The following is a 101,735-nucleotide window of genomic DNA, read 5'->3' as shown; positions in this document are numbered from 1 at the left end:
TATGGGGGGGGGGGGGGGTTACACCTACTCTTCTTCAGCTGATGGACAGTGGACTTTCCACATGTTTTGGCTATTGTGAATTCTGTGGTGGATAGCGACATGAAAGTATGTTTAAATCATATTTCTATTCTTTTTTTTAATTATATTTTGGGGGAGGGAGGAAATTACCATGGGATTTTTTTTTATAATCATGGAAAATGCTAATAAAAATTAAAAAAAATATTTAATTATTTGAGAAAGAGGGAGACAGAGACGCAGATAGAGAAAGACAGAGAGAGAGTGGGTGTGCCAGGCCTTCTAGCCACTACAGATACAGGTGCCACCTTGTGCATCTGGCTTTATGTAGGTATTGGGGAATTGAACCTGGGTCCTTGGGCTTTGCAGGCAAGTGCCTTAATCACTAAGCCATCTCTGCAGCCTGGGTCTTCCATTCTTTTTTATTTATTTATTTATTTATTTATTTATTTGAGAGCGACAGACACAGAGAGAAAGACAGGTAGAGGGAGAGAGAGAGAATGGGCATGCCAGGGCTTCCAGCCTCTGCAAACGAACTCCAGACACGTGCGCCCCCTTGTGCATCTGGCTAACGTGGGACCTGGGGAATCAAGCCTCGAACCGGGGTCCTTAGGCTTCACAGGCAAGCGCTTAACCGCTAAGCCATCTCTCCAGCCCTCTTCCATTCTTTTGTGCTTGTATCTGGAAGGGACATTGCTAGGTCATAGAGTAATTTTATTTTATTTAATTTTTGTAGGAACAGCTGACCTTTCCCAGTTGGCTATTGCCATTTTACATTCCAGCAACCCTACTACTTGGTACCAGTTTAGTTTTCTGTATTAGTCATGTTCTTGTTGCTGGGACAAAACAACCAACCAGAAGAAGCTTCCTGAAGGAGAAAGGTTTCGTTCGGCTTCCAGTTCTGCATGGTAGATGGCATCACAGAGGGCAAGGGAGGCATGAAGACCAGAGCGAGAAGGTGATTTCACATCTTCACACAGGCAGGCAGGAAGCAGGGGAAAGACCAGGACCTAGAGCTGTTTGTGGTATGTCAGGCTCACTGTCAGCAACAGCAATTCCAACGGTTCCATCACAGCTGGTGATTAAGTGAATCTGGTAGCTCCTCGGTCATCTCGCTGCTGTGAATAGGTTCTGGACACATGCACTACTTTATGCATCTGGTTTTACATGGGTACTGGTGACCTGAACCTGGGCCATCAGGCTTCACAAACAAGCACCTTTAACAACTGAGCCCTCTCCCCAGCCCAAGAATTACAAAACTTTAAACTTAAGAATGTCTTTGAGTCTTGTTTTCCAGTATGAATAACAGAAAAAAAATCTGAAGTAAGAGCTGTCAATATATTCTGTGTAGTATTGTGGTTACACAATTTAGAGATTCAAAAGGTACTATATTGTATACATCCAATTGCTTATCTCCATGCAATGTGCATAGTGGGTATTCAATAAATGCAGGTAAGAGAATGAATTAATCTCCCCAAAGTTGATTTCTCTTAATTTTCTATGCAAAAGAGTACCAATATGTACACATTATTAGTATAATTATCACTTTATATGAATATTAGCCACTTTCATTTTTTCTCATATTTGTGTGTTAACTTGCTTTAGCTATGAAGTTGCAAATTTTGTGATATTTATTTTGCATCAGTAAATCCCCCCCCTGTAGCACCCCATTTCTTTGTGATGAAATGGTTTTCAGAGCCAGTTATGAGTAGGAATTGAGTCTAGTTGACTGAGAAATCAGTGACATTTCACAGGGGTCCATGAAGGCAGCTGGCTTCATGAGCTCCCTCGGCCTTTCCGGCAGTGGCCACATTTCGGCCCAGATGAATGATGGTGCGTATGTCTTCTGAGCTCGTTTCCTACCAACAGACCTTCTTTGTCTGTAATTGTGCCAGAGCTGATGGATCATTTCTTTGAAAGGTCTTGTGGTCAGAGTATACAGAATTGGGTTCAAAGCACTGTTGATAGGCAGAACAAAAATTACTACCCAAGAGGTAATGGTACCTGGAAGAGAAAAATGAAATTATCTCAGTGCCAATAGATGTGACAAGATATAGAAATCTGTGCTGGAGAGATGGCTTAGCAGTTAAGCGCTTGCCTGTGAAGCCTAATGACCCCAGTTCGAGGCTTGATTCCCCAGGACCCATGTTAGCCAGATGCACAAGGGGATGCGTTTGTTTGCAGTGACTGGAGGCCCTGGTACGCCCATTCTCCCTCTCCCTATCTGCCTCTTTCTCTCTCTGTTGCTCTCAAATAAATAAAGTAAAATAAATAAAAATAAACAAGAAAGAAAAAAGATATAGAAATCTCTGTTCCCCCACCTTCAGCCTCTTTTGGGGTCTCTGTGGATGTCACATAATAAAACGCCAAGTCCGTACAGGTCCCAGGGTGCTCTGTGGGGTGTTAGTGTTTGAGGGGAGCGCTGGTGCTGTGATGGCTTGGGGCTGCTGGCTAAGTGGCTTTTCCTGAACACATCGGTGTTGACAAAAGTGTACCATCAGCGAGAAGTGTGTATACACAGTTTTGTTATATATAAAATTCCATTTTAGGAAAAAAACATTAATTTTCAATTTTTGGTTTTTCAAGGTAGAGTCTTACTTTAGCCCAGGCTGACCTGGAATTCACTATGTAGCCTCCAGGTGGCCTCAAATCCATGGAGATTCTCCTGTCTTTGCCTCTTGAGTGCTGGGATTAAAGACTGCACCACCATGCAGTCCTTTCTTGAGCCAGGGTTTCCCTAGCCCAGAGTGACCTGAGCGCATTCTGCAGCCCCAGGCTGGCCTCATATTCTTGGTCATCTCTTTAGCTCTGCTCTGCAGCGCTGGCATCACAGGTGTGGTATTTAAATTCATACCTTCTCAAACATTTTAATTATTATAGAGTCCGTATAGTATTTGTCATAATATATAGGAATCTTGAATAACTCCTTTTTGCTGTTTGGTTTTCTTCTGTTTTTCTGTGTGGTAGTTCTGGGCACTAGATCCGGGGTTTGGTGTATGTTAGACAAGCAACTGCACCACTGAGTCACACCACTGAGCTACATTCTGGACCAAGCTGACCGTAAGAGCAGGCACATACTGTTAGTCTTTTGGCCAGGTGGTCATTTTAGTGAGAACATTTTTGAGCATGCCTGGGGAGCCTGACTTGTAATCCCAACTACTCTACTCAGCAGGAATCCAAGTGCAAGGCCCGCCTGGGCGACAGCGAGTTCTGAGCCTGTCTAGGGAACTGCTGTACTCACCTTCTCATTGCGGGCACTAAGCACCCCACTAAGAATAGCTTGTGGGAGGAAAGGGTTCATTTTGGCTTCTAGGCTTCAGGGGATGCCTCATAATGGCAGGAGAAAGGATGGCATGACCATAGGGTGGACATCACCTCCTGGCCAAGGTCAGGTGGACAAAAGCAGTGGGAGAGGGAGCCAAACACTGTCAAGGAGAAGCTGGCCATAACACCCATAAGCCCACCCCCAACGATACACTGCCCTCAGCCAGGCTCCACCCCTCAAGTCGCCATCAGCTGGGTACCAAGCATTCGAAACAATGAGTTTATATGAGACACTTAATTCAAACCATCATAGCAACTTATCAAGACCCTGTCTCAATATAAAAGTGAAAATGTCTCTTTCTCTCTCCCTCCCTCTTTCTCTGTCAAATAAATAAATAAAAATAAAATATTTAAAAAAAAAGGGCTGGAGGGATGGCTTAGCAGTTAAGGCATTTGCCTGCAAAGCCAAAGGACCCAGGTTCAATTCCCCAGATCCCATGTTAGCAGGATGCACACGTCTGGATTCCGTCTGCAATGGCTGGAGCCCCGGCATCCCCATTCTCTCTCTCCCTCCCTCTTTTTCTGTCAAATAAATAAATAAGATATTTTTTTAAAAAAGTGAAAATAGCTGGGCGTGGTGGCGCACGCCTTTAATCCCAGTACTCAGGAGGCAGAGGTATAAGGATCACCATGAGTTTGAGGCTACCATGAGACTACATAGTGAATTCCAGGTCAGCCTGGGCTAGAGTAAGACCCTACCTCGAAAAACCAAATAAACAAATAAAAAGTGAAAAACAAAAAGTCTAGAAAAATAGTTCTGTGGTAGGGTACTTGTCAAACATGTGTAAGGATTTAAGTTTGACCCCTAGTACCACAAAATAAAACAGCAGAACACGAAGCAAATAAAATCAAAGTCCAGGGGTTGGAGAGATGGCTTAGTGGTTAAGCGCTTGCCTATGAAGCCTAAGGACCCGGGTTTGAGGCTCAGTTCTTCAGGACCTACGTTAGCCAGATGCACAAGGGGGCGCACACATCTGGAGTTCGTTTGCAGTGGCTGGAAGCCCTGATGCGCCCGTTCTATCTCTGTCTGTCACTCTCACATAAATAAATAAAAATAAATGAAAAATTAAAAAAAAATCAAAGTCCCAAACAAAAACAAAACAAAACCCACAAAACATCTTTGGCTAAATCTATCCTCAAAATCAAATTCAGATATCTGCAACTACCAGGCTGGTCACTTTGTCGCGCTGTCCTCACCAGCACAAAGCACCCTACCCAAAGCAACGGCTGGTGGGAAAGCTGTTCATTTCGACATAGTCTCCAGGGGCTGCCCCATGACGGCAGGGACAAGGTGGCATGGGCAGAGGCTGGACATCACCTCTGCCAGGACAGGCTGGACCCAGCAGCAGGAGAGTGTGCCCCCAAGGGACACTGGCTCACTGGGGACTCAGCTTACCTCTGCCTCCCCAGTGCTGGGGTTAAATGCGAGCTTTATAGGGGAAAACTGGGTACCTGGTATTTCCACCCGAAGCAGGGAAAGAAATTTCAGTATGAAAATGGGGGTCCAGCACAGGGCGTCGGTAAACACGATAAAGAAGAAGCGCTTGGCGAGGACCACGTCCTTCTTCACCTGCTTCTGGACCTCGCTCGCCGTCGTGGGGCTTTGGCGGACGCTGTAAAACATGCCTCCGTAGGAGAAGACGATGACCACGAAGGCCGCCAGGTTAATGCCTGTTGAGGACACGGGACTGCTCGCAATGTCCACGCACAGTCTTGCAGCACACCCCCCCCCATCCTTAGAGGTCATTATTAAAGACACCAAGACCACAACGTGGCCGGCCTTCCCCCTCCCTTCTCCCCTCCTTCTCACCCTGCCTTCCTTCCTTCCAGTGTTCTTTCTTCTTTACTCTCTTCCTTCCTTATTTCCTCCCTCTCTTTTTCTTTCTCCTTCCTTCCTTCCCTCCTTCCCTCCCTCCCTCCCTCCTTCCTTCCCTCCTTCCTTCCTTTTTTCTTTCTTTTTTATTCTCTTCCTTCTTTCTTTCCTCCCTCTCTTTTTCTTTCTTTCTCCTCCCTCCCTCCCTCCCTCCCTCCCTCCCTCCCTCCCTCCCTCCCTCCCTCCCTCCCTCTCTCCCTCCCTCCCTCCTTCCTTCCTTCCTTCCTCCCTTCCTCCCTCCCTCCTTCCTCCCCCCCTTTCTTTCTGAAGTAGGGTCTCGCTCTAGCCCACCTGATCTGGAATTCACTTATGAAGTCTCAGGCTGGCCTCAAAATCCCTATGAGCCTCCCAACTGACTGCTGGGATTAAAGGTGTGCTCCACCACGCCCTCCCTCCCTCCCTCCCTCCCTCCCTCCCTCCCTCCCTCCCTCCCTCCCTCCCTCCCTCCCTCCCTTTCTTTCTTTCTTTCTTTCTTTCCACAGGCTGTCACTATGGAGCTGGCCCTGAACTTGTGATCCTTCTTCCTGGGCCTGCAGGGTGCTGAGATTACAAGTGTGCACCACGATGCCTGACTTTTCCCATTTGTTTCTTTTCTTTCCTTTGCTTTACAGAATTACTAAGGTGCACAAAGCCATGAATTCCTTTGGGTTGAAATAATAAATAATGATGAGACTTTTCATTCAAAATGGCATAAAAAATGAAATTGCAGTATAAATATCTTGGAACTCTCAAGTTTTCTGATATTAGTGACTTTTTCATAACTTCCTTTGTGCTACACTTAAAGCACATTTTCACTTGGTATAGACTATTTTCCTGGTTGTTTTCTAAAGTCAAAATGTGGGTAGCTCCACATGAATTTGAAAAGATCATAAATGTCCTTGTATTTGACCAGGACCCAAAATATATTTTGCTTGCTTTTTAAAAAAATATTTTACTTTTATAATTGAGAGAGAAAGAGAGAGAGAATGCATGGGCCAGGGTCTTCAGCTGCTGCAAACGAGCTTCAGAAGCTTGCGCTTGTAATCCTACCTGGGTCCTTTAGCTTTCTGGGCTAGTGCCTTAATGGCTAAACCACCCTCCAACCCAGCCCTTGCTTGCTTTGTTTGAGAATATATTTTGTTTCATATTATTAAGGTGAGCTGTGAAATATAAGTGTTTAATGTCTTTATTGAATGCATCAGATTGGAACTGATATGATCAAGGAGCTATTTGAGGGAAACAAAAACTCCCCATTGGAGATTATGGTAAACCCACCCCAACGTCAGTAAGAAGGTCTGGTGAGAGGATTTGAAATGAACATTTTTTTTTTTTTTTTTTTTTTTGGTTTTTCGAGGTAGGGTCTCACTCTGGTCCAGGCTGACCTGGAATTAACTCTGTAGTCTCAGGGTGGCCTTGAACTCACGGCGATCCTCCTACCTCTGCCTCCCGAGTGCTGGGATTAAAGGCGTGCGCCACCACGCCCGGCTGAAATGAACATTTGTAAGCAATAGATTTTGTCTGGGAATTTTGTTCAGGTGAGCTAGCTATTCCAGCATTTGCATGGGAAGGCTGGTAGCACAGAACTTCTTACCAAGGAAAATCACCACTGAGTAAATTCGGGCCCCGGTGCTCTCTGTGTATTCTGAATGAAGAGGAAAACACACTCCATTGGTGCCGTAGTAGTTTTTGAAAAATTCCTTATTGCTTAGCGGAACGAAAGCCACTATGAACCCAAGAATCCAAATGAGCACCAGGATTGTGATGGTTCTGCACTTCCGAGGCCTTAAACATCGAAAAGGATACACAATGCAGATGTATTTTTCCAGTGTCAGAAATGTTAAAAGTAGGACGGATACTTCTGTGGACAGAATGGCCAGAGACCCCGTGAACTGACAGTGAGCGCTCTCCATCCACAGCTGGGCATGCTTATTGTATTCTCCTCGAAACTTGAGGTCGAAGGCCCCAATCACAAATAAGTATATCCCCATTAGGCAGTCAGCACCTATGAGGGTCAAAGGTTTATGTATTGACTGTTGGGAAAATGATCTAATCTTTGCACTCTTATGAGAAGGTAATTAAAAATTTTTTTTGTTTTATTTTTATTTATTTATTTGAGAGTGACAGATAGAGAGAAAGAGGCAGATAGAGAGAGAGAGAATGGCATGCCAGGGCCACCAGCCACTGCAAACGAACTCCAGATGCGTGCGCCCCCTTGTGCATCTGGCTAACATGGGACCTGGGGAATCGAACCTTGAACCGGGGTCCTTAGGCTTCACAGGCAAGCGCTTAACTGCTAAGCCATCTCTGCAGCCCAGTAATTTTTATTGTCTAAAAAATTCATGATTATCATGAAGTCCTAGGTTCAAATCCCAGCACCAAACAAGCAAACGAACAAATAAAAATAGAATAAACTCTAATTTGTGGGTAGGGACCTCTTTATTCATTCTCTTGGCAACCACGCTCAGCAAACTCTAGGTAATTATCTAATCGTTTTCTCTGTTGTCCTTTAAGATGCAAGTCTGTGAGAGGAGAGATCTTTTCTACTTTGTTCTCCGTTATAGTACCACCACTTAGAAGTAGGGAACAAATTACTACACGCCAATTGCACTGTATGGTTCAGGACATAAACGAGGGCGACATTGTTTGGTTCCACAGTTCCACTGAAATTATCCCAGCACAACAAGCAAAGAACATCATTCAAAAACCTAGAGAGCATTACAAGGGGGCGCACACGTCTGGAGTTCGTTTGCAGAGGCTGGAAGCCCTGGCGTGCCCATTCTCTCTCTCTCCCTCTATCTGTCTTTCTCTATGTCTGTCGCTCTCAAATAAATAAATAAAAAAATGAACAAAAAAAATTAAAAAAAAAAACACAAAAAAAACCCTAGAGAGTATTGGAGAGATGGCTCAGCAGCTAAGGGTGCCTGCTTGCCAGGCCTGGCCTGGGTTTGACTCCCTAGTATGCGTGTAAAGCCAGCTGCACAGAGTAGCATGTGCATCTGGAGTATGGCTGCAGCGGCCAGAGGCAAGACATGCACAGCTCTCTCTTCTGCTTGAAAATAACTAATAAATAAAAATGTTTAAAAGAACCCCAAAACTAGAGAAACTACTTCAGATGTCTTGCTGTCAGAGTATGTAGCAGACAACTTCAGGTTCACTGAGAGGAACTTCCAGACCAGGCACAGTTGTGGAGGAAGGGATATTTATTGAAGGTTACAGATCCAGGGGAAGTTCCATAATGGCAGAAGAAGCTGGCCTGCCTTCACAGGCCCAAGCAGAGAGAGTGAAGCACAAGCCAAAAGCCACTCAGCACAGCACACTTCAGGATCTCCAGCTAGGCACACTTTGCATATCTTTAGATGGAAATCTGAAACCCACCACCACACCTTAAGATCCACCCAGTGACACTGCCTCCAGCCAGGTGGCTGAAGATGCAAACTACAAACAAATAAAAAACTGGATATATTGGGGGCCATCTATTCAAACCACCACAGAGGGATAACTATGATTTTATTTTCATTTATTTATTTGAGAGTGAGAGACTGAGAGAGAGAGTATGTATGGGCTCACCAGGGCCTCCTGCCACTGACAACGCACACCAGACTCAAGCACCACGTTGTGCACCTGGTTTTACATGGGTACTGGGGAATTGAACCTGGGGTGTCAGGCTTTGCAAGCAAGTGCCTTTAACTCCTGAGCCATCTCCCCAGCCCCCTGAAAACTTAATTTCTTATCATTCTATTTTTATTGTAGAAAATGTGAAAACACTATATAAGCAAAAAGACGGGTGATTTTCTCTCGAAGGGAACTCATTTTCTAGAATCAGTAATCTTGCACATTTCACAAGTGTATCTCCCCTTTGAGCAAGAAATACTCACAGCAGAGAGAGATGATTGACATGGCATGCAGCTTGTTTTCGGACCTGATGCAAGGTCTCATACAAATGACAAAAATATTTCCAAAGCAGGTGACTGCAGAGACGACCCAGACAAAAACTCTCTGGATGACACTTGCCAAGAGGTTCTCAAGAGATGAGATTCCGTCCGTGTTTGGCTTGCAGCTCCGAACATGTGGCGCATATCCACAGTACTGAAATTTCTTAAAATAGCTGACGCACCAAGAGGAGATAAAATGAGGTTGTAAACTTAATTCATCGTCACCCTGCATCACTAATTGTTCGACATTATCTTAGTAGAAAATGTGTTAATATAAGACATAGTGGGATGTATAACATCCCCTATGATTCCCTAATGACTCTGAACTTTGAAATTTAATTCCCCTTCAAATGACTTCACAGTGAAAAAATGCATGAGTGAGGATCACAAACAGGCATATTGAATATATAAGCATTAGGCATGTCTTAGAATATGAATAAATGGTTAGTTTGTGAACAAGAAAAAGAATCTATCTAAAGAAACTTTTAGTGGGTTTTCTGAATTTAGTCCACATGAATTTATGGTTATAAAACTCCTGTAACCATAGCATCACTGCAAGTAATCTTGCTGTTTAACCCTTGGGGTGAAACTTAAGGGCTTTGGGTTGGAGAGATTGCTCAGTGGTTAAGGCGCTTGTTTGCAAAGCTTAATGACCCAAGTTCGAGACCCCAGTACCCACTTAAAGTTTTCTCAGCATAAGGTTTTCTCAGAGATTTACATATATTAGGCAAGCATTCTACCACTGTGCTATATCTCCATCCCTTCCAGAGAGTCTTTTTAAAGGTTTTAAAATTTTTATTTATTTATTTGACAGAGAGAGAGAGAGGGAGAGAATGGGTGTGCCAGGGCCTTTAGCCACTGCAAATTAACTCCAGATGCATGTGCTACCTTATGCATCTGGCTTATGTGGGTCCTGGGGAATCGAACCTGGGTTCTTTGGCTTTGCAGGCTAGTGCCTTAACTGCTAAACCATACCTCCAGGCCTCTTTTAAACTTTTTTTTTCTTTCTTTATTTGTAAGCATATAGAGGTAGAGAGAAGACAGACAGAGAACTTCCAGCCTCCAGACGCACGCTTCACTTTGTGCAGTTGGCTTACATGGGTACTGGGGAATCAAACGTGGGTTGTTAGGCTTCACAGGTAAGTGCCTTAACCACTGAGTCATCTCTCCAGGCCCAGAGACTCTTTAAAAAAATCTGTGTGTGTCTGAGAGTGTGTGTATGGTCATGCTCACATCAGTCACAGTGCGTAAGGGAGCTGTCGTGGTTTGGATTCTCCTGACGCTGCCTCTCGTCATAGGAGTGCTGGGATCACAGAGGCACACAGCACTTTGTGCTCAGACATACGAAGGTGCTGGAGAATTGAACCCAGACCAGCAGGCTTTGCAAACAAGTGCCTTTAACCTCTGAGCCACCTCCCCCGCCCTAGAGTATCTTCCTTGTATAAGAGCACTGTTGGTATTCATAGAGCCTTGATCCTCATGAGTTTCACTTCCTAATACTATCATCTTGGGGTTAATTTTTTAAAAAAATATTTTATTTAATTTATTTATTTATTTGACAGAGAAAGAGGGAGGGAGAGAGAGAGAGAGAGAGAGAGAGAGAGAGAGAGAGAGAGAGAGAGAGGGAGGGAGAGAGAAAGAGAGAATGGGTGTGCCAGGGCCTCCATCCACTGCAAACGAGTGCCAGACATGTGCACCCTCTTGTGCATCTGGCTAACGTGGGTCCTGCGGAATTGAACCAGGGTACTTTGGCTTTGCAGGCAAATACCTTAACTGCTAAGCCATCCCTCCAGCCTGGGGTTATTTTTTTTTTTTTCGAGCTAGGGACTCACTCTAGCCAAGGCTGACCTGGAATTCACTATGTAGTCTCAGGGTGGCCTCAAACTCATAGCAATCCTCCTACCTCTGCCTCCCGAGTGCTGGGATTAAAGGCGTGCGCCACCACACCCTGCGTCCCGGTGTTAATTTTTTAAAAATTATTTATTTATTATAAAAGTTTGTACTCTTAGATCCCCTCCCCCTGCCCAGTTCTGCTGTGGGCCTTCTTCAGTGGGGTTATTGGTGTTTAATGTGGGGAACAAGAAGCCTCAGTCAGTCTCTGCAAGGGGGACTTAAATATGTTCTTTTTATATTTTGGGGGTGTGTGGAGAATGGTGAGCCAGGGCATCCAGCCACTGCAAATGAACTCCACATACATACTCACTTTGTGCGTCCGTCTTTGCATGGGTACTGGTGAATCAAACCTGGGTTGGTAGGCTTTGCATATAAGTGCCTTAACCACAGGGCCATCACCTCAGCCCAAATCTCATAACATATTTTATAGTGGGATGGCAGAGAAATATTCTGCATATAGCAGGCAAATCAGTCAAATTAGCACAAAATATTACTAGATGAGTTGCTTTTGGTATGAATGTATCATCATAATACACATGGGACATAGAGATTAAGATCAGGATAAAGAAGGAGGAAAACATACTTACATGTGAGAGAGATTCACAAGGGGCTTAAACATCTGCTGCTGGATATTTGAAATCTCAATTCCTTCTAGGCTGCTAAAAATAATGTTAACAGTCAGAGAAAGGAACAGGCATTTTACAGGGCACAATAAAATGAATTTTGTGTGAAGGCCAATTTGATGAAATGCTTTGAGTTAACGCTCTATGTTAAATATTCATTCTCATTCTATCTCTGCAATTTTCCAGCTCCTCTTCTTTCTTAAAAATATTTATTTATTTATTTGTGAGAGAGAAAAAGAGAGAGAGAGACAGAGAATAGGCCCGCCAGGGCCTCCAACCACTGCAAATGAACTCCAGATGCATGCGCCCCCTTGTGCATCTGGTTTATGTGGGTCCTGGAGAGTTGAACCTGGGTCCTTTGGCTGTGAAGGCAAATGCCTTAACTGCTAAACCATCTCTCTAGCCCCTCCTCCTCTTTTTGATGGCCATGTTTATAGACATAACATTTCCCCCATTTGATGTGTTTGGATCTTCACAGATCATGCTTTCTGCTTGTTAACTATTTAATAAATATTTGTGGAATAAATGAAAGTCATTGTTTTTTGGATAACATTGCAATGGTAGAAGAGTTTTTACATGTTTTAAATTTTGGAATAATTATGTCACAATTTTTTTCTAATAAAATCCATTTTACTATTAGAACACTTAAATTAGATGGACTGAAGCTTATCTTTTATTTTTTTATTTATTTACTAGAGACAGAGAGATGGAAAGAAAGAGAGAAAGAGAGAGAGGGAGTGAGCAAGTGAGAGAGAGAGAGAGAGAATGGGCATGCCAGAGACTTCAGTCACTGCAAATAAACTCCATTCACACGCACCACTTTGGGCATCTGGCTTACGTGGGAGCATCGAACCTGTGCCTTTAGGCTTTGTGGGCAAGTGCCTTAACCGCTAAGCCATCTCTCCAGCCCCGAATCTTATCTTTTAAATGCAATTCTTAGATACTTAGCAGAAGTTTTGCCTTTTGATTGTGTATGTGGTACAAGTCATGATTTATGTAATCTACAATAGTCCCTTTGGGGGAAGGACGCCTATAATAAGTTCATATATATCCAGATCCAAGAGCACAAGGAACCCGGCAGTGTGTGCAGACAGTGCTAGTTGACGAGTGAGCTCGAGCTCCGGGTGACGTGTAGAAAGTGATACAACAGGGCTGGAGAGATGGCTTAGTGGTTAAAGCGCTTGCCTGTGAAGCCTAAGGACCCCGGTTCAAGGCTCGGTTCCCCAGGTCCCACGTTAGCCAGATGCACAAGGGGGCGCACGCGTCTGGAGTTCGTTTGCAGAGGCTGGAAGCCCTGGCGTGCCCATTCTCTCTCTTTCCCTCTATCTGTCTTTCTCTCTGTGTCTGTCGCTCTCTAATAAATAAATAAAAATGTTAAAAAAAAATAAAAAAAGAAAGTGATACAACAGACTTATTGCTGCTGAACTTTCAGTCTGCTAACATGTAACACAAAGACGAGAGCTGTCTGTTTTAGTCCGCCAAACACTCCTGCTTTTAAAGGTGTAGCTTAGCTGACATTCTGGAAATAAAGCTTACAATCAAAGGATGTTATTTGTATTGGAATAAACCACCCCCATCTGTATATACTTACAGAGACTTGAGTTTGGTAAGATAATCAAATTGATTCACTTGAATTTTCTGGATTGGGTTATAGGAAATATTCCTGTTTTTAAAAAAAAGACAGCAATGTGTCATTCCTAAAAATTGCTTCAGTGAAAATTGAACTACTTTGAAACATTTACCCCTAAAAATGTATATTTAATCACAGCACTCAAGAGGCAGAGGTAGGATTGCCATGAGTCTGAGGCCAGCCGGAGAGTACATAGTGAATTCCAAGTCAGTCCGGGCTAGAGTGAGACCTTGAACCCACCCCCCAAAAAGTGAACTATGTATGGCTCAAAGTAGATTACAGACTTAAATGTGAGACCTGAAACTGTAAAACTCCTAGAAAAAAAGGCCTCAGGGAAAACCTCCATTAATACCCACCCAGGCAGTGAATTTTTTGGATATGACCTTCAAAACACAGGCATGTAGCAAAACAGACAAGAGCAAAAACTAGACAAGAGGATCCCATGGAACCAAAATTCTTTTTCACAGCCAAGGAAAACATGAAAGAGTGAAAAGACCAACTACAGCATAGGAGAAGTTATTTTCAAAGCCCTTTCCTCCTTCCTTTTACTCTTTCTTTCCCTCCCTCTCTTTTTCTTCCTGTCTTTCTTCTAAGGGGATTAATCTGATTCCTGTGTATGCTGAGTATACATTCCACCACTGAGCTAGATCCTTGGCCCCTGCATAATCATTTCTCAAGAGAAGATACGCAAGAGGCCAGCAGATGCGTAAAAGCATGCTCAACATCAGAGAAATACACATGTAAAGCACAAGTGATACCAGTTAGTGTAGCCGTTACGTAAAGACGGCTCAGCGGGAAAGCACTTGTGAAAGCACAAGGATCTGAGTTTGGGTCTTTATCACCCACCAGAACATTCAGGCCCAGCAGCCCGTGCCCATCATCCCGGCCCTGGGGAGGCAGACACAGGAGAACCCCTGGGGCTCACTGGCTAGCTAGTCTAGCTAAGTCAGTGAGCTCTAGGTTCAGAAAGAAGCTTTGTCTTAAAAAATAAGATAGGGGGCTGGAGGGATGGCTTAGCAGTTAAGGTGTTTTGCCTGCAAAGCCAAAGGGCCCAGGTTCAATTCCCCAGGATCCACTTTAGCCATATGCACAAGGGGGCGCATGCTTCTGGAGTTCATTTGCAGTGGCTGGAGAACCTGGCACTCCCATTCTCTCTCTCTCTCCCTCTATCTATGTCAAATATATAAATATAAATAAATAAATAAAAAATAAGGTAGGGAGCTACTTAAAAGAGATACCCAGTATCAACCTCTTGCCTGCACATGCAGCCACATACATACACATATGTATGCACACCACACATGGGTAAGAAAAGATGAATGAAAGTGATAAGTACTGGACAGGTTGTGGAGAAAGGGAATCCTTTCACATTAGTGGTGACAATGCATGTTAGTTCAGGTACATGGAAATTAGGCTGGGCATGGAGGTGCACACTTACAATCCCAGCTCCAGAGGCAGAGGAAGGAGAATCATAGGCTTGAGGTCAGCCTGGGTTACACAGCCAACAAACAGCAGGAGAAACCCTTTATGTTATTGGATTTGCCAGTGTCTTGGATGGAAACCAAAAGTACAGGCAACAACAGAAAAAAGTACAAAAACGAGACTGGGTTAAATAAATCATGTACCTGAAAGAACACTGTAACAGAGGGGAAATGTAACCCAGGCAAAGAGGAATAGCATTGAATAGTCATATGTTTGGAAAAGGGATAATACGCAGGATATATAGAGAACTCCTAAAGCTCAAAACCAGTAAAAAGCCATTTAATTTTACAAAATGGGCCAAGGACTTGAATAGATTTTCTCCAAGAAGACGTACAAATGACCAAGCAGGTGGAAAGATGTCCACTCTGCTCATTGTTCAAGACACACAAACCACACCCTGGAGGAGACATGGCTTCACAGCCATTAGGACGGCTGTGATCCAAGAAATCAACAGAGAAACCATCAACAGAAAGTTTGGTGTCTAGACCCATGAGAACATCATTCAACCTTAAACCAGAAGGACACATGAACAGACCTTGAAGACATGGTAGGAAAGGGAAATAAGCTAGTCAAAGAATGGCAGCTACAGTATGATCTCAGTTATATGAAGCACCTAGACTAGTCAAAATTATGGGAAGAGTAAGGAGATTGGTGGGTGCCAGGGGCCGGGGGAGTGAACAGGAGAATGGGGAGTTAGTGTTTAATGGATATAGAGTTTCAGATTACATGATGAAATCATGCTGGAGGTAGACTGTGGTGATAATTACCCAACACCGATGCTCATGATGACATCTGACTCTACATGTATACAGGGTGAGCTGTATTCTTTGGACATTTTACCACAATTAACAAATGAGGAAGAGGGCTGGAAAGATGGTTCAGTGGTTAAAGTGCTTGCCTGCAAAACCTAATGACCTGTGTTTGATTCCCTACTATGTACTTAAGGCCAGATACACAGAGTGGTACATGCATCTGGAGTTCATTTGCAGTGGCAAGAGGCCCTGAGACATCCATTCTTTCTCTCTAACCCCCCCCCATTCCAAATAAATAAATAAAGGTATTTTTTTTTAATGAGGAAGAGATGGAGTGGTGGAATGAATCTTACAATTGCGACAGCTCCTTCAGGTCCTTAAATACATGCAGTGGAAGGGTTTCAATTCGATTGCTTCCTAAATCCCTAGAGAAATAATCACAAACATTTTATTCATTGTTATGAGATTTGTTAGGAACTGATTTTATGACATTTCAACAACTCCATTGGTGAGTTCTATTCCATTGGTGAGGAAGAGTGTTTTATTGGTCCTGGGGATTGAACTCACAGCTTCAAGCTTGCTCAGGAGAACTCTTCCTCCAGACCCATGAAGATTTAACCAAAAGGAGTGAAATGGAAGAACAAGACGTATTCCACCCAGTGTGTGTCATGTGCCACATGCCTATGCAATCCCAGCATTTGGAGGTAGGAGGATCAGAAGTTCAAGGCCGCTTTCAGCTACATGATAAGCTCGAGGTAAGCTTGGCCTACATAAGAATGTCTCATCTGTACCTCTCAATTTTATTCCATTTCTTATTTCCTCAAAGTCAAGTCCTTGATGTTATTCAATCTGTTTTTTTTTTTCTTTTAAAAATATTTTATCGGGCTGGAGAGATGACTTAATGCTTAAGGTGCTTGCTGTGAAGCCCAAGGACCCAGATTCAGACCCAGGTTCAATTCTCCAGGTTCCACGTAAACCAGATGCACAAGGTGGCACATGTGTCTGAAGTTCATTTGCAGTGGCTGGAGGCCCTGGCACTCCCATTCTATCTCATATAAAAATAAATAATTACTTTTTTTTTATTTATTGAAAGGAGGGGGGAGAGAATTGCCATGCCAGGGCCTCTAGGCACTGTAAATGAACTCCAGTCGTGTGTGCCACCTTGTGCATCTGGCTTTACCTGGGTACTGGGGAATCAAATCTGGCTCCTTTGGTTTTGCCAGCAGCATCTTAACCACTAAGCCATCTCTCCAGGCCAATCTGGTTTTTATAGATCAAAATTTCTACTTAATTTATGTGATGTGTCACTTTTTCCTTTTGTTTTTCTCCTTTTATGTTAGAGTAAGAATATTATTGAGGCCTAAACTTTCTTTTCCCTGCATTTATCATGGTCATCAAATGGAATTTAGTTTTCCAGGTGCAAATTGTTTTTTCACAGCTGAGCTGCATAGACTCCCCTCCCAACTCCTGGGCAGAAGACACTGTGTCATGGCACATACGGAGGGGGCTAATGAGATGCCACCTCGTAGCTCATTGGAAGGAGTTTTCCGTGACAGCAGTTCTCATAGCAGATTTCTTTTTTCTTTTCTTTTTTTATATTTCTTTTTTTTTTGAGGTAGGGTCTTGCTGTAGCCCAAGCTGGCCCAGAATTCACAATGTAGTCTCAGGCTGGCTTTGAATTCATAGTGACCTTCCTACCTCTGCCTTCCAAGTGCTGGGATTAAAGGTGTGCACCACCATGCCCAGCTCAGATTTATTTTTAAAAAATATTTATTTATTTATTTATTTATTTGCAATCAGAGAGAGAGAGATAGATAGATAGATAGATAGATAGATAGATAGATAGATAGATAGATAGAGACTGAATAGACACACTAGATTCTCTGGACACTGCAAATGAACCCCAGATGGGTCTGCCACGTTGTGCATCTAGCTTTATGTCTGTACTAGGGATATGAACCCGGGCCATCAGGATTTGTAACCAAGAGCCTTTGACTGCTGATTCTAAAGAAGAAACAGGTTTTTTCCGGTGTGGGCGCCGCGCGGTGAGGAGCTCGCGTGTGCTACGCTCGCTGCCATGCGGTCCAAAGGCCCACTGCAGTCGGTTCAGGTCTTCGGACGCAAGAAGACGTCCACCGCCGTGGCGCACTGCAAACGCGGGAACGGCCTCATCAAGGTGAACGGACGCCCGCTGGAGATGATCGAGCTGCAGTACAAGTTCCTGGAGCCTGTTCTGCTTCTGGGCCAGGAGCGATTTGCTGGTGTGGACATCCGGGTCCGTGTGAAGGGTGGTGGTCATGTGGCCCAGATCTATGCTATCCGGCAGTCCATTTCCAAAGCCCTGGTGGCCTATTATCAGAAGTATGTGGATGAGGCTTCCAAGAAGGAGATCAAAGACATCCTCATCCAGTATGACCGCACCCTGCTGGTAGCCGACCCACGGCGCTGCGAAGCCAAGAAGTTTGGAGGCCCTGGGGCCCGAGCTCGCTACCAGAAATCCTACCGATAAGCTCATCACAAGGATTAGGTTCATCTTTGTAATAAACGTTGGGTTTTTAAGGCTCAAAAAAAAAAAAAAAAAAAAAAAAAAAAGAAGAAACAGTTGCAATAAGCTGGCTCTCTATAAAGCATCCATAAAGGGCTAAGAGAGCTTAAATACTTTGTCTGCCTCCAGTGGATAGACAACAGAAAAAATGTATTTGTTACCTATGCCGGATGGTTGATGAATCAGCTTTGGAAAACAGAATGGCTTTTGACTGAGACTTTTTTTGTGTGTGTGAGACAAGGTCTCATTATTTAGCCTACAGCACCCTTGAGTTTACAATCCTCCTGCCCTCTACCTCCTGTGTGTTGGGATTACAGGTGTGTACCACCATGCCTGCTTGACTGAGTTTCTTTTCTTTCTTTCTTTCTTTCTTTCTTGTTTTTTTTCAAGGTAGGGTCTCACTCTGGTCCAGGCTGACCTGGAATTAACTATGTACTCTCAGGGTGGCCTTGAACTCATGGCGTTCCTCCTACCTCTGCCTCCTGAATGCTGGGTTGACCTGAGTTTTTAACATTAAGTAGAAATGACAAATATCAATGTCCACTGTGAACTCTTTATCTTCATACTATAAATGGACTCTTGTGACTTTCTTTGTTGATACACATTTATGGGAGGATTGTATGTGAAGCCCTGCTGTTCTGCTTTGATAATCAAAGGGATATTTATACCCTTTAATCCATGCAGAGGACCCTCTGATGCCTTGCTTTTGCCCAGATGACAAAAATCAAAACAGCTCAGTGAGACAGCTATCTTGAAACATCTCCGTATCTGGCAAGAGCCAGGGCCTGTCAGTCTGTCCAAAGCCTTCTCTGTTGCCGTGTCCTCAGTCCCTTTCCTGAAGCTCCAGTCTGCTCTCCTTTGTCTCCTGCCCTCTTTTTTTTTTAATTTTTATTTTTTTAATTAATTAATTAATTTATTTGAGAGCGACAGACACAGAGAGAAAGACAGATAGAAGGAGAGAGAGAGTGGGCGCGCCAGGGTTTCCAGCCTCTGCAAACGAACTCCAGACGCGTGCGCCCCCTTGTGCATCTGGCTAACGTGGGACCTGGGGAACCGAGCCTCGAACCGGGGTCCTTAGGCTTCACAGGCAAGCGCTTAACCGCTAAGCCATCTCTCCAGCCCTCTCCTGCCCTCTTGATCCTACTCACTCTTCAAGACCCACTCAGATGTCACTTTTCTGCGATGCCGTTGACTGCGGGATGGCAGCAGTTCTCTCCCCGTCCACTCCATCTGCGCACTTCTATCTGAGCCCACACGGTGCCACGTCCAGCCTGTGCACACACATGTGCCCCTCTGAAGACTAACAGTTGTATGTCTCTGTCCCGGGCACCCAGGGTCTGGCTCAGTTTGGGACCATCCATTCTCTCTGCCTCCCAACTAGAAGGCTACTGGTCAGCTGAGCCTGGCTGCTTCCCATTGCGGTTAGAACAGACCCCGGTTCCAGTTCCTTGAATGGGAAGGAAGCCAAGTAAAATATCACAACTGGGATGTGCAAAGCCATGGCAGCGCATCAGGTCATTAAAGCTCCAAATATCAAGCTCCACAGTTTCTGGCAGCAGAAATCATTTGATGGGATGGTACTGGCCGACATCCCAGGTGACATATGAGGAAAGTCCATTTCTTCAGTTTAGAACCATCGGGCTACACTTAATTAGACTCTCGGTCTGTCTTTTGATATAATTTATCACTTAAATGATATTTTATTTTATTATTTTATTTTTAAGTTATTATCATTTTATTATTGTTATTATTATTATTCTTGTATTTTTTGCAGGGCTACTCACTGAATCTAGGGTTTGACATGTGCGTGGCAAGTCCAGCCTATGACACAGCACCTGCCTCACGTGTGCAAGATCTTGACCAACGCCCAGCACAGCAAAGATCCACACCACTGCTCTTGCCAGTGCTTCTGAATAGCCTCCCCATCGCATGGCTGCAAACCCTTTAGGGAACTTAAGAACAAATTTCCCGTCTCCTTGGAGCAGTGGAGCACGGTGTGAAGGGTGTGTCTCATTTAATTTTATCCTGCTTTTACATTTTCACTAGAGCTAACATGTTCCCTTTATCCTGCTTTTCTCAAATATTTATTTCATATTTTGTTTTGTAGTTATTTTTTGTAAGCTAGCCGAACTCCTTTGTGACCAAAGGTATGTACAAATCATGTTTGGAGAGGGGATATTAATGTTTTTCAAGTATGCAAACATGTCCATGCATAACAAATGTGAGATAAAGCAGTAGGCAGAAAACTCTGAACAACGTACGTCCAGTCAGACTTACAGTTCATCTAGCTTTTGGAGGTGTGTAAATGTATGCTCACTTAAGTGATTAATTTTGTTTCTCCGCATTACTCTGAAAGTGAAAAGAAAAAGCATATATTAGTATCTTAAGGTCATTATTACATGAGTTATTATATTTAACATCCCCCAACGTCAAAGAAAGTCAAGATAGACTGCATTCTTACATCAAAATATTTTGAAATAGGATGCTCGACCATTCAGTTCATATTTGTTTATCTAGTTCGTTTATAGGTGTCTCCAGGTAGGGTCACACTCTAGCTCAGGACGACCTGGAGCTCTGTCACCTCAGGCTGGCCCTGAACTCAAGGCCGTTCTCCTACCTCAGCCTTCTGGGCTGCTGGCATTAAAGGCATGCATCACCACACCTGGCCAGTCTATAGTCATTTAGTTTTTCATTCATTTATTTTTGAGACACGGTCTTGCTATGTAGCCCAGCTGGCCTCAAACTTGTTGATTTTCCTGCCTTAGCTTCTTGAGTGCTAGGGTACAGGGCTTCACCACACCCGGTGCCAATTCAATTCTAATGTAAAAATTTCTCAAATCTGTTAATGAGAACAATAAAATGTAATTCAAAATTTTATCTTTAGGGCTGGAGAGATGACTTAGCAATTAAGGTTCTTGCCTGCAAAGCTGAATGACCCAGGTTTGATCCCCCAGAACCCATGTAAGCCAGATTCACAATGTGCCACATGTGTCTGGAGTTCATTTGTAGTGGCTGGAGGCCCTGGTGCACTCATTCTCTCTCTGTCTCTCTACCTCTTTTCTTCTGTCTCAAATATACATATATATATATTCTGAGGTAGGGTCTCACTCTAGCCCAGGTTGACCTAGAACTCACTCTGCAGTCCCAGGCTGGCCTCAAACTCATGGTGATTCTCTACTTCAGTCTCCTGGGTGCTGGGATTAAAGGCATGTGCCACCATGCCTGGATGTAATTCAACATTTAAAAAAATATTTTATTTTTGTTTATTTATTTATTTGACAGTGGAAGAGAGAGAGGGAGGGAGGGAGGGAGAGAATGGGCACGCCAGGGTCTCCAGCCACTGCAAAAGAACTCCAGATGTGTGTGCCCCCTTGTGCATCTGGCTAATATGGGTTCTGGGGAATCGAACCTGGGTCCTTTGGCTTTGAAGGCAAATGCCTTAACCACTAAGCCATCCCTTCAGCCCTGTAATTCGAAATTTTAATTAGAAATAGAGAATAATTTTGTAAGGGAAAACAGGGTAAACTGATTTCTTTAGAATACAAACCATCTTTTTAAAAAACTATTTTTATTTATTTATTTGTAAGCAGAAATCGACGAGAGAGAAGAGGTAGGAGGGTCACCAGGAGTTAGAGGCCATCCTGGGACTATAGGGTGAATTCCAGGTCAGGCTGGGCTAGGGTGAGCCCCTACCATGAAGACAAAACAAAACAAAACAGAACAGAACAACAAAAATGAGTTATAAGAGAAGAGAGACAGACAGAGAGAATGGGCGCACCAGGGTCTCCAGCGGCTGCAAAGAAACTCCAGGTCCATGTGCCATTTTGTGCATCTGGCTTTATGTAGGCACTGAGGGATTGAATCCAGGTCATTAGGCTTTGCAGGCATGCACCTTAGCTGCTGAGCAGTCTCTTCAGCCCCTACAAACCAATCTTACAACCAAGGGCACAAAGAGCTATTTTAGACTCGAGTCCTCAGGCTGCAGAGATGTCTGTGTAACGTAATGCTTCCTCCCCACAGGTCTCCTTTTGTTGTTTATTTTTATGTATTTATTTGAGAGTGACAGAGAGAGAAAGAGGCAGATAGAGAGGGAGAGAATGGGCGCGCCAGGGCCTCCAGCCACTGCAAACGAACTCCAGACACGTGTGCTCCCTTGTGCATCTGGCTAACATGGGTCCTGGGGGATTGAGCCTCAAACCGGGGTCCTCAGGCTTCACAGGCAAGTGCTTAACTGCTAAGCCATCTCTCCAGCACCTCCCACAGGACTCGTGCTGGGTCATTGATATGGTTCAGGGTGGAGCTGCCTAGCAAAATCCCCTCTGAGCTGGACCAAATCGTCATAGTCTCCAGTTAGGGGATGTTGAATGTGATGGTAGCGTTTACCATTGACTCTGTGTGGGTGTGGGTGGTGCAGGTATTGAATCCAGGGCCTCACATGCTGGTTTCATGTTGTACCATTGAACTCCAACCCCAACCCCTTGAGGGATCATTCCTGCCCTGATTCCAGATGTTATCCATTAGACTCAGTGACTATGTTGGGAAATTTCAACGGACTTCCAGTCTCACTCTCTCATCTATTTTGTTTTATAAATTAATTTTTAAACAAAATATTTATCTGAGATAAAGAAGGGGTGGGGGAGGGAGAGAAAGGGCATGCCAGGGCCTCCAACCACTTCAAGCGATCTCCAGACACACGTGCGCCACCTTGTGCATCTGGCTTCCGTAGGTACTGGGGAATTGAACTTGGATCCTTAGGCTTCGCAGGCAAGTGCTTTAACTGCAAAGCCATTTCTCCAGCCTATAAGTTAATTTAAGTCGGCATACAAAGCAATGAGCTTCATAATGGCATCTTCACACCAACGCTCACTCGCACCCTCTTCTAGCCTCCTTCCCGCTGGTTCCTGTCCTGCACTCAAGCATTTGTCCCAGAGGCTTCACGTCACAGGTATTACCCGGTCTTTCCACCTTCCTTCCCTTGAAAAATTGCTTCCTTTCTTCTCATGCTACCCTTTCTTTAATACCCTACCCATACATGTCAATCTAGATTCCACATATGAGGAAAAAACAAAACAAAACAGCATTTAGTATTGTGTCCAATGTGGCTGTCCGGGCCAAACCTTAGCAGACCCCCTTCGCTGCTGAACACCTTAGCTTCAGCTTTGCAGCCAGTTGGCAGAGCAGCTCCCCTCACCCTCCTAAGACCCCCAAGATTGTACCCCTGGGTAGGCTAATGCTGGAGCTGGGGAGCCTCTCCCAAGAGCATGGGGGTGCAGGATAGGCAGCCAGTGTTGAAATCTGTAAGGCCGAGGACCTGTCTTCACAGCTCCTTTCTCAGCCCCTAAGGACTGGACGTCCTGCTGGGGTGGGGTGTGGCCATGGGTGCCAAGCATCTCGTCGGAGTTCCAGGGGTCTGGCAGCGGGAGGCCTGGGGTGTCTCCGGAGGCTGATCCACACCTGGCCTCAGGCTGTCTAATTCCGGGGTTCTCAGCTGCTGAGATGGGTGGCTTCTAGCCCGAGGGCAAGGCTACCCTGCCTCATGGACTTTCCGACCAGACCTGAGCCTCCTGTTGCCTCCTGGTCAGCGTCTGGCCTTCCTGTTTGGCACAGCTGCCCACCCCCATGTCGTCCCCCAGGGCTTTACCACCTTGACACCCTCCCTGTTCCCACACCCACAAGGCAGCTCAGCTTCAAACTACAGGTTCTCTCTGGCCCTACCCTCTGAGGCACTGCGTGACAGGATGGCACGTCTTTCCACTGCTGACCAGTCTGCCAGCAGAGCATCATCTGATGGGAGGCTGTGAAACCTTCACTGCACGGAGGGGTCAGCCCCCAACCTGAGAGGAAGGAAGGGCGCCCAGAGACACCAACAGGCGTGAGGACACACTGCCCGGCTAGGTTTCCTTTCAGTCTGTTAGTATAGGTCACATCCTACTTATCCAACCACATTTCTACTTGCTTGTGTCTTTTGCCCTGGACCTAAAGCATGACTTGTGTTTTTCTTAAAAAAACAAACAAACAGGGCTGGAGAGATGGCTTAGTGGTTAAGGCACTTGCCTGCAAAGCCAAAGGACCTTGGTTCGATTCCCCAGTACTCACGTAAGCCAGATGCAGAAGGTGGCTCATGCAAGTGGAGTTCGTTTGCAGTGGCTGTAAGCCCTGGTGCACCTGTTCTCTCTCTCTCTCTCTCTCTCGGCCTCTTCTCACTATCAAATAAATAAAAAAATATAAAAAACAAACAAACAAATAAAAAAGCCTTAGCCAGGTGTAGTGGCACATGCCTTTAATCCAGCACTCAGGAAGGAGGCAGAGGTAGGAATATCGCAGAGTTCGAGGCCACCCTGAGACTATAGAGTAAATTCCAGGTCAGCCTGGGCTAAACCCTACCTTGAAAAAAAAGTCTTTTCTAGTCTTCATTTTCAAAGGCTCCTGTGTCATGTAAACTTTGGTTGAATAAATCTGTCACATTCTTTCATTAGCTTGTTTTCTTATAGGAATGTTGGCCATTACCCTCATGATAGATGAGGAACAGAAAGACATCTTTTGGTCTCTACACAAATCTAGGATGGCCTCTGTCCAAATGAAGATTCACTTGGTTTGTAAGGAGATCTAACATCAAAAGCATAAAATATTACTTACAAGACTGTTAAGTTTCCACAGGAAATAAAAGTCAGATTTCTTAAATTATGGATGTGATTGCCTTCAAAGTCCCTGGAATATAAAAATAAAACATAGTCAAGCTAATTTCATTATAAACAGAAATAAATTGGCTAAGAGTTATTTTCTGTTGAACAAAGTATTTTTTCACATTCTTTTTACTGCATATACTCTCACTTATAGTAGCTGATTTATATATATATATATTTATAATACATATATACATACATATATATATATACATATAAATATATATGTATATATTTTAGTTTTTTCGAGGTAGGCTCTCTCCCTAGCACAGGCTGACCTGGAATTCACTATGTGGTTTCAGGTGGTCTTGAACTCATGGCAATTATCCTATCCTCTTACCTCTGCCTTCCAAGTGCTGGGATTAAAGGCGTGTGCTGCCACACCTGGCTGTTTTCATTTTTAAAGAAAACAAATTCTAGAGTTCGGCAGTCTGGCTGGGAAGACGGACAGGACAATTTTGCATAGTTGTGAGAAACCTAAGGTCTTGTCTACAGACGCGCCACCCTGAATGTGCCTGATGTAGTCTGATCTTGGAAGCTAAATGGGCTCTGCAAAGCCTAATGACCCAAGTCTGATTCCCCAATACCCACACAAAACCAGATGCACAAGGTGACATATGTGTTTGGAATTCCTTTGTCGTGGCTGGAGGCCCTGGCGCTCTCTCTCTCGCTCTCCCCTCTGTAGGGCTCTCCTCTCTGTCTCTCTCTCTGCTTGCAACAAATGAATAAATAAAGCTATTTGAAAAAGTTTGAAGCTGGGTGTGCTGGCGCACGCCTTTCATCCCATCGCTTGGGAGGCAGAGGTAGGAGGATTGCCATGAGTTCGAGGCCACCCTGACAATACAGAATTAATTTCAGATCAGCCTGGGCTAGAGTGAGACCCTACCTCCAAAAAACAAAAACAAACAAACAAACAAACAAAAAATTTTGATACTGAGAAGGGGAATTAAAGCTGGGCATACAACAATTAGAGTTCACTTTAATTTGCTGTTTGGCCTTTCTTTGCATGTGCTTGATCTTCTGTGCACTGAGAAGTGGTGGATGAACTCTTAGTGCGTGAGTATGTCTACGTCCCCTTTTCTTTTGCTTGTATGTATGTATGTATGTATGTATGTATGTATGTATGTATCTATCTATCTATCTATCTATCTATCTATCTATCTATCTATGCCACCCTGAGACTACTTAGTGAATTCCATGTCAGCCTGAGCTAGAGTGAGACCCTACCTTGAAAAACCAAAACCAAAAAAAAAAAAAAAAAGAAAAGAAAAATTGTGGAAAGAGCCTGCCTTTTAACTTATTTTATTTGTTATGTTATTTTTATTTTTTATTTTTTGGTTTTCTGAGGTAGGGTCTCATGCTAGTCCACGCTGACCTGGAATTCACTAGGTAGTCTCAGGGTGGCCTTGAACACAGTGATCCACCTACCTTGGCCTCCAGAGTGCTGGATTAAAGGCGTGCACCACCACACCTGGCTCATGTTGTTATTTTTGAGACAGGGTCTCATGCTTGAGCCCAGCCTCACCTGGAACTCACTATGTAGCCCGGGCTGGCCTTGGAGTCATGGCCATCCCCCTGCCTCAGTCTCCTGAGTGTTGGGATTACAGTCATAAACTATCCTGCTCCGCCTCATCTTCTTTTTATATAATGGAGGAGTCCAATTCCAAAAATATACTAAGGCAATGTGAAGATATTTGCTATGATGCTAACAACTTGTTATAAAAGACCAACATGCAGGAGGCAACCTTGGAACCCAGAGTTGACGTCTTTGCCAAAGGCAGTGACTTACAGCCAGTGAAGCCGGGGCATGTGTTGACAGAGAGGTTTGTCAGGCAAGTGGGTCAGGACATTGTTCATCAGCACCCTACAAAAAAGCCCCATAAAAATCATGCCTATTGGTTCTTTTTACATGTATTATCATTTGTTTTTCTGAATCTATGAAAACCTCTTAAGGAAGTTATCTTCCCTCCAGTTTGTCTCTCTGCATACCCTGTTATATATAAGTACTTGGTAATAATAAAATTACAAAGAGGGGCTGGAGAGATGGCTAAGTGGTTCAGGCACTTGCCTGTGAAGCCTAAGGACCCAGATTTGATTCCCCAGGGCCCACATAAGCCAGATGCACAAGGTGGAGCATGCATCTGGAGTTCATTTACAGTTGCTAAAGCCCTCTTGTGCCCATTCTCTCTATCTGCCTCTCTCTCTCTCTCAATAATAAATAAAAATAAATAAAATATTAAAAATTACAAATAGTAGTTATCATGTAGACTCAGAGGTATCTATCCTGAGGTCTGCCAAGGCCTCATCTGTCCCAGGATAGCTTTGAAGTCAGTATTTAAAAAAATTATTTATTTATGTGAGTGAGAAAAAGAGAGGGAGTGAGGAAGGGAGAGAGAGAATGAAAGAGAGAGAAAGAGAGAGAGAGAGAGAGAGAGAGAGAGAGAGAGAGAGAGAGAGAAAGGGGGAGGAATACATTCGCCAAGGTCTTTTGCTCCTCCAATGAACTCAAGATGCATGTGCCATTTTGTGCACATGGCTTTATGTGGGTACTAGAGAATTGAACCTGGGCTGGCTGGCACCCTTAACCACCAAACCATCTCTCTCTAGCCTTTCCAGGGCAACTACCAATACATTTGAGAATGATATCGTCATGTCACAATGTCAAAAGTTTGGGCACCTCTCTGTATTATAGTGGAAACAGCAATGTTAGTAACTGGACAGAGGCCTGAGTCTCTCAGCAGAGTTGTACAAAGAAGGTGACTTTAAATGAGGAGGTTTTCCTTTTACTAAGACTAATCCACTGCATTAATGGTGTGCTTAGGACTATTTTGACGTGATATGATATGGTCTGATCTGGAGATTATGCTCAGTTTTGACAGGCTGACATTCTAGAAGGCAGAAAAAAAAAACGATATAAAATACTTAGTCCTATAAATGGCCTTAGAGAATATGATTGAGATATTTTGAGTTGAGCAAGCCTTTTTGAGGGGGTTTAATCATTCCAGATTTAATGCTACTATGCTTGAAGTTTTAATTTTTACTCATGTCTTTTCCTTCAACTTGTTTTAATTTAATACTTACAAGAGAATGAGAGAATTCAGCCCATAAAACGTCAGTGGGGAAATTCGACTAAGGTGATTATCTTCGATTATCCTGTCAGACAGAAGTAGGAAATGGGTTCACTGATATATTTCTAAAACTTCAAAAACAAATACTTTGACATGCCAAGTAAGTAACATACAGCCATTCTAGTCTGTGGAGATCCTCAAAGACACCTGGCTTCAGGAAGGTTATTCTGTTGTGACTAAGATATCTGGAAAAGAAGACGTGACCAGAGTAAGTTAATATCTTTTTTTTAAAAAAATAAAAATTAAAGCAAACTGGGTATGGTGGCACATGCCTTTAATTCCAGCACTTGGAAGGCAGAGGTAGGAGGATCGCCATGAGTTCAAGGATAGCCTGAGACTACATAGTGAATTCCAGGTCAGCCTGGGTTACAGCGGGACCCTACCTCAAAAAACCAAACTATAGGGGCTGGAGAGATGGCTTAGAGGTTAAGCGCTTGCCTGTGAAGCCTAAGGACCCCGGTTCGAGGCTCGGTTCCCCAGGTCCCATGTTAGCCAGATGCACAAGGGGGCGCACGCATCTGGAGTTCGTTTGCAGAGGCTGGAAGCCCTGGCGCGCCCATTCTCTCTCTCTCCCTCTATCTGTCTTTCTCTCTGTGTCTGTTGCTCTCAAATAAATAAATAAATAAATTAAAAAAACCAAACTATATATATATATATGTGTACATATATATATGTGTAATATATATATATGTGTAATATATATATAAAATCTAAAGCAATAGTCGTCTTCCTGAAATCTCTTCCACACTGTCCCCATCATGCCCGTTTCTGTCGCTGAGTCTTTGGGGGTTCCTATCAGTGACTTCATTTGTAGCGTTTCATTTCCCTGTGAGCTCATTTCTTCCCCAGATTGTTTTGAGCACCTGCTCTGGTGCAGGACGTGTGTCCGTCACTGGCCTGTGGAGTAGAGGCTTGGTCCCCAGGGCTACTGTTGGGATGGCAGTGGACCTTTCCAAGGTCGGGCTCAGTGGGAGGTCTTCAGGTCCCTGGGGAGAAGCCCTCGAAGAAGACTGCGCCTTTCCTCTTTCTCTCTGGTGCTTCCGGGCCATGAAGTGAGTGGTTCGTTTTGCCAAATACTGTCCCCACCACCCTGCTGGGTTGGGCGTCACATGTCCAAGGCAATGTGGCCAATCTGTCATGGACTCAGACCTCCAAAAACGTGGGGCAAAAATGCACTGTTTTTGTTTATAAGCTATTGCCTCATACACTTTGTTATAGTGACAGAGAACTGACAAATACGATGGCACCGTGTTAACCCTGTCGTCCCATTCTCAGAGGGACTCTGAATTTGGAGGGGACGTAGGTTATTAGGCACAAGCAGAGAACAGAGAGAAGCCTATGACGCTGGCTACTCTTCAGTGCAAAGCAGGAAGCACCCGGCAGGTCAAGAGCAGTGACTGAAGAATGTGGGGGAGCAGGAAATACTATTAAGAATATCATACGGGATATCAGTTTATGGGGGCCAGGGGCGGAATGTGGTGGTTTGATCCAGGTGTCCCCCATAAACTTAGGTGTTCTGAATACTAGGTTCCCAGCTGATGGATATTTGGGAATTAACGCCTCCTGGAGGGAGTGTATTGTTGGGGGCGGGCTTATGGGCTTTATAGCCAGTTTCCCCATGCCAGTGTTTGGCACACTCTCCTGTTGCTATGGTCCACCTTATATTGGCCAGGAGGTGATGTCCACCCTCTGCTCATGCCATCGTTTTCCCCTGCCATCGTGGAGCTTCCTCTCAAGCCTGTAATCCAAAATAAATCTCTTTTTCCCAGAAAAAAAAAAAAAAAAAGAATATCATACGAAGGAGGGTCCTGGACACATACATGGCACTCACAAAACAAAGTATGAGCAGAAAAGAATTTTCAGGCAGAGAAAACAGTTTATACAGGAGCAAGAAGGATAAGAGAGTGAAAAGTTGAGGCTCATGATGGTGACCCAGTAATTCAGTGTCGCCACGAGGGCTGCGGGCAGACGTGGTCCCCAGTGAACCTGGGTCAGCGAGGGGCTGCCGCAGACCCCGAGCCGCTCGCTTCATTCCAGAGCTCTGACTTGTGGACCGGCCTTGGCGTCGCTCCTCCGCAAAGCCGACCGGCTCAGTTACACTGCGTGGACCTCCGTCTTTTGCCATGTGCATTTCCATCGTCATCTAGCGTCAAGTCTGGTTCCCGAGTCTTTGATTTATTAATAGTGTGACTTTGAGAAAACAATTCACTTTTTTAAGCTTCAGCTCCCTCGACGGGAAAACGAGCCCATCAAGCCCGCCTCACACGGTTGTTGCAACATTTGAGACGCGGCGTGTTGTGGTGCGGACATGTCATTTACTATAACTGTTTCAGCTCAGCTGTCTGCCTGTGACGCAGGGGCAGGTATCACAGCACTCTGATTTCTCTCCCATATTTTCTCTTCTGGGGAATTTTTTTTTTGGGGGGGCGGGACTCACCCTTTCTTTCACTCTTACAGATCTTTGAGATCATGACCTGTCTCCCACCAAGAATCTGCCCTACTTTGCCACATTTAACTTTTGCTTGCCTGTCACCTGGGTTATGCCACATTCTTCTCTGTTTTGCAGACCTGGAGCCTAGGCAGACGCAGGAAGGATTAAAAGGTAACTTTAGAGCTGGGCGTGGTGGCGCACGTCTTTAATCCCAGCACTCTGGAGGCAGAGGTAGGAGGATCGCCATGAGTTCAAGGCCACCCTGAGACTACAGAATGAGTTCCAAGTCAGCCTGAGCTAGAGTGAAACCCTACTTCAAAAAACAAACAAACAAACAAACAAACAAACAAACAAACAAACAAATTATCCTAAGCAAGAGGCTGGACTGGACTGGGTTGCTGTGCAAGTCATTGGCCAAATACTTACAGTTTGGAAAGGCTGTGCAGTCCTCTGAAAGCAGAGATGGACACAGATCTAATCTCATTGTTTTGCAGGCACCTAGGACAGCGGTTGGTCAAAAGGGAAGAGAACGAGAAGTCTTAGTTTTGCCAGGTGCAGATGCGGTGGGGACGGGAGCACAGGGTGAACGTGACTGCTGCCCCACCATCCACAGAAGATGGCTGGCGTGCTAAATCTGACGTGCATTTTACCAGAACTAAACATTCACATTTGAGGACCGGCAAATGCAGTGGAATAACCAATTGCAACTGAGTGTCACGCTGTTTCATTTTGCTGTTAATTTCATGTATGTTTAGGCCAATTTTTAATTTAAAGGTGCACAGACAATGGCTAAATTTACTATTTGAGTTTTCCAGGAATAGAGCTAATAGCAAAGCATTCACACATCAGATGGGCCTGGGCACCAGGCTTCTACTCATTCCCATCACAGTTACTCAAACTTTTAAGGGCTTAAATAGAACAGACAAAACCATAAGTGTATGATATTCTTAATAGTATTTCCTGGAAATCTTTCAAACAAATCAACTTCAGTTTTATTCATTGAAATTCCTAACATTATTCATGAAAGTACTTGAGGTAACTTATAAGAGGTATAAATGGCAAAAAAGGAAATATATAAAGGAAGAAAATAGAAGTCAGAGTGGTGGTGCACACCTTTAGTCCCAGCACTTGGGAGGCAGAGGTAGGAAGATCACCATGAGTTTGAGGCCACCCTGAGACTACATAGTGGGCCAGAGGGAGGCCCTTCTTTGAAAAACAAACAAAACAAAACAAAACAAAACAAAAAAGATCTGGGGCTAGTGGCGCACACCTTGAATCCCAGCACAAAGGAGGCTAAAATAGGAGGATCGCCGTGAGTTCGAGGCCACCCTGAGACTACAGAATGAGTTCCAGGCCAGCCTGGACTAGGGTGAGACCCTACCTTAAAAAGCCAAACAAAACAAAAGACAAAAACAAAACAAAAATAAATGAACAAAATATTAAGGCTAGAAATTAAATCAAATTTCAAGACAAGAATGGAGGCTTACATAGCTAAGTAAAATAATACTGGGAGTTTGGCCACGAGCTAGCTGGCTGCCAGGAGGCATCCGCAGCGCAAGGTCAGTTCCCACATTCAGTGCACCTGAACAGAGCTCTTCGAGGCTGTGGGGAATGGTGAAGGAGAGCTGTCGATCTTGCCTCCTTTCTTGGAAGGCAGGTCACCATTTTACTTGAGGGCACCCTGAATTTACATATAATATTAGTGGCAGTAAGGGAGAAATCAATGTGAGTGAAATTTACATTAGTTTGAAATTTGGTGAAAAGAAATTCCCTATTTCCCAACATGCAAGAAAACCTTACTTCAATTGCAAAATGTCAGTATGAAATTTATTATATACCTACAAATTTAAATGACATGTTATGTACTTGGGGTTTTTTTTGTTGCTGTTATTTTATGTGTGGTTTTTAACTATTGCAGCCATCTATCAAGGACATAATCATATCACCTGTAAGTGTAGTCAAGGTATACCTTTAATAACCAATTAGAATATTTTCTTGCTATTTTTTAAAAATCATTTTGGTTGTTTTGTTATTAGGTAATTTTGATCATTTTGTTACAAATTGGTTGCTAAGGAATTAATTCAAGAGCCAGGTGAAGCAGGAGGATTGCTGTGACTTCCAAGTCAGCCTGGGTTACAAAGTAGCCCCCGTTTCAACACCCCTTCCTGAAGAATTAATTCAATGTTTATTGAGCAAAAATGCTGAACTGTGTTAGCATTTGCACTAGGTGTGGTATTTGGGCTTGTAGCCTAACTGCATTTAAGCTCGCGGACACAAGGTGGCAGTAGACATCAGAAAACGTGTTCCGACTCCAGCTATCAGAAAATAGAACAGGGAAGGAACCTTACTTAGGAAGTTGTTTTTTTTTTTTTTCCCACCTGGCCTAATTTTGAAAACTCGTTTCCATTTGAACAATAATTTTCAAGTACAAAGTGCATTTTTCTGCAGGTTATCTGGCTTTTAGAACATTTCGGTGCACAAGGTGGTCTTTCTTTTGGTTTTACTTTTTCCGTCTTTTATCTATTCTCTTTGATAGCATCATCAAGTTTATTACACAATTTTAAGTTTACCAGAAAACAAACCACCAACTACAGGGGGATAAGGGTCTTGGCCTATTGAAAGTTGAGCTTTTATGTTATTTTATTTTTTTTGCAATCAGGAACCAGAAACAAAAAAAATTATGTCTGTCATGAGCACTAAATACCAGAAACACAGACAGACACATCTGTGTTGTCCCACAACACCAGCATTTATTGAATAACAATAAAACCACAGGCGCTAATTGGTTTCATTGGCCGCAATTGACCAAGCACTACCGATTTCCCTGAACAGCTGCTGGCGATCACCGGCTCTCTCATTCCGATCGTGATTACGAGTGGTAACTCCGACAACACGACGCGTGTCACAGGCTGGCTCCGAGAGGGAGGCAGAGACTGCAGAGGCCTCACTGACACAGAGGCAGCAGGCTGGCGCAGGCGACGGTCAGAGTCCCATGAGCACTGGTGGGAGCCACTGAAGGCACAGGACTGTCCAGGCGAGGCACTGCGCCAGGTTTGGATGGATGGACAGATGGATGGACTGTGCTTCCAGTGGGCACGCCAAGCCCTGGGGACCATGATGAGTTGAAGTCCTGTGGGTGGTTGGAAATTCTCCCCCATCAGTCCCTTGGTGTCTGTACAGGGTGGTCACATTGTAGGTTGGGGAAAACATTGCCATCAGAGTTAGGCGTCCAGACGAGGGTGTTGCGCGCTCTGTTGGGGGTGGGTTTTTATGATGTGGATTTAAGATGACGTGGCCTTCGTATGCCCATCTGCTCACGAATTCCAAACCGCCTTGGTGAGCCTGTAGGTGGCACCTTTTCACTTGCAGGGATGGTGTTGATCCGTGTGTGCTGCAGAGGAGGGGGCGTCCGTGGCACAAATACAATGGGGAGTCATTCTGCATTTGTGCTCAAAATGGAACCAACTGCTGCCTTGTAAAACGGAGTCACCCCGGGTAAGATGTGGCCCAGACACCACTGAATCACTTGCACCAGAGCCGGGCAGTCACGTAGAGCAGCACGTAGCCGGATCTCTACAGTCACCGAATGATGACAGAAGCGAGGAGAAAATAGTTCTTTGCGTAAATGACTTTTTTGGACAATCTATATATTGTTACCCTTAAGCTGTTACCTTTCTTGGTGTTCTCTGCCTTTTATGGGATTGACGTGCTCCCTATGACACAGTAAGGCACCTTCTCTATCTTTTAAAAAGGAAGCTGCTCTCTCTCTCTCTCTCTCTCGCCTTAAATAAATAAATAAATAAATAAAATTATAAAAGGGTCTGGAAAGATAACTGCTTGCCTGCAAAGCCTAATGACCTGAGTTTGATTTCCCAGTACCAACATAAAGCCAGATGCACAAGGTGGCACATCCTTTGGAGTCCGTTTGCAGTGGCTGGAGGTCCTTCAGTGTCCTTTCTCTCTCTCCCCCTCTCCCTCTTCTGCATCTCTCTCTTTTCTATCTGATTGCAAGTAAATAAGTACATACATAAGTAAATAAAATAAAAATAATAGAACAGACAGCTGGACATGGTGGCTCACACCTGCCTTTAATCTCAACTCAGAGGAGGCTGAGCTCAGAGCATCATCTTGAGGTTAAGGTCATCCTGTGCTACAGGATGAGTCCCTGCCTCAAAAGCAAAATAAATAAACAAGGAAACAAACAAACAAATAGATGTTAAAAAAAAAAGAAGTGAGGAGCTGCTCTCAGACTGCATCCCTTCTAGGCAGGTTGGGTGGGGTGCCCTGCTCTGAAGTGGAGGTGAGAATTGGATGGGAGGGGTGCCAAGGGGAAAACCACCTTACAACCTGTAGCCTCTGTCCCAAAGGAATGTGCTTGTCTAACTTTGGAGGACTCCCCCATCGGCTGAGGGACATACCAGGAAAGCAGTCCTCTCCCTCGTAGGAAGGGCTCCATGTGATAAATGGAAAATACCCCAGGGAAGGGAATGCCTAAGCACTGGTTACCGTCAGCCAGCCAAGCACGAAGCAGCCGATGATGGTCGGTGGCCAGCCCGGCTTCCGATCGAAAACAGCCTCGTGGCTTTCCGTTTCGGAGGGGTGAGTTCACTGAGCAGGTCAGCAGGGAGTGTGGACGGCCCAGTCCTCTCATGGGTCAGGGCAATAAAGTGACGGTGCACGAGAGGAGAAAACCAAGTGCGTCAGCTGTCACAAAGTAGTTTCTGGTCCCATGGTCCCTCCTTGAAGGCCTGGGAAGGTGACTACTGAAGCATGGAATGTCAGCGGTGGTCCCAGCAAAACAGGCGCACAATCATCCTCCTGGGTCCTGCGTGAAGAACGTGGTCCCATGAACCTCACCGCTGAGCTGTTCCTGGGAGAGCGAGCACCTCGTGCTTCCTTAGACGAAGCCCCAGCTCGGCGGGGACCAGGGACCCGGGCTGTGGTCACGGCCCCCTCCGGGTGGATAGAATCTCCCTTCTGCAAAGGGCTGGCTGCCAAGCCCTCAGCAATCCCATGGTAACAGAGACGCTGGGTGTCTTGAGGGAGTTGGGATTTGGAGGAGGGCGGAGCAGCTCTGGTTAAGGTGAGGAGATGCTAGTCTAGGAAAGTCACCTGTGGGCGGGAAGGATGGCTTAGTGGTGAGGGAAGTTGCCGGCGAAGCCTAAGGACTCAGGTTCGAGTCCCCAGGACCCATGTAAGCCAGATGCATCTGGATTTTGTCTTCAGTGGCTAGAGGCATTGGTGTGCCCATTCTCTCTTTCTCTCTCTCATAAATAAACAAACATGAAAGACCTCATTCATGGCTCCAGTGGCACATTTGGTTAGCGTGTGGCACTTATACCAAAAAAAAAAAAAAAAATTGTAGTTGAGTCAGGGGAAGGGATGAAGGAAAGGCGGGGCTGAAGGTAGGTTAATCAAATTTAAAGATGTCATAATTAAGCCATGCAGAAGATATTTGTCTTCAACCAGACCCCCTTCTCAGTGTGCTGGTCCTGCCCTGCTTCATGGTGTCTCTTGTGATTTCCACTGCTCCCTTGGAAATAATCACGTGCACCTTTGTCATGAACAGCCCTGCATGCCTCTTCCAGTTCTCCTGGGACCGGAATCGCTCCTGGTATCACCCACTCTGTAGGATGTGGCTTCAGTTCCATGAAGACATTTCTGACAAGGACGCTGTAATGCTCCTACGAGTGACTGCCTGATGACCACCACAGCTGTGAGCTCACTGGTGACCAGGACTGTGTGATGACCACCGTGGCTCAATGTCTCAACGACCATGGCCGGAATTACTTCCACCAGCTTCAGATGCCACTATGGAAATGACACGTTATGGTTTGAATGAAATGTCCACTGTAGGATCCTGCGTTCTGAATATTTTGTCCCTAGTTGGTGCCAATTGGGAAAAGTTCGGGGGCCTCTGGGAGGTGGAACCTTGCTGAAGGAGGTGTGTTGCTAGGGGTAAGCCTTGAGATCGATTCCGGGGTGTTCAAAGCTGAGCTCCCTCTCAGTACTTCCATCCCCTGCTGCTGTGACAAGCTGGGGTGATGCTCAGGCACCTGCCCCGCCGTGATGAAGCTTCCCCTTGAAGCTGTCCACTGAAACAAGCCCCTTTCTTCCATACGGTGCTTCTGGTCAGGCTGGGGGGTGGCTTAGCGGTTAAGGAGCTTGCCTCCAAAGCCAAAGGACCCAGGCTCGACTCCTCAGGACCCATGTAAGCCAGATACACAAGGGGGCGCACACACGTGGAGTTCGTTTGCAGTGGCTGGAAGCTCTGGCACACCCATTCTCTCTCTCTCTCTCTCTCTACCTGCCTATTTCTGTATATCTTTCTCGCAAACTAATAAATGAAAATAAAATGTTAAAAAAAGATGCTTCTGGTCAAATGTTTTGTCCCAGCAAAGAGAGGGTAATTGTTCTCGGGCCCTGCTGAGAATTGCTCTGTCCACTGTAGAAGGAGGAGGGTCAGAATGCCAGCTGCTGTGGTGACTGTAGCATGTAGGGACCTTCACGTCAGTATTTGAGGGAGGCTCCCCGATGGCATTTGGTGGGGGGGGGAGGAGACTGAATTGAGGTGAAGGGCAGATGGATGGCCTCAGGGGAAGGCACAACCAGATGAAGAGGGAAGAAAACAAAATGGGGGCTTGAGATGCTGGTTCTGGGTGCCAGAAGGTAAGAGCCTCCCCACTAAATATTAGAGAGAGAGGCAGTGGGGGTAGAAATGAGGGGGAGGCAGACCCGTCAGAAGCAGGACTGAAGGAGGGAACATTCATCCCCATATATTAATGCTACTCTCACTTTTGGTTAGAGAAGCTTCTCTTTTCAGATGGCAGTGACCACTGGGATGACTCAGAAGGCACCATGGTGCTGAGAAGTGACAGAGGAGTGCTCAGCACTGAAACATCTCTATCACACCTTCCAAGGCTCACAGTCCATTGCAGAAGAGGTGGCAGAAAGAATGTAAGAGCCAAAGGAAGGGTAGGACTCCTTACAATGTGCTCCCCCCAGACACAAAATGACATATGGCATAGCCCGTAACCTTGCAGTCACTGACACTACCTACACAGGACCCTCATAATAGGAGGAAAAGATGACATCAAAATAAGAGACCAATTGAGAGGGGGAGGGGATATGATGGAGAGTGGATATGTGAAGGAGAAAGTGGGGGAGGGGAGGGGATTTTCATGGTTTATTGTCTATAATTAGGAAAGATGTCAATGAAAAAGTTAAAAGAATGAAAATCCAGACAGGGTGGCACATGCCTTTAGTCCCAGCACTTGGGAGGCTGGGGTAGAGGGCTCTATGAGTTCAAAGACAGCCTGGGGCTACAGAGTGAGTTACAGGTCAGCCTGGGCTGGAGTGAGACCCTGCCTCAAAATAACAACAATACTAACAAAAGACAATCCCCTATGTATGAACATGCACCAAGAACTTCAGAGACATCTGGATAGCACGGTTTAAGGATGAAATACCTCATGATATCAATTATGGCAACCACAGATAGACATCAGCGGGGCCTCTGTAGCTTTTGAGGGCACATCCGTGACACTAACCTGAAGAGAAAGCACTGTAAATACTTACCAAGGCACATAGGTGTGAGAACGGGGTCCAGACCCCAAACGATAGATTCTGGAGTTTCACACCACAGCGACTTACTGTCTTAACAGAGACTAAGTTTGAAAACATACAGAAGACCACGCCGGCCGCACGGCCTTGTCTTGCCCCTTGTACTTGTGGGGTGCTGAGGACTTTGCAAGAGCAGGGCAGGGGCTCTGCTATGGAGCCCCACCCTCAGCCCGCATCTGGCTGCGATGCTCCATCTGTCTGAGCTCACCACATCTTTCTCTAAGAAGGGCATTGAGCTGAATCACGCTGGGGATGAAGACAGACACATTACCATTCAGGGGACTGTGGTGGAGGGTCCACAGCACGTGTATGTACGGATGGTTATCTGGGATTCTTCTAGAATTACATGGGAGTGTTCCCTGCAAGTCTCCAGCTAACAGCTAAAGAATTCCTGGAGGAAGGATTAGACACAGTGGCATTGTGTTGGTTGGTATAGAAGTGGTAAGAAACGGGTATACTAGAAAATGCTGGATAATTTTACTTGCATGAATGAAAGTTTCTCTTACAGTTTCTGGAGAGCGTGGTATTTCCTGAAGCCACTGGGAGGAAGTTTTCTTATGTGGTTCCACTGAAGGGACCTGAAATAAATGTAAAGTTTGGTTCTTAAGGATTTTTGCTTTTATCCTCTATTTCTTTACTTTTAGGTTATAACACAAATAACTATAAGCTGTGATTATTGTAGTCTGGGCTTAGTGATATTTTTATTTATTTGCAAACAGAGATGGAGGGAGATAGAGAAAAAGAGGAAGGGCGAACAAGAGAGAGAGAGAAAGAGAGAGAGAGAGAGAGAGAGAGAGAGAGAGAGAGAGAGAGAAAGAAAGGGAGAATGGAAGCACAAGGGCCTCTGGCCACACACATGAACTCCAGATGCATGCACTGCTTTTGTGCATCTGGCTTTACGTGGGTACTGGGGAATCGAACCTGGGTCTTCAGGCATTGCAAGCAAGCACCATTAACTGCTGAGCCTGAGCCATCTCTCCAGCTCCAATGTTATTTTTATTTATTATTTATTATTATTATTTTTTTTTAAAGAGAAAGAGGCAGGTAGAGAATGGGTGTGCCACTGCAAACAAACTCCAGATGCATGTGCCACCTTGTGCATCTGCCTTATATGGGCACTAGGAAATCAAACCTGGGTTCTTTGACTTTGCAGGCAAATGCCTTAACAACTAAGCCATCTCTCCATCCCCCAATGCAATTTAAAAAATATTTATACTTATTTGAGAGAAATACAGAATGGGGTGGGGATGAAGAGATGGAGAATGAGCAGGCAAGGGTTTCTTGCCACTTCATATCAACTCCTGACACATGAGTCACTTTGTGCATCTGGTTTGACATGGGTACTGGGGCAATGAACCCCCTAAGGGTAGGCTTTGTAACTAAGTGCCTTTAACTGCTAAGCCCTCTCCCCAGCCCCAGGAATACTTTTTATTTTTATTTATTTATTTGGTTTTTTTGAGGTAGGGTCTCACTGTAGCTCAGGCTGACCTAGAATTCACTATGTACTGTCAGGGTGGTCTCAAACTCATGGTGATCCTCCTACCTCTGCCTCCTGAGTGCTGGGATTAAAGGCGTGCACCACCACACCTGGCTTTTCCCAGTGATACTTTTTAAATGAATGACTGTTGAAGGCTGCTTAGTACCCTCTCTGGAAGTCTGTCCCAGCTGCTGAGTGGTCAGTACATTTCTTCCTACTTTTTCCTAGCTGAGAACCCTTTTCTATTAATGCTCCATCTGGGCTTCCAAATGAAGTCCTGCCTTATATCCAGTTTTATTGTTTATATTAAATAAAGATGAATTGTTAAATATTTGGGTTTACTGATGTAGATGAAAGTTTAATGTGCTCTTAAGTGTGTTTATTCATTCCTTTTCTCAACAACTGTGAGTTAAGTGCTTACCATCTGTATTTTGGAAGACACTATCTCAGCCCTTAATCTTATACTTTATCTAGATGACAAATGATACCTACGTCATCTACAGATTAGAGAATTCCCTCAGTCACACAGCCCAAGGATGAAACAGCAATTACCTTCTTTTCTTTCTTTCTTTCCTTCCTTCCTTCTTTTTTTTTTTCTCCAAGATAGGGTCTCACTCTAGCCCAGGCTGACCTGGAACTCACTCTGAAGTCCCAGGCTGGCCTTAAATTCCCAGAAATCCTCCTACCTCTGCCTCCTGAGTGCTGGGATTAAAGGCATGTGTCACCATGCCCAGCTCAACTGGCTTATTTTCATTGTTGGTTTTCTTATACATTCATTTCCAAGTGACTTTGTTACAGCTTAGTGCAGTGTGTTAGAGATTTTGAAGACATATAGCAAACGTGGTTGCAGGTCCCTATGGAAATTCTGACATTCCCCCTTTTCAAGGAGAAAGGATTTAGGACCTCAAAGATCATACAAGGAAGCAGGTTTAATGTATTTAAGAGGAGAAAATAAAGTCCAGTGAGAGAACCCCTCCCCCTAAGAATAGGCACCAATTGAGCTTGAGTGGGGCTGGTGACTCTACCAAGAAGGAAGTTTTTTTAAGGACTTGTCAGAAATGTTTCTTGTAAAGTTGGGTCCTTATTAATACAAAGCATCTAGGATTTATAGACAGCTCCTTTCTAAATGATACCATTTTCACAAACGGCATCATTTATATTTTCAAAATGTCCTATTGACACAGCATTGTTGACTAGTACAAAACCAAGTACTTTTTTTTTTGATTTTTCGAGGTAGGGTCTCACTCTAGCCCAGACTGACCTGGAATTCACTATGGAGTCTCAGGGTGGCCTTGAACTTATGGTGATCCTCCTGCCTCTGCCTCCTGAGTGCTGGGAACTGCTGGGATTAAAGGCGTGTGCCACCTTGCCCGGCCCAAATGCTTTTTTGTTTGTTTCTTGTTTTTGTTTTGCCGAGATAGTGTCTCACGCTAGCTCAGGCCCAAATACTTTTTAAATATTTTAAAATCAGGTAATCCAAGTTTGGCTTTTCTCAAAGACATGTGCATACATTATGTGATAGAGAAAAGGTCTAGTTTTATCATCCTCATCAAAGCTATCTCTGGCTTTACAAAGCAAGCTGTTATTATTATTATATCATATCATTTCAGTGTTAAGTTCAAGGATATGAAAGTCAACCCTCAAAGCTAACGTTTAGTGAGCCCGAACAGTATAAATAATTAATAACTGTCCATGCTTGCCTTTGACATTTATGTGAAATATTAAAAATATCCGCTTCAGTAAACATTACCTGGATTTTTTGGCTTCTTTGATACTTTACTTAATTTGCTTCAGTCCATTTCTGACATTTCCCTATATAGTTTCAACTCAGTAATGAAATTTGATGTTTAGCCTTTTAGCGCATTTACAGTAAAGCCCACAGTAAAGTCTTTTCTCCCTCTGGAACTGAACGAACAGGCGGGAATGAGGTGCGGCGCTGAGCTAACACTGTGCTGAGAAAAGCACAAACGTACAATTGCAGTCAAGTGGGTCAACCCAAAGTACAAGGGAATGCCATATGGCTGTAACTACCTGCATTTTCATCTCTCTTTTCCTTTGTCTAGTTTTCTTTTTTATTTCACTTTTCCTCCCTCTCTCCCTCCCTCCTTTCTTTTGAATCTTTTTCTTTTCTTTTTTCTTGTTTTCGAGGTAGGATCTCACTCTAGCCCAGGCTGACCTAGGACTCTCTCCATAGTGTCAGGCTATCCTCGAACCCACGGCTATGGTCCTATCTCTGCCTCCCGAGTGCTGGGATTAAAGGTGTGCGCCACCATACCAGGCCTTCCTTCCTCCCTCTCTTCCCTCCTTCTCCTCCCTCTTTCCTTTTTCCTTCCCTTTTCTTACCTCTTTCTTTTGTTCCTTCCTTCCTTCCTCCTTCTTCCCCAGGGATGTATGTATGTATGTATGTGTGTGTATGTATGTATGTATGTATGTATGTGTGTCTATGTATGTATGCATGTGTATGTATGTATGTGTGTGTGTATGTATGCATGGGACATTTTAAAACGTTGAATCAGAATTAACTAAATGATTCACCCTTTGGGCCACTTCCGGCTTTCTCCTTTTGTTCCTTTCACAAAGCTTAGTTGGATTGTTGATGAATGGCTTTAAATCTCGTAGGAAAATGAAAAGTGAGGTTCACAGTGTCAGGATAGTCTTTCATTTGGACTTTCCAGTAATTTGATATTCGTAGTGGGGGTGATAATGATTTTTTTTTTCCCTGAAAATAGAATGAAAATCTCTCTTTTTTTAACCCAATCTTACAGTTAACATTTAAATCTCAGAAACTCTTCATAACGTAGGAGAAATAGGAGCAAGGTAGTGCTTTTGAATAGGTAGTCAGGGACAAAGGACCAAAGAGAAGGAACGAGGAGATGCCACTTCGCTTGTCCTGGTGAAGGAGACCAAGCTGGTACTTGGCCTCTGAACCAGCCTCACCCACCATTGCTACAAACAACTATTCAGCAACAGCGCCCCTCCTGCTTCCCCGAGGGAGCACACCTGAGCCAGCCCCTTAAATCCAAGAACCAATCAGCTTTCTCTCCCTTACCCACCTGGGCCTGACAGGAAAGCCCACCCCAGTGAGTTTTGAAGAGCACTTGCCATGTGGGTAAGGGGTCTTGTCTACTCATTTTTAACTCCTGACTGCTGAAAATCCATGTCCTGTTTTGGTAAGTCCTTTCCCCATCCCAGCCTGAGTTCTGGTCCTTTTCCAATTTCCCTGGAAATGTCCCCTTCAGTCTCCTCTCTGCTCCCTAATCCTCTTCCTGCATGGTCCTTCAGGTCCTGCATTCTACAAGTGTGTGTGTGTGTGTGTGTGTGTGTGTGTGTGTGTGTGTGTGTGAACATGCGGGTGTGCACTTCCCCTGGATACTAATTTTCCCTAAAGAAACTGCATATTTAATAATTTACCCTTTCCTGCATTCTGATTCCTCAATTCTTTCTTGAAACGAGAAGTTTCAAAAGTTGGGGTTCACAAATGGGGGGATATCCCTTACCCTTAAAACCTCATAAAAATAAGACCTCAGTTTCTTTGGGGGAATCATCCTCATTTTTTCTAGCATGACTAATTCTTATGATGAAGAGGTGCAAGGTGGCAAGACAGGGAGGCCAGAGAGCTTTCCTTTTCAGAAGTCGACTTCCTTTGGAAAGCAAATTTTGGCGACCACCCTCCCAAGGTTCTCTGCTGATGTCCCCTGAACACTCTTGCACTAAGAAACCTCCCGTGTGAACTTGGGGAGACCGTGTGCTGGAACTGTCGTTCCTTATGCACTAAGCCTATGAGTCATTGTGTTATTTGTCTGGTTTGAGGAAGGTTTGAAATTAGCAGACCTCTGTCCCAGCAGCAAATGCAATGGATGACGCCATAAGATTGCTAATATGGAGAAAGGCAAGACTTGCCAACACTTGTAAACTCGGGGATTATCCTTATTGGATCCACATAAACCAAAATGCCAGAGTCACAAGATATTAATATATCTGGATGAAGCAAACAACAAAACAAGCAATCAAAATCCAATCAACTCAGCAAACATATTGGACTGAACCCTCTACCTTCCATGTCTGTCTGTCTGTCTGTCTCTTTCTGTCCTGCTGCTGAAGTCTGGTTGAACTCCAAGTCATTTATTGCAAGAATCCTTTTTTAATTTTTTTGTTTGTTTTTGTTTTTTTTCGAGGTAGGGTCTCACTCTAGCCCAGGCTGACCTGGAGTTCACTATGGAGTCTCAGGGTGGTCTCGAACCCACGGTGATCCTCCTACCTCTGCCTCCCCAGTGGTGGGATTAAAGGCGTGTGCCACCATGCCTGGCCCTTTTCTAATTTTTTTACAAGTAGAAATTTGAATTAGTCAGGGAGAAAAAAAAAAATCAATATCTTTGGATCAAAATGTGATTCAGAAGTTAATTTAAATGTGGAGTTCTGGGAATATCTGATCCAATCAATTTACTTGTTTTTATACACGAGAGTATATTAAAACTTACTGATGTCTAATAAATTCTAAAAGAGCTCTGTCAGTGTCAAGTAAAAATCCCGTGTAATAAGAAAGCTGTCTGCAGTGGTCTAACCAGGAGCCTGTTAACCACAGCAAATGCAGTGGGGTCCCAGCTTTTGTTTGGATAAAATATTAGACACTTCATAGAATTGTCTACATGGAGTAATTTAAGGTGGGATCTAGCATTTGAAAAGTACAAAACAAGGGCTGGAGAGATGGCTTAGTGGTTAAGTGCTTGCCTGTGAAGCCGCAGGACCCATGTAAGCCAGATGCACAAGAAGACGCGTACATCTGGAGTTCATTTGCAGTTGCTGGAGGCCCTGGCGTGCCCATTCTCTCTCTCTCTCTCTTTCTCTCTGCCTCTTTCTCTTTCTGTCTGTTGCTCTCAAATAAATAAATAAAAATAAACAAGAAAGTACAAAACAGGTGGGCACAGGAACAATGAAATGCCATCTTCATCAAGATAGGGTCTCAGTCATGGTACGGTTTGCAGGTCTGTTCCAGATGTGAGGATGAGTCGCTCTTTACTTACATCACAGTCACATTGGAAGAAACGGAGGGCACAGCTCGTAAACTGGCTTCGTCACAGTCAAGCTCTAGATCTCGGCAAAAGCAACGCAGGGGTACAGACCCAAGCACTGAACAGGGGAGGGGGAAGGGAAGGGGAAGAAGAGATGACATGAGGGACCAGGGCGAGGAGGGAAACAGAGAGAAAGAAAGGAGATGCTATGAGAATATATACTATATACTATATATAAGACTCAGTATGAAAGTGTTATCATGCCCTGCCTTAGCAATTGGGGCAATGCTTCCAATTGTTTCCCAAGCTGGTTCGTAAGTTCCCTGTGAATGACCCTGGGCTAGCATTAACACTTGGAAACAGAGTTGTCAGCCTGCCCAGTTTAGAAGTAGCAGTCTGTTCTTCATTTGCGGTGAAATGAATGAAATCATCTCCTTTTATTGTCACTAAAGGGAGATGAGATAATGTGCGATGGGGTTTAATGCTTATTTGAGAAGAAAGTACTTATTAATACTGTAAGCCAAGCCTTTAGTGGATGAATAAATCCCTTTAAGTCAGCAAGTCATAAAGAGGAGAAGTAAACACAGAGTGATAATTTTTCTTTTTGGTTTTTCAAGGTAGGGTCTTGCTCTAGCTCAGGCTGACCTGGAATTCACTATTTAATTTCAGGGTGGCCTTGAACTCACGGCAATCCTCCTACCTCTGCCTCCCAAGTGCTAGGATTAAAGGCATGGGCACCATGCCCGGCCAGAGTGATACTTTTTTTAAACACAGTGTTTCCCTAAGTAGCCCAGGGTGGCCTTGAGCTTGTGGTCTTTATTCTCTGGTTTTCAGTGTGGGGATTACAAGCATGTGCACCCGCATTCTACTGAGTAGTCAAGGAAAGTTACTTCCCCTCCTCCTTTTATTCCTCCTCCACTCCTTCTCCTCCTTCCTCTTCCCTCCTCCGTTTCTTCCTCTTTTGTTCCTCTTCCTCTTCTGAAAATTCAGAAATTCTTAAGGGTTTTTAAGATTAAACTTTCTTTGTCGTATGTTTGGGTAAAGAATGAGTAAAACTTCATTTCTGGGAGTGGACATATTTCTGTACATTGTATTTTCAAGGATGTTGGGAAGAGAGGAGGATGGGGTAGTTTTGGTCATTTTGTGAGTCTGAAAGCAGGACAGTCTCAGCACTCAAGTCTACTGGGGACACACAGTGTCGTGGGGTTTTTGTCCTGCGTGGCTCCAGCCCTGTGGGAGGGGGACAGCTGCCGAAAGCAGTAGGAGTGCTGTCTTTGGCATCCCACTCTGGATGGAGCCTGAATCCACAGAGCAGAGGCTGTGGACTCCAAGGTCTGAAGGGTCAGGTGAGGTGGGGTTCACCTGTGTCCCAATGTCCAAGGGGCGTGGCTTCTCCTACCACTTCTCCATTATACTGAGAACACACATGGCCCCAGTTACTTCCTCAGAGAGATCAGATGTACAATGCTTCATATATCACCTCATTTAAAACCCTGTAGGAGAAACACAACTGTCTCTGAGGATCTTCTGTTTGCAAGCCCCCAGTCTCTGCTCTGTGCAGGACAGCCGCCAGAGAGCGCAGGTCTCAGCGCCGAGGCGGAGCTCTGTAAGCCCTGAGCACCGCTGGCTGCGGGTGGTGGAGGAAGGGCCCTGTCCTCAGGGATTCGAGCTTGTGCCTCTTCCTCCGGGTCCCATCTACCATGTGAGTGCATGCCTGTGTCGGGGGAACCAGGGAGATAACAGTGCCGGGAATGAGAGAGAAAGAAGCGAGAGCAGCATGAATCCCAGTGTTTCTAAAACCATTGTCTATCGGTTGAATTAAGATAATCTACAACAGAGACTGAAAAGGGACATAACTAACAACAGAGGAAGGGCTCAAGTTTGTCACTTATAGGCTACATTTTATTTTAAAATATATTTTATTTATTTATTTGATAGAGAAAGAGGGGGAGAGAGAGAACGGGTGCACCAGGGCCTCCAACCACTGCAAATGAACTCCAGATGTGTGTGCCCCCTTGTGCATCTGGCTTACATGGGTCCTGGAGAATCCAACCAGGATCCTTTAGTTTTGCAGGCCAATGCCTTAACTACTAAGCCATCTCTCCAGCCCTAGACTATATTTTAAATGAGCTTATAACACAGATACCCAGTTATGGTAAAAAGTTGATTAAAGCCAGGCGAGGCAGCTCACGCCTTTAATCCCAAGCACTTGGGAGGCAGAGGTAGGAGGATCTCTGTGAGTTCAAGGCCACTGTGAGACTACATAGTGAATCCCAGGCCAGCCTGGGCTAGAGTGACACCCTGCCTCAAAAAAACCTAAAAACAAAAAGACAAAAAGTTAATTAAAATTTGGATAATATTTTATGTAGGAAATTTCAATTAGATTAAAATAATGCATAACTAGGCTGGATGTGGAGGGAGGCATAGGTAGGAGGATCTTTGTGAGTTCGAGGCCACCCTGAGACTACATAGTGAATTCCAGGTCAGCCTGGGTTAAAGTGAGACCCTACCTTGGAAAACAACAACAACAACAAAAAAAAAAAAAAACAAAATAAGCAGAACTAAATTGAGGCCTGTGGCCTCGAATTTTTTCCAAAACAATTCATATTTACACTTTGATCATGCATTAGTTGATCACAGATATAATAAAATGATATTTATGGTGGCTTGAATGATGTAAGATGTCTCCCATAGACTCATTGTGTTTGGATAATCCCTGCTTGATGGCACTGTTTGGGAAAGTTGTGGAAGTTTTAGAGGATGGAGTCTTGCTAGAGGAGGTGTGTTCCTAGGGAGGGTCTTGAAGCATTACAGCCTGGCCTTACTTCCTGTTTGCCTAAGCAGACATAACCCTCCCTCCCTCAAATTGCTTTTGGTCCAGTGTAGTGAGACCATAGTGGATACCATATTGCACTGAAGAGATGACTTTCAAAGCATAAATTCCTATATGCTTTCATCTAGCCAAATTATTAGACACTGTTTTAAGGCTGGAGAGACGGCTTAGCAGTTAAGGTGCTTACCTGCAAAGCCTAACGATCTGGGTTCGATTCCTTACTACCCACATAAAGCCAGATGCACAGTGACTCATGCATCTGGAGTTCATTTACAGTGGCTACAGGCCCTGGTAACCCATCCTCTTTCTCTTGCATTTCACTCTATCTCTTGGCTTGAAACTAATTAAATAAAAATATTAAAAAGAAGCTATTTTAATTTAATTTCTTCTCCTCCTTCTTTTTTTTTTTTTTGCTTTTTCGAGGTAGGGTCTCATTCTAGGCCACACTGACCTGGAATTCGCTATGTATTCTCAGGATGGCCTCAAATGCACAGAGATCCTCCTACCTCTGCCTTCTGAGTGCTGGGATTAAAGGTGTGTTCCACCACACCTGGATTTTCTTTTTCTTCTTTTCTTTCTGAGGTAAGGTCTCAGTCTAGCCCAGGCTGACCTGGAACTCACTCTGTAGGGCTAAACTGACTTTGAACTCACATTGATTCTTCTTCCTCTGCCTCTCAGTGCTGGGATTAAAGGCATGTACCACTATACCCAGCTTCAGTTTAATTTCTAGTAAGCCTCTATAGGAATCTGATATAAATAAAGTGGTATAACAGAATTTTAAGTTAACCCTCAAGTGTTTTTTGTTTTGTGTGTGTGTTTTTTTGTTTTTCAAGGTAGGGTCTCACTCTGGCTCAGGTTGACCTGGAATTTACTATGTTGTCCCAGGGTGGCCTCAAACTCACAGCGATCCTCCTACCTCTGTCTCCCTAGTGCTGGGATTAAAGGCGTGCACCACCACACCCGGCTTCAAGTGTTTTTAATTGCATTGTTATTTTATTTCTGCACTGCATTCAAGCTTCAAAAAGATGTCTAGTTATTAATTGCAACCCTGTTGTATCTAAAGAATTCTAATAAAAACTATGTATTAGCTATTTTGTAAGTATTGATGGAAAAATTGCTTCTGTATTGTTCCATCATTCATTCATTTTGGGTGTGTATTTACGCGTGGTGTACGTGCATCTGGGTGCACATGTGCAAGGGTGTGCATGCACGTGTGTGTGTCTGGAGGCTGGAGGTTGACATCAGATGTCTTTCTCTATTGCTTTTCTCTTTATTTTTAAAATATTTATTTATTTGTAAGGAGAGAGAGAGAGTGAGAGAGAAAGGGCATGCCAGGGTCTCTAGCTGCTGCAAATGAACTCCAGATGCATATGCTACTTTGTGCATCTAGCTTACATGGGTTCTGAGGAATTGAACTGGAGTCATTAAGCTCTGCAGGCAAATGCCCTAACCGCTGAGCTATCTTTCCAGTCTCTGTCTTCTTTATTTTACTGACTCAGGATTTTCCACTTGAGCCCAGAGCTCACTAATTTGACCAGTTTAGCTGGACAGTTTTCTGCAGAGATGGTTCCCCGCTTCTGCCTCCCATGTGCTGGGACCAAAGGCGGCCACCACTTCCACCTGGCACTTATGCGGGTGTCGGGGATCTGAACTCTGGTCCTCAGGCTTGTGCGGCGGTGCTTTATCCACTAAGCCATCTCCTTGCCTCTCCTCAGCTCTCCCTGTTGTGTCCCATCATGCTTATTATGTCACGAGACCTGTGACACGTTTCTTCCAGAGTTCAAAGCTCAGGCAAAAAAACTGGTTTCTCTTGGTGACTTGATCTGTTTTCCCTACTTGTTCATTTGTTGCTTTATCAACCAGAATATGTAAGTTACATAACCCACTATTTTCTTTCTTTTTTTTTTTTTAGATATTTATTTATTTATTAGAGACAGAGAGAGGGAAGAGAGGGAGGGAGAGAGAGAGAGAGAGAGAGTGAGAATGGGCACACCAGGGTTTCCAGCCACTGCAAATGAACTCCAGATGCATGTACCTCCATGTGCATCTGGCTTACGAGGGACCTGGAGAGTCGAATTGGGTCCTTATGCTTTGCGGGCAAGCACCTTAACCGCTAAGCCATTTCTCCAGCCCAACCCGCTATTTTCTCTTTGACCTGATGGCTGCAGAGTTGAGAACCAAATCTTGGATGTGCTGATGACTGATCCTCAGTCAGTCTGACCTCCCTTCCTCCCTCCTCTCTCTGTCCCTCCATTCCTCCTTCCCTCTCTTCCCCTCATTCTTTTCTTTCTTTCTTCCCTCCCTTGCTCCCTCCCTCCTTTCCTTCTTCCTCTCTAGTACTTTTGGGGACAGAATCCCGCTGTACAGTCTAGGCCGGCCCCAAGGTCCACGTGTCTCAGGCATGTGGTTCTGGCATCACAAGTGTGTGCCACCGTGTCCAGCTGAAGATTCTCTTGCACTCAGCACTTAACTTTTGCTCTTTAGAACTTGTTAATGGCTTAAGTCTGTTATTAGCTATGTTTGCATGACAAGTTGCTGAAGTCAGTTTTGGAATAGTGTGAGACGTTAACAGATTCAGTCGAAAATTAAGACGTGAACAAATATGCCATGCAATGAAATAAGACAACATTACATTTTAAGGTGAATGTCTTAATTCACTATTATTTTCATTGCATCAGTAAATTATGCCTATTTCCTTTGAAAGCTTTTGGGTTTTCAATGATGAAGCTATTTGGCACTCTCCTCTGGGAAGCAGGCACGATGCTCAGACTGGTTGATAAGACACTCATTGGAGGTGTGTGTGCCCTTGGCAGTGGAGGTCATTGGTAGCCTAGAGTCTCATTTGAAAAGTGACAAAACATTTTTACAATCAGAAAGGCCAGACTTTACAACTTGTGGTAGGACATAGAGGAAAAGAAATAGCAAAGCGTTCCTCCCCCACCCCCTCCGCAGCCCTTGCTTTTTTTTTTTTTTTTTTTTTTTTGGTTTTTTCAAGGTAGGGTCTCACTCTGGTCCAGGCTGACCTGGAATTAACTCTGTAGTCTCAGGGTGGCCTTGAACTCATGGCGATCCTCCTACCTCTGCCTCCCGAGTGCTGGGATTAAAGGCATGCGCCACCACGCCCTGTGTGAGCTCTTGCTTTTTGATCAAGGTTGACAAACTAGAGTTGAAATTATAGCTCCGAGGCCAAGACTTGAATTTACAAAATTTATTAAGATCGATATTTATCTTAAAGAAATTACTCCTATAAATACTCCTGTCTAAAATATTGTGACGTTAATCCTCTTCCCCAACCATCCGTTGTGTCTGTCTGTCCCCAGCATGTACCTGTCCATCGCCACAGCAGGTTACATTAAACAAAGCTTTCATCGCCCTGCAACGGAGCTTAGACCCCAGATATTATGCTTGCAAATGCTACTCTGCTCTTCTATTCTTGTTTGTTTATTTTTATTTATTTGAGAGAGTCAGACAGACAGACAGACAGACAGACAGAGAGAAAGAGAGAGAAAAAGAGAGAGAGAGAGAGAGGGAGAGAATGGGCATACCAGGGTCTCCAGGCACTGCAAAGGAACTCCAGACACGTGTGCCCTCTTGTGCATCTGGGTAACGTGGGTCCTGGGGAATTGAGCCTCGAACTGGAGTCCTTAGTCTTCACAGGAAGCGCTTAACCACTAAGCCATTTCTCCAGCCTTGCTGTTTGATCTTTGTCAGTTTTCTTTACATCGGAGTTAATGGTGATGATGGAAAGGGACCTTGTATAAGACAGCAACCCTGACCACGGATGTTAATTGTGTTTGAAATATCTGATTTGATTGATTACTTTCACAATCAAGATCCCGGAGACATTTAAAGATAGAATTCTCAAATCAAGCCTGCCTTTATCATAATATTTGCAACTAGAAAGTCCAAATTTATCTTTTAAAAAATTGGATCCAATCTTTATGTTTGTGCACATATGTGTATACTAGAGATAGTGTGGAGGTGTGTATGTGGGGCATACATGTGTGTGTGCAGATGCACGCATTCCACGTGCACAAGCGTGGATGCACGACAAGAACGTTAGGCGTTCTCTATTGCTCTCCCACCCGTGTTATTGAGAGAGTCTCTCACGGAACCTGCAAGTGCTGTTTCTGGGCAGACTGGCTGACCAACGACTTCAGCTGTTCTCCTGTGTCGGCTCCTTACAGGAGGGGCGTAGTTGTGCATGACCACACCCCGACGTCAGGATGGCACAGGAAGTACTCTAACCCAGCGAGCCGTCTCTCCTGCCTCAGGATCCAACTTCTAAAAGCGTGACCTCTTACTGGGAACTAACTGAGAAGGGGATTCAATTGATCCGTTGACTTACAGCATTCAGATGTTTCTGCCTTGACTGGATATGAGGAAGCCAGTTTGTAGTAGCTGGCAAGATACTTGTCCAACTGCAGAGACCACCCGTTGTTATCTCCTAAACAATGGAACAAAACAAAACATCAGACAGGTCACAAAAGAAAACTGAACAGATCTATTTTGTTGTGCTGGGGAGAAAATGTCTTCTAAAATGAGTGGAGGGGCTGGAGGAATGGCTTAGCTATTAAGGCATTTGCCTGCAAAGCCAAAGGAATCAGGTTCGATTCTCCAGGACCCACGTTAGCCAGATGATGCACAAGAGGGTGCATGCATCTGGAGTTCGTTTGCAGTGGCTGGAGGTCCTGTCATGACCATTTTGTCTTTCTCCTTCCATCTTTCTCTGTCAAATAAATAAATAAAATTAAGATAAGTGAGGCTCAAAGTTCGTTTGATGAGCATCATCGGGGGAGGGCGGTTTCTGCAAATGCGGGCTTCTTCCTGGGTTCACATGGAGGCCAGGGAGTGTGTCTGCGGGGCATGTTGTATCAAGCAGGGCGCTCCAGGCTTTAGCAAGCACGGTGGTGATCCTGCCGCAGGCTGTTCTGACCACCGTGAGACAGAGGCGCTTAGAGACTCTGAGGGATGGCCGCTGCTCTCCGCGTGGCACTTGGACACTCCCCTCACATTCTTTGCTCACTGACATGGATGTGGGAGGTGTGTCGTCACTGACAGGTGACCATGTTGATTGCATTGGAAACAAGAGAGAAACCGCAGACATCAGGCTCTCCATCCTTTCTTCTCTTTTTATTTTAAAAGTCCCCTGATATTGAAAGTGATTAGTTTTTGGATGAGTAAATGTTTTCCCATCTATAGTTGCTGATTTTTATATTAAACTCTTTGAAAAAATTTGTGGGTTTTATTTATTTGCAAGGAGAGAGAGAGAAAGAGAGAGAGAGAAGAGAGACACACAGAGAGAATGGGTGTGTCAGAGCCTCCAGCCACTGCAAATGAATTCCAGATGCATGTGCCACCTTGTGCATATGGCTTTACATGGCTTCTGGGAATTTGGCCCCAAGTCATTAGGCTTTGCAGGCAAACACCTCAACCACTAAACCATCTCTCTAGCCCTTAAACTTTTTTTTTTTTTGAGTTAGGGTCTCTCTCTAGCTCCCAGGCTGAACTGGAACTCACTATGTAGTCTCAGGGCAGCCATGAACTTGGTATGATCCTCCTACCTCTGCCTCTCAAGTGCTGGGATTAAAGGAATGAGCCACCACGTCTGGTACTCTTTTTTTTTTTTTTAAATGAGAAAGAGAGATTGAGAATGGGTGTGCCAGAAATTGTTACACATTGGTATTTAAATTCATTATTATTTTCATTCTTAGGATCTGTGGAAGTATTCCAAATCACAAAGTATTGCTGGAAAAAGTGACCAAAGTAATTCTTTGGATTCTCTTATGAATTGTTATATATTTATACATAAAACAAGGAGGTAGATGAGTCATTTGGCTCTGAAGATATTTAAGCCTTCTTTCTTCTTTTGTTTGTGGTTCTGGGAATTTAATAGTGTCCCATATTCTAAACAAGTACTCCACCACCGAGCTAACATCTCCAGCCTACATACTGCTTTTTATATTTTAAATATTTTAAGTTATTTGCATGACAGGAAGAGATGGAAAGATAGAAAATATGGTCATGCCAGGGTCTCTTGCTACTGCAAACAAACTCTGGATGTGTACAGTACTTTGTGTGAATGTCTTGACATGGGTACTAGGGAATTAACCCTGGGCCAGAAGGCTTTGCAAGTAAGTGCCTTTATCCCTGAACCACCTTCCGAGCTCTGTTGTCCCCATAGTTGCTTATTCTTATAACTTTTTTTTTTTTTTGCACATCTGCAGAAGACCATTGGGAGGATGAACGAGCCCCACAGGGGTGCAAGGATTTGCCTGTGCAGGCTGATTAGGTCTTGCGTGACTCCATGCGAGGAGCAGACGTACTTCACTCATGTTCAAGTTTACACCTTGGCATGGAGCTTCAGAAGCAGTAGGTGGATCAGGTGAGGCGGTGGTCTTCCCGAGCACAGGGCTGTGATGTGTGGTGGCTCACCTGGACCATGGCTGAGTGACTGACGGAGGATGTGATGTTCTTTCACTCTGCCTCCTGAGCAGGTCCCATATTCAACTCAGCTTTCACAGATAGACCATTGCAACGTGACACATGTTTAAAAACATGGGTCTGCTCCCTTTCCTGCTCCTTTTCTTACACTGTTGCTGTCTTGCCCTTCTGTTGTTTAAGGGATATGATACAGGTAGCTCTAGGTATAGTATTTTTGTCTAACAGATTCAAATGGTTTCTTTGCTTATGGTTTTTATTTGCTCTTTCTTCTTCCCCCTCTCTTGCTCATTTTCTGCTCACATGCTTCTCTCTCTCACACACACACAGATGAGAGAGAGAGAGAGAGAGAGAGAGAGAGAGAGAGAGAGAGAGAGAGAGGGAGAGAGAGAATAGCAGTGGAGAAGTGAAAGGAAAGAGAGCGCCTGTCCGAGTGGAAGCTGGGAATTCTGATTAATAGAAACAGTACAAGCTTGCTTGTATTTCCTGATGTCAGAGCACATGTGTTTTGTGGAAGTTTCTTTTTAAAAGGAGAAAAATATTCAAATAAACAAGCTTTTGAGTGATTAGGTCCCCCTTCCTCCTGTCCTGCAAAGTGTTTCTTCTTCCCATCTTTTACCTCCTTCCGCCAAAAGGCAGGCACATAGAACATGGGGAATGTAGCCAGAACTGCAAAGCTGGAAACTTAGCATTTTTAAGGAAACAGCTTTTGGTGTATGTGTTTCTGTATCTTAAATCCTGTATGCCTGATATTTTAAGGATATAAGAGGGTTTTCATACTTTAAGCACTTCTTCCTAGATTTTGATACTCTGATTTTTCTTGAGATAACCTAGGGTAATCTAATGAGCACTTCACATTACAAACAAAAGTTTTTTAAAAAAAATAATTTGTTTTATTTATTTTATTTTATTCATTCATTGGAAAGAGAATGAGAGAGGGAAAGAAAGAAAGAGGCAGATATATAAAGAATGGATGCACCAGGGCTTCTAACCACTGCAAACAAACTCTAGATGCATGTATCACCTTGTGTGTCTGGCTTTATGTGTGTACTGGGGAATCAAACGTGGGTCCTTTGGTTTTGTAGGCAAGTGCCTTAACCACTAAGCAATCTCTTAAGCCACCAAACAAGAGTTTTAAGGGCAGGAATAAAGCTCACTGGTAGAGCACTTGCCTAGCATGTGCAAGGCCATGGCTTCCATGCTCAGCTCCATAAAAATCAAAGTTTTATAAGGTAAAAAATAAAATAAAAATAAAAAATAATGATTTAGTAAATTAAATTAAAAACATGAACCAAGAGAAACCTAGCCTTTCTTCTTGCTTGGGCTTAATGCATATTTGCTGAACGGATGATGAATGGAGCTCTTCAATATATGTCACAGGAAACTTAGTTTCCTTTATGATCAAATAAAAGTGGTAAGTTGAGACTTGTCATAGAAACTAGACTTGGAATTAGGAACCAAGCAGGCCAGACTGCATTCATACCGAATACCCCAAGCCAGCTGTCTTTCGTTGACATTTATTCCTCCTTTAACTAATGTCCAATGCCAATTTTGCAAGCTAGTTTGTTCTCCTCTGTTCTTGTCCCCTCTTTACCTCTTCCTTTCTCTCTCTTTTCTTCCTTTTCCTCTTTATAGACTTTCTCGGAGAACATTGCCTGACCTGGTTTGTCGGGTCTCCGTGTCTCAGCCTCTTGAAAGCCAGCACTATTTTTGGTTATCTAATTGCATTCTTGACCTCTCTGTTTTTGTTCTCCTTTTAGCCAAAAGTACCTCATGCCCTCTCCATTTGTCTGTACCGTTACCCTTTCTACTTACTTTTCCCTCATGAATGCTTTTCTTCAAACCAGACATCATCGCTAGTTTCACGTTGCTTCCTGCCTTTCTGCTCACAGCCACAGTAAGTAACCTCAGTGCACCAAGAACTGTCGGTGCTCCTTTGCTTCCTAAGATGATCGGCACTCAAGAGGTGTTTGTCTTCTGTTTGACTGTTACTCTATTTTCTTGATGGGCCTACCATTTGATAGTGATTTTCCTTTTAGGACACTGCTTCTCTCAGTATAGTAATGGGCGTGGTGCTCCCCAGTACTGGTCTTACAGAGGGAAAGAACATCTCAACTCCACTACAACCTAGTCCCTTTTGAACACTGCAAACACTCCCACTGAAAGAAGAATGATGGCTAAAAAAGTAAAAAGGGGCTGGAGAGATGGCTTAGTATTTAAAGTGCTTGCCTGGGAAACCTAAGGGCTCATGTCTGACTCTCCAGGTCTCATGTAAGCCAGACACACAAAGTGGCACATGCAACTAGAGTTTGATTGCAGTGATTGGAGGCCCTGGTGCACCAATTATTTCTTACTCTCTCTCTTACTCTTTCTCATAAAAAACCAAAAATAAAAAAAACCCAAAACCTAACAATTTAAACCCAGATGTGCAAGTTCCATTGTAAAAACCACAAGAAATACGAAAAACCTAGGCAACATGACACCTAAAAAAATTACTAGGGCTGGAGAAACAGCTTAGAGGGTTAAGCGCTTGCCTGTGAAGCCTAAGGACCCTGGTTCGAGGCTTGGTTCCCCAGGTCCCACGTTAGCCAGATGTACAAAGGGGCGCACGCGTCTGGAGTTCGTTTGCAGTGGCTGGAAGCCCTGGCGCGCCCATTCTCTCTCTTTGCCTCTTTCTTCCTTTCTGTCACTCTCAAATAAATAAATAAAACAAAACAAAACAAAACAAAAAAAATTACTAGTACCAAATAATCTTTTACCTTAAAAACCTTTGATTTTTATGGAGCTGAGTGTGGAAGTAATGGCCTTCGATGCAAGTGAGTGAGATTATATGACAAAAATTTGAAAGAATAAGAAATAAGAAATTATAAGAAATCAAAAAGGATACAAATAAACTCCTGAATAAGTCCAAGAGGACACAAACATCTTGATGAAATAAGAAAGTAAACACAGGATGTGAAAGTAGAATTCAATCAAGAGACACAAATACTGAAAAAAAAAAACCCAACCTAACTGAAATACTAGAAAAGAAATTTAATAAGTCAAATACAAAGTTTCATGGAAAAATCTCACTAATAGAATAGACCAAGGAGAGGAAAGAATATATGGGCTTTAGGAAAAAATAGAGGAATTTGGAACATTCCAAACATGACAAAGATAAATTAACCAGAAAGTATGCACATAACATTTGGGATTTACGGGACACTGTGAAAAGACCAAATCTACAAATCATGGCCACAGAGAAAGAAGCATTTCATGCAAAAGGAATAGAAAACAGCTTTAATAAAACCATAGTAGTAAATTTCCCAAATCTAAGGAAAGACATGCCCAGATATCTTGGTATAAAAGGCATTTAGAACATTAAGACAGAAAAGAGCCTGCTCATGTCATATTTTAGTTGAACAAAGAAAAATAGTGAAACACCAAATCACACATAAAGGTAGGTTCATCAGAATAGCAACAGACTTCTCAACAGAAACCTTAATGGCCGGCAGAGCATAAAGTGATGGATTTCAAGTTCTGAAGGACAGCTGCCAGCCCACATTCCTTGTGGTGGTTTGAGTGTAAAATGTGCCGCATAACCTCCAGGGTTTATGATTAAGGCTCCTACTGAGTTGCCAACTGGAGTCTTTTGGGAGGCAGAGCCTTGCTGGAGGAGGTGTGTCCCTCGGGCTGGGCCTTGGGGTCTGTCATCCCAGCCCACTGGGTGCTCAGGGCTAACCAGCCTTGGCTGCTCCCTCTCCACTGCTGACATATAAAGTGGTGATGCCCCAGGTGCCTGCTCTGCAGTGGAACTTTCCCTCGACACTGTCAGCCTGAAATAAATCCTTTCCTCCCATGCGCTGCTTCTGCTCCAGCGTTTTGTCCTAGCAAGGAGAGGGTAGCTGTTGTAGTTCTTTACTTCATACATTTATTTGCCATAATTGAAGTGGAAGGAGACATTTTCCATGCTAAACACAGCTTAAAGACATGCATGACCACTAAGCCATCTCTGAAAGAGGGACACTTGAAGGAATCCTTCCATGTGAAGTATCCACGAGGCTGTAGCAAAGAGAAAACCACGCTGGGACAGTAGTCAAGCAAATGAGGGTGAGAACATCCAGTCCGAATCAACCCGCTGGCAGGCACTGATGGACACCTTCGAATTATACCTCTCAATATCAGTGACCTCACTTCCTCAATCAAAATACATCGATCAGCAGGTTGGATTTAAAGACAGGATCCATGTATTTGCTGCCTCCAAAAATCCCCAACAACTCTCCATCAAAGATGGATGCAATGTCAGGGGAAAAAGATGGATGGGAGCAAGTAGCTAGCTGTAGGTGTCTTGACGTCTCATCAACCATACTTCAAGCCAAAGCCAGCCAGAGGAGGCTAAGAAGGCCACTCCAGACTAAGGATCTGGTCCATCAAGGAGGCATTGCAATATGTGAGCTAAGCACAAGTGCTTTCATACGACCAAATGCCTAGGGCTGGAGAGATGGCTTAGTGGTTAAAGCACTTGCTTGTGAAGTGTAAGGACTCATATTCGATTCCTCAGTACCCATGTAAGCCAGATACAGAAGGTGGCACATTCATCTTGAGTTCATTTGCAATGGCTAGAGGCCCTGGAGTGCCCATTCTCTATCTGTACCCCCCGTCCCTCTCTTAAATAAACAAATAAGACTTCTTCATCTTCTTTTTTTTTTGGTTTTATGAGGTAGTGTTTCCCTCTAGTCCAGGCTGACCTGAAATTAACTATGTAGTATCAGGGTGGCCTTGAACTCACAGTGATCCTCCTACCTCTGCCTCCCAAGTGCTGGGGTTAAAGGTGTGTGCCACCATGTCCTGCTAACAAATAAGGCATTTTAAGAATCCAAAACAGGGCTGGAGAGATGGCTTAGCGGTTAAGCACTTGCCTGTGAAGCCTAAGGATCCCGGTTCGAGGCTCGGTTCCCCAGGTCCCACATTAGCCAGATGCACAAGGGGGCGCACGCGTCTGGAGTTTGTTTGCAGAGGCTGGAAGCCCTGGCGCGCCCATTCTCTCTCTCTCCCTCTATCTGTCTTTCTCTCTGTGTCTGTCGCTCTCAAATAAATAAATAAATAAATTAAGAAAAAAGAATCCAAAACAAATGCAGCTTGATGGAAAAACGCACATTAATTCCAACACAATAATAGTGGGTGACTTCAATTCACCACTGTCATCACCAGACAGGTCATCCTGAAAACCATAAACAGAGATGTCTGTAAAGCCCATTTGGTCTATGATCCATCGACTACACATTCCATCCTGACACTGCAGAATAGAGCCGGTCAACATTCTGCTGTGGATGGGGAGGGGTTCATGAAGCCCCACCCTCTCTGAGGAACTATGGGCAGTTCATGGTTGCTGGCTGGGGGAGAGTCATTCTTTTCAGTGAGTTATCCACTGTTACACAGTGGGAGGGGGAGAAGGGGCTCCGCAGAAGTGGGAGTGTTTTGGGAGAGGGTAATGTGGTCTATATGAACATAACACATTTTACAAGGGCTGGCTGGGGATACAGCTCCGTGGTCGAGCACTTGCCTTTGCCAGGCCCAGAAGCAACCCCCATTGCTCCAGCAAGAGCAACATGAACAAGGAAACAGAATTGCATGTTATGCAGATTGTGTATGTGCACAGAATCATGACCTATTCTGCTTTTGTCTTTTAAACATTTATCTATGTATACCTATTTATTTATGTAATCTATCTATCTATCATCTAGTGTGTGTTTGTGTGTGAGTGTGTGTGTGCATTTGCGTGTGTGAGTGAGGGCACACATGTGCCACAGCTTACATGTGGAAGTCAGAGGACACTGATCAGGTGGGTCCTTGCCCTCGACGTCTTTTGGGGCATGTGGGCTCAGCAGTGTCTGTAGCCCATTGTGTTCACTGCTCCCTCCACTGGCTTCCAGGAGACTCTACGGGCACAACTTCCCTGGTGGGTTCTGTGAGTGTACAGGGATCACAGAAGCCCTCCAGGGTTTCTGGCTCCTGGGTGCATCCGAACTCAGGAGCTAAGAGTGATGCAGTGAGCTCTTTATTCACTGAGCCATCTCCACAGCTCTCTCCTTTGTTTTTCACCTTAAGGAAAGATAAAATGGCAGCTGGAGAGAAGGCTCAGCGGTTAAAGTGCTTTCCGGCAAAGCCAGAGAATCCAGGTTTGATTCCCCAGTACCCAGGTAAAGCCAGATGCACAAGGTGGTACATGCATCTGGAGTTTGTTTGCAGTAGCTGGAGGCCCTGGTGCACCCATTCTCTGTCTTTCTACTTCAATAGGGCATCCAGAAATGAGAGCACCTGGTTTGTACATCACTGGGAAAGCACTATGTAAGAAGCTCATTTAGGAAACTACGGCATAGTTAGTGTTCCAGAATTTTAAATGCAGGATCAATTAAAAATTAAAAGAGAACAGCTGGGCGTGGTGGTGCACGCCTTTAATCCCAGCACTTGGGAGGCAGAGGTAGGAGGATCACCGTGAGTTCGAGGCCACCCTGAGACTACATAGTGAATTACAGGTCAGCCTGGGCTAGAGTGAGACCCTACCTCAAAAAATAAAAAAAAAAAAAACCAAAAATAAAAAAAAAAGAGTCCTTGAATATACTTCAAATAGCCTTCTACTTCTACTTAAATATATTATCACCATCATACTCATAAGTAAGAACTGCTTATCTAATTAAAAAAATTTTGTTGTTCATTTTTTAAAATTTATTTGAGAGTGACAGACAGAGAGAGAAAGAGGCAGATAGACAGAGAATGGGTGCGCCAGGACCTCCAGCCACTGAAAACAAACTCCAAACATGTGCACCCCCTTGTGCATCTGGCTAACGTGGGTCCTGGGGAATTGAGCCTCGAACTGGGGTTCTTAGGCTTCACAGGCAAGCACTTAACCGCTAAGCCATCTCTCCAGCTCTGGTTATCTAATTTTTGTGGATTAGTAAATGCCGAGCCAGTGTTGGAAAACTACTGTGGGGGTATTAACAGTCTTTCTTCTCTTGAATTCCTTGCCCTCTCTGCTCCCCTTTCCTGCTCCCACTGTTTAAAAGGGATGGCTGAGAAGTTTGCAGATAACAATGGAGCCAAATCCTTGGAGTATGATTTTTCAAAAGCTTACATATGACATTTCCTAACAAGTTTGTAATCTAGGAAGACAGAAGCATTAGGCTTTGCTGGTCACAGACTGGACCAGCGACTTGGGCCACAAAGGGAGCAAGAAAGGCCTTTTACTCCTGGGTGGAATCCCTATCTGGAAAAGCCACACATTTCTTAGGTTGGAGCGTGGAACGGGGTGGCCCGGGGTCATGTGGCAGGACCCACACACTGTTCTGCAGCCTGGATTGATATGCAGTGGCTGAGTGGAAAAGTTCACAAGGGCTGTGGTAACTGGACATCAGCATGGCCATGCAAGTTCCCTGGGGGCTTAGCTGTAGCATGTCTCCCAGGAGGCAGGGAAGACTGGATGTGACAGTGTCCATGACAGGCTGCGATGGTCCAGAGACGGCGATGGCTGAGGGTCAGATGGGTGCATGCACGTCTCAGCGGATGCCGAGGTCACCTCAAGATGACAGCCAGTGAGACTCCCTGTCCCCTGCTGCCTCCCCCACCAGTGTCCGGGACAACAGAGATGGCTGTGTCCCACGAGCAGCGGAAAGGGAGTCTTGTCTCTGACTCTCTTTAGGTCTCTCCCACCTGGAAGAGTGGAAGCTTGTAATCAAAAGAAACTTTGGCCATGGGGAAATGAAGATGGGCATGAGTAAAGATATTTATTTTTTTATTCACTTGAGGATGTGAACTGACATTTTTAGTTCATGTGTAGTACAGGGCTTCAATATTTTTATCTTTAAAGGGAGTGAAAGCAGTTCCTTTCTAAAGGGCTGTCATGAGGATCAAATTGGCAAAACACAGGCTTAGAATAGTACATTATATTTAATCAGTGCTGTAAAAATATCAACCCTTATTCTTGTCATTACACCTTCCATTTTAAATTTGGACATACATCAAATTTCTCATATTCTATTTTTCTAAAAAGAAACTTAAAACGCCTCACTTAAAAGCTTTCCAGATGTTTTAAATATGACATAAGAGGAGGTTTCATAGAATTTATATTTTATCAAGAAGAGATTTATTTGAAGGTAAAATTATTATATATTATATATATTGTATTATGAAATATATATAATCTAATATATATAATATTATATAATATTATATAATATATAATATTATATATATATATATATATAAATTATATAATACACAATGAGCTGTTGACCAGAGAGACCTACAAGATTTCCCAAAAGAAGACAGATTTCTGGGCTGGAGAGATGGCTTAGCAACTAAGCGCTTGCCTGTGAAGCCTGAGGACCCCGTTCGAGGCTCAATTCCCCAGGACCCAGGCTAGCCAGATGCACAAGGGGCACATGTGTCTGGAGTTTGTTTGCAGTGGCTGGAGGCCCTGGCATGCCCATTCTCTTTCTCTCTGTCTCTCTCTCTGCCTCTTTCTCTCTCTATCACTCTCAAATAAATAAATAAAAATGAGCAACAACAACAACAAAAAAAGAAGACAGATTTCTGTCTGAGTACTTGATAACCCACCAAAGGTTAATGGTAAGACCTTACTGCCAAAAACACCATATGCTGTTGGTACAGAGCATGGAGTGACCCGGCTGGTATCTGGAGAAGAGTCAGTCCCCAGACAGTTAGCCTGTCTAGTGCAAGAAGGTGCTACATGAGTGACTGGGGGAAAATGACCAAGATCTGTCCAAGCAACTCGTGGTCTAAGCTACTTAACAGCAAACAACCTGATGTGATGCTCACCCAAGTATCATAGTGGCTCACAGTCATGGTGGGAAACCAATTGCTCTTGAATTTGCTAACTCATCTGCTCAGTGGAACGGAACCCAAAGCTGGAGCTGGAAAACAAATCAGAACCATATCTAAAAATTGACTCTTGACTCTGCTCTCCAATATTAAGTTTCCACCAATCTTGGGCATTAAGAGGGCTTACACCTATTAAATTCCCTCTAAAATTATAATGGTTTTCCCATTTATATGGTGCTGACTTCACTCTCCATTGGAGAATCTGCTTCTCTTTATCAGATGGATGCAGAAGCCGAGAGGAAATTTAGCCCATCGCACCTCTCCAGGGCCGCAGCTGAAACCATAGAGTAATTGGAGACATGAGCAAGAATGCTGCTTTCCATTTGACAAAATCCAACATCCCTTCATGATAAAAGTCCTACAGAGACTGGGAATAGAAGGAACATATCTCAATATAATAAAATCTATTTATGACAAGCCTACAGCCAACATATTGCTAAATGGGGAAAAACTGGAAGCTTTCCCACTAAAATCAGGAACAAGACAAGGGTGTCCACTGTCCCCACTTTTATTTAATATAGTTTTGGAAGTCTTAGCCATAGCAATAAGGCAAGAGACACACATAAAAGGGATACAAATTGGAAAGGAAGAGATCAAGTTATTATTTGCAGATGACATGATTCTATACATAAAGGACCCTAAAGACTCTACTAGCAAACTGTTAGAGCTGATAAAAACCTACAGCCATGTAGCAGGATACAAAATAAATACACAGAAATCAGTAGCCTTCATATATGCTAACAACAAACACACAGAGGATGAAATCAGAGAATCACTCCCATTCACAATTGCATCGAAAAAAAAAAAAATAAAGTACCTTGGAATAAACCTAACGAAGGACGTAAAGAATCTCTACAATGAGAACTTTAAAACACTCAAGTGAGAAATTGCAGAAGACGCTAGAAAGTGGAGAAACATCTCTTGTTCCTGGATTGGAAGAATCAATATTGTGAAAATGGCAATCTTACCTAAAGCAATCTACACATTTAATGCAATCCATATCAAAATTCCAAAGGCATTCTTCATGGAAATAGAAAAGGCAATCCAAAAATTCATTTGGAATCACAAAAAACCTTGAATATCTAAAATAATACTGAGGAACAACAATAAGGCTGGTGGTATCACCATACTGGATTTTAACCTATACCACAGAGCCATAGTAACAAAAACAGTGTGGTACTGGCACAAAAACAGACATGTAGATCAGTGGAACAGAATAGAGGACCCAGATGTAAGCCCAAGTAGCTATAGCCACCTGATATTCTATAAAAATGCCAAAAATACTCATTGGAGAAAAGACAGCCTCTTCAGCCAATGGTGTTTTGAAAACTGGATATATATTTGCAGAAGGATGAAAATAGATTCTTCTCTCTCGCCATGCACAAGAATTAAGTCCAAATGGATTAAAGACCTTAACATCAGACCTGAAACTCTGAAACTGCTAGAGGAAAAAGTAGGGGAAACCCTCCAACATATTGGTCTTGGCAAAGACTTTCTGAATACAACCCCAAATGCTCAGGCAATAAAACAACAGATTAATCACTGGGACCTCATGAAATTACAAAGATTTTGCACTGCAAAGGACACAGTGAAAAAAGCAAAGAGGCAGCCTACAGAATGGGAAAAAATCTTTGCCAGCTATATATCTGATAGAGGATTAATATCTAGGATATACAAAGAGCTCAAAAAGTTAAATAATAAGGAATCAAACAAGCCAATCAAAAATGGGCTATGCAGTAAGTTAAAAAGGAGATATAAAGGAAAGAGAAAGGAAGGGAGGAGGGTGCTTAATAGGTTGATATTGTATATATGTAAGTACAATGATTGAGATGGGGAGGTAATATGATGGAGGATGGAATTTCAAAGGGGAAAGTGTGGGGTGGGGGGAGGGAATTACCATGGGATATTTTTTATAACCATGGAAAATGTTAATAAAAATTAAAAAAAAGAAAAAGAAAAAAAAAAAAGAAATGTAGACACACACACACACACACACACACACACAGAGTGCTGCTTTCTTGGTGAACCTGGAACCAGTACAAGGGTAAAGGAGATAGACACAGAGAACACTCAAGTCCTACCAAACCAGAGATCCAGAGACACAGAGGCTCCCAAGACCTCATCACTGAAATAGACCTAAAATGAACCCGACATGGCTCAGGGAAATTCATGGAAGAGGGGTCAGAAAGATTGTTAGAGCCACAAGTTGGGACATTAAGCACAGAGATATTGCCTCTTCCCCATAACTGATGGCTAACCCCACAATGCACGACCCACAATCCCCAATGAGGAGGGTCCCTGTGGAGGGGGGAGGACAGGGAAGAGGCTAACAATGGCACCAGAATGGCTGTTTACACACTGAGTATGTACCTAACAAGGAAGAAAAAAAAAAAAAGTCTTCCCAGATGTTTTAAATATGGCATAGGAGGAGGTTTCATAGAGTTTACATTTTATCGACAAGGATTCCTTTGAGGTAGAATTGTATAGTTAACACTGTGGGAGTGTGGTCCCTTCCACCCAAGTGAGAACAAAACCGAAGACGTTTCTATGGTTTGGATAAGCGCTCTCCAAGGGCCCACATGTAAGCCTGGTCCTTAGCCCCGGGTGTTACTGGGAGGTGGGAGGAGGTTATGCTGCCCAGCTCTCTTTCTCTCATTGATTCTTGGCTATAAGGGAAACAGTTTTCTTGGCCACATGCTCCACCAAAATGTGCTACTCGGACACAGGCCAAAGGCAATGGTGGAAACTGATCATGGACTAGAACCTTTCAAACTGTGGGCCAAAATAAATACTTTTCTCCTTATAAATTGATTATCTAAAAGGTTTGCTAGAGTGATGGAAAGTCATTTGGAAGGGTTGAATTCCTTTTAAAGAATATTTTATCTTTATTTATTTATTGACAGAGAGAAAGAGAGAGAGACAAAGAGAGAGAGACAGACCCACAGAGAGAGAGAGAGAGACCAACAGACAGGCAGAGAGAGAGAGAGAGAGAGAGAGACAGACAGACAGACAGACAGAGGGAGGAGAGATTGGGCACATCAGAACCCCAGAGCCTCTAGCACTGCAAACAAACTCCAGACCCATGTACCCCTATGTGTGTATCTGGCTTACTTGGGCAATGGGGAATCAAACCAGGTCCTTAGGCTTTGTAGGCAAGTGCCTTAATTGCTAAGCCATCTCTCCAGCCCACAAGGGTTGAATTCTGAGCAAGCAGCAATGTTTAGAAGAAGAATCTCCCTGCACTTTTCTTTTCTGTATATACAGGGCAGATAAAATTTAATGTATCCAATTTACAGTGAGGATGAAATGAGTGTATATAAAGGGCCAGGAATATATCTAGCACATACAAATACTCAAAAAACAATAGAAGAGTCTACCAATTTTGTTCTTCCAGCTCTTCTTAAAAATGTTTTATTCATTTGAGAGAGAGAAAGAGAGAAAGAAGGAAAGAGAGAGAGCAAGAGAGAATGAGAACACAGGCACACCATGGCCTCCCGCCACACTGCAAGTGAGCTCCAAACACACACACCACTTTGTGCATCTGGCTTTACATGGGGACTGGGGAATTGAACCTGGGCCATCAGGCTTTGTAAGAAAGCTCCTTGAACTGCTGAGCCATCTCTCTAGCTCTATCGTAGCTCTTGTTAGACAAAATCATATATTCCTAAGAGGGTGAAAAGAAATGCAAGGCAGCCTTTCAAGCATATACTATGCAGAGCACAGGGACGACTTCAAATCAAGTTTAGGATTAACAGTGGGCATCTCAAGGGGAGGGGCAAAGATGAAGCAAGTAAGATAAAATTTGGAAGTTTACTGGAGTCTGAAGTGCTAAAACTCTCCCAAAGGCCCATGTGTTAAATGCTTAGTGCTGAAATCCTCAGCTCACTGAGTGTGTGCTCTGGAAGAGAATTACAGCTCTTTCCAGTTTCTTGCTTAAGTTCCTGACCATGACGTAAGTGGTTTTGCTCCATAGTGTTCAACCACCATTTTAGGCTGCCCAGAGTAATGGACCCAAATGATCATGGGAGTTTATCTCATCAAATGGCTCATGGGAAATGGTGTGTAGAATTAATTAACACAGCATCTACCATGAGCTGTTGATCAGAGACCTACAAAGTTTCCCAAAAGAAGACAGATTTCTGTCAGAGCACTTGATGACCCACCAAAGGTTAGTTAGTGGTAAGACCCTAATGCTGAAGACACCATATACTGTTGGTACCCAATATGGAGTGACCGGGATGGAATCTGGAGGAGAGTCAGACCCCAGACAGTTAGCTTGTCTAGTGCCAGAAGGTTACATGAGCGATTGGGGGAAAAGGACCACCATCTGTCCAAGCAACTCGTGGTCTAAGCTACTCAGCAGCAAACAACTTGATGTGATGCTCACACAAGTGCAATAGTGATGCACAGCTGTGGTGGGTAACCCAGCTGCTCTTTATTTGGTTAAGTAATCTGCTCAGTGGAATGGAATCCACTGGAGCTGGGAAGCAAGTCAGAATAATATCCAAAAAATGAGCCAGCTCTCCATTATCAAGCTACCAGTTGTGGGCTACAAGAGGGCCTACACCTATTAAATTCTCTCTAAACTAATCATGGTTATCCCATTTATCTGGTGCTGACTTCACTCTCCATTGGAAAAATGAGCAAAAGTGCTGCTTTCTTGCTGAACCTGGTACCAGCACAAGGGTGAGGAAATAAAGACACAGAGAACACTCAACTCCTACCAAATCATATATCCAGAGACATAGAGTCTCCCAAGACCTCATCACTGAAGTAGACCTAAAATGAACCCAACGTGGCTCAGGGAAATTCATGGAAGAGGGGCGGAAAGACTGTTAGAGCCACACATTGGGTCATTATGCACAGAGACATTGCCCCTTCCCCATTACTGATAGCTAACCCCACGACGCACAACCCATGAAGAGGGTCCTTGCGGAGGCGGGAGACCAGTTTTATGGCAAGCTGAGGCCATTTACATGCAGTGTTGTTATTGAAGGAGACTTGTTATTTCTTGATACTTTATTGGATGATGTTCCACTTGGCCGGATTATTGGTATTTCTTTTCTTTTTCCCTGAAAATTTACTGCCTTGCTGTTAGTCATGAAGGGCTTCCCTCCCCCCATTTCTTCTCTGCTCATGTTTCTTTTATGAAATGTGTCTTGTCTTTTGTTCTTTCAAATGCAGATATCTTTCTTCTTTCCTGTTCAATATTTCTTTCTGAACTTCCAGGAAAACTGGTTGGGTTGATGTGCATTGTGCCTCAAGTCTGTGTTTGTCTTGAAAGATCCTTATTTCTCCACCAATTTTGAAAGATAACTTTGCTGAATATAGCACTCTCAGCTGACAGTTACTTACTTTCAGAGCTTGAAATATATCACTCCATTCTTCTTTTGGCTTTTTAGGGTTGCTGATGGCCTGTGGTTACTGTGAAACTGCTGACTTTGTGTATATGAGTTGGTATTTTTCTCTTGCAGCTTCAGTTTGCATTTTTGACACCTTTACTATGATCTGTAGTGTGGAAGTCATTCTACCTGCAGTTCTAATGCCTCTTGTGTGTCACCGGTCACCACTATTGCTCCTGTGGTAGTGGTGAGAGTGCCCTCACCCCACGGGGCGGCTGCTGGAGGTTTCCATGCTGCTGAAGATGTGGCCATTGCAGCCCTTCAATGGGAAACTGGGATTTCCCAGTCACTTAAGGTTGCTCTGTTGAGTAGAGGGACTTGACTATCACCCAGGTAAGTTGCTTATCATCCATCTGTCCTGGAGTTGACACTGGCACTTAGGCGTGGCTGTGGAGCAGCCCTGGAACCTTTATTTCTCTATCTTCCTTCCTCTTCTCCCTCACATGTGACTTACACTCTGCCATCTTACCCAGAAGTAGAGTAATAGACTACTAATCACTCAAAAGAGTGATTTTTAGCTGTAGATTCTTCTTGTATACATAGGTTAAAATGATGCATTTTACACAATTGGAAATATATCTGATATAGCTTATTCAAATATGCATGCAGTTTACATACTCTGCAAGGACCAGCTTTCTGATTTAATTTAATTAGCATTAAATAGAATTTAAATATGATCATCCTTGGGAACATAAATTATCCAGAAACTGGAAGATGAAAAAACAAAAACCACAGCTGGTAGAGGAAATTAAGGCAATGAGAGGCAAGCAGAAATAACTCAGACTCATAACTTTTTATCACTTGGACTCGACAGATGGAGATAAAATCCTATTGTCGTTCCTAGAATGCTCCAGAATACTTTGACATAAACACAGAGCAGCGTGCCACCTGGGCATCTGTGAAATTTTGGTCAGAGATAAAATTTCTACACATTAGAAGATAGGGATTTTATCCATCAATTCTGGGACCATAAGTGCTAAACATCTGAGATCCAGGATCTTAAAGAATCCTATTAATGAAACTGTCTGAGATCCAGGCTCTCAGAGACTCCTACTAATGAAAATGTCTGGGATCCAGGCTCTCAGAGACTCTCCCACTAATGAAAACATCTGAGGTCTAGGATCTCAGCGGATCCTACTAATGAAAACATCTGAGATCCAGGCTGTCAGAGACTCCTAGCACCATAGTGGTTCTTGTCTCTTGTCAACTTGATTGGATCTGGAAAGAGCTAGGAGGCAAATCTCTGGGCATGTCCTTGAGGGAGGGTCTACATTACATTTGTTGAGGTGGGAAGACCCTTCCCTCCAACTGTGGGTAGCACCATTCCTTGGGTTGGGGTCCCAGATTGAACCAAGGGAAGAGAGAAAGCGGAGCACCAGCATTCGTGTCTTTCCTCTTCCAGACGGTGAGTGCAGCATTTCCAGCTGCCTTACACGCCTGCCACCCTGTCACCCCTGCGTGGTGATGCTTATACCCTCAAGCTATGAGCCCAAATCAAATTAACCTTTCCTTCCTTAAGTTGCTTTTGTTTGGCATTCTGTCACAGCAATGAGAGAAGTAACCAGTAAGACAGCTCACAGATTACTCTTCATTCCCATCTTGTAGAAATGAGAAGAGACGTTTGTTTCCCTTCATATTCTGGGTAGAGGTAGAAATTTTGGGCTCTGAGCCTGTCGTACCCACCCAAGTGCCTCATTGCCTTTGTTAGCAGGGCTGACCGTGGATGACTGTCTGTAATGACTACGACCATCTGGTTTGAAACTTCTGTTTCCTGGTCTCGTTAAGCTTAGTGCTTAAGCTAGAGTTGCCCCACTCTTTTCCGCCTCTCTGGGTTCGAGGCAGGTACCATATTCTTCTGCTTTCTGGGAAATACATGGGGGTCTCCTAGGGAGACTGTGGAGAGGGAAGTAGATAATAGTGTACAGCTCGCTTTCTGAACTTAAGTCTTAAAAACTATGCAATATTCAGTTATTTTAGCAGAATGTTATTTCTCTCTCTCTGTGCGAGTGTGTGTGTTTGGTATGTGTGGTATGGTGTGTGATGTGATGTGTACCTTTATAAATGCATGTGAAGATGTAATTATTATTTTTTTTTAGATATGTTATTGCCTTCCAAGTCAAAGGTAATCATAACTTTAGCTCCTCAGCTTAGCATGGCTAGATTTTTCTTTTTTATTTATTAGGCAGAGAGGGACGGGGGGGGGGGGGGGAATGAGTACACCAGGGCTTCCAGCTGCTGCAAGTGAACTCCAAGCCCATGTGTTACCTTGTGTATGTGGCTTATGTGGGTCCTGGGGAATTGAACCTGGATCCTTTGGCTTTTCAAGCAAGTGCCCTAACCATTAAGCCATCTCTCCAGTCCAGGTACAGCTAGTTTTGAGTTACTGCTCTAAGACATACTGGAAATAGAATCAGGTGAAGTTAGGAAAAAATTTCAAGTTTGGAGCTGGGGGTGGGGATGCGCTCAGTGGCAGAGTGCTTGTCTAAGCATCCAGAAGCCCAGAGTTTCTGTCCCTCCAGCATGGCAATAAATAAGTAAATAAGCAAATACATAATTGCTGTGATATGACAGGGGAAGTGTCGCCTGCTGTCGGGGAGTTCAGCTTAGCTGATCAGAGATATCTGGTGACTGATGAGGCTCCCGTGAGGGCGCTGACGGCCTGTGCCATGGCGACTGTTTCCTGCGAACTCACATGGCCGAAGACCGGAGAAAAGTGATAGCGTTTTAGGAAGGTGGTTTACGCTTTGTTTGTAATTATAAGACATACATACCAGAAACATAAACTATTTCCCATGTTTCCCTGAAATAAGTTAGGGTAAGTTTTTATACAGGCTAGAGTATTTTCAAACCCTAGCCTCCATCCCGCATTTTAACAGAAGTTTAATTCATTTAAAGCAGTACATTCAACTTGAGGGGTGTGTACAGCAAGGCATCTTTCAGGCATAACTTTTTATTTTTGGTTTTTTATTTTTTCAGGTAGGGTCTTACTCTGGCCCAGGCTGACCTGGAATTCACTATGTAGTTTCAGGGTGGCCTCAAGCTCACAGCAATCCTCCTACCTCTGACTCCCGAGTATTGGGATTAAAGGCATGCACCGCTACACCCAGCTCAGGCATAACATTTTACAAAACATATTTTATTTATTTATTTATGAGAGAGGAGAGAAAGAGAGAGAGAGAAAGAGCCAGCCTCTGTGCATGCCAGGGCCTCTTTTGTTGCTCCAAATGAACTCCAGATGCATGCACCACTGTGTGCATCTGGCTCTATATGGGTACTGGGGAATTGAACTCAGGCCCACAGACTTTACAAGCAATCACCTATTAAGCACTGAGCCACTCTGTAGTCCCAGGCATAACATTTTTGCAGCATTACCAATATTAATATTGTTAGGCATGTTTTTGTCCTCTAAAAATAAGATCATATTTTCCCACAAGTGAGAAATCTTACTGCTTTATGTTGTTGACCAAAAGTTTAGTTTTGCCATGGACAAGCTCCAGGAAATTCAAGTTTTTTTTTTTTTTTTTAATAAATTTGTGGGCCGAGCATGGTGGTGCACGCCTTTAATCCCAGCACTTGGGGAGGCAGAGTTAGGATTTCTGTGAGTTTGAGGCCACCCTGAGACTACATAGGTCAGCCTGAGCTAGAGTGAGACCCTACCTTAGAAAACCAAAGGAAAAAAAAAAAAGCTTTTAAAGATTTAGAAATTTGAAAGAAATTCCAACTGAAAGCAATTTTCCCAAGCACTGTGCCAGGCTAGCAATCTTGTTGGCGTTGGAAGGCCGTAGGTGTGGCCATTGCTTGAATAACAGGTTAGCCGCACTTGCATATTACCTTTACCCCTTTTATATAAAGAGGTCGCACATTTCCTCCCTAGCAGCAGTAAACAGAAGCAGGAGGGAATAGTGGTGCCTAGCACTGTGAGCCGCTGCCTTTCTTACCACCCTTTAAGCTTAGAGGGTCGTCACGCCCTTTCACAAGTAAGGGGTCTGATGCGCATGGTAGTGAGGAGGTGTTCTCTGAAGTTCAATTGTTCCCTGAGCCTTGTAGGGCGTGTCGCAAATCTCCTTTAGTACTGAGCCCTCTGCAGCCTGGTTTTCTGTCTTCATGGGTTTTGAGTCTCTTTACTGTTTACAGCCATCTCCCTGGAGGAGGGTCTCAGGCTGGAAGTGAGAGCAGCACTTATATATATAGTTTTAATTTATTTGAGAGAGAGAGTGAAAGAGAGAGAGAGAGAGAGGGAGAGAGAATGACGTGCCAGGGCCTTCAGCTGCTGCACATGAACTCCAGATGCATGTGCCACCTTGTGCACATGTGCAACATTGCACGCTTGCATCACTGTGTGTCTGGCTTACATGGGACCAGGAGATTCGAACATGAGTTCTTAGACTTTGCTGGCAAGCGTTGTAACCACTAAGCCATCTCTCCAGCCTAGCACTCATGTATATTTTACATATATTTTATTTATTTATTTGACAGAGGGAAAGAGGGAAAGAGAGAAAATGGGTGTGCCAGGCCCTCTAGCTACTGCAAACAAACTCCAGATTCGTGAGCCCCCTTGTGCATCTGGCTTATGTGGGTCCTGGAGAATTGAACCAGGATCCTTTGGCTTTGGCAGGAAAACACCTTAACTGCTATGCCATCTCTCCAGCCCCCAATCACTGATATTAAAAAAAATATTTTATTTATTTAAGAGAAAAAGAGAGGGGGAGAGAGGAGAGAATGGGTGTGCCAGGGCCTCAAGCTACTCCAAGCAAACTCCAGATGTATGCACCATCATATATACATCTGACTTATGTGGGCACTGGGGAATTGAACCTGGGTCCTTAGGCTTTGCAGGCAAGTGCCTTCACTGCTAAGCCATCTCTCTAGCCCAGCACTAATATTTAATCCACCACTTCCTCTGTAATGTCTCCTGGGTCCTGGTGGGTGTGACAGATATGAGTTGCCTCATGTTGGGCAGTAGGAGGAAGAAGGCTTGGAAAGAATGTAAGAGTCTGAGTCACTGTCCCTCCGCTAGGAGTTCACTGGCTGCATTCATGACCCCACAGTGATTACTGACACCCCATGGAGCAGGGCTCTCGGCCGGGGGGGTGGGGGGTGGTGGTGGTGGTGGTGGTGGTGGAAATGGAGGTGGAGGAGGAGAAAACCCAGGGCTGGAGAGATGGCTCTGCAGTGAAAGGTACTTGCTGATGGCCTGGGTCCAACTCCCGACTGTCCACCTAAAGCCAAATGCACAAAGTAGTGCACGTGTCTGGAGTTCGTTAGCAGTTGTAGGACGCTCTGGCACACCCATGCTGAAGTACTCACTGGGGCCTCTCAAATAAATAGATAAAAAATATTTGTCAAGAAAGAGTACAACCATATCCATGACCACACCATGCCTGACACCACCTACACAAGACCATCATAAGAGGAGGGAAAGATCACGACATCAAAATAAAAGAGAGACTGATTGAGAGGGGGAGGGGATATGATGGAGAATGGAATTTCAAAGGGGGAAAGCGGGGGAGGGAGGGTATTACCATGGGCTATTTTTTATAATCATGGAAAGTGTTTAAAAAAATTGAGAAAAAAATAAAAAAAAGAAAGAGTACAACCAAGTGAAGAAATGGCCAATTTGCAGCATGTTCATATGATAAAAGTTCTCAAAATCTTTAAAAACTGTTTGACTATTGTTGCTAGGTTCAGCCTGGTGCCGTCTGGCTCCGCAGCCCAGCTTCTTAATATTGACCCTGTTCTATCTCAAAGGTTTGTGTTGGGCAGGTTTGTTAGGTTAAAACATCTGCTACGGCACACTTAATGTTTTCTTAAAACATCGGTTGTGATGCTATTATATCGAAAAGGCTGGGAGCTGGATCTGGAAGGGCACAACTGGGCTCTGAGCATCCTGGGGGCTGAGGCAGGAGGATTGTGTTTGCACATCATTAGAGGCCAATTTGAGCTATGTAATAAACTGCAGACCATCCTGGGCTAGAAAACAAGAATTTGTGCGCGCGCGCACACACACACACACACACACACACACACACACACGCAGGATATAAGACGCCCGTCCACGCAGATTTTGCATTCATTTCTCCTGCCTGTCTCCCCTCTCCCCCGCTCCTCTCCGCTCTGTGGCTGGGGCGCCACACTCTGCCACACAGCCACACTCTGCCACACTCGGCCACACTCTGCCACACACGGCCACACTCGGCCACACTCGGCCCCACTCTGCCACACTCTGCCACACTCGGCCACACTCTGCCACACTCGGCCACACTCGGCCACACACGGCCACACTCGGCTACACTCTGCCACACTCGGCCCCACTCTGCCACACTCTGCCACACTCGGCCACACTCGGCCACACTCACCGCAGTCCTCCTCGTCTGCCTCGTTCCCACAGTCGTCCACGCCGTTGCAGTGCAGCAGCTGAGGCAAGCATCTCGTGATGTTCCCACAGGGAAAGGAGCCCAGGGGACACATGACATCCTGGGCACTCCCCGGAGCACCTGCAGTGATCAGGGAGGGGACAGGGCATTTTAAGACAGCCAGTGTCAAGCCCGTGCAAAAGGTGGTTGCCCCCTACTTCCCACCCACCTGGCTCTCCAGTGCGCAGAGCCCTCCAGGACAGCTTCCCGTCTCTCACCATCTTTGCCTCTTACCTCCTCCTTCTGCCCATGCTGTTATGCGCTGAGAAGAATGTCTTCATCGTTTTTTTGAAAAAATTGTATGTGTTCATACTTTACACTTCAGCCCCATTCCCTTCTCCTACAAAAAGCGTTCAGCCCCTGATGATGGTGCCTGGTTTTGTGTTAGGCTAATGACACCACAAGACAGCTGTATTAGGCTTGGAAGTGGGTAAAAAAAGGCAAGGTCGGGGCTGGAGAGATGGCTTAGCGGTTAAGGTGCTTGCCCATGAAGCCAAAGAACCCAGGTTCGATGCCCCAATACCCACGTAAGCCAGATGCACAAGGGGACACATGCATCTGGAGTTCCTTTGCAGTTATTATCTCTCTGTCTGTCTCCTTTCTCTCTCTGCTTACATATAAATAAATTAAATTAAAAATTATTTCATCATTCATGGGGTACAGAGGGCCTACACCTATCAAACTCTCTATCAAAAAAGTAATTGTTATCTCAATTTTTCGGGTGCTAACTTACTCTCCGTTGGAGAATCTGCTTCTCTTTTTCAGATAGATGCAGATCCTCAGGAGAGAGCTGCCCCAACATACCTCAAAAGGGCCCTGGCTTGAAACTAAGGACAATTGGCGAAACAAGCAAGGGTGCTGTTTTCCTGATGAACCGGATACCAGCACAAAGGGGAAGGAGACCAACACAGAGAAAAATCAACTCCTACCAAATCATAGAGCCAGAGCCTCAGAGGCCCCCAACACCTCAGCATTGAAGCAGACCAAAAATGAACCCAACATGGCTCAGGGAAATTTTGCGGAAGAGGGGGCGGAAAGAATGTCAGAGTCACATGTTGGGTCATGATATGCAGAGACATTTACCATACCAATAACTGTGGGCTAACTCCACAATGCACAACCCATTTACATCAACAAGGAGGGTCCAATGGGAGGGGGTAGATCATGGATGAGCCTAAACAATGGTACCAAACTGCCTGTATTTGCTGAAAAGAAAACTAACAAATTAAATTAAATAAAAACACCAGAAAAAAAAACCTAACAACAACAACAACAACAAAAAATTATTTTTTAAAAAAGGCAAGGTCATATAGGGTGGTAATACTGATGTCATGTCTTCCAGCTATTTTGCAACTCTCTACATGTTTATAGGCTTATAATGATGCAAGTGACAGTTGTCTATAGATGCCTGTAACCAATATAGATGGTGAGATACATTGATTATCACCCCATGGATGTGGGTCAGTTTTGCATGAGTTAAGCAAATTTATTCCAGCATTCTTAGTGGCTTACAAGTGTGTGTGTGTGTGTGTGTGTGTGTGTGTGTGTGTGTGTGTGTTCCAAACTCCTTTGAATGATTTATAGTGGTTCCTTCATCAGTAAATGAGTTAAGTAAAGTCTTTGAGAATTTTGATTTTATATTTGTATGACTCATGGTTTTATATCCTCTTCCCCCTAATTCTTTTTTTAATTTTCCTTTAACAGGTGTGGGGACTTACTTGGAGTTCCATAGTTGATATTTTAAGCTGAAGACATTTAAAGATCAACAGATGGAGAAATATGCCTTCTCAGAGCTTCCCTTATTTGACTAACAGCACAGGAACTTCTGAGAAGTAAAGCTGGCATTAACTCCCTCTTCTGGCTGAATCTGCTCTCAGGAGAGAGAACCAAAAGTGCATCTCCCGCAAGTACCCTTGTTGGTGGATATTTGGGGCCTGAGAGCTGGAATAGGGCACCCGCTCCTGCGTGAGCAGACACTGGGCTTTCCTAGTCCTCACCTGCCCTCCTAAAACCCCATTATCTATCTTCCTTCCCTTCCCTTCTCTCTTTTGATTTTGTGTATGTGCGAGTGTGGGCGTGTATGTTTATGAATGTGAGTGTAGATTTTCGGATGCCAGTCAAGCAGGCGGAGATCAGAGGACAATTTTTTTGTGACACAATCGGATCATATCAGCACTTGGGAAGATGAAGTAGGAGGGTTGCAAGTTCAAGGCCAGCCTTGGTCATATAGTGAGACCTTGTCTCCAAGACAAAATAAACAAACAAACAAAAAACTATAGTAAAATTTGAAAGTTTGAGAAACACAGGATGTATATGAATTGTGCAGAATGGAAACAAATTATGCTCATAATTTCACTTAGAACCGAACCATGGGCTGGAGAGATGGCTTAGTGGTTAAGCACTTGTATGTGAAGCCTAAGGACCCCTGTTAGAGGCTTGATTCCTCAGAACCCACGTTAGCCAGATGCCCAAGGGGGTGCATGCATCTGGAGTTCATTTGCAGTGGCTGGAAGCCCTGGCGCACCCATTCTCTCTCTCTCTCTCTGCCTCTTTCTGTCTGTCTGTCACTCTCAAATAAATAAGTAAAAATGAATTAAAAAAATTTTTTTTTAAAAAGAACTCAACCAAAATACTCAGTAGAGCCCCAGTAACATAGGCAAGTGTCAAAGGTAACCTATGACAATGAGGTATTTGGCTCTGATAGTGGGAACAAGTTAATGGTTAATGTGATACAAATGCATGTTGCTTTTCATGTCCTTGAAGTTAGTTGTAATTGTGATGTTTCACTTTAATATGCTCATCTCAAATAAAGACTCATTCATAATCAATTTATCAATAAATCAAAAAAGACCTAAGTTAAAAATGACTTCAACCATGAGCAAATTAAAAAAAAATACTATGGCAAAAATTTTGAAAGTATCTTGGAAAAAAATGCTTCGCCATTTCAATAGCAACAGCAGTAACATTTTTAACATTAAAATGTCAATTATCCAACAAAAAGGATGGTTTCATTGTGACATTTTCACACACATAAATCACTCTCATCTTGCTGGTCCCCTTCTTCCCCCAGTAGTGCCCCTCTGCTTTCACGTCACATACGTGTCACATACATGTCTGCTTTCACGTCACATACGTGTCACATACGTGTAGTCACATCTAAAGTCTGCAGAGGCGAAAACACGAAATATTCTGTCTGTCTACCTCGCCCGCCCTCTCCCACCATCCCGTCCATCCTCTTCCTGCCTTCCTTGTTCCGCTTCTGCTTTCATGTCATATGTGTCTATATATGCATATATGTATTCTTTTTATTTTATTTATTTATTTGAGAGCAACAGACAGAGAGAGAAAGAGGGAGAGAGAGACAGAGAGAGAGAGAGAGAGAGGGAGAGAGAGAGAGGGAGAATGGGTACGCCAGGGCTTCCAGCCTCTGCAAACGAACTCCAGACGCGTGCGCCCCCTTGTGCATCTGGCTAACGTTGGACCTGGGGAAGCGAGCCTCGAACCGGGGTCCTTAGGCTTCACAGGCAAGCGCTTAACCGCTAAGCCATCTCTCCAGCCCTAAATCTTGATTCTTTAAAACACTTTTATTTAGTTAGTTGCAAGGAGAAAGAGAGTGAGAGAGAGAGAAAGAAAGAGAGAAAGAGAATACGAAGAGTGGCATGCCAGGGCCTCTTGCCAGTGTAAACGAACTCCAGACGCATGGGCCACTTGGTGCCTCTGGCTTCGCATGGCTGCCGGGGAATGGGTCTCAGGCCAGCAGACTTGACCAGCAAGCGCGCCTTAACAGCCGAGCCACCTTTCAAGCCCTAAATCTTGATTTTTATTTTTTTTAACATGAGAGAGCACATGTGATACTTGTCTTTCTGAGTTGGGTTTATTTACATTGTTGGGAAGGTTATCAGTGATGTGATGATCTTCAGTGCCGTCCATCTGTATGTAATTTTGTCGCCACCGTCCAGCAGTGACTGGGAGGACATGAAATGAACGTGCACCACAGAGGCTATGATTTCATGAGGGTGGGGCACGCTCGAGCGCCCTCTGCACTAACCATACTAGCAGCTTTTATTCAGTTTCAGGCAGTCAAGGCTGTGGGGAGTCTGAGCAGAAGACAGATCACGAGTTTGCATCAGATCAGATCAGGAGTGGCTCCTTTATGTAGATCGCCCTGTTGAGAATTTCTTGATTTTCACCTAATTTCATTCTTCTTTATGAATGGATATGATCACACACACACACACACACACACACACACACACACACACACACATATATACACACACACATATATACACACACACACACACATACCTATATAAATACGTAATTTTCTTTATCTTTTTATCAGTTGATGGACACCTAGACTGATTCCATATCTTGTTATTGTAAAGTCATAAACATGGTGTACAAGTACCTCTGTGGTGTGCTGATAATTCCTTCCGGTACATTTCCAGCAATGCTATAGCTGGGTCATCTCCCAGTTCTGTTTTCAGTTTTCTGAGGAACTTCCACAGTGATCTCCATAGTAGCTTCATCAGTTTACATTCCCATGAGTAGTAAATAGAATTACTCTTTCTCCCATCCTCACAATCGTTTGTTATCCTGTTTTCTTCATGATAGCTGTTCTGTTGGGGTGACGTGGAATCTCACTGTAGTTTTTTTTTAAACATATTTTGTTTATTTGAGGCAGAGAGAAAGAGGCAGAGAGAGTGAGTATGGGTGTGCCAGGGCTTCCTGCCTCTGTAAACAAATTTTCAGATGCATGCTCTACTTTGTGTACCTGGCTTTACATAGGTGCTGGGGAATTGAATCTAGGCCACCAGGCTTTGCAAGCAAGCGCCTTTAACCACTGAACCATCTCTTTGGCCCTCACTATAATTTTAATTTACATTTCCCCAATGACTAAGGATGTTGAACATTTTTCAAACATTTATTGGCCATATCTGTTTCTTCTTTTGAGAACAATCTGTTCCATTCATTTGCCCATTTATTGATTAATGATTCTATTGGTGTTTGATCTATTGAGTGCACTGTGGACTAGATATTAATCCTCCATCAGATACACAGCTGGCCAAGGTTCTGTCCCATTTGGTAGGCTGTCTCTTCACTCAGCTGGTTGTTTCTTTTAGTGGCAGAAACCTCTTTGCTAAACCACTTGAGTCTTTTCTCCTTGGAAAACCTTTGAGGTTAGGTAGATGGAAGAACAGATATTGGTTATAAAGTGAGATGCAAAGCACTCTGTGAGTTTCACTTGTCTTTTTCTGTCACAGAAGAAGTGACTGCCATTCCTCCGTGAGTAAAACTACACGTACACATTGTATACATGTCCTGGCGTCTGTGTGGATTGTTCCCGGGGAAGGAAATGCGTGTGGACACTGCATAGCTAGAGTTGCATTCTCACTCATATGGTCTCTTAATGAGATTCACAGGCTGAAGCCAGACAACAAGGGCAGGGAAACCTTTTCATTTTGTTAGTTTATTATATTTATGTATGAGAGAGAGAGAGAGAGATAATGAGAGAGAATTGGTGCACCAGGGCCTCCAGCCACTGCAATAGAATTCCAGACGTGTGTGCCGTCTTGTGTGCATGTGTGACCTTGTACACATGATGCATCACCTAGTGTATCTGCCTTACGTGGGTTCAGGGAAGTCAAACCTGGATCCTTAGGTTTGTAAGCAAGCACCTTGACCTTAACCACTAAGCTATTTCTTTAGCCCAGGAAACCTTTTTATGATTTGGGTTTGAGTCATCTGTTTGTTTCCATATTGTAAGGTGAATATATGGCTTTTTATTTCGAGGTAGGATCTCACTGTAGCCCAGGCTGACCTGGAATTCACTATGTAGTCTCAAACTCACAGCGATCCTCCTACCTCTGCCTCCTGAGTGCTGGGATTAAAAGCGTGCATCACCACACCTGGCTGTAACTATATTTTTGATCCCTATCACTTTTTTTTGGGGGGGGGGAGAGATTTGATTTGACTTGTGTTCTACTCAAATCTTGAATTCCTTTTAAAAGTTTTAATCAGTCTTTCTCTGAAGCCAGGCTCCCGGAGAGTTATTTATGGCCGAATCATAGTTTTTCACTCTCTTACAGATCTTGTTAGAAACACACAAACATTTGTAACTGTGTCTAGAAACACATGAAGACCACAACTCCATGAAACTGTAATCCTCATTCCATGAAACAGTTCTGTAAAGTCACTATAGAACATCTTGTTAGTTCTCTGAGATCTGTGTCATCAAGGCACTTTTCTGTCTGTAAATTTAAAATAAGTTAGGTGAGCGTCTACTGCATGCAATGAAAATGGCTGTAATATTCTTGTATAGTTATGACTTTTGCAGGTGCTAGGGTAAATTTCACTTGATTCAGTGAGTTCTTAACAGCACTTAAAGATTTGAACTTGGGCTGGAGCGATATCTCAGTGGTTTTACATGGACTCTGGATACCTGACTCAGGTACCACTGATCCATCTCCCAGTGCAATGTCTGTTTTTATAAAATTATACGTTAACAAGAACTTGCTCACAGTGGTAATTTTTGGGAAGTTGACAGATGAAAGTGGGTGGATTTTACTTTTCAGCTTACAGCCTTGAGAAATAAATTTATTTATTTATTTGAGAGCGACAGACACAGAGAGAAAGACAGATAGAGGGAGAGAGAGAGAATGGGCGCGCCAGGGCCTCCAGCCTCTGCAAACGAACTCCAGACACGTGCGCCCCCTTGTGCATCTGGCTAACGTGGGACCTGGGGAACCGAGCCTTGAACTGGGGTCCTTAGGCTTCACAGGCAAGCGCCTAACCGCCAAGCCATCTCTCCAGCCCCGACACTTACATTTTTTTAAAAGTGAGTATTTAATGATAAAATAATCAAAATTATTTCTGGTAATTAAAAATTGTGAAAATATGGTTTCTTAGCTGTAGACAAAATGCCTTGATTTGTCCACTCTTTTTAAAAAAAATTTTGGTTATTTTTATTTATTTTTTAATTTTTAATTTTTTTCTTTTCACAATTTTTATTAATATTTTCCATGATTATAAAAAATATTCCATGGTAATACCTTCCCCCCCACATCTTCCCCTTTGAAATTCCATTCTCCATCATATTACCTTCCCATCTCAATCATTCTACTTACATATATACAATACCAACCTATTAAGTACCCTCCTCCCTTTCTTTCTCTTCCCTTTATATCTCCTTTTTAACTTACTGGCTATTTTTATTTATTTGAAAGTGATAGACAGAGAGAGAAAGAGGAAGATACAGAGAGAGAGAATGGGTGCGCCAGGGCCTCCAGCCACTGCAAACGAACTCCAGACATGTGCACCCCCTTGTGCATCTGGCTAATGTGGTTCTTTGAGAATCGAGCCTCGAACCAGGGTCCTTAGGCTTCACAGACAAGCACTTAACCACTAAGCCATCTCTCCAGCCCTGTCTTCTTTTTATAAGCCTTTAATATCAAGGTCAATTTTATTTTCTCTCTAGTCTTTCTTCTCTGAGTCATCTGTCACTCTTCTGAAATTCATTCACTACATGGACGAGAACTCAGCCTCAACAGTGTTTCCGTTTGTGTCGCCTGAGGTTTTACAGGGTATCTGCCCTCCACGTCAGAGGTGAACACCTGCATCCAAGTAGACATTTCCCTGCTCTTCCTGTGTAGGAAGGAGACACACAGTTTACCCATGCAGTGATCTAGTGCAGCTATCTAGTGGGCTGGGCACCGGCGGGCAGGGTAGCAGGCAGTCTCTGTAGCGGTGAGACATGCTTCATAACCATGAAGGATGCCAGAGGGAAAGATAGCAGGAGCCCACGGCATTCCTGGCATGGCTGGACAGCTTGACCTGCGCTTAAGTGGAAGAAACACAATATTATGTGTTGAAGCCGCCGTTGCTTGGATTTCTCTCCTTTCCACATCTAGATGCATTTCTAGCCAATCTGGAGGGGGCTGATAAGAATAGCAATGACTCCATCCTGGAGGGGAACTAAGGAATTGTATGTGTATCAAGATTAAGGAACCCTAAAAATGATTTCTCTAAGGCCAAGGCAAGGAGTGGGGTAATGCTTTAGATGAGACTTTCAAAGTTAGGAAAGGGTTGGGAGATGGCTTAGCAGTTAAGGTACTTGCCTGCAAAGCCAAAGGACCCAGGTTCGATTCTTCAGGACCCACATAAGTGAGATGCACAAGGGAGCACATGCATCTGGAGTTTGTTTACAGTGGCTGAAGGCCCTGGTGCACCCACTCTCTCTATCTGCCTTTCTCTCCCTCTCTCTAACAAACAAAATAAAACAAAGTTAAAAAAATGAAAGTTAGAAGAGATCAGTGTAAGATTTCAGCTGAATATGGGTTCAGAACAATCAGAAGACCCAATGAATGGCATGTGAAAACAAACACAAGTCCTGGGAACCATACTTTTTCTTTCTTTTTTTGGTTTTATGAGGTAGGGTCTCATTCTATCTCAGGCTGACCTGGAATTCACTATGTCGTCTCAGGGTGGCCTTGAACTCCTACCTCTGCCTCCTGAGTGCTGGGATTAAAGGCGTGCACCGCCATGCCCTGCTTTAAAAAAAAATATTTTATTTTTTTTTTGAGAGAGGGAAAGAGGCAAAGTGAGAAAGAGAGGGAGAGAGAGGGGGAGGGAGAGAGAGAGAGAGAGAGAGAGAGAGAATGGGCACACCAGGGCTGAAGTCACTGCAAATGAACTCCAGATGCATGAGCCACCTGTACATCTGGCTAACGTGGGTGCTGGGGAATTGAACCAAGGTCCTTTGGCTTTGCAGGCAGGCGCCTTAACTGCTAAGCCATCTCTCCAGGCCCCTGTCAACTATACTTTTAATGGAAAATTGAGGCAACACTGTAACTGGGGAGGAGGCCCACCGGCCTTTCCCTGCGTTCCCCATACAGTCTTGAGCTTTCAGGAGCTGCATCTTGGAACGTAGACGAGAAGTGCTTCGACTAGGCAAGCCAACAATGAAGACAGTCCTATTCTTCACCACGGTGGGTGGCAATCCTTCCGCTCTCACAGCCTCATTGTTTTCCGAGGAAAGGATGTCACTGCAGTGGCTGCGGAATGCCACACGTGAGGCAGGGTTGGGACAGTTGATGAAATATGAAGATGGATTCTATATTAAGTTGCATTATTTTACTAGTGTTAAATTTCTTGCACTTAGCAATTGTACGAGGATTACCATAACTCAGGGCTGCCTGGGAAAGGAGCCGCCGACGCCGGCCCTGCCCGCGCCTGCTGCCGACTCCGCTTGCCCGCTGCAGGGCGCTGTTGTGGGCTCTGTGCGGGTTTCTGGAACATGTCTTCTAGGCCTGGGGATTGGGTCCTCCTTCCTAAGTCATTTTGTGCAGAGAGCTGAGACTAAGGAATGTGGAGACCCTTTCTCTGAAGTTACAGTGCTGATCTGAGTCATTGCCCGCCCTGCTTTGCATGTCCACTGGTCTTAACTTACAGGGCAATGCTATTGGAACGGATATAGACATACGTACATATCCAGGATAATGCTATTGGAACTAAATATGTATATATGTCAGGCATAGGCTTGGGCCCCAGGCCCCTGGAGGTTTAAGCAGGCCTGAGCTGTCAGGCCTGGCTGGGGCCCTCGGACCCTGGAGGTAGCAGCTAGCCTAGATCTCGCCTCCAGACCATCAGGAGTGAGGCTGCTCCTCCCCCAGCCTGGGCACCTGACGTCCTGATAAGACTTAGGTTTTGCTTTCCCAGAGCCTTGCGACCTCTTGCCACTTGACCTGAATGTCCCTATATGCTAATGAGGTATCAGCCAGCAGCCTTCACACAGCCAATCCCCCTACGACCCGAACCCTATACCACTCACTGCCACTACTTTGAAGTAACTAACCCCCTTATGACCCGTTACCTCTTCCTGCGCTTTCACAAGTGCTTATAAACCCATTCCCCTGACAAGTAGATGGGCTGTTCTCTGAAGCTGATTCCTAGGTGTTTCTTCCCGTTGCACTCACATCCATTCAAGACCCTGCTCTGTAGTTGCCTGGTCACAGCCATGGACAAAGCACACTCGTGAGCACTCACGTTAATGAACACACACCCTCTCTGTAGGCTCTGTTTGTTGCTGGCTGCCTGACTTCCTTTCTTGGTCGACGCTGCCGCCTCAAATTAGAAGTAAAGCTTGTGATGGGAGGTGGATGCTAATGCAGGTCACGGGGTTAAGCAGCAAGGGAGGATTATTTTTCTCTCTTCAGTCATACCGTGTTATTGATATTGCCATGTGGGCCTGCTCTGAGTGACCACCTGCTGTCCTTCCCATCTGTACCCAGACCACTAGATCAATACATGGGTTGGCTATGCACCTGTGATGGGCAAGTGGGAGCATGTGCCTCTTTAACTGAGTTATTAGGCATAGAAGCTGCAGCTTATACAGTGAACATTCCTTTGGATTTCCTCCGACCCTTTCAAATCATCTTGCATCCTCTCATGCTTTAGGCATAACCACTTCTCTCCCTCTGTCACCTCGAAGTCCACTGTGGTTCTCCAGCAAGTATTGGAGGTCTTCGATCTTCTACGCCCTTAATGTGTCAGCATCTCACCTCTGCTCTGGCCAGAGGTGGGCCACCGTCAAGTCTGAGCAGCAGTCATTGCCTCCTTAGACTTCTTCTTAGGATGCTCTCTATACATCGCCCAGAAAGCGCCTCCAAAAAATAAGGTCATGCAAGTGTAGTGTCCTCATTCAAAAGCTCTACTTGGACTCCACTGACTTTGGAGTAACATTCAGCCTTTTTACCTTTTGACTTTGTAGGAATAGGCCACTCCTATCCACTGACTTGCTTCCTTTCTACCTCTCTTACTTCAGCATCGTCCTCTCTAGGACCTGAGTTCCGTCTTACCTAGTGTTTTAGAGCAAGCCATTCAAGTTGTCTACACATGTGGATTGCTCCTCTTTCAGATCACTACAAGGCTGGGGATTCCTCATTTTCTGATATCTGCCTACATAGCCGTCTTTTAGAGAGACTGTGTTGGATCATTCTAGTTCAATTTGCCCACATTCTTTGCCAGTCACCATTCTGCAGTGTTTCCCCTTTCACAACACATATGCCATTTGAGAAATTGTATTTGTTAGTTTATTTATGTATTTTGCTATTTGAATATCTCCGTCTGAATGTAAACTCCCATAGGTGGATGATCTCTCTGATGCTATCCACCCTTGAGTTCCTATGCCTGCACTGGTGTGAGGTGTTGCGCGGCTAACAAAATTTAGCTGAAGGAAAGGATGTGCATTGGACACTTTACTCGTTGCCGTGAACAAATGCCTGGAAAGTAGCAGCTTAAGGAAGGAGAGAGTTTCTTTGGGCTCACAGGTCCAGGGATACATTCCCTCACGGTACAGGAGCAGAGGGCTGGCTGGCCACTCTCAGTCTCACCCTGCTCTCTCCTGTTCATCTGGGGCCCTGGCTTGCAGGATGGTGCCTCTTCCTGGTTAAAGTGGGTCTTCCCACTCCATTATCCTAATCCAGATGACCCTCACAGGTGGTCCTAGGTCCTGCCAAGCTGACAATCAATATCAATCACCACAGGTAGAATGGATAATCGTTCCTCCATCTGGAACATTTAGAATAGTGAAGATCTTTTTTTTTCTCACGGTATATATATATAGGTTTTTTGAGGTAGGGTCTCACTCTAGCCCAGGCTGACCTGGGATTCACTATGGAGTCTCAGAGTGGCCTCGAACTCATGGTGATTATCCTACCTCTGCCTCCCAAGTGCTGGGATTAAAGGTGTGCGCCACCATGCCCGGCTTATAAAAATATTTTATTGACTTATTTATTTGACAGGAAGAAAGAGGCAGAGAGATAGAGATAAAGATAGATAGATAGATGGATAGATAGATAGATAGAGAGAGAGAGAGAGAGAGAAAGAGACAGGGTGCACCAGGGCCTCCAGCCACTGCAAATGAACTCCAGGCACATGCACCACCTTGTGAATCTAGCTTATGTGGGTACTGGGGAATTGAACCTGGGTCTTTTGGCTTTGCAGGCAAGCATCTTAACCTCTAAGCCATCCCTTCAGCCCATGAATATCTTTTTTTAATAAGCCTTTTAAATAATTTTTTATTTTTATTTATTTAGTTATGCTTCACAGGCAAATGCCTTAACTGCTAAGCCATTTCCCCAGCCCACTGATACTTTCTTAATAACAGTCTTGCATTGCAAAGTTCTTTGTTGATTAAAGAGTGCAGACTGCCCTTCCAGAGAGAACATTCCACTTTATTCAAATGATCATGCGGAAGCCTCCGGTCAATCTATTGCTCATGATTATCTGAGCCATCGTTGGCAATGCTTTCTGGCATGTTTTCTCTCTTGTCTTATTTGTATGCTGGGTCCAAAAGCTTTGTACAGTTGAAGAAAATGGCCAGTTAGAAAATAACATGTAAGAAACAGGAAGTGTGTTAAAAATAGACCCAAGATGGATCCAAAAGACTTTTATAAATGAAATGGATACAGTAACTTGATACTCGAGGAGTGCCATTTCAAAAAAAAAAAAAAAAAAGCCAGTTGTGATATAATTAGAGAATTAACCAAAAACCTTATATGGACTTCCCCAAAGACTTTATGTATCTTCTCAGTGTGTTTCAGGGAGAAAATCCATTAGGGATCTGCTAAGATCCTGGAGACCAGCCCGAGCGGCTTTACTCACAGCCGCTACTTTTCCATGGACTCGCATGCAATGGTCACAATTCAAGGGTTCCTCTCTGATACCCACATTCCAACCCATTTCCCCCCCTCAGTTGCCAGGGCTACTTTTTTTTAAAAATTAATTAATTAATTAATTTATTTATTTGAGAGCGACAGACAGAGAGAGAAAGACAGATAGAGGGAGAGAGAGAGAATGGGCGCGCCAGGGCCTCCAGCCTCTGCAAACGAACTCCAGACGCGTGCGCCCCCTTGTGCATCTGGCTAACATGGGTCCTGGGGAATTGAGCCTTGAACCGGAGTCTTTGGGCTTCACAGGCAAGCGCTTAACCACTAAGCCATCTCTCCAGCCCAGGGTTACTTTTAAATGAATAAATCTCCTTATGTGATTCTGTGCAAAACCCCCAACCCCCAGTTCTGATTACATATCTGTCACAGCGTGTGGCCTGCAAGGAAGTCATGGGCTGGTTCCCAGGATGTTCCCAGGGTGGATCCAAAGACTCTTGGGAATGAGAAAAAGACACAGTGGCCGGATACTCGAGGAGTGCCAGGTCCAAACAAAAGCCACTTCCGATCTGCTTCTCCCAGAATTACTGTAGCCTGCTCTTTTTAATTTTAGTTTATTTATTTGAAAGCACAGAGAGAGATAGAGAGGAGACAGACAGAGAATGGGCATGCCAGGGCCTCTACCACTGCACATGAAGTCCAGATGCATGTGCCCCCTTGTGCATCTGGCTTACACGGGTACTGGGGAACTGAACCTGGGTCCTCTGGCTTCACAGGCAAGCACCTTAACCACTAAGCCATCTCTCTAGCCCTAGCCCTTCTCTTAAGTGACCCTGGGCCTCTAGTCATTTTCTTCCCTGTCCCCGGGGCCTTGCATGTCCTCGACAGCTGTGTCTGCAGTGATCTTCTTTTTCACTATTGGGCCAGGTTGCTCATTAGTAAAAGGCAATAGGAAAATTTGCTTTATAAAGTGAGAGCTCATGCGTAACTTGATTTTAGTGTTTGTATCACGAGTGAAATAAAAATCTCATATTTGGGAGTCATAGAAACCAGAGTTCTGTCTTGGCATTCTGAGGAGCCTGTGACTTGGACAAGCTCATAATTCTCTCTGCAACTCTGCCTCTTATCTGGAGAGCTGAGGAGACATCACCTCTCAGGTTCAGTCAGGCAGCACTTAGAAGTGTCTGTCATTTAGCCTGAACTTCAGCAGTGTATCTCACTGCAAGTACAACTATAGCCAGGTAAATAATTCATACCAATAGTCAAAATGTAGTAGCTTTGATCTGGCACATTTTGTGAAGCTAAGTGCATAGAATAAAAGGCACGCATGCATGTGTGCATGGGTGTGCACACACACACACAGACACACACACACACACACACACACCCATTAAAATTTGCGGTGATTTCCCCAGAATAAATGTGAAAGTGAATGCATTCTGCGTTCTGCAGGGTCTAATTAGAAGCACTGTGATGGCTCTGGTTCTAAGAGGAAGAGGTTATTACGTAAGATTATTCCCTGTTCCTTCTTATCATTTATTGCATGTCCTCTTGCTCTGGGCACCCCATCAAGAAGAATTTATGAGGCTGGGGAAATGGCTTAGCAGTTAAGGCGCTTGCCTGCAAAGCCAAGGACCATGGTTCAATTCCCCAGGACCCATGTAAGCCAGACACACAAGGTGGCACATACATCTGCAGTTCATTTGCAGCAGCTGGAGGCGCTAGTGCACCCATTCTCTCTTTCTCTCTCTCTCAAATAAATAAATGAATAACTAATAAAATACTTAAAAAGAAAGAATGTATGTAGAAAAGTTAATAAATAAGCCCAGTCACTTGAGGTTTTTTTTCTTAACATTTAGAGTAAGAGTTCTACAATTTGGTGCTTCATTTGTAGTTAGAACAAAGGAAAAGGAGTATGTGATAAGATTTTCATGGTTTGAATATGAAATGTCCTCTCCCAGAGTCACGTTTTGAAGGCACAGTCCCCAGCTCTTGCTGTTATTTCTGAGCGATTGTGGGCCGTTGGAGGCAGGGCTGGAGCAAGCAGGTCATGGGGGTGTACCTTAGGAGCTTGCACTGGTCTCCCGTCATCCCCCTTCTGGTTTCCATCCGCCCTCTTTCTGCTTGCTGTTTGCAAGGAGTTGAGGGAGCTACCCTGACAAACATTTCCATCTCCATGACGTTCTGTCCAAGCACACGGGACTACGTGACCACCGACCAAACCATTTGTAAATGGTGAACCCAAGAAAGCATTCCTCCTTTTTTTTTGGTTTATTTTTATGTATTTGAGAGTTACAGACAGAGAAAGAGGCAGAGAGAGAGAGAGAGAGAGAGAGAGAGAGAGAGAGGGAGGGAGAGAGAATGGGCGTGCCAGGGCTTCCAGCCACTGCAAATGAATTCCAGATGTGTGCACTCCCTTGTGCATCTGGCTAACATGGGTCCTGGGGAATCAAGCCTCGAACCAGGGTCCTTAGGCTTCACAGGCAAGCACTTAACCGCTAAGCCATCTCTCCAGCCCAGCATTCCTCCTTTTAAGTTCTCTCTTTGGTCACAGGTATGCAAAAATGACTAACTCAGAAAGTAGGGAAAGGGATTCAATACAAAAAAAAATAAAATAAAATAAATAAAGAAAAGAAAAATTACAGAAAAGGTAGGAGAACCAGTTTGGGCAAACCGAGTAGAAGAATGTGAAATGACATGTCAAAGAGGATCTAATGTTGGGATGTTTGAGCCTGAGTTCAAATAGATGGATCACATTTTGTGTTATTTTAAGAAATTTCATGGTAAATTTGATAAAGTGAATGAACCTATGTACACCATTATGTAACTTTTGACAATTTGGGTTTTATTGTGGAAGTCTTCCGGCAATGAGCGGGCAGTGAGCAAGCAGTCACCACCAGCCACTGGACAGTGCTGGAAAATCTCTTACGCTTTATTTATCATTTGCAAAGTCTCAGAAGGGTTCATATTTCGCTTGGATTTCCATTACAACGATACTTAAAATTGTCATGGCCTTGTGCTTAGAATTCCTCCTTACCAAATGCTCTCTGATTTTTGTGGCGTGTCCCAATATGATTTTTTACAGTTATTCTTATTTTTTCTCTTCAACCACTAAAAGTAACCATCTGAATGTCTTTAAAAATTATTTATTTTTTTATTTTTTATTTTTTATTTTTTAATTTTTATTAACATTTTCCATGATTATAAAATATATCCCATGGTAATTCCCTCCCTCCCCACCCCCAATTATTTATTTATTTAAGGACAGAGAATGAGTGGGCACAAGAACCCCTGCCACTACAAATGAACTCCAGATGCGTGTGCCACTTTGTGCATTTGGCTTTATATGGAGACTGAGGAATCGATCCTGGATCCTTAGGTTTCACAGTCAAGTGCCTTAACCACATCTATCCATCCCCAGAGTGTCCTTATTTTATTGCCACACTGTTCTTCCCAAGGGAAGGGTGGGTACTTGGGAGAATGGTGCCGTGCCTGGTGTGAAGGACGGCAGTGATGTTGTGGAGTGGGCCTTGGCCAGCTTCTCATCTCAGAAGGTCTCCAGTGACGGCTGTGAGCAGACACAGGAAGGTGGCATTGTTTAGTGTGGTCACTGGGCAGTAGGAAAGAGTGAATGCTCCCTCGCATGCTCGGAGGAGTCATCCCTACAGAGGGAGGAAGATAGAGAGATAGATAGATAGATAGATAGAGAGAGAGAGAGAGAGAGAGAGAGAGAGAGAGACTGGATGTGCCAGGGTCTCCTGCCACTGCAAATGGGCTTCAGACGCATGCACAACTTTGCGCATCTGGATTTATGTGGGGATTGGAGAATCAAACCCAGGCTGTCAAGTTTGGCAAGCAAGCGCTTTCAATCACTGAACCATCTCTCCATCTGTGGTCTGTTAATGTTTTAATTTAATAAGTGTAGTTTGTGTCTGTTTGACTTCATCTGTCTCTGTGAACCCCTCAAAGCGAAAGAAAGAGATTATTTCCATTCCTTTTGCAGCTCTTCCTCATTAGTAGCTGTAATAAATTGTGCCTCGTTTTGGACCTGCTGCATATGTTAGCATAGAAATTTGAGAAAAGATGCCCAGGGGTGCTGCACAGGTCTCCCCCATTAAGATGGACTCAGTGGACAAGAAATGATCTGCCACATTAGTTCAGCTCAGCACAGCGGTTGAAGAGTCAGCATCAAGAATGGTTGTTGAAATTCAATACATTAAAAGCAACCTCTTAGCCAGGTGCATGCCTTTAATCCCAGCACTTGGGAGGCAAAGGTAGGACAATCATCGAGTTCGAGGCCACCCTGAGACTAAATAGTGAATTCCAGGTCAGCCTAAGCTAGAGTGGGACCTTACCTCAAAAAACCAAAACCAAACAAACAAACAAAAATAAACAAAGAAAAACCACCTCTTTTCTAAGGAATTTAATTATGCTGCTAGCTCCCAAGGTCAGGGAGAGGGGCCAAAATCAAAAGGACATAAATAAAAGTCTAAATTTAACAAAACTAAGCTAGCCAGTTCTCTTATTTTAACACCAGGAGGGAGGCTAAATGGAGATTAGGAGACGTTCACGTTCACATGGCCGATGACATCTTCTGGTCTAAGTTTGAAATGTGTGAGAAGGGAGAGACATGTGTAAACCACGAGGCAGTTTGCAATTCCCAACAAATCAAACCAACCACCACTAGGAAAACAAAAATGACAAATTCTCTGGACCACTGAAAATGCGTCAAACATTTCTGGCTTGCTTCAGGGAAGCATCCCAGGCCACCGAGAATGCAAACAAGACGGAAAGGGAAAGAGAAGGATTAGAGGTTCTGGGTGAGCCCGCCACCATTCTTAACTTAGATCTGGAATTTATGGCCTAGATTAAAAAAAAAAAAACACAGCTATTAGGTTTTGAGGTTCACAATGGAGGATCAAGATAGATAGTTTCTTTCTTTCTTTTTTCTTTTTTTTTTTTGGTTTTTCGAGGTAGGGACTCACTCTGGCACAGGCTGACTTGGAATTGACTATGTAGTCTCAGGGTGGCCTCGAACTCACTGCAATCCTCCTACCTCTGCCTTCCGAGTGCTGGGATTAAAAGCGTGCGCCACCACGCCCGGCCAAGATAGTTTCTTAACTCTAAGACTTGTAATGAGGGAGAGAGAGAAGGAGAGAGGAAAAGAAAGAGAGTGCATGTATGAGAGAAAGAGAGAGAGAGAGGTATGTGCAACTGTAGCAGGATAGCCAAAAACAAGAGCGAAGGAAGAGTAAGGGCCAGGGAGCGGGCTTTCTAGGGGAAGGAGAAGAACCGCCGTGTGAGGGAGCCGCGTTGGGTGATGTTTAGGGGTGTGCACTGGGGGAAAGGAGGCTGGAAATGGCCACAACAGGAGGCAGTCCCAGAGTCAGCATGGCCACGCGGGAGAGAAGGGGCGGGGGGAGTAGAGAGCTCTGAGACGCTGACAAAAGCTTGGTTTGATTTTCAGGAGGCCCAGGTACATACATTTAGATCAAGCTTTGCATTTTTATTCTGTGCTATTTTAATTTCAAGCCTGCGAGGTATGACTTATCTGGTTCAGTTGCTGCAGCTATCAGGACCTGAGGTCATAGCTTCATTTCACTGTGAGGATCAGACGTTGGAACCAACCGACTGGGAACTAAAGTTCCAGAAAAGGGCTGTATCTACTTTGAACAAGGCTGAAGGAACTGGAGGAAATCCTGTAATTGTGACGAGATGGGATGTTGCAGATTCAGACGTAGGTAGCTTTGGGCCACCTTTAGCTGCTTAATAACTATTACCTATCTCTGTCTCTTCCGTAACACCCTTGTGACCATTGCTTTATCAGGCCAAACCTTTGTGGAGTGTCCTAACGGATTACCAGCTTTCACCAGCCCACAGGCTAACACTGTCACCAGACGACACCTGAAGCCTAGGGCAGAGGTTTTCCCACTTTGCTGTAACCCACCTGCCTTATGTTTCCACCAGTGCAAAGCACCTTGGTTTGTGACCTTCTACTCCGAAACCATAACAGCTTCATGAAGTTGTTAACACGTTGGAACACTGAAGTTAGGGTAAACTCAATCTGCATTCCTGGCCCGTGAGCTCTCATCTTTGGCTCCAGAATAAGCTATGTTTTATTCTCTTCAAGGTGACAGCTGTGTCTTGCATCCATATTACTCAGTACTGAACAAAAAAATCAACCCAAAGTGTCCATGAATCTAGATAACTGCAAAATGTATGTGCGCGTGGGTGTGTATGTGTATGTTAAGGTGCTGAAAGCATGTCCAGCCAGACAACTGTCTCCCACCGATGCTGATTCCTGAGCTGGGCACACTAGGGAGTTGAGGTGGTACCCTGTGGTTTAGGATCAGCGAGGAGAATTTCTCAAGTGCAAGTGAGGCAGCCAAGCACAGGAGTAGTTTCCCCACACCGGACACTACTTGGCTTTCAAAATAAACATACCTGGGCTGGAGAGATGGCTTAGCGGTTAAAGTGCCTGCCTGTGAAGCCTAAGGACCCCGGTTCGAGGCTCGATTCCCCAGGACCCACGTTAGCCAGATGCACAAGGGGGCGCACGCATCAGGAGTTCGTTTGCAATGGCTGGAGGCCCTGGCACTCCCATTCTCTCTCTCTTTCTCTCTCTCTGCCTCTTTCTCTCTCTGTCTGTCACTCTCATATAAATAAATAAGAATAATAAACAAAAATTTCAAAATAAACACACCCTTCTCCTAAACAAAGCATCTAATAACCAATTGTGAAGCTGGGACCCCCCCCCCCCGTATTGATCTGCATGCACATTCTGCCCATACAATAAACTAGTTTTCTCCTCCGCTTCGTGAACCACTCTTTGTAATCAGTACCATTCAAAGTATACTCTAAGATATAACTAAAATTGGAACTGCAGGGGCATCTAGCTTGGACTGGTTTTGGGTGCTTGCAAATTAGGCAAATTGTGTTCTCTAAGCGAACTTTTAGGGAGAAAACTCTATTTACCATCTCTCTTTCTTTTGGTTCTTTTCAAGGTAGGGTCTCCCTCTAGCCAACCCAGGCTGACCTGGAGTCTCAGGGTGACCTTAAACTCACAGTGATCCTCCTATCTCTGCCTCCCAAGTCCTGGAATTAAAGGTGTGTGTCACCACACCCAGCCCTTTTTCATCTTTTTAAAATTTGAATTTTATTTTCCTTTAAATTAGAACCTTTAGATTATTTTTATTAAGCAATTGACACCTTATAAAAAATATGTATTTATTTATTTGTACGTACAGAGAGACAGAAGAGAGACTCGGCCTTCCAGGGCCTCCTGCTGCTGCAAGCGAACGCCATGTGAAGCCCGTGTTGGAACAAAAGTGTTTTCTATACATCAAATTATTTACGTATGTACCCTGATTCCTCAGTTGTTGGTGTATACAAAGTAGACTGCACCGGCTCATGAGAACAGGTCTGTACATACCAAGTGTGGGTGCTTTCTACCAGCCTGGCCTCAGCTCAGGTGTTGGGGACCCTGGATTTCTGGCTTTAAGACTACTTCCTATTTCCTTACGACTTGATTTATAAAGTAGAAAATACCTAACTTAAGTGAAAGCAAACGATCTAAATCAGGGCGTCTGTGAAATGTCTTTTAATTCTACAGTATTGCCATTTTAGGAAGTAATAGAACTTCTGCTAGGGCGATGGCTCAGTGGTGAACGGCATTTGCTTGCAGAGCCTGCCAGCCCAGGTTCAATTCCCCAGGACGCATGTCATGCCAGACGCACAAAGTGGCTCACGTGTTTGGAGTTTGTTTGCAGAGACAAGAGGCTCTGATGTGCCCTCCTGTCTTTAAGTAAATACATTTTAAAGCAAGTATTAGAAGTAAATCTTTTTTTTTTTTTACTGGCATAGTGTTTTAAAGACTTGGACTCAAATCTCTTTTGTAACTCTTTTTGGAAGTTGATTCCAAGAATGCTATAATATCTTTCATTTCTAGTTTTTTTTTTTCTTTTTACTGTGGAAAGTGGGAATATCTCATAAATTATAAAGATGAGATGTTTGTACGGCATTTAGCATGATTCTTGGTTCATGAAAAACTCTCAGTAAATGGAAAATATCAAGCCTACCACACCCATCACCATAAGCCTTGACACAAATGGTTTCCATGCTTGGGTTTTCATACAACAGACTAAACGTAAGTGGAATGCCCAGCTCCCAGAAGCCCCATTTCACAAGTTTGCTCTGATGTGGGAAGTTATGCTTGAGCACCTATTTTGTTCACACACATAATGATGTATTTTCCTTTATGCAAATGGTAATATATTTGCCCAGGCTTATTTTTTTTTTCTGTCTACTTGAAATGTAAAAATGAGTCAAAATTCAGAGTTAAGAACAACATAAAATTTTTAGCAACCTTTAAAAAAGTTAAGTTGGAATATTAGATATTTCTCTGGTTGGCATGTGGGCAAATTCATTCTCCCATGTTTTAGACATACATACATATGTCAGGGTGGGCCATTTTCCATGTGCTCATTCAGCTGAAGGGCTGTTGTGGAGTGGCTCTGTTTTTCCCTTCTTCAAGCATGGGAGAAGAGAGGATTTTTTTAAAAAATTTTTATTTATTTATTTATTTATTTGAGAGTGACAGACACAGAGAGAAAGACAGAGGGAGAGAGACAGAATGGGCGCGCCAGGGCTTCCAGCCTCTGCAAATGAACTCCAGACGCGTGCGCCCCCTTGTGCATCTGGCTAACGTGGGACCTGGGGAACCGAGCCTCAAACCGGGGTCCTTAGGCTTCACAGGCAAGCGCTTAACCGCTAAGCCATCTCTCCAGCCCAGAAGAGAGGATTTTTCAGAGGTGATACCTGTCATGTGGGGCCGACACAAAGTGCAGGTGGTCTGTTGAGTGTCTGTGGGGGTCTGTGAGTGGCTGGCCCTGAGCAGCGGGCCAGTCCTGGTGACGTTCTACAGTGGGTCAAACTTATTGCTTGAGTTCCTTTTACTTCATATTCCTTCTTGTTTACGGCCTCCCTAATGCGTCAAGTAAAGCGATGACCTTTCATAATGATATTGTTTAATAAGTAAGGATTTATGATACAGCTCTAGGGATTATGATACAATTCTGGAGATTGTATTATGAACTAGAATTTTTATTTATTTATTTATTTTTGTTTTTCGAGGTAGGATCTCACTGACCTGGAATTCACTATGTTGTCTCAGGGTGGCCTCAAATTCATGGCAATTCTCCTACCTCTGCTTTCTGAGTGCTGGGATTAAAGGCGTGTGCCACCATGCCTTGCTTAAACTATAATTTTTAGATATAGACTCACAAGAAGTTGGATAAAATGTTACAGTGGAGTTCCATATGCCCTTTATCTACCCTCCACTCATGGCAAAATCTTACCTAATTATGCCAGCATGTAAACTGGAGTTTAACATTGCTATAATACAGTTATCTTGACTGTGGGCAGAGGAATTTTTTCGAAAATGAAAATTCTCAGGACTAAAGGGCAATCTTTTCTGAGCTCCAATGTCATGCTCTGTGTGCACCTTCTCTTCTTTAGATTAAACCTCGTTTCTGGTGTGTGCGTGCGTGTGCATGGACACACTTGCGGGGGGGGAGGGTGTGTGTGTGCGTGTGTGCATGGACACACTTGCGGGCAGGGAGGACAACTTTCAGGTGTCCATTCTTGCCTTCTACCTCATCTGAGCAGAGCTTGGGGGGGGTCTCTCATTGTTCTCCACTCCATTCATGTGCTCAGCTGGCCCACCAGTGTGCCCAAGCCCTCGGGCATCGCCAGGCCCACGTTGGCTTTTGCATGTGGCTCAGTGGGTGGCAACGCCGGACCAGCGAGCTGAGTTCTCTCCTGGCTCCCGCCCGAGCAGGGTGCTGCGGTAGCCATCCTTTATTCCTACGGCCAAAGCATGGGCATTCCGTAGGCCCTTTTGGTTAGAAATGACTAGCCAGTGTTTTCATCTACAAAGGGCTTCAGCGTTTCTCAGGCTGAATTATTCGTGCCATCTCTGAAAGTCACCGTCAAGGAAGGGCATGGACTCACATCTTGGGGTCTATCAGCCCAAATCTTGTGGCAAGGCGCAAGCTGGTCCTGGGTCTTGCTAAATTATGGCTGCCTAATAATTACTGTGGAGATCTGAAGAGGTAATGCCAACGACAAGGACTCTGGGAGGTAGATATGGTAAAAGATTGGATTTCATTTTCATTTTGTTTATTTATTTAATTTATTTGATAGCGACAGACAGAGAAAGAGGGAGGGAGGGAGGGAGAGATTGAGAGAGAGAGAGAGAGAGAGAGAGAATGGGTGTGCCAGGGCCTCTAGCCACTGCAAACGAACTCCAGATGCATGCGCCCCCTTGTGCATCTGGCTTACGTGGTTCCTGCGGAATCGAGCCTCGAACCGGGGTCCTTCAGTTTCACAGACAAGCGCTTAACCACTAAGCCATCTCTCCAGTCCTTAATTTCCACTTTACGAACTAAGGCTCAAAGAGTTAATGGCCTAAAAATCATAGACTTAGTACATGGGATGGCCTTCGGTGATTTCACATTGCTTTTCCAAGATAATGGAAGAGCGAACCCAAACAACACGACCATGCCTAAGAAAACCAGGCCAGGGCCAGGGCGCAGCACCGTGGGCGCAGCCCCGGGCAGCGGCACAGGGACACTGCGCTCCCGCGGTGACATTTGCGCTGTGAACAGGAAACCCTCAGATAGAAGCCGAGCGAGAGGCTGTAATCAGGGCGATTGCTATGGGCTGTTATGTTAGGGTTCCTGTTGTGGGTCCCCCACACTAACTCCCATTTAATGCCAGGAGTCTTCTTGGCTCACATCTGTGTGTCCCGCATCCCAAGTGGAAGACTTGGAATGATGCAAATTTGGAGTTCTCAACTACTCATGTTTTTTGTTTTAATTTTTTTTATTTTAAATTTTACATGAGCAGGATTTGGACAGCCTCTTCTTATTCTTACCACTGTTTATTTTATTTTATTTCTTGTTAATGAAAATAATGTATTAAACAAAGCAATACATGGAGTTTGTTTGTTTTTTTTTTTCCTATCCTGAATGCTTTTAGTACCTCAATAGTCAATGGCCAAAATTGCTTTTCAATCTGCCCTGACCACCTGGCATACACCTGTGAGTTCTCCATGCTAGAATGACTAAAGAGGAATTTCACTGACGCATTCAATCTGGTCATGTCATTGAAATGAAATCAGGGATGGGAAAATTGGTCATTAATTTCCAGCGTCTGTTGCTGCAAATGTCAAATGCCCTGAGACCTTTAGCACTTGGGTTATAATTAGAAAGATCCAATCTTTGGTGGCGATTTGCAATTTGAGGGATTTTTCCCCCCTGCAGTTAAGATATTAGAATGTAATCAACATTAGATGTGAGAAAAGAAAACTATTTTATTTTTTTATTGTGAAAAATAGCTAGACTATTTCTCAGTGACTCTAAGTAGCTTCTTCTGTCGTAATTTCTTTCTACCTCTAACCAAGCAGAGGGGTTGGGCTACCATGCAGACTGGAAGATGGAAGGAGAAGATGAAAAAAGAATCACCTTAGTACATGCTACCAGAATTAAGAGATTTAGTAACTGAAAGTTACCTTCAGACAGTCCTTAAAAGAATATATACTATTACAAACAAAGCTATTGAGAGCATTGAAGAAATAGCAGAACATCACATGTTTGTGACCTCTAAATCTGTTGATATTTACATCCACAGAACCCTAAGGTATTAAAGGTTCTCAGAAACTTCCACACTTGGCTCAGCCTCAGCTCTCTCACTGGGTACTGTCTAACAACAGCATTGTCTTTGCACCCCACCAGATCATTCAAATGGGGCTTATGCATAATTTTCTCCCTTCAGTTTAAAACAAGATTTTTTTTTTGAAAAATAAATAGTGACATACATAAAGCAGGCAGAATTTGTCATTACAGTAAAAGTACAATGGATATTTTATTTTCTCGTGGATTGATGGTTTGCTTCGTGCTTTTCCTTGGTTTTCTTTCAAGGAATAACCCTGGCTAAACAAGACTTATATGGCTGGATTTCTGCGTCAAATCACAGAGGATGACAATGTGTTAAAACTCCACAGAACAAATTCAAAGATTTCCCAGGACAGTTCCACAGACATATTCCTTGCCTAGGATTTCCTTAAGTACTATTAGTTTTTAATATTCAAACATTACTTCTAACATCAACCACACCACTTGGCTCTTGGGAAGCACAGGTTTATAAAGGCATAGTTTTACTTAACTTTTGACTATAGCAATACATTCCAGTCTTTAGTACAAATGTCAGAAATATGCTCAGAAAAACAATTCTGAATTAAGATTTCAATTGTGTCAGAAAATGCCCTTTTAGCTTAAAGACGTACATGTAAGCAAAGAACGTTTTGTATTTGTGATGATTTCACACACCACTATTCTGCACAGAATTAGATGCTGAGCATACTCACAATATTTTCCAATAACGAGGATGGAGAAGACGACGGCAGGACCAGATGTCATTTCTTCTTCCCCAGCTTCTTTCTGAGCAACTGGTTAATGAAAGGGGATAAAACGTGGTCTTGGTTTCTGAGTTGCGCACAGCTCACGGTGGTTGTGCTATTTCTGTCTGCAATCTTAGAGCTATAAGGCAGCTCTCCTTCTCTCTCCCCCTTCCCTCCCTCTCTCCATTCCCTCCTCTCAAAGTCCTGATATCCTTCTACACACACACACACACACACGCACACACACGGCACAAATGAAGCTGGGCAGTGAGGAAAAGTTTTTGAGAACACACAGGCTCTAATTACCCTAAATATCTTGTTTCTACCACAGTCTACAAATACGTATATGAAGACTGACAGATGCCTGACCTGATCCAAGTCACACTGTTGGAAAGAAACTGAGCTAGAGAAGATAGATTCTAAACAACAACAACAACAACAACAACAACAACACACACACACACACACACACACACCCTATGATTCAGGCTGGCGTGGGTCGAGATGCACCCCAGGTGACTGCCTCACGGGAGCCCCTCATGGAGCGGGGATTCTTATCTGACCAAAGAACAGACAAGCAGGCAAACACAAAGAATGTTTCCATAAACTGCATTGTCTCTTAACTGCACTTCGTCACCCTTATTTTGTGACTTGGTCATATAGTTCCAGAACAAATTGTTAGCACACTGACGGGAAGAATTTGCGAGGTTAATGCCCTTACTTGTAGGCTCTAAAAGTAGCATTTGCTTAGGTTGCATATCCCTGTCTCCCTGATTTGAATATGAGAAACCTATTTCTAAAAAGTGGTTTAAAGATTCATTTAACAGTTTTCTTTTTCCTTCCCCGTAGGTATAATTTAACCTGTGAACATAGAAATTCCTTTCTGAAATCCTTAGAAATCCTTGTTCATTTATTTAATGAAGACCTTTGGTAGAAATGTTTATGGTTGGTTGCATTTAAGTGCCCATTAAATGTTTAATATTTTAAACAGCAGTTGGACTATTTTAAGATTATGGTGTGAGCGGTTAGTGGACTGTTTTATTATGCTTTTTTAGAACTTATGTTTCCTGAAAGGGGACTACGAAACAATGAAGCGTAGTGCCAGCAGGGACCGCAAGAGCCTCTCAGCAGCAAAGTGCAAAATCTTGCCTTGTGGATTGTCTCCGTGGGGAGTATGTTATTAATGCAAGAGGTTTTCAAAGTCACTCTGCTGGTCATTTTTAAGCTTTGAAGTCTCTTGTCTGAGCATCTGTCATAGATGTATTTTATTAGTTTAGTGGGCCAGCAGTCAGGTTGTATTTTGGAGTAATGTATTCTATTCTATTTTTTTAAAAATATATTTTTGGAGAGAGAGAATGATAATTGGCACACCAGGGCCTCAGCCACTGAAATTGGATGCCAGCTGCTTGCACCACCTAGTGGGCATGTGTGACTTTGCACACTTGCCTCACCTTTGTGTGTCTGGCTAACTTGGGATTTGGAGAGTTGAGCATGGGTCCTTAGGCTTTGCAGGCAAGCGCCTTAACTGCTAAGCCATCTCTCCAGCCATATATATATATATATATATATATATATATATATATATATATATATTTTTTTTTTTTGAGGCAGGGTCTTGTTGTAGCCCAGGCTGACCTGAAACTTTCTCTGTAGCCCAGGCTGGCCTCAAACTCACAATGATCCTCTGACCTCAGCCCCTCAGGTACTGGGATTAAAGGCCACCAGGAGCCACCATGCTTGACAAGCAGTGCATTTTTAATGTGCTCAAATTACCTGTGAGAAATTTCAGGATCATTCCTTATTTTATTAAGAATATTGTAAATTTTTCTGAAATTCTTAACTGAAGGGATAATAAATTTTAATGTTTTTCCTTATGATGCATTAATGTTATATGAGGACATTAGTGGAAAAAATCCCAAAGTGATTATCTATATCTATATCTATATATCTACATATATATCTATATATTTGCGTCAAGTGCTAATGGGGAACTTTGGGCTGGGAACTCTTTACTGGAGGGCTGTGAGACCCCTCCTTGCCATGCACTGGGTGCGGGCAGTGCCCTGCCCTTGGGACAACTAAAGGTGTCTTTTGACACTGGCAAATGTCTCGTGGAGGGCAAACACGACGCTGATTGAGAACTCTGCATCATAGTCAAATACTCTCTTGAGTAATGTTTGGATAGTAATTTTTTAACATGAAGGTCTTCTTAACATGAAAGCTGACTTAAAGTGTTTTCTCA

The 101,735-nt window shown here is 44.0% G+C and overlaps 2 protein-coding genes across 2 annotated transcripts; one reads left to right on the top strand and one right to left on the bottom strand.

The window, feature by feature from the left end:
- Positions 1-632: 632 nt before the first annotated feature.
- Positions 633-100,094, bottom strand: Rxfp1 (relaxin family peptide receptor 1). Its single transcript, XM_045131103.1, has 19 exons — positions 99,970-100,094; positions 99,461-99,541; positions 74,309-74,446; positions 51,581-51,679; positions 44,412-44,517; positions 38,420-38,491; positions 30,717-30,788; positions 27,973-28,044; positions 27,813-27,884; positions 26,521-26,595; positions 24,685-24,756; positions 20,326-20,397; positions 15,857-15,928; positions 13,231-13,302; positions 11,604-11,675; positions 9,067-9,296; positions 6,783-7,193; positions 4,792-5,010; positions 633-2,019 (listed from the first exon to the last, which is right to left on the bottom strand). The coding sequence occupies exons 2-19, from the start codon at positions 99,510-99,512 to the stop codon at positions 1,718-1,720; spliced, it is 2,280 nt and encodes a 759-aa protein (XP_044987038.1). The 5' UTR covers positions 99,513-99,541; positions 99,970-100,094; the 3' UTR covers positions 633-1,717.
- LOC123453787 (40S ribosomal protein S16-like) lies at positions 17,547-18,066 on the top strand. The gene has a single exon (XM_045131917.1). It carries the CDS (start codon positions 17,581-17,583, stop codon positions 18,010-18,012), a length of 432 nt encoding a protein of 143 aa, XP_044987852.1. The 5' UTR covers positions 17,547-17,580; the 3' UTR covers positions 18,013-18,066.
- Positions 100,095-101,735: the final 1,641 nt, after the last annotated feature.

The sequence above is a fragment of the Jaculus jaculus genome, chromosome 12 (assembly GCF_020740685.1).
Source record: "Jaculus jaculus isolate mJacJac1 chromosome 12, mJacJac1.mat.Y.cur, whole genome shotgun sequence".
In the NCBI taxonomy this organism is placed as follows: Eukaryota; Metazoa; Chordata; class Mammalia; order Rodentia; family Dipodidae; genus Jaculus; species Jaculus jaculus.
The sequence above is the reverse complement of the archived record's forward strand: the minus strand, read 5'-3'. Positions and strand labels throughout refer to the sequence as shown.

Excerpts from the sequence above, each read along its gene's own strand:
- LOC123453787 (XM_045131917.1), top strand. The coding sequence starts at position 17,581 with ATGCGGTCCAAAGGCCCACTGCAGTCGGTTCAGGTCTTCGGACGCAAG.
- Rxfp1 (XM_045131103.1), bottom strand. The coding sequence starts at position 99,512 with ATGACATCTGGTCCTGCCGTCGTCTTCTCCATCCTCGTTATTGGAAAA. Across the intron at positions 28,045-30,716 it reads CTGCACAGCCTTTCCAAACT|ATATCTTAGTCACAACAGAA; the intron begins GTAAGTATTTGG and ends CTTCTTTTCCAG. Across the intron at positions 9,297-11,603 it reads CTTGTGAATCTCTCTCACAT|CTATTTTAAGAAATTTCAGT; the intron begins GTAAGTATGTTT and ends TTGGTGCGTCAG.